Consider the following 121,980-nt stretch of genomic DNA (forward strand, 5'->3'; position numbering starts at 1 on the left):
GGCAGAGAAAAGTTCAAAATATCCAGCCTGGCCCTCAGATCCTCTCCAGTTTGGCAATTTCCCCTCTCTTCAAACATGTGCCCAGTACACCAAACCATGTTTCAATCACATAATTACACTCAGTTCCCTAAATGGACTCCAACACTACATATGTATCTAGGCCAGCATTTCTCAAAAACCAGCGCTTCTGTGGGCTTCCCAGAAACAGCTGAGGAAAGAACACTCTGGCCTTGATCCAGGCAGACCCCTCTGCCTGAAACGCCTTCTTTCTCCAAGTCACGAAAGGCCCAGCCTTCTGGGAAGGGCCCCATCAGAGTCCATCTCCAAGAAAACAAGTGACTCTCTTTCCCCGACACGTACAGAGAATATGGACTTTTTTTTAAATCAAGTTATCGCTTTATAAATGAACATCTATGCAACGTATTACAGCTTACAAAAAACTTTTGTCAATGTTACCTCCTTACATTTTCACAAAAGTCTTGTGTTTTGCAGTATTATTTTCTTGGGGGAAGAGGAAGACATTTTCAGAATCTCAAACAAGTTACTTTTATCTGAACCTCATTTTTTTTTTTTAGGAAAGTTTTTTCTTTTTTTTTTTTAACTTTTTATTGATTTATAATCATCTTACAATGTTGTGTCAATGAACCTCATTTTTATCTGTAAAAATTGAAATGATGATAACAATTAAGGGATCATTGAGTATATTGTTATGATTATAAAACAAGCTACTTATTCCCAAGGACCTTCCACAGTTCTTCCACAAACAATACAAAGTGACGGGGGACTGTAAACAAATTTAACTGGCACATATATTGAGTTGGTATGATATTTTTTTAATGGTGCCAACATTTAAAGATTAGGAGTTCACATAAAATCCAGATCAGCTTATCTCTCATTCTTAAAAAGAAGAGGAACAGAAGGTGCAGGAGGAGGTGTAATGCCCTGGAGTTGAGAAGCTGGTCTCTCCTTTGAAGAGGTATTTCTCTCCGTGGTGCCACAGTCCCCCTCACTTCCTATTGCCTCCTTGATGCTGAAGACAACTGTTCGTCTCCATTTATCAGTATATATGGTTGTCTTTCTCATAGGAGAGAAATAGATCTCAAATGTGTCTCTATCAAAATTGGGAAAGGGAAGGATGAGCCAAGAGGAGCTCATGTTTCAAGAAAATCAGGAAACAGCACAAACTGCAGCAGTGAAAACTATTTCTAAACATTTAAAGAAACATCAGAGAAAGTGAATCCGTGTCTCATACCTGGTGCTACGGTCTTAATGTTTGTGTCCCTCTAAGATTCGTATGTTGAAATCCTAAGCCCCAAGGAAAATACTAGGAGTTGGGACATTTGGGACTAGGTCATGAGGGTGTGTCCCTCATGAATGGGATTTTTAGCGCCCTTAAAAGGGGTTCCAGAGAGCTTGCCTGCCCCTTCAGCCAAGTGAGGTTACAGTAAGAAGACAGCTGTCAATGAGGTGCTGGCTCCCACTGGACACCGAATCTGCCAGCACCTTGATCTTGGACCTCCCAGCCTCCAGAACTGTGAGAAATAAATGTTTCTTATTCACAAGCCACCAAGTCTACGGTGTTTTGTTACATCAGCCCAAGTGGGTGAAGACACCTGGGCTACGTCACTCACATTACCCGCCTGGTCTCTGAAGTCATTTGGATTTGCAACCCCAGATCGAGACTGTGAACTCCATGGAGAGAGACAGACAGACAGACAGACAATATTTTGTCATTGTTGTTACTTCTTGCCATACCTTCCATGCCTAGAACAATGCCTGGCACAAAGTAGAACCTCAATGAGTGTGTGCTGAATAAAACACAGTCTAACAGTAAGGAAGACAGCTATTTAGAAGTAACTGCAATTCCACAGTGACAAGGGCTACAAAAGAAGGATATACTGGATACAATGGAAACACAGCAGACTTTGCCACTTCATCCAGCAGAACATATAAGAAAGGTCAGCAAAAACAAGTCTGTCTCCTTGGCCACTCTCCACACCAGTCCCCACACTAAATGTTAGCTTTGAGAGCGGGGTCGGTAAACATTTTCTGTAAAGGGCCAGATAGCAAACATTTGAGGCTTTTTGACCCCTGCCACCTCTGCCACAACCATTCCACGCTGCCACTGTAGCACAAAAGCAGCCACAGCCAATATGGGAAAAAAATGAACATGGCTGTGTCCCAATAAAACTTTATTTACAGGCAGTGAGCCAAGCTGGGCCCACAGGCCAGAGTTCGCTGAATCTTGTTCTGGAGGACAGAAACTACTTTTCCTTCTTTGTAGTTTGTTGAGTTGAACTATTTGGACTCTGATCTTCACTGATACATTATTTTTCATTCCCTCGAAAGTAACTGACAATAACCACCTCCAGAAAAAAATGCTATTGCAGAAATAGTAACAGCATTTTTGGGGGGTGGCTTCCTAATGGAAACAAAAATCTTTGGACTTTCACAATTAAAGTCCTGACCGCAGTACAACTCCTTGGTCTTAAAAAAGATCCGAGGGAGTATCTGTTTAGAAACCTAAACCCTTGTAATGATGTAGAGAAAACTGACCTTAATTTCTCCGCTGAGAACTCGAGGAAAGGTGTTTACTGAGATTATGTTGGTTCCCTAAATTACAGTTTAGATATCTGGGATAGAAAAAAAAAAGGACATCATATGATACATATGCGATATTCTCTTAACAAGAAAATAAAGCTGTTCATCAGATGAAAGGCAAGAAAATGTCTCCATGTAAAAATTAACAATCTCTTTGGTCCTGATTGTCTCCAGTGGATCTGGGGACTAACAATTCTATAACAGGAAATTGGGGAAAGTACAGAGAAAAGAGGCAGAGAAAATGGAGAGATAGAAAGAGCAAATAATAAGGAAAAGAACAGACTGAGAGGGGGTTGCGGGAGGCGGATAGTAAGGAAAACAGAGGAAGTGATCGGTGAGCCTGTGGTGGCAGGTGGCACGTTGCCAGGTGTTCCTTCAAGGTCACATCACTATCCCAGGGTCATGGATGGCCAAATCCTGGCTCACCATTTTACTTCATTTTGTTTTTTGTTGTTGTTGTTTTTTAAAACCTGGTACACAGTATTTTACAGAAGTAAAGGTAATTGGCTCATTTCAGTTCTGTGTATTGGCTTGTAAATGTGCCCCTGTACACGGAGGGCAAGGAGAGACCGAAGAAAGAGACCACTCCGGACTGGTAAGTGGCAGGTTTTCTAAGCAAGAGAACTTACTTATAAGGCTTAATAAGCAAGAAAACTTACTTATGAGGCTTGTCTTGGGAATCTCCACACCGGCCCGCCAGAATTCTAAAAGTTTATATAGACGCTTTGACTGGGTTCAGTCACGTGTTGAGTTCAGATGATCCCAACATCACCGGACTCGCTCAGGGCTGCACCCTTGGAACAGCTCCGGCCGTGGACTGGTGGGCAGAGTGTCAATTCCAAGGAAAGGGTGAGGCTCAGGAGCCTCCAACTGCCCCGGTCCAGACAGCGGTCAAACAGCAGTCACGTCCTCTCTGTGACCTCCCCCAACATTAGGAAACAAGCATCTATTTTACACTCGGACCAAATATTGATTGATGTTACCGTGGGGTGTCTGGGTCCCTGGGATGTGCATTGCACTTCCACCCACTGATAACTCTGTTGCGGGCAGAATCATGCCGTATTTGTGGATGAAAGATAATTCATGGGCCATAAAATAGGTCTGAAATGACTAAAACTGCAGTGACTGTCATTTAACGTGACTTTTGGATTTCAGTGACCGACTGAGAAGAGGATTCTTACGAGTGTGAAAGAACTCTATGAGGAACTCCAGAGAAACGAAACTCCCAGGTTCCACGCTCTGGAAACAATGTTGAAACTGGGATGGTGAGATTCATATGTGTTTTCCTTTTCCTATAATTTTCCCTCCCTGTTACAAGATGACCACCAGGTCTTGATGTTTTCTCCTTAGCGGAGCTCCTGTTGCAAGACCCAAGCAGAAGGTGCCCAAAGATTATGCATCTTCCTGGATGTCTTTTTTTTTTTCTTGGTCCCTAAAAGTCTAAACTCATGTAGGAAGTTATACTACATCTGCAAGGCAAGAAAAGGAAATAAGGTGAATACTTGGAGGGAGAGCGTCTCCCAATACTAGGAAAGGAACTGAGATCTGTGGGTTCTACAGCAAGGTTCCACAAAATGAGGAGGTGTCAGGACCCCTGAAAGGCATGAGGGCTTGGTGTATGTAGGGAGACTGGACAGTTGGTGCCCAGGCACCCAGGCTCACAAAGACCCAGGCTCCAGCTTGTAACAAAAGCAGCAGAGAAAGACAAATACTGAGCGGTATCACTGATATGTGAACTCTTCAAAAAAAAAAAACACAAAACTAGAACTCTTAGAAACAGAGAATAGAATGGAAATTCCCAGGGGCTGGAGGTGGGGGAATGAGATGTAGATCAAAGGGTACAAACTTTCAGTTCTAAGATAAGTAAGTTCTGAAGATCTAACATCCAGTACGGTGACTACAGTCAATAATACTGTCATGTATATTTGAAAGTTGCTTAGAGAGTAGATCTTAAAAGTTCTCATCACAAGGAAAAAAATTGTAACTATGTGTAGTGTTGGATGTTAACTTGAATTATTGTGGTGATCATTTCACAATACATATGTAATATTGAGTCATTATGTTGTATGCCTGAACCTAATATAATAATATGTATCAATTACATCTCCTTTTTGTAAAAATGCTGTATTGTATACCTGAAATTTCAAAGAGATTAGAACTTACAGCTTCATACCACCAAAAAAACCTAAAAAACAAAAGGTAACTATGTGAGGTGATGGCTGTGTTAATTTACTTGAGAGTGATAATCATTTCACTAAATATATCAAAGCATCATGTTATACACTTCAAATATGTACAGTTTTATTTGTCCATTTTACCTCAGTAAATCTGGGGATAAAAATCAATAGAACCTCTTCCCATCAAGGAGTGATGTGCGCTTGGGCAGATCTATTTGAACCAAAGACATGAGAATCATCCCCGAATATTTTCTCTGTAGGATTCACCTTCCACCTATCCCAGCCTCACCAGCACATTTGCCCAATCTAAAGACAGAGAAAACTCCAGTAACTAGTGAGCCATTATTTTCAGCTCAGCCAACAGAATGAGATAATAGACTCAGATCAGATTACATTAGATTTAGAGAAGCAAGAGAAATTTCTTACACCTAAATCTGGGGAGAGAATAAAATTCATTGCTGTTGTAGCACTTTTTAATGAGTCACTTTAATCTTGTACCGTTCAGTCACATCTCACATTAAATGCAAAGTAGTCTCATTCTTATTCTCAGCCTCCACACTTGACTGCAACTCTGTGAGGAAGATACCATCATTGTCCCCATATCACAGATGAGGAAACTGAGGTACAGAGTGGTTAGATAACTTACTAAGCTTGTGAGCAAGAGAACTGGGGCTTAAAGGCAAGCAATCTGACTACAGAGGCCACAGTCTCCATCAGCCAGGTGCTATCTGGCTCTTCAGGCTGGGTCCCCCCGCCTCCCCTTCAGACATAAGCAGTTTAAATTGTGCAGAACAAGAAGTTCCATGTGCCCTCCACGTCCTGGTGTAGCCACATGATCGCAGATGTGAAAACTCTGAACATTAAAACAAAATACGCCTCAGTGAATAGCTGTTGATGAACTGAATGTTTTCCTTGACAAGCTCCAAATGCAGAAACTTAAAAGTCTTTTTCTAACAGTAAAGCCAATTCTAGTCCTTTTAAGTTTTAAGAACGGTGTCCTGAAGTCCAACCAGTCCCTTTTTGTAGATTTCCAGAGAAATAGAGAGTCTTATCAGCACCTCTCTACCCAAAGCCCCCACCTCCTACCCATGTCCCCCCCCAACCCCCCCAAACCACCCTTCTCATGCTTTCTTTCCCTCCTGGTGCATCAGTACATGTGGCGTGTGGCTCCAGCAAGAGGTCAACTGGGCCAGTAGACTGTCACATGGTGGGAACTGAGAGGGCAAGTGTGTTCCCTACCCTGTCTCTGAAGTGTCACGCTCCCACCACTCTAGACCCGAGAAGACCCCAGCTTGCCTGATACTTGGGGAGGCAGGTTGAGGGGCATGTATAAAAAAGAGCAAAGATCTGATTAAAATCCCACAGCATATTCTCAGTCTAATCTCTTTTTTCTCCCTTTCCAACACAATTTCAGCAAGTATGTTTATCATTTAAATGCCTCCTCTCGTTCATAGCTTTGATGATTCTCACATGAGTTGTAGACTGTTTACTCTAATTGTGTTCTTATTAACATTCCCATTTTAAATGCCTAAAAATAAGACTCTGACCTTCCAAAGTGAATGCCTAATTACTGCCCTTCCTCCAGGAGAAATTAACTTGGGAAATGTCTGCAAAGTATGTCTAGGGCGATATGTCCATTCATTTTTTTTTTCCTTCCTATTTGTTTCTTTAAGGTAGAGTCTCCTACTTCCTCTCTGGAAGAGACGTGGGGTAAAGGATCCCTCGGGCCCCGAAGAAAACACCCCAAGATACTAGGAGTCCATGGAAAAGGTTTCCATAGGAGAGTGCTAAAGCAACTAGTCTTTCTCACAGACTTACTGATCTAATGCTTTTGATTTCAGGAAAGAGAGCAAATAATGAATGAGAAGTATTTTTCTTAATGTATACCAGCAGGTAAAAATGGTTCAGCAATTCAGTTGAAACATTTAAGTTCCATTTTCTCACGTACAGAAAAACAACCAGGGGTAGGAGGCGGGGGCAGGGTAGGATATAGTTCATGTGGTTCAAGGTCCCGGGTTCAATCCCCAGTATTTCCTCTAAAAATAAATAAACCTAATTACCTGCCCTCCACCCCATCAAAATAAAATAATTAAATAATAAATATTTTAAAATATTCAGAAAAACTGTCATTTGATTATTTCAGGGAGAAAAATAAGATTATCCATCCCTACCCCACCTCAAAAAAAAAAGAAAAAAAAAACTTCCACAGGAATGTGAAATATGAAGAAATAGGATAGAGATTTTTTTCTCTATACAAAATTGAAGTTTAAAAAATACGAGTTTAAAAACCGTTTTTAAATGAATTAAAACAATCAAAGATCAAGAGAGCTATTTGTAAAGAGTTGGAAAACCTAACCCAGCTTCCCCTGTGCCTTTATAAATGCGTGTGATAAGTGGTAAGTGTCAGTGCCAAATAATAATTCTATACGTTTTATTGATAATTGTCTTCAGCCTGACATATGGAAGGAAACATCATAGTTGCAGGGAATTGCAGCCATATATTTAGTTCCTTTAAACCTCTACTTCAATCACCTTTCATAAAGTAAAAGAAATGAAAGGAACTTTGTAAGATATACAAAGGAAACTAAACTTATTGATATATGCCAGGAGACCCAAACCAATTCCTTTCATCCAGACACACATAATTCTTACTGCAGACCAGGCTCTATTTTTTGGCTGAGCAGTCACTCCCTCCCATTAGAGCCGGGGAAGAATGACTACCTCTGATCGTGTGTCTCTATCATTAATACTAAGGAAATATGCCCACCTACCCCTTGCATAGGAAAGGGAAGAAAAGTAAAAAATCATCATCATCAGCTTCCAAGCACTGACATTTATATCTTTTACAGGGATCCATGAATCTTCCGAAATTAATGACAATGGATAAGCTTCCTCTAAGATTTTACAGGATGCTGCTGGCTCATTTCTGCAAGGTGAAGCGATTTACTTTGCCCTCAGAGGAGGGAAAAGAAAAGGGAGGACTTAGAAAAATAAACTAGCTTGAACGTAGAATTATAAAGCTGAAGAAATAACATATGAAAGAAACTTCCTACCTATTCTCGGTTTTAATCATCTCAAAACCTAAAGGAGAATTCAACTTATTTATTTCCCCAACTGAGGCCATTTTTGCTGAAATTGCAAAACTAGTCATTTTGCAAAAGAAAAAGCGCAAATAATAAAGATTTTGTGCTGTCCAGAGTAAACACTATGGATTAAAGAAGAAGAAGAAGAAGAAGAAAGATGGAAATGGAGCTCAGTTGAAAGAAATCATTTCAATGAACACTTTCTCTCCTATGTACTTTAATAATAATTAGTCAACATCCAAATTATAAATTTTTTTTGACAAAATAATTTCTAAATCCATAGCTGACTTCAGGAAACTATAAATAATCAACAGTATTTTGAAAGTTAAACATCCCTGAGATATTTACCGGTAATTATTCACAATTAAACAAAGGAATGATCTTTCCACCAGTTATGAACTAAATATTGATGAAATAGTAAAATTCATTCAATTATTCCTTCATTCCAAACAAAAATATTTATTGAAGCTTTACTATGCACCAAGCATTCTTCTAGGCATTGAAGGTACAACAGTGAACAAGAGGGGGAAGAACTTTAGCTAGAAGGCTTTAAGAATAGAGCTTTCATTCCAGTAAAGACAATAAATAAATAAATTATACGTATGTTTGAGGGTGATAAGGACTACGGAGAAACAAGGCAGGAAAGGATGATGGGAAAGTACTGGGGGTGGCAAGATTTGGGGAGAGGTTAGGGGGTTGGAGAAAACTGAATAATTAAGGCTTTTCTGAGAAGGGAGAATTTGTACAAAGACCTGTACGATGTAAGAGTGCAATTCATGTTGATGTCTAGAGTGTTGATATCTAGAGCAAAAGCGTTTCAGACAGCGGGAACAGCAAGTGCAAAGGCCCTGAGGCAGAGGTGCAGTTGATATTTTCAAGAAACATCAAGGAGTGCATTATTTCTGGAGCTACCTGAGGCAGGAGGAAGTCAAGATGATATCACAGAGGTAAGAGGACAGGAGCAAAATTGTGTACATTCTTTTAGACCATCATAAGCACTCAGGCTTTTTCTCAGAGTTGGGAAGCATTTGGAAGGATTTGAAAAGAATGACAAGATCTGACATATTTTTTAAAAGATCACTCCGGTTTTTATGTTGAAGAGGACCATTAAGAGAAAGGACCATTAAGAGACAGGATAGAAGGAGATGTGGTTCCCCGAGTAAGACACAATGGTGGTTGGGACCTGAGTGGTAGCAGTGATGGTGATGAGAAGTAATCAGACTTGGCATGTATTTTCAAGGCAGAGTCAACAGGATTTATGGATTAGATGGTGGGAGCTAGTGTGAGGATGAGGAGTCAAGGATGACACAGAGGATTTTGGCTGAATGTTGAATTACTGACCCTAATTCTTCATTCAACCCTGTCCTTCTCAAGATCTCATTGTGGGCAGTGTCTATTTTCCCATGACTTGACCAAAGGGCTCAACCACAGACTTAACTTTGGCCAGAGACATGAGGGTGGAAGTGACTGCTGCTGGCTCTGAGCCTAGGCCTTAAGACACCTTACACATTGCTTCCTGCCCACTTACACCTCTGCCATCAGCATGAGAAGAATATTTGCTGCCCATCCTGCTTGTTCCAGGAAGATAAGGAAGAAGTGGAGCAGAGCTTCTCAGCTGACCAACAGAACTGCAGAGGGAAGCAGAGCTGCCTTAGCTCTGAAGCCCAAAGCAGAGGTGCCTGGCATGGCCGGTCTAGATCAGCTAACTACAAATCAACTTTTAGACAGATGAATAATGACAAAGGATTCTTGTTTTAAGTCTTTGAGAGAAGGATGGTTTGTTATGAAGCAATAGCTAACTGATACACTGAACCACTTAATGGATAGAGTTATATTTACTAAAATAAGGACATCTGCTGGAGAAGCAAGTTTGGGGAAGAAAATCAAGATCTTAGTCTTGGGCATATGAAGTTTGAGTTTCTCATTCGACTTTAAACTGGAAATTGAATAGAAGTTGTACATACTGGGGAAGAGCTTTAGGCTAAAATAGAAATGTAAGAGCCATAGGTGTCGAGATAGTATTTAAAGCCATTAAATTAGTTAAGGTCTCCAAGGAAGTGAGTGTAGGTAAAGAAGAGATGAAATCTAAGCCTTGGAATACTTCAGTGTGAAGGGGTTGAAGAAATAAGGAAGACCCAACAAAGGAGACCGAGTCGGGGCCATCAGTGGAATAGGAGATAGCCCAGAAGAGGAGGGTGCCTGGAAGGCTGGGGAATAAAGTGATCCAGATGCAGAGGAAGCGATCTTTGCACCCAATGCTGGACTGATCAGTGAAGTAAGATGAAGACGGAAACATTATCATTAGATCCTGCTGTGTGAAGTTCTGGTGACTCTGCTAGATTTTGGTGGCATGCTGGGGGAAAAGCTTGACTGGAATGAGGTCAAGAGAGTGGGAGGAAAGGAGACGCTTAGTAGGTATAGACTGATTTGCTACGTAGAGAAGCAGAGAAATAAATGGGAAGTATGGTGAGAGAAATGAGATTCAAAGAGGAGCTTTTTTTTAATAGGAGGGGAAATGGCTTTTTTTTTTTTTTTTTTTGCACATACTGATGACAGGCATCAGCAGAAGAGGAAAACTTGGTGAAGACAGCACATGTAGGAACTAACACTAGCTAGAAGAGGGGCAGTTCTGGGTGGGAGCTTATGGAAAGTCTCTTTTAATTGCTTGTATTTTCTCAGTGGAATAGGAAGCAAGGTTGGCTAAGAGAGAAGATGGAGTAGGAGGTATGAGAGTTTAAAGAGAGAGGGGGAAGTGTGAAAGAACCAGCTGGGAGAGCGGGAACGTAAGTGGACTACGTAAGACCTGGCTGCATAACGCCCACTTGAGGGGGGCGATCACACATTTACAGGGAGACCAGTCACGCAGCTGTGTGTCTGTCTGCAACCACGCTCTGTTACATGGGTGTAGGTACAGAGTAGGATGAGACCTAGCTTTATCCAGGGTTGGGGTGTTCCCAAACAAAGAGAGTGCATCAGGGGAGTTGAGGGTATATGCAAGGGAGTGATAATGATTGCCCGTGGAATTTAAGCTGCAGAAGAAGAGATGTGTACAAGAAGCAGCTCAGGGAAGGTAGGCAAACTGGGCTGAAGGACTTGTAGGGTTGAGGTTACTGAAGGAAGCTGCAAAGCACTAGTGGTGGTGACAGGATGTGGCTGTTTCTAACAGAGCTGATTGGGACGTTGCGGTTATTGACAACCACAAAGTTGGGATGTGATTTGAGAAAGAAGAGCTGCAGGCAGGTGGAAGACCAGACACTTATCTGGGCTCCAAAACTGCGAAGAATTATGTCAAGATGAGTGTTAGAAATCAACTATAAAAAGAAATTAAAAAACAAAAAGATGAGTGTTTTAGACAAGGTAAAATCTTCCAGAAACTCAAATTAAAAGGTTTTGGGTTTCTGCAAAATATTTATTTCATACCTTAACCGAACGCATAGTGAGTAGCATTTAAATTTCGCTCCAAGACATTTCACAGGGGTCTCAGAAGGACGTAGAACTCGCCTCACTCACCTGCACTGAACCAATTTACCAGATTCCCCGCAGCCCCCCTCCCCATCTCCCTATAAAGCTTTTTCTGTTGAAACCCAGAGCAGAGACCACTCAGGAAATCCACTCACTCAGTTCTACTCCCGTCAGTTGAGCTGGATGCTTGCCAAGACTCAGTTGTTTGTTCCCAACCCTGTTTATGTTTCTTAAACTTGTTTTTGTAACTGCATAATTGCCTGATTTAATGAACTATCATGGAAGGCAGTGATATGTGAATGCAAAAAGAGAGTCGCGGCTTCTTCGAAAACCATGGTGAATGCTTGAGAAAGATTTTATAAAGGTGAGTCACTAAAACATATGATTTTTGAAAAGCCGTAAAAACGTAGAGGATGCCAGCACCCGGGTGGCTGTGCCCACGTCCTAAGTTACTGCTCCACTTAAAGAAGTCGAACCAGAACTCACCATGAATTACAAGTGTGGCTGGTGCAAGGAAGACGATGCAGGACTCCAATCCGGCCACCTGTACTCAAAATGAAGACAGTGGGTCTACACCAAAGTATTGGTGAATGAGTCTCAATTTATCTGTTCTTAAGGTAAGTAAAATCTCTAAGGCAGGTCTTTTCAAAATAATTCCCTGCTTCAACCAACTTCTTCAATTACCCATTTTAACTACAGCCTTGACGTCATTAGATTAAAGGGCTTCTGATGTTACTTTAAACTAGACTGTAATTTGGACAATCAAACCAGAGAGATCAAATGATTCATTCCTAAAGTAAGCCTTTTATAAAAGCAGAAAAAAAACGGCCTGGTTGAACTGGGCAGTGACTGATTTTCGTTATTTTTGCACTCTTATCATTATTAAAATGGGAACAATGTTACAAAAGCATTGAGGCCACATGCTTGCCTTTAAGGCAGGCTGTTCCTGAATTCCTGAATAAATGAGACTCTTTGCATTGAAGTTTCCCTTTGATTCCCTACATATCAGAATAAGAGTTTTGATGTAATAAATTATGTTGTAACTTTGCATTCATCATTCACTAGGGTAGGCTGCATGAATGTGGTTATGAAGCAGGTAAATAATTAAACTGACCTGCTGTGGTCCAGAAGGATCTATAACCATCTGACAGAGGACAGAGAACAGTGATTATGCTGCTGTAGAGGTTGACCCAGAATTTCTGCCTGGATCCAGAATGTGAGATGAAACTGTCATAACCAGGCAATTCACCAAACAGAGAGAGACTTTGCCGAGGACCCTAAAAACAGGGCGACCATTGCTCAGGGAGTCGGGACCAGATGAGAAGTAGTCGGCATGGTAGAAGCGGGAAGCAGTCTCTTTTGAAGACGAAGATGAACTCTTTGTTCTAAGAAGCAGAAGGAAACTGAAAATTTGCTGCAAATAGTAAGAAATGTCCTGTTCAAAGGAAGCAGCCTTTTAATGTGGGACAAGAACATCAGGAGATACACAGAAAAGGACTCGCAATATTTGGATGGCACAGGAGAGGAAACTGGAGCCAAAAGCATTCCTCTTGGCCATATTTAGCTAAAGTTTGTCCTCATTCCTCAGTGAGGATGAACTGAAATTCTAGTCTTACTACCATCATTTAAAGTTTTTACCTACGATGATACTTTGGTTATATGAGTCAAAGTAAGTCATGCAACTTCTAGTTTGTCTCCTACTTCAAAGATAAGCTCGATGGTAGAGCACGTGCTTAGCATGCATGAGGTCCTGAGTTCCATCCCCAGTACCACCATTAAAATAAATGAGTTAATTAATTAATTAACCTAATTACCCCCAAAATAAGTTAATTATTAATTAAAATTCTTCATAAAAATTAACAGTGCCCTCCAAAATATGCCCTTGTTTTAATTTGCAGAATATGCGAATATTTTAGGTTCCATAACAGAGAACTAAGGCTGCAGATGGAATGAAGGCTGATAACCAGCTGGCCTCAGAATATGGAGATTAACCTGGATTATCCAGGTGGACCGAACATGTTCACGATGGCCATTAACAGTGGGAGGGTCAGAGAGGCAGGTGTGATCACAGAAGCGTGGTCAGAGTGACGTCATGTAAGGCTTCAACCTGCTGTTGTTGGCTTTGAAGAGAGACGAAGGGGCAACAAGCCACAAACGCCGCCGTCTCTGGAAGCTGGAGAAAGCACAGGAGGAGGTGCTCCCCTAGAGCCCAGACAGGACGCAGCCCTGTGGGCACCTCGCTTTTAGCTCAGCGAGAGTGCTGTCAGACTTCCATCCCAGAGGACCGAAGACAAGAAGATTGTGGTGTTTTAGCCAAGGGCTTGTGATGGTAGGTTATAGCAGCGATAGAAAAAGAATGTGCTATTAACATGAGAGAGCTGCTTGTGGACTCGGGTAGATAAGAAAGCAAAACTTTAAAAGAGACTGAGATGAAAGAACACCTGTCTGCCTCTGAGGCTCAAACCGGGCTGCGGAAGGGTCTCCTGACAGTGATTAGAGGGAGCTGCACCTAGTGACTGAGATGCAGAGGGGAAAGGACTGATATGATACAGTGGCAGGACCCTGAGAAGTGTTCGATACACGTTCCGGCAGATTAATCAGTTCTGAAGACCTTGAGTAACCACATGAGAGAGGGGTAGATAGGTTTTGTAAAATCTGGGGGAAATCTGCCCTATAGATCTTGGTCCATATCACAGAGTCCTATGTTAAATGAATTTTGTAACTGGAAGTAGTATTACAAATCATATAATCCAATCCATCTTTTTTCCTATTTATTTTTATTTTTTAACAACTTTATGGAGGTATAATCGAGATACAAAAAAAAACTGCATGTACTTAATATATATAATTTTTTAAACATTTTTTATTGAGTTATCATCATTTTACAATGTTGTGTCAAATTCCAATGTAGAGCACAATTTTTTAGTTATACATGAACATATATATATATTCATTGTCACATTTTTTTCTCTGTGAGCTAACATAAGATCTTATATATATTTCCCTGTGCTATACAGTATAATCTTGTTTATCTGTTCTACATTTTGAAATCCCAGTCTGTCCCTTCCCACCCCCTGCCACCTTGGCAGCCACAAGTTTATATTCTATGTCTATGAGTCTGTTTCTGTTTTGTATTTATGTTTTGTTTCTTTTTTTTTTTTTTTAGATTCCACATATGAGCAATCTCATATGGTATTTTTCTTTCTCTTTCTGGCTTACTTCACTTAGAATGACATTCTCCAGGAGCATCCATGTTGCTGCAAATGGCGTTATGTTGTCGGTTTTTATGGCTGAATAGTACTCCATTGTATAAATATACCACCTCTTCTTTATCCAGTCATCTATATAATTTGATGAGCTTGTACACAGGCAAATACCTATGAAACCATCACCACAATCATGGTAATAAAGATACCTGTCACCTCCAAAAGCTTCCTCATGCCCCTTTGTTTGGGGTTTTTTTCTTTCTGGTAAGAACACTTAACTTGAGATCTACTCTCTTAAATTTTTAAGTGCACAATACAATGTTGTTAAATACAGGCAGTGTGTTATACAGCAGATTTTTAGAAGTTGTTCACTTCACATAACTGAAACCTTAAACCCACTGACCTACTTCCTATTTCCCCCTCCCCCTCCAGCCCCTGGCAACCGTCATTCTGCTCTCTGCTTCTGTAACTTTGATTATTTTAGATACCTCATATAAGTGCAATCATGTAGTATTTGTCTTTCTGCCAATGGTTTCACTTACCATAAAGTCCTCCAGGTTCAACCCTATTGTTGCATATGGCAAGATCTCCTTCCTTTTTTAATGCTGAAGAATACTCCATTGCATGCATACGCCACATTTGCTTTATCCACTCATCCATCAGTGGACATTTAGTTTGTTTCCATACCTTGGCTATTGTGAATAATGCTGCAACGAACATAGGGGTGCAAATATCCCTTTGATATCCTGATTTCAATTCTTTTGACTATAAAAGTCCCAGAAGCAGGACTGCTAGATCATATGGTAGTTCTATTTCTAATTTTTTGAGGAAACTCAGACTGTTTTCCATATGTATGGAAATATTTCAATAACTACTACAATAAATATGTTAAGTGAATACATTCAACAAACATAAGTCATTACATAAAGGAGAGAAAATCTCTAAGTCTGCTAGATCTATCTGCATTTGAAGAATACTGACTGTTTTTTAAGCTTTCAACCTGACTCAGGAAGAAGAACCAGGAGAATTAGTCTATAAAATAAAAGAGAGACACTTTTAATTTTTTTTGCACGTGTGCCTTTGAAAAATAGGGAGTGGTAATGTCATGTTCAGACGAATCCACCATTATGTTCTCTTTGATTTCATTTTAGGTACAGTAATTGTACTAAAAAATAATGGATATTAAATTAATCCCGACAAAACAAGCTAATTAATAATCGTGTGCAGTTATCTAATTTTCCCTGGAGTGAGATAGGTAATTCTAAGTGATAAACTATGAGTAGCTGGTGAAACGCTATTTCATATTAAAAATACATTACACATCTCAAAAGAAAGAGAGGGAAGCTGTAAGTATCGTTCAAAATCGAGTGCGTTCATTCAAAGACAACATTTTTAGTGAAAATAAAGGCTTACACTTTGACGCATTAGTGAAGCTGTCAGCTTCTTTCTACTACTGAAGGAGGCATTTGACACTGCATAGACCTCTTAGGTTCTTGACCCTCTGCCCTTATTTTTCTGAGTTTTACCACAAATCATCACAGGTCACAATATGCCAAGATAAAAAGAAATCCTGGAAAAGTTTGAGACAGAAAAAAGGGAGCAGATCCAAATTTTCCCATCGTAGGTATCACAACCTCTCACACATGTGTCATCTCAGTAGTCAAAGGGCATTCGATGCACTGTGTCAGCCGGCCCTTCAGATGGTATCTTGGCAGAAACTGGGCCACAATAAAATTTACTTCGCTTTTATCAAAGAAAGAAACTTACCAAAGAAAGAGAAAGACCACTCTCAGAATGAGGCAGGGATACCAGTAGGAACATACGGTCCATGTGCGTGGAACCTGTCTGGCTTTACCCGTGATTAAGTCTAGGGCACAAGCGCTCCAACCATGCCTGGAGGACTGGGGGGTGGACGGGGCTGGAAGCTCAGCCCTTTGGAGTCCACAGCTCCTCAACCTTTAAAGCTCTTCTTCTTTCGCCCCTGAAACCACACATTCCTGACCCTTCTTTCTCCCTTGACGCTCTGCCTCTGTTCCCGCTGCCTCTCCTCCTCTCTGCCCACCACTTCCCTGTACGAGACCCCCAAGGGCCTCTCCAGCCTGTGTGTGAGATGATGTCAGTTCCGGAGCAGAAAGATGGGGAGAATGGACTGACCAAAAGTGGTGTTTACCACTAGCATGAGTGCACTTCATGCACTCCACAAACTGGGACGTTCAGATGGGCAGACAAGTCCAAATAAGAGTGATAAAAATGAAACAGAGGGGGTGGGGGCCCACCCCAAGTCTGGCCATTTAGGATCCAAGGACAAGCTCCATCAGGCACAGTGATGTTCTAGATGGCTCAACAGTTGTCATCCGGACTACCATTCGGATTCCTGCCTGGCCTGTTTCCTCCCAGAACTGCCTCTCACCGACAGAACAGGGTATCTGCAGCCACATTTAAACCACCCTACTCTTCCTTTCTGACCACAGTCGACTGACCAGGAGCAAACAGCTGACCCACACTGGATCCATCAGACACTCTTTCCCAAGAATTTGAAATCCGAGTTCAGAGGCAGTGAGTCGGTCTTTGGCTAAAACCATCACATGTAAAACTGAGAAGTTTTAGAGTCACCATATTCCACCACGCAGATGGGTAAGTAGAAAAATCCCACCTGCAGAGAAAAAGGAAGAATAAAACAGAGTCCCAGAGAGTGGAATGAAACAGACGTGCAGAGGTGAAGGCAGAAACTTAGGAGGTCTTTCCAGTCACCAGCTCTAGTCTCTTTGGAAAGTCTGCTACATCTCTGCCTTGGGTTCCATGAGTCCTATGGAATGAAGCTCCCAAGTGAACCCAAATTATACAAACAATACAAAAATAAAAGTCAACAAAGTAATGTTTACGGATGGAAAATAAAGCTAATAGTTGATCGCCCTTTGACTATTTTCCTTACTGAAATGAGAGTGGTTGTCACATGTGAGTTCTCCTCACACCTAACCTAGAGCTTCATGCAGAGGCAGGACACGAGGGTAGCAGCTCTGTGCCTAGGCTGGTCGTTAGAACCAGCACTTCTTTCAGAGCTGTTTAATTTACAACAAAGACCAAAAAGGAGGCAAGAATGAAGCTCAAAGTGAAACTGAATCCAGCTACTGTTCCCCTCCCCATATTAGAATCTCTCTACAAAAGCGAATTCTCCAGAGAAGAGGACGTCACAAAGAAAACAGATGGTCATTTTAAGGCAAGTAAGAGACACTCCACATTGCCTTCCCCTCACTCCTTCCTTTAACAGGAAGGATTTAAGCAGTTATGGCTATTCCTCACATACATTTCAGCCGTCCTGTTTATGGGATGCAATAGATAGGCAGACGATTGTACGAGTACACTACAAAACAAGCAGCTGAATGTGGAACGGGGCTCAGAAATGGAAACCCTGTCAGTTAGTTAGTGAATTATCACATGAAACAAATTGTTCACTTTCTGTTCAGTCCATTAGCCGCAGGGATGAAAGGAACTGCTCGCCCAACACATAATATTCCAATTTCCTATTTTCACTTAGCATTTCCTTTTCCTGCTCTGCAAATAAAATGCATTTATATGATGGATGTAATTTGTTCCCTTTGACCAGGATTTTATTTTCATCAGAGACAACCTTAAGCTCAACTGCTCTCTGAAATGGAGTCTCGGGGATGCCGAACCTCTTACGTGGAGTGGGTTGGTGGGGCTTGCCTTTTAGTAGCTGGACTGGTGCCTGGAACATAGACCCACCAACCACTTTGCCTTCCACTTCAGCTTTTCTGAGATGGACAGTTGTGGAACGGCTCTGAGTCAACTTGCCACAACTCAGTGAACTATGAATAATAGTTCAATTTGCTCAGTGTCGTTCTTCCAGAAAGTTCCAGCCTTTATACTGTTTCATTAATTTGAACAGGTTTTTATATTTTTTATTCCCATTTCATAGATATAAATTTTGATGTCCAGAGAGAAATGCAAAACATCTCTGAGGTTACTGAATCGGTTAGTATCCATTGCTTTTGACTTTCCAGGTAATGATTTAAGGCCATCATGCAAATGACCACAAGCCTACAGATTCACATCTCAATGAGATTCAGTCAGTTCTACTAAAATCTGGTCAAATAAAAGTATGAAAAGTCACAGAAATAAGAACAATGGCTCATAACACTGGTAAAGCACTTCTCTGGGCCATTAAAGTACGATGATTTTATCATTTAAAAGGGTGGGGAAAGTGCAAGACATTTAAGGGCATTTAGATTTAAAAAACAAGAAGAGAAAAAAATTACCATTTGGTAAGTAATTTTTATGGTTAGGCATATGTATAAAATTTAAGTTTCATGATAATTATGTAAATGAGGTGTGTTCAATCCCATTTTACAGAAGATAAAACGAAAGCCCTGAAAATGTCAGTAAGTCTATAGAGATCATCCAGTTTGTCGGCAGAAAAAAAGAATTTGTACAATTGTTTACCTAATTTCAAAGCCCACATTCTCTTTTCTGTACTCTGAGAGAGACTTGTAGTTTAAAAGTGCCCAATTCTACTGAAACCCATATCCTCCTAATGCTAGTTACAGTAAAAAGCTGGACCAGAAAAAGTTTTATCTGGTTGCCTTAAGTTTAATCTGTCTCGGTATTCTTTTCCCACGGACCAATGGGTGGCCCAGAGACTGAATTTCAGGTCGTCACCTGGAACCCACAGGAACACTTCTGCCCAGCAGTGTTGCTGGGCACAGCTCAGGGGAAGAAGTCACACCATCACCAGCACTAGCGGAGGATGGAGAGTCCAGGCGCCCCCCATCTCTGTGGCACAGACCAAGCTCAAAGGACGTGAACAGTGCTTCTTCAGGAAGGTGCAACTTCCAACACCAGGAGGAAAAATGTGAACAATGCAAATACAAAATCCCCTGCCTCTCCCCTTGTGCTTTTGTCCTGGGTATCAGCACTTTTTTGGTGCCAGTGACAGTGGAGGAAAAGTATCAGCAGGGGAGGAGGGGCCAATAAAAGTCCAAAGATACACTCAGCTTCAGGTACAGCTCAATCCACGAGTTTGACGACAATTAAGATCATTGTCCCATCTCTTACTCTTGGCCCTCCGTTCCCTACACGGCCGCCCCCGGAAGTTCTAGATTCACATGCCACCACTTTCCAGTCACAGAAGAGAGCAGCCCACCCCTTTCCCAGTAGCTCCAGGGAAGTCCAGGGTTTGACCTCCATTGACCCATCTCAGAGCATGGCCCAGCCCTACATCAGTCGTTTAGGGCAGGGGTGTAAGCGAGCAGGACCCTCTTGTCATCAGTGACCGTATGGTATTTGTTAACTGCTTAACTGTGTAATAGTTCAAATGGCTTTTCTCATGCTTTTGCTGACCATGATTGTGCTAGAAAGAGGGGGGAGCTCAGGTGACCTGCCCGTCCCCCTCGTTGTGCTCACAACACCTCAGAGACAGCAGGTGGGTGTTCGTGCATCTTACTGTTCATGACTCACCCCAACTGCGCGTGTCTGCAATTATTGTTAACCCCTTATGGTTTCTTTGTAGTCTGTTGTCCCAGCCTGTACAAATACCACAGCAAGAGGTCTCAGGCCTCAGCCTGCCTAAAGTGCCAGAAGCATTTTATATATCAATCTGACTTTTTTTTTAAATTGAAGTAAAGGCAGTTTACAATGTTGTGTCAATTTCTGGTGTACAGCATCATGTTTCAGTCATACATGTACGTACGTATATTAATTTTCATATTCTTTTTCACCATAAGTTACTACAAGATATTGAAGATGGTTCCCTATGCTATATAGAAGACACTTACTTATTTTATATATAGTAGTTAGAATCTGCAAATCTCGAACTCCCAATTTATCCCTTCCCACCCCATTTCTCCCCTGGTAGCCATAAGTTTGTTTTCTATGTCTTGTGAGTCTGTTTCTGTTTTGTAAATAAGTTCATTTCTGTCTCTTTTTTATATTCTACATGAGTGATAGCATATGGTATTTTTCTTTCTCTTTCTACTTATTTCACTTAGAATGATGATCTCCAGGTCCGTCCATGTTGCTGCAAATGGCATCATTTTAATATTTTTTATGGCTGAGTAGTATTCTAGTGTATAAAAATACCACAACTTCTTTATCCAGTCATCTGTCAATCGAAATTTAGGTTCTTTCCATGTCTTGGCTATTGTAAACTGCTATGAACATTGGGGTCCATGTATCTTTTCAAATTAGAGTTCCCTCTGGATATATGCCCAGGAGTCTAACTTTAAACTGCACAAGTTTTTCTCTAGAGCACTTTTCCCCAGGCCCCTTTCCTAAGCACCTTTGTTCTAGGCACAAGGATATTAGAAGAGTCCCCAAGCCAGAGGGAACATCATATACTCAGCAGAAGAAACAAGGCCATTGTATCTAAAAAAACAAGGTCAACTTTGTAACAAGTTGTTACCCTGTATGTGATCTCTATGGAAATCAGTGTCACCCCTTGAACTCTTACTATGAAACCTCCCTACCTTCTCTCCCCAGGAGGCTCACACTCTTAGAGGCATTAAGCCACCGGTGACCTCCTCTGCCTGGCAAAAAAATAAATCTGCCTTTTCTACTTCATCCAAAACTCTGTCCTTGAGTCTCAATTTGGTAAGTGGGGTACAGAGGCCGAGTTTTGGCAGGAGGGGGATAAAATAGCTCACTGAAGCCTTGGTCAGAAGCCCAAGCCCTGGAACTAGGAGGTGGCGTCAGCCACAGCCCAGACATGGACTGAGAGTAGGAGAGCGTTCACAAAAGAAAAGAGGGGGTGCAGCTACTGGACAAAAAAAAATGTATGGATGCTGGGCCAACAAGAGCTGGCAGCGTGAGCGGAGTGACAACCACCCTCCAAGGCATAGTTCCAACATCCAACAGCTACCTCCGTCCACGCTAGGTAGGAGTCATGGTGACTTTTCCCTCTGTTCCCAGGCAGGAGCTCAAGAGGCCGACTCAGCCTGGCAATTAGCTGTCAGCTGATCACCAATTCAAATGTGCAGGAGTGGGCCGTGCTGATGATCTGTACTTGCAGTAATCACTTGGCTGGGTGAATCAAATTATACTTTCCAATGCCACTTCAAATCAGGATTGCTCTGTCTGCACTCATCTTCAGCAGTAAGTATTACCTTGCAAGTTATTTTCTTTGATACTGACGATATGCGGGCAAGGGAGGGATTTAGGCTTCTTTTAAGTTCTGTTCAACAGGAAAGACCAAAAAGTTTTAGAGGTTTGTAAGGAGGCTAATTAGGACCTATTCCAACTTAATGGCTAGGCTTCCACACTGAAATGAATAGGGGAACGTGTTCCGCCCTTGCAAGGCAGAGATTTTTTCCTTCCAAGTAACTGTCTGATTGGGGGGACCTCATTCTTTCATAATGCCACGTGCGGTGATCAATCCAATGTAACGATCAAAAGGAAGTTTGCCTTAATCAACCCCGATAAACAAATAACTACTATAGTGGCAAACCTCACATGCTCTTCACTTCAAATTCACTTGCCAATAATCGGCCTCATTAACGTCTGTAAAGTTAGCTGCTCGCTAAAACTGGGCAAGCTGTACATTAGATGTGTTCAGTGGTTTGCAAACCTTTGGGGATAATAGACCTACTGAATCAGCATCTTGCTAGTTTCACGAAAATTTGCAAGCTAAAAAGTCAGGAGACTGCAAGGGATCCGGAGTGAAGGAGACACCAGGAAATTCCTACCACCTTCCTATGATTAATATTCTCTAGCTCAGCCTATTAAAGGAGGGCTGGCTTTGCATCTTTTATAAGATCTGATTTTAACAGAAAATGAACTTGATTTCTTTGTGCCACTAGCTTTCAAATTACCCTGCCCACATCTGTCAGATATTTCTGTTGTTCAATTATAAAAACTGTACCCAGACTGGATTATGAGAATGCTGTTTGCAGGCACCATAACAACAGATGCCCTTGGGTTGAACATCAGCTTCACTATGATCCTCTCAAAGAAGGACAAACACTTCCAGCTGCTGCACCAGACCCATCCTTCTTGGAGGGAGGAAGAAATCATAGCAAATGAACCTTTCTGGGGTACCTAAAATATACATCTGGGGAGATGGACGGCAGCAAGAAGAGAGGAAATAGACTTCACTGATTCACTTCCATTTTTATGGCTGAATCCTACAGACATGGCCAGAGGGACAGTGAACCCAACTATTCAGTTTGCTTGGAGATAAGGGAGCTTTTTTGTCCTCAATTACCCTGCATGTCAGCACCACCAACATTCACCAATAATGCCCCACTCTCCACACTCCATTTTGCTTATGCAGTGAGTATCTGTGAATCACAAGAAAAATTTTTGCATTTGCTTTCTGGCCTGGCTTTTTATCCTTAAAAGCTGTCCAGGGCAAGTTTAACACAGTATCACTGGCTGTCTGCTTCTCCAGCCAAATGGTAATCAACTCAGATACTGCTTATTCCAGCTTCCCCCGGTGTTTCCTCTGGCAGTTCTAACTCACCTTCTTAACTATTTAATTACAACTTTTTTTTACAGTTTAAAAATCTTACAGTTTTATTTGTCAATTATACCTCAATAAAGCTGAAAAAAATATAGGGAGTGAAAGACAGTGAATGATCATATGAACCGAATTAAAATGCTGACAAGATTCTTGCCTTTTCTGAATGTTTCAAACCATATAAGGAGAACATTTTTCACTGCTAAAACTAACATATGTATTTTTTAACACCTTTATTGTAGTATGGTTCCTGTACAGTAAACTACACGTATTTCAGATGTACAATTTAATGAATTTTGATAGATGGATACACCCTGAAACCACCACCACAATCAAGATAGCTAACATTCCCATCACTCCACAAGAGGTGCAAATTCCAAATTCCCAATTTATCCCTTCCCACCCCTTTTACCCCCAGTAACCATAAGTTTGTTCTCTATGTCTGTGAGTCTAATTAAAACTGTATTTAATAATGTCCACCATGGCGGGAGCGGGGGGTGTTTAGCTCAAGTGGTAGAGTGCATGTTTAGCATGCAGGAGGTCCTGGATTCAATCCCCAGTACATCCATTAAAAATAAATAAGTAAATAAGCCAAATTACCTCCCCTCTCCAAAAAAAATTAATCACTCTTCAAAAAAATTTTATAAATAATAATAATGTCCACCATGATCCAGTAAGATATTGACTCTGTAGATCCCCAGTATTGCAATGGTCTCCTAATTGGTTTCACCCCACCCTCCAATCGCCCTACAACTCGTTTCCACACAGCAGCTTGGGTAACCTCTTAAGAATGTAAATCAGGTCTTGTCTACAGTCCCCCAGTGACTCCGCTGCATTTAGAGTGCACTTGACCCCTGTGGAACCTTGTAGTATCTCATTGTTGCCTCGCATGCTGCCATCTTTTCTTTCTACTCCAGTCCACTGGCAATCTGTCTTACTCAAACACATAGATTTCTGCCGCAGACCCTTTGGTCTTGGTGCCACCCTCTTCCAGAAACATCCTTTCCATTGCCCTCTTCATGCCTGGCTTCTTCTCATCCCATGGTTCTCCATCAAATGCCATCTGTTCAGACAGGCTTTTCCTGACAACCTTACACCCTCCTCTCCACTGCTCTTAATCATATTCTCCCAACTATTTTCTTCATAAAATTTGCTACAATCTCACACGATCTGGTTCTTTGCCTGTATCTCTCTCTGTAATAGAAAAGAACAAATCTGACTCCACATTAGACCTGTTCCTTTGGCTCTAACCCTGTGCTCTGTTTCCTGGGCTTAGTCCTGCCGGTTCTGCATCTTTTGTAAAAGAATGTTGCCTACAGCCTGAAACAGACAGGACAGCCTATTCTCAAGGCTCTGACCTTCAAGGGTACTAACTCTTTCCTATTCATATAAAGACAAAAAGTTGCAGAATAGAAAATAACATTTGTCTTGTTGAAGGTTTACAGGGACACCATGACCTGACCTACGTGGACAGCTGCAAGAACAAAGGATTCAGACACTAAGAAGTCTGCAATCAACCAACCACTACCCACACCCCCATTTTAGTATAAAAGGAGCCTGAATTCTGACTTGGGGAAGACGGTTCTCCAGGACGTTAGTCTGCCATCTTCTCGGTCTGCTGGCTTTCCGAATAAAGTCATTATTTCTTGCCCCAAAACCTCATTTCCCGATTTATTGGCCTGTCGTGAAGTGAGCAGAATGAGTTTGGACTTGATAGCATCTCTACTAGAATGTAAGTTCGAAGTGGGCATCAACCTCCTCTGCCTTATTCACCACTATGTCCTCAGTGCCTAGAACCGTGCCTGATACAGCCCCAGATATGATTTAAGCCATTGAATGAATGTTTTGAGACCTCAAGTCATATCATAAAGAATCACCATTCCATATTTCAGAACTGGTTTATTTTGAAAACATGCAAATACTAGAAGAAGCAGTATGTCACTATTAATTCCTTTGCCTCTTCCCAGAACGTGGCAATCTGCATAAGAATCATCTCCCCAAATAAGAGAATGTCTTTGGAAATTGAAGGGAGGAAAAAACAAACAAACAAACCTCAGATACACAAGAAAACCATGGGCTGCTTTCTTTTTCATTATAAGTACGACAAGGTTCATGAGAGTGAGCATCAGCAGCTTGATTTTCTAGAAGTTGAAAATTAGATCAAATGAATTGGAGGACAACTACATCTTGTGTTAATGTTTTCCTCCTCAAATGAAGAAAATGAGATGATGTGAGCCATGACTCCATTTGAAAATGAAACTTTGTATTTCCATTTGCTTCCACGTTAAAGCACACTGTTTTTCATTTTAGAACTTTTCGTGTGGGTAAATGTTGCAATACATTACATTCATTAGGCTCAGGCCCATTTACCATGTGCAAGCAAGACAGATACATCATCCCCATAAAGCATCATTTCTAAATTACACAGTAAATAAATGAGACTAAGCCAGACACCCAAGTTTCACAACCCTTACCACTAATGTAAAAAAAAAAAAAATCGTTTAATCACCTTGGGACAGAGTTCCCTACTCTTAAAAGATGCAATTTATAAACAATTTATTATGCCAAATAAACTGAATACACTGGACGCCTGACCCTAACTCAAAACAGACAAAAAAATGCTTCAAGAAAAAAAAAAAAACTGGACTAATGTGGCTGTTTTTTTTTTTTGCAAAGTATGATCCGTAAGAAACCTGGTCTTGCTAGGAACCTGGGGTTGATTTCTGATTAGCTGATTACAGAAGACAGCAGCAAAGCCAAAATAAAGTAGTGATTCACAGCACGATGACAGTGAGCAAGTGTCTTTAAATTTATAATTGCCCTTGGATCTATTTAATTTAGCTTTAAGTCAGGAGGCATAATTGAGACAAATGGTTACACTGAGCAGGTATCGGATATGACGAGAAGCTGGCTGTGACTATTTTGTTGTGCTACTTCCATTTCCATCTGCCAACACTTCTTCCTATGCTGGCTATTAAATTGTACAGGACTTTCCCCACTATTCGTCGTAATGGCATTTGCATGTTAAACATTCACAACAAACGAAAACCATGATTCCATTGTTTCACATGGTGAAAACCATGCTTACTGCTATTCCAAATGGAGAATAAATCTAAAAAGAATCAAGTAATTCCTCCTCCTTGTATGATCTCTAAATAAGCTCTGCAGAAAAGCCTATTCACTTTGCAACTCTTCTATTTTTGAAACAACATAGATTTTTGCACATGTAAGAAAAGTGAAGATGCCGCTGTAACCAATCCAAAGATCGCTCAAACATTAATTTTGTTGAGGGAATCTGTCTACAATTAAATATAGTTTTTCCTTCAGTACATTTAGCTAAGACGCTCCCCTTCTATCAAGGCTAGAAGGGAAAAGTTTGATGGCTACTTACGGGTTTTTTTAGTCATGTCTAAAGCAACACCAAATCATGGGAACAATACAGAAAGCAGATGTTAAGAGTTTCTTAGCCAATTTTCTCCTTTGAGAAAATTCAGCAACTAGGTCTGGCAATTTCTAAATTATTGTTCTTAGTCTCTTGTTATTTATTGGAAATTTCTGGATTCGTTGTTCTGGGTTATTATTCTAGATTAGTATTTGTAAGTAACCAATTACTTGGGGTCATCTACATCGAGCAAAGCCAGATATAAGAAAAGATGGATATATAGATTTATAAAACAATTGACATTTACAACTGACTGATCATTCTAGATCCTTTTATCAGGTTCAGCTCGCTCATCATTTCTCAACCACCAATAATTTTCCAAGGCACTAAATCTTTCACCTAAAATAGCATTTAAACTACATGACTCTCATTCTGTCCACCAAATCCCTTCTCAAAAACTCATCCTGAGAATCCTTCAGAAATGAAAGATCCTCAGTAGATAAGATGACTAACATTCAAACCTCTGATTATTCGTTGTAATTTTACCTCTCTCTGATGAATATTTTAACTCCGTCTCATGTTCTTCCTGAATATATTTAGTCTAAAATTTTTGACTCGTACAAGAGTACAAGTCAAACTGGCCATACAAGAGTATGAATTAGTTCGAAATGATATGTAATTTCTTATTTAAAGAACACCCTTGGAAATTGCTCAAGGAAATATTTTAGAATTGCTCACTTAAAAGTCATTTCGTCATCTTATCCTTCTCTGCTTTTTCTTGCCCACTCCTTCCTCCACCCCAGTATTCTGTGCTGCCAAAGCAGAGTTAGAAGAACAGTGGTTGCATTTGTTGAGGGAATCAGAAGATGCTAAAATTCATTCACTCATTCTGCAATTTTTTATTTGTTCACTTAATCACCTGATTAAATCACTCTGCCTCTTAGGGCAGAGATGACCAGAAATTCGTGGTGTATCACTACTGTTTGCCTAAACTTGCTCAAACTTTGGGCAAGTAGACAAGACTCCCAGAGAGCCAGCTTGGTCTGGGGCTGTGAGAGGAAACATCAAGTCCTATTTAGTGATAGTTTTGTGGTTAGGTTTGAAAAGCATTAGTTTCCCTTCTCTGACTACACATAAATGCATGCATACACCACACTGAACGTCTTAGCAATCCAAAAATGAGATGCAATGGGCTGTCAATGTTGGCGCACGACAAACTGTGCTACTTTGGACAAATTACTTAACCTCTCTGAGCCTCAATTTCTGTATCACTGAAATCACTGAAAGCTCTATGATATTATTGTTCTCCAGGAGAAATGGGTTAAACACCTCAGCATGATAATTCACTTTATTCCAGCATAAAATTCATAGTCCCAAGATTTATTCCCCACTGTTCAGTCGTTCTTAATGTCCTTTCTGTAAGTGTTTTCTTCCAAAATACTTTGGGAAGCATGCCACAACTCAGTTTCTATAAAGCCAGTACAACTTACATATTCTACTTCTAAAAGCTTTTTTTTTTTCACATTGTATAAATAATCAACCTAAAAGCCATTCCCCCTAAAGTGTTCACTACTTCCAATTTTTGAAACAGAATACTGAATCTTTTGTTAATGTGATGGGAAGTTTCATACAATTCTGGGTTTATCTCAAATAATGCTGTGAGAACACTGATACGAGCGAAAATAGAAACAGTTTCACTGCTATTTTCATTTTATCTAATGAACACAGAAGAAAGGCTCAGCTCTGAAAAAGAAAAGGTCACACGCTAGAATCATAAGAGGGCTATTTGTTACCAATTTTAAATAGCTGCGGTTTGGTTGAGGACACTGAGCAAGAATGTCAAATCTACTTAAGACATTTAAATGTATTACGATCTTTCATACAATGAGTAGTTATCTGTCATCAAGTTTTTTATGGTGTCTTTTCACACACTGACACAGTAAGTTACAAGTAGGTAGAAATATACAGAATTGCACGCTTACTACCCCAGCCATGACACAGAAAGCTATTGGCATTAAATGACATTGACTGAAATGCTGCTAAGCCCCCAGAAGATCACACTGGCAACGACACTGGTCCCAGGCATCAGATCCCCAGATACTGGTTCATTTTGTTCAAGGCATCACACACTGTGTTCAAATCGCTGCGGAGGTCCTGCACCACGTTTTCAATACTCCTGGTGTCTTTCAGAATTTCAATGCTCTGGGTGTAGGGATTGAAGTAGACTGAGAAGGGACGGGTAATTGACTTTGCAAAGTCCCTGCAAAATTACCAGAAAGATATGCAATCAAGCCATTTTGGTTCAAGAGCTGGAGAGAAGGAAGGAACAGAGCCAGAAAAAAAAAATGTTTCAAGTTATTTTCTCTGGATGGAAGGAAAATACAGTTACCTCATCTTTTCTTTGGCTTCTTCAAAACTTTCTGAAACAAAGTAGGCTTCCTGGAAGGTGGTGATAAGGCATTCCTGTAAGCAAGTGGTCTTTGGGTCAAAGGCTTTCACACACGCCTGGTCAGAAAGCGCATGCTGCAAAACACACCGCAAAACCCGTTAAACCCCACAATGAGGCTTCCAGTGTGTCACGATGTCATACGGCTACAACACAGCTCCGTCGTTTGATGGAACTGCTCGGTTACTAATCTACCATGAAATAAGGAACTCTCCCGTATGCAGGGTAAATTGACTGTTAAGGGGTTTTGTTTGTTTGTTTGTTTGTTTTTAAGTCTGTTAGCTGCAGAGGAGGAAAAAATGAGATTACAGTATTATGTTATTTATTATCAGCCAAATTCATGCTGAAGGACACTTCACAGCTGTATCCCCACAGAAATGGAATTTTAAATCTCCGCTACGAATAGAAGCAGGAAAGCATAAATAGGGTCCTAAATATGAGCAACGGACTGAAATTTCCCTTAAACGGCAGAAGTAATAATTACCTTCGTGGAGAGGTAATTGGGACTCTGACCGAACTATTTGTGAACTCACTACAAGACATTTTGAGGCCAGGTACTGTGTATCAACAGAGGCTGGAGTGGGCCTGCATAAGAGGATACCTGCAAAGCATTCATTTACCTTTCACCAAGCACAGTGGAGCAATATACAGCAGATAAATATTGCCAGGTGGGAAAAAAAAAGAGCTAATATTAATAGTTATAGTTATGCCCGGAGCAGGTATTAGGGAAACAGGAAAACTAATGTAATTACTCTTTGAACCATCATTAGCCCTATTCAGCTCACTCCATGACTGGCACTGCAAACAGCAAGGAACCGTGGATGACTGTTCTCTCCAGATAAACTCAGTGATGCTAAAAATTAGCGCTCGTTCCTGCCACGTGCCACCTGCCTATTTATAGCCCCTGGATGGTGGTTTGCACACAGAATATGCCTAAGAATCACTGAGGAGTTTGTGAAACATGCAGACAGTCAGACCTCAATTTTATTTGGTAAATCTGGATGAATCCCCAAACTCTGCAGGTTAAAGGCGTCCAAAGTGACTCAGACTCAGGCAGCTGTGAACTAGAGTCTCTCTTTCTTCATTTAAAGAGTAAATCCATTGGGAGAGCGAGGCAGAGAGAGGAAGGGGTAGCAGAAACGGCCTTCAACTGAGTTAGAAAACTCGGGGTCCGGTCCAGGTGTTCTGCTAACTGGATAACCTTGGCAAATGATTTCACCTCCTTGGGCCTCTGTTTCCTCAAGTGTAAATGAGAGGTTTGGGCCAGGTGACTTCGGAAGACACTCTCTTCCAGCCTCTGGATTCCACCCAAAGCACTCTTCACATCTCTGACTGCTAAGGTTTCCTGGAGAAACACTGAAAAACCTTTCCTATTCAGTATTCTTGGTGCATTCCCCCAACAGTTTCAGAATGCGTGGAATGATCTGCAGTCTCCACGAAGGAGGTGGTGGTTTCCTAAGTCTGAAAATACAGCTGTGAACCCAAGGACTGACGGGCGAGAGAGGAGAGCACAGGGTCCTGTCCCGTGGGTGAGTTGATTTCCTGCAAAGTTCCGTTGTCCAGATCAAAGCACGTGTGAGTAAGGGAATGCAGAGGGCTTCTCAGAGTGAACTTTTTTTTTTTGGCCCACAGAACAACTTCATTATAAGCAGAATATCACAACACCAGCAGATGCATTTGTGCTAGATTCAATGCAGTGCAGGGGACTTGGAGTTCCATGTGACTAATAATTCTGTCCACATTCTTAAAACAACTTCACAGTTTCAAGAAACAAAATGCATTTTGATGAGAGCCGTCGCCTCCGCCGCAAAGAATCAGGCTCCTATTGGCTCGCCACGCTTTTTAGAATTACAAGTGGCTTTCTTTGCAGCCATGTGCTCTGGGTGCGTTTTATTTAGTACGGGGCTCTAACTGCCCCTTTATCCATCAGGACCCGTGAAAAGGAGGACAGTGGCTGACTCAGCGTCCTTGAGGTTTGCACGCTCTCATCCCCGCATTCAGGGCCCTGGGCAGAGGGGTAGTGGAACGGGCTATATGCATATTTAAGCCATGGGTCCCTCAGGGCTTCCCTGCTGCACCAAAGACTTCACTGGGTCAAGGACAAGCACAGAAGAGGATGAAACATATCCACTTTGGTCTGGAACGCTGTGATAAGACATTAGCAGCCTCAGCAGTCACCATGGGTAGAGGATGTCTCTGGAAGGTGTGCACCCAGTAACGGAGGCTGAAATCAGTATTGTTTTAGAAAAATGTACTAAATACTATGATGAGCTCATTTTGTCATTTTAACAGGTAAAGGGGGAGACAGCAGACCAAGGAAACTCCCAGAGGGCAAGGTGCTCTGCCCCAGACTTCAAGAAAAGTCAGTGGATTCACAGCATATAATTTGAGGCAAAGACCATTAGGCAGTGTAATCTCACACTTGCCTAATGTAATAATCAAAGGGAAAACTGGAAGCTGATTTTCTAAGCTTTCAACAGTGCAGTCTATCTTCAGGATCCTGATGTGTCCAACATGCTGGTTACCTGTTGGGGTCCCCTCCATCCATGGAGTATGGGACCAGTTCTGTTCCTTGGTTGTTACAAATATGAGGATGATAATGGTACCCAAAGATTCGCCCGGAGAATGCAAAGAGCCCAGAGTCGGGGGAGCAGCCACTGAGTGAGGCCAACAAATGAGGTGGCGATCATACCTGTAAGTGCTCTCATTTACTGCGGGGGAGCTCTCCTGTGTGATGACTGCCAGGAGCATCCAGGCAGCCCCTAAGGTCCCCTGTTTCTGAACACTAAGGCGTGGCACAAGGGCTATAAAATAACATTCGTGTCTCCATTGATTCCAAAGCCCACTGCGCAGTAGAGCTGCCCAGTTTGCTTCTCAAGTCCGATCCACATCTCTCTAAGCCACCTTGGTTTCAGGGAGCAGCTGCGATGCCCTCTCTTCTACGTCCAGAGTTGATTCTCTGTAAACATAGAGTCAAACTGCCTGATGCCTCCAGGGAACTCTGTGGAATCCTTCCCAAAGTGTGAACGGCCTGATATCCTGAAGTCTGCAAGAATTCATCCAATTTCCCGCAGAGAGAGGCTTCTTAATGCTCAGAGAATCTGGCTGACAGTCTTTTACTCTCAAGCCATTTTAAAAGTGCAGGAACGTTTGAGAATCACCTCCTCCAATCTAAATGCTCTCTAAGAGGGCTGTTTTGGATTTACCCATAGTGTGAAAGACAAGAACATGGGACCTGGAGCCGGGAGACCTGGATTCTTAAGGTAGCTGACCAAAAGAGTGAAAATTCCCCACATTAGGATGCAGTTTCCTCTTTGATCAACTGAAAAGATCTTATCCACAAGAATTCTAAAGCTCCTCTTGCCATACAGCTATCACAGGGCCTGCAAATACACAGCCCTCCCACCACCATCCCCCACCTCCAGCCCAGCCAGCACCAACTGACCAGAGCAGCCCTTCCCACTCTTTCCAACCGAGACAGCCGCTACCAATTAATAAGCTTTAGTGCACAAATTACAACTTACTTACCAGTCCAGCCTTTTATATAAAAAAAAAGTCTTTTCAACATCAGCAATTTGCCAGAACCCAATTAGTTCCTACATGACTGGGGGCAAGTTATTTCATCTCTGTAAGCCTATTCCAGTGTGCATCTGGAAAATGGGGATACGTACAGTATCTATAACTTAGGAACGTGGGAAGAATTAAACGGGGTTAACTCATTCAAAGTGCCTGGCCGGTGGGAAGTGCTCCATAAATCTCGCTGTCATTGCCACTTCAGCCTCCAGATGACGCTTGGGGTACAGAGGCACCTGTACCTTCCGACATCAGTGCAGCTCCTCGGAGCCCACAGAGAAAGGAACGTGGTCCTAGCTCTGGGGCTGCTGGGTCCTGGACCGCAACAGCACCCACCCTGAGGTCATCAGTTTAAAATCTTCCTTCCTCCCAGCCACCTGCCTTTGCAATAACACAGAGTTATGATCTCAACTCTTCTAGATATAAACCTGTGATCCTCACCCTCTATATTAGGACTGGTTACAGTTGGGAAAAAAGCTTAAGTGTGAAGTCTAGGTAGTCTGGACCCTAGATTCTGAATAAAAATTGGCAAACACCTCACCACTCACACTACAATCATCTCTTCCCTCTTTCGAACAATAAACATACAGATTTGTATATGTACGTAGGTATGTAACATTTTTGAACCTCCCTCAAATGCTCTCCCTGCTAACCAAACACAGCGGGGTAGCGACGTCCCTCTTGCCAAACCGGCTGAGGATGGCACTGCATTTTATTTTATCAGTGATGTTGAAAGCTTCAGCAGTTTGAATCAGCCGCAGAGGGGAGGGAACAAACTCCCTCTTCAAGTAACCCCTCCATAGAAACCAAAGACCCTCTCCAGTTCCTGGAGTCCTGTACTTGCTTGGTCGTGACTAACAGCGCTGCTTCAGGAAAGCAAAGGACAGAGGAAGGGAGGGGCGAGCCACCCGTACGTGGTAAAGGCATGAGAGTTCAGATGCTCTCTGAGTCCCAGCTCCGGCCACCCCGCTGACCTATTGGACGACCTCAGGGAACCCACGGACGCCTCGGGCCTCTTCTCTGCCACCCGGCAGTGATTCTGACCTCCTCGCAGAGTTGCGGCAAGTGGTAGTCAATATGAACAACTGCAATAAATATAAAGCTGTCCTATGAATGCTGATGAACAGCTATATAAAAGCAATGCAATAAGTTCACTGTGCAAGGGTATCCTAAAACTAAAACCAAAATAATAATAGCAGTTAAAATGTTTAAAACCATCAGCTTCGTCAAAACTGAAAAGCAGAACTGATGTGTTCGTATGCAATATTCCGTTGACTCCTGTGGGGTAGGTGCTAAAGCCATTTACAGAAAAAAATCTAATCTCTGCCCTTAAGGAAACAAAGAACTAGACTTCACTCTTACCCATGAAAAAGAAGGGGAAGTTGCCTTTTGCTTTTGAGATGGATTAACTTTTTGAGATAAGACTCAGCCCATTCATCAATTGGCAATCAGTTCCTTACCACCTAATGTGAACCAACTTCACTGTTGCTTCTCCGAGAGAATGAGATTCAACAAGACCTATAATCATCACTTTCTTAGCTCTTCTCTTCCAGAGACTTCAAGTTCCTTGAAATCTGAGACTCAATTTTGAGTTCGCTGAATAAAATAAGTGAATGAGTGAATACTAATTTTTTAAATGAGAAACTTATATATTTAGGGCAACTCTGAGATAGAAAAGATGCAAAAGGAAACACATGCCAGAGCATGGGTGAACAGCAAGCAATTATCCTATTTTCAACCTTTTCTAAAAGGCAGTTTTCCAGGTGATCTAACTCATTATTAACCGCTTCCCACAGTGATGAAGATATGAAAAGGCCCTTCCCAAATACACTTTGGGGATTCCTGAAAGTACATCACAGAACAAATAATTCGAATGAGAGAGCAATCATTGCTGAGATTAAGAAAAGTCTTTATAGTCATCAGATTTACATTAGCTTTTACAATCATTTCTATATTTATTTCATTTCTGTCTTCAAAGATTAAAAAAAAAAAAAAAGCATTGTCCAAAAATAAGCCATTACTGTCCCAAAAAATGAGAGGGAAAAATGAAAGTTATCCTCCAAACTACAGATACACCACTCGGAAGTACCTGGCCAGCTGTGAAGTGTGACATTTACATCCTGGAAAATTTAGCCTCTTAAAGCACACATTTTAAAACGTGTTCCGTTCAAGGAAAGTGGAGGAATTGTGGATAGTTATGTAAAAGTTATAAAGACTACATCAAAACCTCCAACAACTTACCAGGGACCTAGCGTATGGGCTGCAGCTGGAACAGCAGAAATGTTTTACCGCAAAAGGTGACTGCGTTCAAAACTGTAAGTGCGTCTGCACAGGAATTATTATAATGCTGTTAATAATGTCATCCCACCTGGGCCCAGGACTAGCCTTTGTTCATTCAAATAAATGTCGGACAGACGTCTTCATGAGCACAGTGAGAGGGTTCTGGACGCTCACACCGAGTGGGGCAGGGATGGGCTGAGGGGAGGGCTGCTAAGGAAAGGTCTCATGTTCTGTATTCTCTGTGAACAATCAGAAGACATTTCTTATAGAAAGAATTTCTGAGTTGTAAAAATGGTCCAAAGGAGCAATCGTGGGGATGCTGGAGTGTTGAAATTTGGGAATGGAAGAATGCTAATGACCAGAGTTGATGGACCAGAACGAGAAGACTCACGGCAGACAATGCCCTTCAGTGTCCACGTTTCTGGCTGATTTCCATTTCCAGATGACTCGGTCCGCACCAACAGGAACAAAAACAACAGATTCACCCCACTGCTGCCTACACATGCCTCATTAGCCAGACCAGAGGACCCTGTCGGAAGTTGGGACCATGAGAGAGATTTTGCTTCTTTTGTTTCTGGTGTAATTTATAAGCCCTCTGAGGAGAATGTAAATAGATGTAGCTCAGGAGAATTTTCTGCCTAATTCTTTTTTCAGGGAAATCAAGAAACACTCTCCAGAAGGCATGAGTCTTACATCATGCTATCGCTGTGGGCTTTGGCCAGGGCACTGAGATGAATCCCAAATGAACTTTTTTGTTGTGTAGAACTTACTGGGGGAAGAAAAAAAACTGTACCACATTACATTGGGTTTTTGTTATATCAAACATTATCATCTATTCCAAGGCAGGCAGGACCTCGGACAGCTCCCATAATAGGCCAGGCTTTGAGTGGGGCGCGCACACTGCTGTCTGCGGACTGATTCCACACCTCACCCTCCCCTTATCCATCCTTCCCACTCCCCCAAAATCAGCGTGCACGGCAGGACCCTCGTCAGGAAGCCTTCCCAGGTGTGGCCCAAAACGTCCCAGGCACAACTCACACTGTGATTATGTATCATCTTGCTGGTTTACCTCCTGCACTAGAGTGTAAGCACCTTGAAAACAGGGACCCCAGGCAATAGACTCTAATGGTCCAGGCTCAGATCCTGGAGCCTGGACTTGGGACCACCTCCGACACTCATCAGCTGTGTGACCTGGAACAAGATCCTTAATGTCTTTATGCCTCAGTTTTCTCATCTGTGAGAATGATGTTACTTATCCCGTTGGGTTGTTATGAGAATTAAGTGGGTGACTATGTTTAAAGCACTGAAAACACTAAGGTCTATTTAAGTATCCCTTGAGGAAGTTATCTTCTTTTTTTTCTTGTTTAATGTTTATTTAGCAACTGTTCTATTTTGGGGGGAGGCGGGATAATTAGGTTTGTTTGTTTGTTTATTTATTTATATAATGGAGGTACTGGGGATTGAACCCAGGACCTCACGCATGCTAAACATGTGCTCTACCACTGAGCTACACCCTCCCTCCCTGTTATCTTCTTTGTATTCTTGTTCTTCACCATTATTATTTGTCTTTGTACCCTCACTGCCTGGCACAGTACATGCACGTAGTAGGTGCTCAGCCAAACGTCTGCAGAATGAATGAAGGAAGGAATGATGCCATAAAGTGAGTGGACTCAATGCAACTACAGTTCAACCGCACCCTTCAAAAGTACAAACATCCAAACATCCAATAATCATATATATCCAGTTATCTTATGTAAGGATAATCAATCCTCAAAATAAAACCCTAGGATAGTCTATAATCTCGATCTTAGTCTGAATAGTCAAAGAAAGGTTAAATTATTTTCAGGACCATTTCCAGATCATACATCACAATGCATTCTAAATTCATCAGAATTTGCCATCCCCCAATGGTATAGATAGTCATTCTTAAGTAACCAGAATATTTAAATGATCAGAATGCCCCTGATACCAATATTTCTGAAAAAAAATGATCATTTTACTGTATTTTAAGGCAAAAAAAAATTATCATCGCTTAGGCATCGCTACATGTATTAGATACGTGTCTGACCACATGTTTCTTTAGGTGGGTTTTTTTTTAATTGCATATGCCCATAAATGTTTTAATTTACATTAATTTTTGAAGAAGCTAAAATAACCTCAAATTCCCCTTTGGGAAGGAGACGCTGGGGAACCCAAGGGTGCCATGAGGGTGACAGAAAAGAGAGTAGCCAAGCCACCCTCACGAGGGAATTTCCATCAGTAGCTCAGGGCGAGCTCAGTGCCCGCTCCTCGGTGCTACATGTAGGCCAGTCATTTGTCCCCCAGCACTGGAGCATACATTCGTCATCCCTGCTGATCTGTGCACACGGCTGCTCATCCATCTGAGTCACACCCCACACCCAGCAAAGGCAGGACCCATTTTCGGAAGTGCAAAAAGTCAGGTCAGCACTCACACAGGAGGTGCCAGATCCTCTGCACTAAATATTTATGGGGCCTCTGCGAGTAGAAAGGCTCTGACAGACAAATCAATACTTTCCATGACCTTGAACCAGTCTGCCCGGGAAGGATATTTTCGTTCACAGCATCATACCTTCAATTCTCCAATGGAGGAGAGCAGGCCGGCTCCGTATGCCCGCAGCTGCCCTTCTTGCTTGCAAAGGCCAAACTCAATTGTGAAGAAATAGCACTGAGAACAAAAGAAAAAAAAAAAAAAGGACACACATCCAGTGAACTGGGCAACAAGTTCTTCTGTAGGATAAAGTGACACTTGAAATAAAATGGTGCACCGTGCATAATTTCTTCAGCACTGTCAGTTTAAATACATTTGAATCAAGAACATTTACTGTCATTATTCTTTTGCTTAATAATCCCTCCCTAGGTTACAGGTATATGGGAAAAGTATTAACTACTAAGAGTCTGATGCTTCCTGGATTCTGAAACCCTATGCATCAAATCTTATCCCCTGCAATGATTTTCAAAATTTTTAAAAAGCACAGATTTAGAAACAAATGAATATGTCACAGTGATAACACCATAAGAATATGCTACTATATTTACTAAGCCGTGGTTCAGTAACATGAATAAGTCCATGTAAATGTGGAAAAATGGCTTGGAATTCAGTAATACCAAACGGATTTTTTGCCGTTTGTTTATTCATTCAACAAACATTTGTTGAGTTCCTACTATGTGCCAATGTGTGCTGAAGAAAGAAAGAGAGATCAAGAAAGCAAGTATATGCCTACCAAATTACCATTTCCTTAGCAAAATGTTAAATGTATATCTCTGTATGCACCTACATATATATATAATTACATGCAGATATAAATACATATAGTAAGACCATTTCATTTGCCTGAGTTTTACCAGCTTCCCCAAGATATTAAAATCTACAATTGCTTCTGTTGGGTTCCCAGGAAATCAGCCTAGACAGAGAGAAATCTCTGTACAACCAAAAAACTCACCATGCTTTTGAGAGGGGCTGAAAGCATACTATCTGTGCTCTGAGAGGAAAATGAGAAACTGACAATAAGCAATAAAAATGACACCAAATTGGAGGAGGGTACAGTTCAGTAGTAGGGCACATGCCTAGCATGCACAAGGGCATGGGTTCAATTTGAAAAAAAAATTACATCAAATTAACACTGTCCTGCATTACTGATGATGGAGCAATGAAGGTGTTGAGAAAGAAGAGAATTTAAACACCCCTGAAAGGGGACAGAAAAGAAGAATTATTTCTAGCCTGTGGCAGTTTGCTCTATTTTTATTTGGAGGCTCAGATGTTGCCTGGTTCTGGAGGGTTTTATGCTTTTTTAAATGTGAGGATGCTCTCTGAAGTTAAGTGGTCAGTGATCTGCAGTGGTCTGGACCCAAAGGACTGGCCATTTCAGGTCACGGAGCTGAACCTCCAGAGGCCAAATTTCCTTTCCCAATTCATGTCCCAAAGAGGCTAAAATTACAGCCCTTGCCACTGTCGTCACCATCCAGAGCCCCCGCCAGCACTCCTCTTTACTCTGTTCTGACTTGTCTGTCTTTCCCATCACACCACTGTTTTGACATAGTCTCTACTTTATGTGTGGCATGTGCTATTTGTCATCTGTCTCCCCCGACTAGACTGTCATCTCCATGAGGGCAGTATCCCTGTCTGTCCATCTGGAACAGTTTCCCAGTCTCAGCAGTACCGACACGTTAGGCTGGATAACTCCTGGCTGGGGTGGGGGTGTCCTGTACATTACAGGATGTTTAGCAGTATCCCTGGCCTCGGTCCACTAGATGCTAGGAGCAACCCCCACCCCAGTTTTAACCGCCAATAATGTCTCCAGACATTGAAAAATGTCCCCAGAGGGGCGACATCACTCCTGGCTGAGAACAACTGATAAAGGATAGTGTCAAAAACATCGTAAGAACTCAATAAATATTTGGTGAATAGATAAATAGCAAATGAATTACTTCTAAGTCAGGTTTGTTGTGTGGCTACAGGACTTGGAGGATAGAAACACACTGAGGCTGAGTTCCAGTCTCATCCCTGCTTCCAATTAACTATGTGACCACAACCTCTCTGGGCTTAGTTTTCCGGCCTACGACATTCATTCATTCATTCACTTTTTCTACAAACACTCCTACAAACCTACTATACACCTGACCCTGCCCTAGCAGAGAACAAGGCAATGAAGTTCCCGTCCCACCCAGCATGCTACTGGGATGGGACAGCCAACAACAATAACAACAGCAAAAATCAGCAATATAGGATAATTCCAGGTGAAATCTGCTGTACACATAAGAAAATCGTGTGACATGTTAGCTATCAAGCAGACAAAATGGCTGTTTTAGATGGAGGGGTTGGGGAAGGTCTCTCTGTCAGAGTGATATTTAAGCTGCAACCTGCTTGAAAATCAGTCTTTTGTTAAAGAAATAGAAAAGCCACTTGTGTCAAGTTCTAGAGCAAAGAGTGTTCCCAGCAAAGGAAAAAGCAAATGCAAAGGCCCAGGGGCAGGGACAGACTTGTATTTCCTAGGGCAACGGGGAGCCATTGGAAGGTTTTAGGCAGGAGGGAGATGGGTTCTGATTTTATTTTCGAAAGATCACACTGGTGCTGGGTAACGAGCAGACTGTAGGGGGTGAAGAGTGGGAGCAGACAGACCCATTCGAAGGTGGTGGTAGCCAAGAGACAAGGGTACTGAGCGACTTAGACTGTGACTTGGGCTGGGGTAGCAGGGGGTTGGGAGAAGTCAGGATCACAGAGGCCTCAGGAGAAGAACCAAAATAAGGGATGTGAATGTGTGTTTAAGAGGATGTAATGTGCAGCACAGGGAATACGGTCAATAGCATTGTAACAAGTCTGTATGCAGACAGACCATAACCAGACTTATCACGGTGATCATTTTGTAATGCACAGAAACATCGAATCACTACGTGCTACGCCGGAAACTAACATCATATTATAAGTCACATATACTTCAGTTACAGAAAAGAAAGAAGAGTTAAAATACAGCCCTCAAGCCTGTCCTCCGAAAAATTTTGCACAATTGTGGGCACGATGGAACGAGGTGATCATACAGTCATACAACAAGCAGCCTGGAAGCTCAGTCTCTTATTTTACCAAAATGAAAACGCAGGTTTAAGGAGAGGAAGTGATTTACCCGGGACCAGTCTAGATGGTGACACTTAAGAGATCTAGAGATCAGCGTTTTAGGAGCTCAACATCTGTCACTTTTTAAGGTTTCCAGGTAAAAGACTAACTGATGCACAATTTCCCTTGCCACCAAAAAATGGGGAAATTATAGTCTAAGTCAGGAAAACTAGAATCTCGTGGCATCTTCTTAGTGTGTCTCCGGCTGATCTCTTTCATTTGTATTGCATTTATATAGCACAGGATGTGGAATCCTTGCAGCCTTAATGTTGAATATAGAAGAGTTTGTGAAAAAAAAAAAAACATGCTGTCATGTTCAAAAGCCTCCAGAATAGTGCAGATATGGAGCCAGCTACAGGAGCATGTAGGTCAGCCTATGATGTGCGTAATTAATACATAATGCATGGCTATGGTTATGATACAAATCAAAGCCAGCTGAGAGAGCCCCTGAAAAAATCTGGGAACCACACATGCGGTCTTCACGTAGATCTGGCATCCTGTCCTGGTTTGAGGCAGGAATGTAAAGGTCTGCGTCAACTCAACTAAAGATTCCAAGCTAAATCCATCAGTGTATCCTTGGTCCTTGTGCTTCTAGAATCAGAGCAACCTCAGAGGAGAGAGCCACCGGGTGCTTCCTTCCCGTTGCTTAGAACGCTCTCTGGCCCCATCCCTCACCTGGGAATCCTTCCAGAGACTCTGACCCTACACAGCTCCATCTGCTCTTTGCCTGTCTGCCTTTCCCTCTGGTTCCCCGCTGTCCTCAACTGAGGAATGAGCCTAGAGGATGTTTCTACAGCCGCCTCTTCCCAGAAAATTAGACCTTTTGCCTCCAGACAGCTTTCCATTTGCAGCTCCAGGTGTGGCTCACAGTTAGAGAGAAATGGTAAAATGTTCCCGAACCTCAGGTGTTGGCAAAATTTGAATTATGGACTTGCTCGGGATAATTTTTCTCATTCTGTTTTTAATGCCGGTGGAGAACTCAAAATGCAAAAAGATCCTGGGTGTGATCATTAGTGGGGGGCAGGGGGCAACTGCACGTGACTTCTGTCTGGTTTTAAATCCAAAGCCTACAAATAAAATCAAACAAAATAATGTTAAATTAAGTAAAAAAGATAATAGTGTAGAAGCTGTAAACCTTGCCATTTAACTGAGGGTAAAGTTCTCAGTGATTGTGCACATGTGCACTCTGCTTTAGTAAAACACTGTCCAAGCCACAAATAAATAAATGCAAAGCCTGCTTAAAGCTGGACTGAATGACCCCTTGGAGACCCTGCAGAATTCAAGGGTAACTAATTGCTCCTTGAAATTTTAAGAAAATAAAATTTGTTTTCCTCATAGCACTCTCCAGATGTGAATCTGTAATATATTCCCTACAGATTTACCAAATAAATATCTTACCTATTATCCAAAAAAAAAAAAAAAAAAAAAAACCCAAACCCAAAAAACAAAACAAAAAAAAACCCTAAACCTTTTAAGAACTCCCGTAAAAGAAAACAGCAGTCTTGGGCCACTAAGGTCTTTTAAACAGAAACGAATAATAATCCAAAGACTAACACCTCTCAAATTGAAGGGTACCTTTCATCAAAGCTGAGCTCATGAATTCCAAGTTTTACATACCACTAATTATATGTAATTATTTATAAATATTTTATTTGAATATAATTACATGTAATCATTCACTGAAAACCAAAACAGGAAATGATAGATCGGACCTCTTTTCTGGGAGGAAAGCAGAGTCATTTACATACAAACAGTCATTAAGCAGAAGAAGGTCTGAGTGACAATGCGAAATCCAAACAGGGCGGTGGGGCAGAGCCAGGATGAGCTAGCAGGTGGGCGCGTAGGAAAATGAGATAGGTCGCCCAATGCTGCCATCTTCAGGTCACTGCTGATAGTACACCACTCTGCGCCGGTTCTGGTCTAGCCAAACGCGCAGCAAGTGCGTGCAGGAAGGAACTCAGTCCAGGGCCACTGAGCACACCAACAAAATCCACCTGGTCCCTGCTGAGTTATAAATGACAGGCTAGACATCCTTCTTATGTCTGGTGTTAGGTGCCTGAAGCTCTTGCTAAGTCACGTACTCCAACTAAAGAGATGTACACGTTTTTCAATCTCTTTTCAACTTTTTGTTTGAGGGGGTGGAGGTAACTACGTTCATTTACTTATTTATTTTTAATGGAGGTACTGGGGATTCAACCCAGGACCTCGTGCATGCTAAGCACACGCTGTACCACTGAGCTATACCCACCCCCCGCCCCTCACCACCACTTCGTCATGATCTAGAAAATAAACTCCCAATACTTATGAAGCTGGGGCCTTCAGGACCCTGCCCCGCACAAGTGTAATGAACGTCTCCTCTGTTTGGTACCCATGTCACAACGAAAGGCTCAGTCCCAGAAAGGAAGAATGCCACGCAAAGATGTCCCGACACCAAGGGTCTGCACCTCCCATAGATGCAGATAAAAATGCAGACAACAACACAGAGAAAGGGCCCTGGGTCTCACAGCCTTGCTTTCTCTTACATCTTTCTATCGAACAACTAGCATGTCAAAGAATACAACTGAAAAAATGTTGAGAACGTGAAGTGGGTCCAAGGTTCCCACCCACTCACCCCTCTATCACTCAGCCCCAGCTGAGTTTCAGCTGCATCAAATTTCAGTTTACAGGCAGCAAGTACCTTCTCACCTTTGGCCAAAATTCCCTTAACCTTGAAACTGCAAATGATAACAGGACTGGAACAGGAATGAGGCTTGAGAGCTAAGCAGGAAGCTTTGGGATAGAAACAATCCACATCCGGAGACAACAGTGACAATGGAGGCTGCCTTGCTTAAGCCACGGAGGTCTCACTGCCCCCAAAAAGCCTCCCAATCACCACTTAATTGTCACAAGGTAGGAGACTTCCCACCAGACAGCAATTTGCTCATTGTTTCTTTGACCATTTAAACTGCCAACACTCCCAAGAGTCGCACATAAAACCAAATTTGCAGTGATTACCCCCAGACTTTGTTTGCAGAGCGAGGGTTCCTGACTAGGCACACACTCTGTGGGGCTGGGCCTCAAAAGATAGCAGAGGGGGATTCCTCCTGCTTCATTGGTTTACCCAGGGCTAGTCCCGTGTAAAATACAAGTGTAAGAAATGCTGGAAACTTAGAGCTGGAAGACATTGGTCTCCTGCAGTCTGGGGGCTTCAGCCGCTCCGTTACCACCGGCTGTTCACACCATGTCTCGAAGCCACCCCTTGGCAAAAGGAAGCCACCTGCCATGTGCTCACAGAACTGGGGGCCAGTCACCGCCTAGATCCTAGGTATCGCTGTCCAGATGCCTTGCAGGCGCAGCTACACTTAGCTATCCGCACACTCCTATTTTACTATGAGCCTCTAAATGAAAATCACTGTAGCTCTCAGCAGATCACAACTTAATACATTTTTTTAAAATTTATATTTGTTAAATCCTACCGCTCTGAGCTCTAGTTGAGATTATAAAAGTAGCTGAAGATATGGTCCCTATGCTTGAGAAAGAGACAATACGCATGGGGAGACAGGACGAATATAATAATAATGCTCTATCATTTTATCCCACCACAAACTTCTGTCTTAAAATTGCAGTGTGCTTGCCTGTCTCCGAAGACAGGGATCTGAAGCTTGTGTCAGACTTTGAAGGATAAATGGGATCTCAGACGAGTCCCGGGAAGAGAGGCCGTTACTGGGAAGGGTACCGCTGAGGGGCTGGGGGAGTGGGGTGATTGATGGGAGCCCAAAATGCGAATCATAGGAAGATAGAGGTAAGTCAGATTATGGAATGTACCAGACCACAGGCTCCACTTGCCCCGGCAGAGACCGCCTAGTTCACCAGTGGTTCTCCTCCCACCAAGACAGACAAAAACAAGTCGAGAAAAAGAAGACAGTTGGGATCTGAGTAACGTCTTGTCAGCCAGGAAAAAACCAATGACCCTGAATTGTGAAAACAGCAATACATTGTCCTAGGTTAAGAACAGCCCTGGAATGAATTAAAATGTAAAAACCTAAGCTCTGAGGAAACATTATGGTAAACCTTGTGGAAAATTAATCATTAAATGTAAGAGGCACATCCATAGGGAAAAAAAAAAAGCATCAGCAGAAAACGTTTTTGAAGAATCCATTGACACAGGTGATTTTTAGCAGCACTGTTTCAGTCGGGGCTTTCCTGTGTGTTTCTTAACTACCCTTTCCTGTATCTTTTTGGCGGCTTTCAAGTACAAATGGATGATTTGTCTACGTGCCCTCTGGCCATTTCAGTTTTACTGCCCCTTCTTCAGCATATCTGAGAGCCTTTCCAACTTCGAAGGAGGCCACCTGACTTATTATCATTTAACACTTACTAGTTTTTATACCAGGCTTGAATGGTACTTTTTAATTAGAAAAATAAAAAAGAAGCATCTCACCCTCTGCCTCCTGCTCATGGACTAACAGGAACGACAAGCCTCCACTGAACATCAGTGCTGCCCAAGCTGTTGGTCCAGCCCGAAAACGCCAACAAAACCCACTCCAAGACACTCCGTCCCCAGGGCTCGACGTCAGGTCACAACGGCCATGTGGTGGCCTAGTTACAGGCTTTCACAGACCCCACCGTCCCAGAGTGCAGGTCCAGACATCTTCACATGGCAGAAAAGACCCCCCGGGACCTCACCCCTGCCTCCTCCAGCCTCATCTTTCAGCCCTTTCGTCCCGATTGCCCACCCCTCAAGGGACTCTGCGTGCTGCAGACTAGCGGGCTCTCTTCAGTTTCCCGTCCAGCCTTTGCACACGGCTGTCCCCCTGCCCAGGATGCTCCGGTCACAGCTCAGCCCCTCGGCCTAATTCCTGCCAGCCTGCCAGCCCGCCAGGTCAGGGGGTCCTCCTCTACCCTCAGTGTAGCACGTACGGATCCAGACAGAAACTTCCAGTCTTCTTGCCTGTTCCCTCCACCAGACCCTGAGGTCCAGGACAGGGTCTGACTTGATGCTGTTGCTTCAAGGCTGGTCTCTGACACCCTACATGACAGGGAGCAGGGACTCTGCAGATATGGAAGGAAGGGGGGAAATGGCTAAGCAAGAAAGGATTTCCCAGTGGGCCCATCTGGAAGATTCCACGCCAATCTTCCAGATCAGTAACTCCTACCCTCAGCACAGCTTCCAATATTACAGACTTTTTGAAAAGATGAAAATCCCTCTACTGTGGCCATCAAATCATGTTTTACTTTCAGCTTCAGAGGCAGACTGGTCCCTTGACCTCTGTCTATGTCCCACGTGACACCAGCCCATGGGCCTCGGAGCCCGCGAGGAAGGGACGAGCCAGCCTCCCTGCGGGCCCTCGGGAGCCGGGATGAAGTCTGATGGGCAGGTCTCTCGGGCAGAGGCTCAGCAATCTTGTGGTTTCGTGGCTCCTGGCCTCCATTAGCAACCCTGAACACCCAGGGATTCCGACATCTGGATCCTCATCCGATCGTGTCGGGGGAGGGGGATGGTTTTCAGTTTGCCGTTTCTGAAGATTGCACCATCCAAGAAAAATGCCCAGTGCGCTTGGCCAGGGTGGGAGGAGTGGGGCTGTGATCCATGCAGCCCCTGAAGTGCCCCACAGTCCAGATGGTTCAGAATGAGCAGCCCTGCCTGGACCTTCCTGCATCAGACCACAGCACGTGAGAGATGCTGCTGCCTCCTGGAGATGAACTTATGCGATGACCAGCCGTCCGATTCTGTTTGCCACAAAAGTCTGTGGCTCTTTCAAAAGGATACTAGGAGCACAAACAGGCTACTTTCTAATGCCTCCTGAACCTGCCGGTATTTGGGTTTCACAAATCAAAGGCTTGTTTTATATTCAGTTTTTTTCCCAGGACCCTAGATGTTGTGCATGAGTCTCAGCGCACCGACGCCCTGACCAAGCGATTCACAAGTGTGGCTCTTCTTTTACAGAAATCCCATCTATTTACAAACGACCCTTTGCTGAACTTACTTTACAACTAGCTACCTTGAAATGGCTAAACTTCACTCTGAGGACTCACACACACACACACACACCCATCATTTTCGTACCAGGTGCATGGATCAGCATTCCATTTATATAGAAGTTTCATCTGCTTTGCACAGAAGAGCTACTTAAGCAAATGCTGTAGGTTTGGCAGTGCCCAAGAACTGACTTTTATAACCTAAGCAATGCTGAGCACCTTGAAGGAGAAGAAAACTGATGAGGACTCTCTCAGCCGTTCATCGCGTGGCCTGCCCTAAAACGTTCTGCATCAAATCACACATTCTCCCCAGATGTGGTGATTTTAAAGGTCAGCTCTCCGAGGCGCGTATGAAAAACGAGGTTTTTACCGACTCCCAAGTGAGCCACGGGTAGTCACCACCGCCTTTAGAGGGCCGTTTTATTTTTATTCCTGCACTACGGAAAGCAACACCCTCCCAGACATCAGGACTAAAAAGCCGGCACTTTCTCGGCTATTTCTTTCCAGGCAAGACCAAAACTCTTGGGAAATGATTATACGTCTGAAAACTGGAGAGAAAGGTGCATTTAGTAGGGCGAGCCACTCTCGCCGCTCCATTGCACTGAGCTGTCCTCTGTATTAGGTTTTTGTTCATGGAGTCATGTTTCTTTTCCAGTCACTAACCATCACCAGTACCATCATCATCTCTCACACCCAGAGCCGACACTCACCATCTGTACGTGCAAATGAGGTTGAAAAGATTTCCCTATGAATTGGGGTCCCTGTCACAATGGGGGCCTGTAGGTAATTGAAACTCTAGATGGAATTTCAGCTCAGTTGAGCTGCCCTGGCTTTACTAATAATCACTGCCAGTGCCTGAAGCCTCCACTCTGCCACCAAGCGAAACCCCTCACGGCGTGATCACAACAGCCGCCAGAGGCAGAAACTGTGAAGGTAACGTAACATGGTGGATTAGAGCATCGGCCTTGGAGCGAAAGGCCAAGGTTCAAGGGCAGGTTCGCCTCTTTTTTGACCTTAGGAAAGTTAGCCTTTCTGAGTCTCAGGTTCCTTGTCTGTAAGATGGAGAAAATAAAATGAATAACTAACATTTACTGAATTCTTCCTACATGTCAGTGCTACGCGCACACACACACACCCCATTTTACAGATGGGGAAACTGTGACTTAGATCAAATAACTTAGGAAAGTTTAGGGGCGAAAGTGTTGGATTGGAACCAATTGTGCCTGACCCCCAACATCCCTGTTTTTGTACCGGATCACACTGCCCACCTCTGTTCTCGGTGACTGAGCGCTGCAGGACCTAGGACTTGATATTTATGCCACTTTCTTGATAATTGAGCTGGGTGTGTGCTGGGAGAGATGGGGGCCTGTCTAGCTTGCCTACAGTCATCCTTCCCTGGCTTGCCCTGGGGGAGATGCCTTCAGTCTCCCTTGTGGCCCCAGGACCAGTCACATGGCACATCACAGGTCTGTCACACTAGAAACTAGCCATGACAGGAAGCCAAGTCTTCCGAGTCTTGCCAGTGAAAAACAGCACTGCCACTAGCCCAGCTCAGGAGAGCTGAGACTGGGATCGATAAACTGGGTTGGAAATGAAACACATCCTGTTTATGTTAAAAAGTCATATTAAAAAGCACAAAACTAAATACTGCGTTGTATTGCTTTAAACTACAGCAATCTGCCTACATTGGATACAGATGCATTATCTGACAGGCATAAAATAGACCTGGTAAAGGACAGCAAGAATTCGTGAGACAGTAAAGAATGGTACGATCTGAAATATTTTGGTGCTTCATGACAAGCTATTTTGCCAAACTGGTTCCGGCTCTGGCTACCAAGAGAACCTGGGTGTTTGCTGCTGCCTGGAATGCCAGCCTCTCTGTTCCGTCTCCCTTCTCCTCACCAGCAGAGTCTCCTAGTCAGTAAAGGGGGAAAGGCAGATATCTGAAGATGAAATTTCACTTCCCAATTCAGTATCATATGTCCCATCTAATGGGAACAGCAACTCAGCTCTGGCCAAGTGCGTCTCAGGTAAAGGCAGACTGTTAGAGAGGCTGGTCTTTTCAGGAGAAACTGGGAGTCTGGGCCTTTACATGAGAACCTCTGATGTGGATGTGCTGGCCATTCTTTACATTTAAGCAAGACATGAGCTAAATATATAATTTTTTTTTCTTCCACAGACATTAGCCGGAACCCCCAGGACAACATGATTTAAAAACCCTAAATCTAGCTTTGTAGCAATAACTTGCCTCCGGGACTCCCCAAGTGTCTGTCTCTGCTGCCTCGCCTGCTTTTACACCTTGCCCTGACATCCTGAACTCCTGAGAAGTGGTCTGGTGCACCAGATCAGGACACAGAAAACCCAGATGCCCAGCCTCTGCCCTTATTTTACTGTACGACCTCAGACAAGTCATTTCACTTGTCTGAGCCTCCCTTTATGCATCTCTAAAATGGGGATTCCTTTCCTTGCCAAGTGTTTACTGGGCACCAATTGTGTATATAGCACCATGCGGATAGCAGGGAGTGTGCTTGGGGGTAATGAGTCCTGCCCATCCTCCAGGGCCACTGCGGGACTCTAATGAATACATACATGCCAAATGCTAAATCAATGCAAGACGGCTCTGATTCTACAGACTCCCCTTCCTGAGAGGCGTGGGCTTCATCACAGGTCAGCAGTTCCTGAATCCCAGCGGGAAGAGCTTTGCAACATGTAGACAGCCCATTGGGATACAAAGGTTTCCTGAAGTATTTGCATCTATTCTCTCAGCAAGCATATATATGATAGCAAATTAAAAATTACCAATTTGACTGCTGAGAAAGTCTTGCCCTAGGAACCACCTTTGATTCCTCTCCCTGAAACTGACCTAAACACCCTCCTTTCCCTATCTCTGCACTCAAGTTATACTTAACTGCTTATCTGCAGCCTTCACTAGACTGTAAGTCCCCAAGAAGCGGAACCATGTCCACCTGTCTCACAGTTGAATTCCCGATGCCTCCCACATAGTGGATGCTCAGTAAATATTCACTGAACGCTTTCAGAGCTCTGGAAAAGATCGGTAGTAGGAATCCAACAAGGCCATGCCTTTGCTAAACTTCTTTGCAAAGAAGCAGAATCCAATGGCTCTTTTCAAGCCGACGATAACCTTGACTTTTACCTTGGAAGAACTCTTCTTAATTATATCTGAGAGACAAAAAGGTGAACAGCCCCAAAAAAGTTTTGTGAGAGCTACACATTTACATGTTTCTAAAGTATGTCATATTAAAGTATCTCTCCTTGTTTTATTTCAGAGAACTTTTAAGCCTTGCTAGTTCATAGGACGTCTGCGTATATACATGGAGACACATCCAAAATGCCTCAGAACTTGAGCAAGCAACATCTTTGGGAATTCTTCCAGTAGTTTCTTTGCATACTTTTATGTTAATGCAACCATTTTACAGCCAAACTGTGAATACCTGGCTTAAATTCTCAGGAACTTGAACTCAGAAGGAGGAGCAGCCAAGATTTGAAACCCCAAATTTACGGCTTTCTGGGGTTCCTAAGGGAGTGTTGCCTGTACCAACGAACAGCATTACTCCTCACCTGCTTGAAAAGCACAGACAGTATCTGTACATTTGTTTTCCCCACCTGCTTCCTGCAACTTGCCTCACTCCACGTTCACTCAGGGGAGGCCTCCTCCCCCTCCAGGGAGAAGTTTGACATCATTTAGGGGAGGCCTTACCTTGATCATTTATGGTTAAAACACTTCATGTTGCAAAGCAGCCTGCTGTCTCCAGTGAAAACCCCTTTGTAATAGAAACTGCACAGTCTGCATTTCTGAAAGGAAAACCTGAGTTGTTGAAAGTCAGAGAATTAACCAAGGGCACACCAAGAGCAGAAATTCTCTCCAGGGGCCTCTCCTGCAGTTGAGTCTTACCAGCATGGTCACCTAGATACTTAAGAATGAGGTCATGTCAAACACACTAGCCGGTTTTTACTGAACACTTAGCACTGGGCTGAGCAGAATTACAATGTATTATCTCATGAATCCTCAACAGTTCTACAAGGCTGGATAGCATTATCCTTCTCATTTTAAAGATGAAGAAACTAGGTCACTGAGAGGTTAACTAACTTATCCAAGGCTGCCCAGCCGGTAAGTGATGGACCCGGCTGCGAATCCAGGTAATCTGACCCTAAAGCCTGCACTCTGGACACCCAAGACATACTGCCTTGCTAATCGGTCCCTAAAGTGCACAGGCTTAAGGAAAACCACATGGTGTCGTATATATAGTAGGGTTCACTATATTTCATCCCAGCTTTCCCTTTTCCTCCCTACTGGTATGATTACCTGAGATCAAGTGCTGTGGGAAAGGGCGTTTATGATCTTACTCAAAAAAAGAACAGCAGGAGGGGTGAACATTGATTAAAGCAGCACTCACTAATGGGGACAAGAACAATGCAAAATTTGAAGACCAAAGATGGAAATACATAGGAAAACCAAGTTTTTTTCAATTTTAAAAAGTGCTATCCGCTCATTTTTTTCTCCAAAAAAAAAAGGAAAAGCAAACGAAACTCATTAGCTACATCTGATGTTTCCTAAAACACTTTGCAACTTAACCTGAGTGAAAAGTTGTAAGTCCGTAAGTCTAGAGTGCTTCCAATTTCTTCTTCCTTCTGTTGATGTAAAAGATAGTCTCTCCTGACGGCACAAGTGTCCGATAAATGGATGAACATTCCTACTGCTCCTTCTTCCAGAGCCAGAACTCCCTTTTACTATGTTTTTATTTGACGTGGTAAAATGACTTTTCAGAAAAACTAGGAGGCTATACACCAAAATGCTAACGCTGGTTATCACGGCTGTGTTGTTACAAATGATCTTTACATTCTTTTCCTTGCTTATTCATTTTAAAAAATTTTTTTCTACAATGAATATATGTCACTTTTGTAATAAGGAAGAGAAACGAAGGTTTTTGCAAAGACTTCTCGTAACGGAAGCCCTAAATCACCCTGCCTTCCCTCCACTGCCGAGGGAATGGGGACTTTTTCCCGGTTTTACTGAGATATAATCGACACCCCTGACTGCATGAATTTAAGGTGCACAGCATAATGGTTTGATGTACGTACACTGAGGAATGGTTACCGCAAGGAGTTTAGTGAGCATCTATTATCTCGTATAGAAAAAGCGGGAGAAAAAAGTGTTTCTGTGATGAGAACTCTTAGGATTTACTCTCTTCACAATTTTCAGGATTTTGTGTGGACGCTAGAAAGGACAGGCTTTCAGACTGATGTGGCCCCCCAGGCGATTCAGTCCTCCCAGTCCTCTCAGCATTTCTTCCTTACACCTTCTCTAGACCAAAGCCCTCCCATGACAGCATTTCCATTTTCTGGGAGACCTCTTCCCAGTATGAAATCCACCCATCAGAAACAGTCCAGAAATGCCCATCCTGACCGTGACAAGCATATAAAACTCGAAGCAAACTGCAGTACATCTACAAAGGGAGCAAAGAGATTTTTAATCGCTGTGTGTTCCATCCCATGTCGTGTTTCTCATTATGCTCCCATTCATTGTGGCTCGTAATGTACAGAAATACATTTTACATCTACTAAATGTGTTCTGGGTTTTTATATCACAGTTCAGAAGAATAGCTTTGGAAATCCTTTTGACTCCTTTATTTGAAAACTACATTTGTAGAATGAGGTAATTAAATTCCTATAGTTCGATATAACATTATCTCCACTATTCTAGCTCATAAAAAAAAAAAATCCCAACCATCTTCTCTCTGCTTTTGCTAGACATGGAATTACAACACAGATATTTCTGTTAATACAAGTCTAAGATTTTGAAAGCTGACTTTATTGTAGTTAAACCAGAAAATTCCTTCTTTATGGAAATTAAAATGACTGCACAAATCTTCTGTGCTTGAAGAATGCATTCTAGCTTACTTTGAGAAGAGAAAGTAAGTAGGACTCAATGTCAGGGCTTCTGAATCACAGGGAGGCGTTAGCTCTGGATGAAGAACTCGAGAATTTAGGGGCGTGAAATTAGTCAATAATATGACTAACTCCTCTGGTGCAGTTAGGGTTTGGGGGGGTAAGGATGAGATCAAGTGGTGTCAAACATGGGGATGATGTAGGTAACTGCACAGCCTACATCACAAAATATTTCATTCCATTTGCTCCTGATCCAGCATCAAGGGGTAGGCGAACATCTCCACTTCAGAGAAGATATTTGAGGCACAAATAGGGAATGCAATTTGTCCCTCAGTAGAAGGTTAAGAAGTAACAAAGCCGGCACTCGTGTCCTCAAAAAGACCAGAGATCACAGGTGTTGGAAAGGATGTGGAGAGAAAAGAACCCTCGTGCACTGTTGGTAGGACTGTAAACTGGTGCAGCCACTGTGGAAAACAGGATGGAGGTTCCACAAAAAATTAAATATAGAGCTACCCTGTGATCCAGCAGTTCCACTTCTGGATATAGAAACAAAGGAATGAAAATAAGATTTCCAAGAGATATCTGCACTCCCAGGTTTATTGCAGCTTTATTCAAAATAGCCAAAATAAGAAAACAACCTAAGTGTCCGTCAATGGATGGATGGATAAAAATGTGGTATGTTTGTGTGTGTGTGTGTGTGTGTGTATATATATATAAAACAGAATAGTATTCAGCTATGAGAAAGAAAGAAGTCCTGCCATTTGCTACAATGGATGGACCTTGAGAATATTATACTGAGTTAACAACTGTCAGACAGACAAATACTATTATATCACTTTATGTGGAATCTAAAAAAAGCTGAATTCATAGAAACACAAATTAGAATGGTGGTTACCTGAAGATGGGGGTGAGGGGAAATGTTGGTCAAAGGATGGAAACCTCCAGTTATAAGACGAATACGTTCTGGGGAGCTAATGTACAGCATGATGGTTATAGTTAATAATATTGTATAATATACTTGAAAGTTGCTAAGAGAGTAGATCTTAACTGTTCTCATCACAAAAGAGAAATGGTAATTATGTGAAGTGATGCAGGTGTTAGCTAAAACTATGGTGGTGATCATTCTGCAACAGATAAGTGTATCAAATCAACACACTGTACATCTTAAACTCACCAGTGTCGTAAGTCAATTTATATCTCAATAAAGCTAGAAAAAGCAAAGCGGGCACTCAAACCCACTTCAGGTTCAGACCCTTTGCCCCACATCACACCACACCACCTACTGCCCATCCACACATCCCGAATTCCATCTTCATCAAGTGCTGAGAGACTCCAGCTGCGGACTTGTGGTGCTACTGTGCAGTAAAATTAAGTCGGTACAGAGCTTAGCACAAGAACAGAGAATGAATGGGTAACAAAGCAGCTCTATTTTTTTGCATTTCCAAATATCTAAGATAGGTTATTGAGGTTTTTTTTTTTCCTCATCTGCAATTGTATGATGGTTCCCTGAGGACCCTAGGAAATAGTTACAAATGATGAAGATTTGAGTTGCAAAAATGCACAAGTATTCCAGACTGCAAATAGATTTGTGTCTAAACAGAGTGAGCAACATACAGCTAATTTTTTAAATTTCAGATAGCAGCAGTGGTCTCATCATAAGATAAACAGATGGCAAACACCTACCACGGCAACAATGAATTTGTAAATGAAACATATACAGACAGAGCCAAGTAATCTGAGCTCCAGTATCAAAGTTCTCAGAAGAGAGTATAGTCAGAAGGGAGTGTGGCCTTGGAGCATCCAGGCAGAAAAAAACCTAAGGAGGGGCTGATGAAAACAATGACAGAGGACAGGACTGAAGCCTATGGGGCTGGTTAAAGAAATATAGTGCTCCATGCAAGGCGAGACAACTGTCCTATATTCGCAGAAGACATAAAAGGGAAAGTAATGAGTTGGAATAGATATTATTAACTTTTAATTAAGTTACTCTTAGAAATAACACACAAACTAATCATCCATCCAAACATCTCAATTAAAAATGCGTAAGACGGAATTCCTTCCAGCCTTTTGTCAGCTTTGTATCAAATGATCCAAACAGCCCCACTAGTTCAAAGACTCTACATGGAATAAATAAGCCTGGGGCTTATTTCCAGCTTTCTGTAGAGATACTAAAATGGTCATTTTTAATGTCATCCCTCTGCAGAAAGAAGTAGAGCTGGGCATGTCTTTTAAAAGCCGGTAAGTTCCCCACCCCAGACAGGTAAGCAAAGTCATAAGAGACCAGGGAAACAAGCTAATTCTTCCACAAGCAGGAAAAAATTAATTAGCAAATGTAGCCAACTAAGGTTAGTCTTACAATTACACTTCTAATGTGAATTATAGTCAATTATTAGTTTAAGGCTGACTGTACAGTTCATTACTGCTCACAGCATGAGAAAGTCCTGCTTATACCTGGAAATTCAAACACACTTGATTTATGGCCATCCAAAGCCCCAAACAATGCAAACTTTTTATTTGGGACAAATAAATTATTTGTTTTGATAAACTACAAACAGAACCTTATAATATTAATTTTTGACAACCCTTTCCTACCAAAAAAAAAAAAAAAGAAATTAGCTGGTGATCAGGTCTCTGCTTACAGTGAATTTCACCTTTTCAAAAATATTCTAGATTTGTATCTCCCACACTGTGCTCCTTGGAATATTAATAGCTTGGGATGCTAACATGTGTCCCATAAAAAGAGACTTTTGCAACCATATAACGTACTTTCTTAATTTTCAAGTTCCCTTTTTCACACTTTAACATTTCTAAAATGGAGCTTCCTACAGCCAACGTCAAAATTTTTGCCGTCTTTTCCCCCCTGAAAAATAAAAGCCACTAAATTAAGGGTATGTTCTACAACCGATGGCATCCTAAAATGGAAGAAACACGGTCAGTTTGGAAAAATTATTTTTTTTACCACTTGTAGAGATACGCTCTGCACATTGTCTTAGTAAAGGCCTGGAAAAGTCTTTAAAAACGAAGCTGTTTATGTAACCCAGTGTTTCCCAAATATTCTAGGAGAGAATATTCCATTCTATCAGAGACCCCATAGTAACATTTCATGAGCCTCAACGTCCTGGGAACACATCCTGGGAAAGACTGGCCCTTTATCCCCCTTGGCCAAGACTCTTCTCTCATCAGCTTTACCAAGACCCAGTGACAGAAGCCCTTCATCAGGACGTGAAGGTAAACATGTTTCCTGGTTGAACTGAATACAGGACCTAACTAAAACTCTCTGTAGAGCGAAAATTCCAACTGGGCCAGAGGCCGATTTATTCTGCTTGGGAAACATCTGTGGTGTGTTCCTGCTGACTGCTTTATCCAACAAGTGATGCACAGCTTTGTCTGTTTCAAATGCCTTTATGATGTAAGAAATGAATGGACCAAACTGACGCCACCTGCATCGCAGGAGGCGTTGCACTGTTTGGGGAGAGGCGTCAAAACAGCAAATGACCTGGCGCTCAAAGACGCAAGGGTCCATTTTCAGGCCCCAAATAAGTGCTAAATAAACTCACGTTGTAATAGGGAAGAACAAATCTGACTCCATATTAGACCTGTCCTTTGGCTCTAACCCTGTGCTCTGTTTCCTGGACTTAGTCCTAATGGTTCTGCACCTTTTGTAAAAGAATGCTGCCTACAGCCTGAAATAGACAGGACAGCCCATTCTCAACGTTCTGACCTTCAAGGGTATAACATTTTCCCATTCCTAGGAAGATAAAAAGTTGCAGAATAGAAAATAACATTTGCCTTGGTGGAGGTTTACAGGGACATCGTGGCCTGACCCATGTGGACAGCTGTGAGAACAAAGGATTCCGACACCAGGAACTTTGCAACAGCCAACTACACCACCGTCTCCCCTTTTCAGTATAAAAGGAGCCTGAATTCTGACTTGGGGAAGATGGTTCTCCAGGGTATTAGTCTGCCATCCTCTTGGTCTGTCGGCTTTCCGATAAAGTCATTATTCCTTGCCCCAGCACCTTGTCTCCCGATTTACTGGCTTATCGTGCAGCGAGCAGTAGGAGTTTGGACTCGGTAACAGTGTCACAGCACACCACATTGATCTGGCAATACCCTGTTAACCAAGTTCTTAGAAAAAGTATTGAATATGTAAATAAGGCTAAGGGATCACCTGGTGTCTTTTGAAAGACAGACTCAAGCACTGTCTGAAAGGCCAACCTGTCTAACAGGTCACCTGCTTCTCTTGGACAAGAAGCATCAGCATGACCTGGGATCTTGTCAGTAATGTCAAGGCTTCCTTCCAGACCTACCTGAACAGAATCTGCCTTATAACAGGATGCCTACGTTATTTTATACACATTACCATTGGAAAAGCACTGATCTAGGGAATAGATCCTTTGTCTGACTTCCTATTTACTATTGATTGAGGCTCAGATGCTGTGAAGTTAGGTGTTAATTCTGTGAAGACTGATGAGCTGCAAGTCATCTTTGTCCAGGCGACATGCAAATGATTTCTGCCAGGTAGAAAAGATAACGTTAAGGTCACAGGGTTTGCCTTGTAGAACATAAAGCCTTGTGCACCTTGTTCCAGGATTCTTTCTTTCAGTGACTGTATCTTCTCGGTCTCTCGAATCCTCCTCTGAGCTAGATTTACCATCCTGCTTTCCCCTCATGAAGGAGTTAAATAAATCTCGATGACACATACTCAGCACACATGTATGACAGTCATGCTCATAACTGTTTAAAGTTCTAATTCAAAACCAGTCACCTCTCAATAGCAGTAAGATATTTCAAGTGAACACAGTAATCGCTGTCTTTTCTTGGGAAAAATAGTCAGTGTCCAGCAAGCAGTAACTGAGAACGTCCAATATGATGTAAAGATAAATCTAGCAACGGCCTGGTCCCTCAACATGCTACCTGGTCTAATGTACAATCCAACTTTAAATACGAGGGTTGACAACTAAGAGCCTGTGGTTCTGTTTCAACGTGCAGACATGATTTGTAGCCAAAGAACATTTTGTTTTGTTTTAATTTTTGAATTTGAAGGCCTTTAGATACAATGCATATTCTCCAGTTCTCCACAGGCTCAAATTTTCCTTATTATCCTCCATCAGGCTCTTTTGCACATGTCTGCTACCTGTCTAGTCCCTGACGGCATTTAAGTTTACTGTCCTTAAAGAGGACACTAATCTACCAAACCCACCAAAGCCAGCATGACAGGGGTAAGTGGATGGTCTGACAATTACAGCACATGCTAAGCAGCCCTCACTGGGATTATTTTTGCATATCTATCATGCACAGACCCCGGACAGCTATGATGAGGATGAAAAGCGTGTGGCTGCCAAATCCAGTCGCCTTATTCATTATCCACCAGAGGGCAAATTATTTACGTGGAAAACAATGCACTTCAAATACATTCGCCAAGCACCATCATCAATTCCTTCAGATACAAAAGAGTTCCGTTTAAATGGGTCTCAGGGAGTAGAAACCATTGCCCACATAAAACAGCGAAGATAGCTCCATTCTCAAAAAATGAGCATTATTAAAATGTCAAAATAAATACCATGCAGAAATGCAGCAAGAAGAGGCAGCAGCTATAGGCAAGAGACTAGTGCCTCCGACATCAGAGCCACAAGTTCAAAAGCAGCTTTGGACAAAACAAGAGTTTGGCGGCACCCAGCACGTCTAGGGGAGGCTGTTTTCTCCCTTAGATGGATTTGTCTGCAGCACATCACAGAAAGTTATTAAGTGTCTACTTTCCCGAGGCATGACTCTCTTCTTCGTAAGTGCTTAAATTCACTAAACCAGGAAAACCAGGCACTATATAAACAGAGTCATTAATAATATAAATCTCACCTAGAGTAAAAGAATGATACGGGCTGTCTCATTGTTCTGTATAAATAGTGCTTTCTGTGGTTTTCCATCTGTCCTCTCTATGGATTTTTCTCCTTTGGTACATCTCATCTCTCATTTTATTCTAGTACTTTTTCAGGGGACTTAATGGGAACAACGTAGAGGAAATCAGCTAATAATGCCTCCATTTTTCATCAGGACAGCTGAGGCCTCAACCAACCCCACTCTCTCCCCACCACTGGGCTTTCTACGCCTCCCAGCCAGGCCTTACTTCAATCTCTTAGTCCTTGTAACTGGGTCATTAAGGTGGGGAGCCCCATGAAAAGACCAGCAGGACCCACAGGCAGGGCCACTACTTTCCCACAGGCGCCATCCGGTTCCCTGGCCTGGTGACATTATCTCACTTTTGTGCTTCTGTAAAATGGCTTGCTTCTAGGAAAATGAAACTTACTCCTAAGATTCTATTGGTCCATTTCTAACACCTCATTTGCATATGTGCAAACCTAGCTCGCTCCTGATTGGTCCATTTCTAACACCTAATTTGCATATGGTGGGGAAAAAAATGAAAACCTAAAACTATATAAAAGCCTGTGTAAACCTACAGACAGGGTCCAGAGCTTAAAGCATTAACTCCTCTGGCCCCGCTGGTGTAATTAACCTGAGTTCTCCAACCCTCCGAGTGTCACTTGGTATCTCGCCAGGATTCAGGTTGTTGTAACAAGTACATGGCTTGAGGGTCATTCATATGCATGTCATCCCATAGGTCACTTATTCCCAGGTTTACTTTGAAATTGCCTGACTGGAATCTGTGTTTTCTCTCAAGACCATCTTCCAGCAGTTTTCCATTCACTCTGTTTTTAACTGCGGGATGGGATGTGGTTCTAGAAGTCAATGGCAGTTAGAGCATCATTTCAGAGAAAAAAATATCTCCCTAGCCTCCCACACCTCGAGTCTACCTTCCTCTATATTCTCCACATCACACGGAAAAAGCTTCCCAAATTTCTTCTTTCAAAGTAAGTGGGCAGTCTCTAAAACTGGAAAGAATTAGAACTACAAGGTTTGTGAGAGACAGAAAAACAAAGAGAGTTGAGGTGGGGGCTCTTGCCATATCAGGAAAGAAAAGAGCAGACCAGGGAAAACCATGGTGAGGAAGCTGCCCAAACTGTCCATCGCATTGAGAAGAGGCCCCAAGTCTTTTGCGTTACAGTCATTTGCAAGTTTACACTCTGGTTTTTGTAACTGTCAAAGCCACTGCGAGGTTCCAGATGTGTGGGCTCCCTCGGGAGGCACGTGATGCTCCCCAACCTGTCACCAGTTATTTCCAGTCAGAGAAGAGCCTCTCTGCTGGCCCCTGCTCCATTCTGAGTCCCAGTCTCTGACACTGGACTCAGAACCCACACACACTTAGAAGACTCCCCTTAAATTCACCTCTAAGTATCTGCTTGTGTATATGAATAAAAACTAACACTGACCCTGAGTTTTCCAAATTTTTGTGTACTAGATCATGAGTTCCTTGAAGCAAGTACTGCCTCCCTGTCTTTTCCCTATTCCTACCTCATGGTACTAAGATTCTTTAGCCACTTAAAGAGTATCTGTTGACTTAAATTGGCTTTTGCAGACAAGCAGGTACATTCTAGGGAAAGAACAATGAAAGAAGAGGAAGAGAGAGAGAGAAATATGACTGATGATCTAATGATCTCTCAGAGATGGAAATGGTTTTGGATGCTGGAGCTAGGGGAATCCATGGCCAAGGATGTTGGAATCATGCTAAAGAGTGTAAGTTCCAAAAGGAAACTTACATCCTAGGAAATTTATTGGCCCTAGTAAAACAGGTCTCAAGGTCAAGTACTAATTTTTTCTTGCAAGTGCAAAAATAGGAACAAAGAATAATGGCGCCCTAAAGATGCCCTCGCCCTAATCTCCAGAACTTTTGAATATGTTATTTTGGTAGATATGACTAAGGGTATGGCCCTTGAGGTGGGGAGAGTATTGTGAATTATCCAGGGGGACCCAATCTAATCACCCAAGTCCTTAAAAGCAAGAGACCTTTCCCAGCTATTATCAGTGAGAGAGAGACATGACAACAGAAGGAAGGTCAGAGGGATGCAATGTTGCTGGCTCTGAAGACGGAGGAAGGGGACCACAAGACAAGGAACACAGGCAGCCTTTAGCAGCTGGAAAAGCAAGGGAAGGGATTCTTCCCCAGAGCCCCAGAGAGGAACACACCCCTGCTGACACCTTAAGTTTAGCCCAGTGAGAACTGCGCCAGATGTCTGACTTGATGAAACTATAAGACAACAAATCTGCATTGTTTTAAGCCATGCTTAATTTGTTTATGGGAACAACAGAACGTGAACACAAAAGGCCACCCTTGGCTCCACAGGTCCCTCTGAACTAACGAGCAGGCCCTCCCTGTGCAGCCCCCAAACCAGAGAGATCTCCTGCCCTGGGCTGAACCTGCCCCTCTCCCAACCCTCTCCCACAGCCCCACCACCTGGCCGAGTTCTCATCTTTCTAGACTCAGCACCAAGTTTCTCTCTTCTGACAAATCTTAGTTTTATCTATATAAGCTATGAATTTCTGAAAAGTGAGGACCCCCTGTCATATTCTTTGTAAATGTTAGTGTGAGTGATGAATTAATTAATCATCATTAATGGTGTGTAAAAATAAGGGACAATGAAACTGCTTTCTTGTCATTGCTTTTCAGAAAGAAATAAAGATCACTCACTGGGACCCACCTACATTCACATCCATGAAGTCCTACCTTATTCCTTCTCCTCCTCTCTTGGGACACACACAGTCACACAGTCACACAGTCACACACTCACACAGCCTGGCAGAGTTGAATCCCAGTCTGTAGCTGTTCAGAGTATGACAACTAAGTAATATATTCATCTCTGATCAAGAATATAAGCTGTCAGATGACTGAACAAAGAAGTTGTGGTATATTTATACAATGGAATACTACTCAGTCATAAAAAAGAATAAAATAATGTCATTTGCAGCAACATGGATGGAACTAGAGATCCATCATTCTAAGAGAAGTAAGCCAGAAAGAGAAAGAGAAATACCATATGATATCACTCATATATGGAATCTAAACAAACAAACAAAAAGAACACTATGAACTCATCTACAAAACAGAAACAAACTCTCAGACATAATAAACAATCTTAGGGTTACCGGGAAAGTAGGTGGGAAAGGATAAATTTGGGAGTTTGAGATTTACAAATTTACAAAAGCCACTACAGATTTTAAAAAAGTTTCTTCTGTAGAACACAGGGAACTATGTTCAATATCTTGTAATAACCTTTAGTGAAAAAAAAAAATGAAAACAAATATATGTACATATCTACATGACTGGGACATTGTGCTGTACACCAGAAATTGATACACTGTAATTGACTGTACTTCAAGTAAAAAATAAATTAAAAAAAAAAAGAGTACAAGCTGTCAGGGGTCAAAGGCTGAAACCAGAAAATTTCAAAGGAAACTTGAAAGGCACAGAAAAGTTCCAAAACATGGAGTTTAAAGCCAAGGCTAAGATGTGAGAATCAAATAACAGAACTTCTCGTGTGGTGGTTTTAAAATACGTCTACAAACACTTTGACGCTGCTTTCTCCCAGTGGTGGAGACTAATTCTCCTTCCCTTGAGTGTGGGCTGGAGTGAGTCCTTTCTAATGACGAGAATACAGCGGACGTGATCAGAGAGTATCATCAGGTCACAAAAGGCATTACAACTTCCTCCCCTCAGTATCTCTCTCTCTGCTCACTCTGGAGAAAGTCAGAGAAGGTTCCAAATTTGCAGACATCTTACAGGCCCCGCCCACATCTTAATGGCAACCTCAAGACAGCCCCTGAGCCAGAACCACTCAGCTAAGCTGCTTCTGAATCTCCAAACACAGAAACCGTGAGCTAATAAATGTGCGTTGTTCTAAGCCACTAAATTTTAGAGTTATTTGTTACACAGTAATAGACGGCCAGTCTACATGAGACACCACCCCTAGGGCGCTGGTGACAAATTGGAAGTTACGATCCTACAAATATATTTTCCTCAGCTCATAAGTAGATTTTTTTATGAGCTGAAATTTTCAAATCATTAAATTTTATTTAAAAAAAAAAAAAAACAACTAGATTTCCAGGCTGTCTCAAAATTTTGGAGACCCAGCAACACAAAGGCCTACATTCCCATCCTGCCGCTGTCTGCTGTAGAGGAGGTGTGAGGATGCTTGCCTGTGTTCACCGTGGTCCCCACTGACCCCTACACATCACCTTACTGACGACAACAGCATGGCTTTTACACCGCTATTTCTCTTTTAGTAGAAAAATATTTCTCAATTCCTGTATTTCTGTCAAAAGTAGAAAACAGAAGATATACTGAAAGGGTTTTGTGTCTTAAGAAATCTCAGAGAAAACTTATTTCTTGGTGGGAAGAAAGAATATTCCCGCATGACTAATACGCCATCGGTGTGCATCTGGGTCAAACACACACAATTTAAGAGTCTCTTTTTTCTTCTGCTAATAGCTTTGCTCATTAAGGCTCACAGACTGGCCCCTGTAGGTGAGTTTGCTAAACTTGCTCTTACTTACTCTGGGTTCTTTGAAATGGGACTAAGATAAGGCATTTGAGCTGACTAGATATAGTTCTTCAGTAGATTAAAGGCAGCCACCAACATTATGCATTTCCTTTCATACCACTTAATTTGAGAAGATCCTTGCTATTCAAATTATGTCTGACCATATCCATGTTGACTAGTCAAAGATAATCCCAAATACAACCCCTACTTTACCATAAATACACACTCTTACTAGTACTAATGTTTCTAGGAAATAAACATCGAACCAGAACAAGAGTCAGCAAATTGCAGCATACAGACCAAATCCAGCCCACCGCCAGCTTTTATAAATAAAGTTTTATTGGAACACGGCCACGCTTAATGATGTATTGTCTGTCGCTGCTTCTGCACCACGCTGGCTGAGCTAAGTAGTTATGACAGAACCCTCATGACCTGCAAGCCTAAAAGATTTACTATCCAGCCAATCCCTGAACAAGAAGGATAAAATACAAAGATTGTGACAGTTAATAAGCCAAGAACACATGGTGCTTCAAAGGAACACAATGTGAGAAAAGTCAAGTCGCCTCCAGAATGTCTGCCTTCTCAGTTACACTCACTGACTCGAATGCGTTCCTCACCTTACAAGTGGACCGAAAGAGAACGGTTTTTTAGGTTGAAAAGGAACTCACCGTGGCTAGTTTCTGAACATCTTCATCTGATGCTCCCAGAGACGCCAGGCCTATTTCTTGTGAAAACTGAGCAAATTTAGGATCTGCAAGTAGTGGCACGTGTCCCAGGAGTTCATGACATGTGTCCCTGACAAGAAAAACATCACAGAGAAATGTCACACGCGTGCAACTATGACCCGCAGAACGAGACTTAAAATTCGAAATATAACCTGGTTACTATAATTAATTACTGCTACCAAATTTCACCAATGCTGACTTTTTAATCATATGTTAGCATCTCTGAAATCCAGAGGCATCTTACACTCAATGGCACCTTGAATCATATGATATACATTATTTTTAACAAAAGAATAGCGACTGCTGTTTTCAAGGGCTTATATGCCAAGCATGTGGTAAGTGTTTTACTACCCACATTACCTCTTTTCATACTCAAGAGAAACTTAGAGAATTAAAATAACTTATTAGTGCAACATTCTACAGATCAGGGGTGGGCAAACCACAGCTGCAGGCCACATCCGGCCTCCTGCCTGTGTCTGCAAATAAAGTTTTATCGGAACACAGCCATGCACATTCACCGATGTGTTGTCTACAGCTCCTTTTGGCTAAAACGGCAGAGTTGAGTAGCTATGACTGAGACCACATGGCTTGCAAAGCCTAAAATATTTACTAGCTGGCCCTTCACTGAAAATGTTTGCTGACTCTTGCTATAGACAGTGATAAAAGCCAAAATTTGAATCCAGTTTATCATGATTTCTAACCTCTTGTTCTCAATTCTTAAATTACACTGCATCTCATGTTACACTTTGCAGGCCCTGGGAAACATCAGAGAGTCACATAACTAGCTCCATCACGAACTAGCTCTTCCCATAGACAATGTTTCTGTCCATAACACAATGTTTCTGCCCATGACACCAGCAGTCCCCTGGAGCCTGCACACTGGAAGACCCTCCCAGTCCTCTGCTTTGACTAGCCCGAACTAGGTAAGAACAGAAGTTTATATTCTCTCATTTGCCTGAGTTTCCTCTTGGAGCCAGATGACCAGGCAAAGGCAGGTATGTGTCACAATGAAGCAAGGCAGACGCCCTCCTGAATCACTGCCGTGAATCACAAACTATTTCCTGATACCGGGCTATGTTGGAATGAGTTCCCCTATCACTCTCTGGGAATGGGTCAAGAGGCAGGAATATTTTATCTTCTTGACAACTAATTAGCCAGGTGGTAATTGAAAGATGTTTCCTGGTTTCACCTGGGCTCCTCTGAAGCATATCAAAGAGATGCAGTAACATAAAAGCCAGGTACTGCCACCGTTAGGACAAGTATAAAGTAAGCTGCATGGTCATATAGTTGAAGCAAGGGTAGAAAGTGGACGCCAACACAAAACAGAGGGCGTTGCTCAGTCAAAAAATCTTGTTTCCACAACTCACACCACATGGCCAACCCTGGACAGCCACTTCACAGATACATCACATTGAAAAGGTGACCAAAGGAGAATGTGTGGACATGATACTAAAAGAAACTCCAAGTTCATTCCCCATCAACTGTGGGCCAATAGCCTCCTCTTTTCCGCTGAAACTGAATTTGTGGGAAAGATTACGTAATGGTTACTCTCCAATCACATTGCTTAAGGTGGAGAATCAGACCCATTGGATTTTAGGGCATAAGGGGAATTTAAAAGTTACCAGAGCCTCTCATTTCACCTCTGGAGAAATTAAATACAGAAGGAGAAAAAAAAGAAAGCTAACAGTCACCAAGCTCCTATTGTGTGCTGGGCACTGTGCTAAATGTTTTCATATCCCTTTTAGTAATTTCATCTTTGCTTACAAGAACTCTTTATTATCCCCACTTGATAAATGGGGAAACTAAAGTTCAGTACATTTAAGCATCTTTTCCAAGGACACACTGTTAGTAAGACACAGAGACGGGTGGGGGTATAGCTCAGTGGTAGAGTGTGTGCTTAGCATGCATGAGGTCCTGGGTTCAATCCCCAGTGCCTCCATTAATAAGTAAGTAAATAAATAGACAAACCCAATTACACCCCCGCCACCACCAAAAGAGACAGAGACAAGATTTGAGATCAAATTCCTCTGACTCAAAGCTATGTGTTTTTCACTCCGCTGGTGGAGTAAATGAGAAGGGGGTGTGGGGCGCACAGCCTCAGTTGTGGGGAGAGAGTTTAACCAAGCTGCTTAGCACAAGTGAAAGTGTAGTCAGTGCGTCCCAAGTCTCCTTTCCCACCACTCAGTCCTTAACCCTCCAGATTACTTGAGGAGCCTTTTAAAAAATGTCAGTGACTGGGTGCTACAGACAACCAATCAGGACTGTCGACGATGGACCTGAGCATCTGTATTGTTTTAGAAGCTCCCAGAGAAATCGTAAGACATAGCCGGGGTGGAGACCCACTGTCGTATCGGAGGATGCTCGAGCTCTCCTAGCAGGCTTCAAGCAACTAGTACTTACAACTAAAGCTAAATGCGATGATGGAATTTTGAGCTGCCCGTGTTTAATGCCACTAAAACTACATCAGACGGACATCCATGTACTGAGGAATAATGAACGGTGGGTGAACTTTCATGACTCCGCCACATGCATCCAGTTCCATTCAAGGTCTGATACTTCTCTGCTGAGAATGGACCCTGTAGACTCTTCTGCGACCAGTTTTTTTTTAAAGCTCATGCAGTCGGCACTGATACTGGACTCGAGGGGCCCATCATGGATAAATCGGAACATCCCCACTGCAGCCTACATACTAAAGCACCTCTACGGATCCAGACAGAAAACATGACAACAATAATTCCAAAATCAGACTAGGTGTCAAACTCCAGGGAAATACGAAAGATGGCGAGTCTTAGCTCATAGTACGAATAAACAAAGTAAGCAGAAACTAAAATAACAACTCTAGTGGCCAACACGTCTTGAATGCTATGGGCCAGGCACTGTGCTGGGTGCTTTATAAAGTGAGAATGAGATGTGTCATGGCTACTGTGGTGTTGGATTCTTGGTGCAAAACTGGATTTACTTTTGAGCTTGTTAAATACTTGAAGGAGACAGTGTTCTACCTCCCTAGCTTTTAGTGGAGTCCAAATGCTTATAGGTAGACAAGAAAGTAAAAAGTTGTCAGTTAAAAAGGAAAGAAGAAGGAAAATACCAGAGATCCAAAAACATTAAGGAATCAATTCTTTGTGGTAGAAAAGGAACTATCGCCTGGGTTTTAAGTTAAAGTGTCATTATCAGAAACCTGCAACTTACCAACATAAAACCTTTATTAGCATTACAACGACAAGGTAATCTGACCATACACAGGAGAGAAGAAATTATAAATTTGAAAGAAAAAAATCATACAATATAGCAGAATAAGTTATATTGTCTCATTAAGAGTGAAAGCCTGAAGCAAGAAGTCTAACAGAATTCCTAATGGGACGTCAGGGATTTCTAAGTGGAAGTGATCATGCTGTACTTCGCTGGTTTGCACCCTCTTCGCTGCTCGGTCACCTGGCAGAGACGCTGAGAAGGACCCACTGTTCAGATCCCTGAGCGAGTGGAGATGCAGTATGCACAGTAACCCCACGTCTCACTGAGCCTAGGCTCTGAGCACCTGTATTTCAGGTCCAGAAACAAGATTATTAACTTTTGTGGAACATTCTCAGAAATAAACGCCGGATTGTTCTCATCCCAGTGTCTCTGGCTAAGGCATATGGTGTAGACAAAGGAAACCGAAGTCCCTGGACACTCTTCAAACGGCAAAGAAAGATGTTTCATGTTGCTAATTAAAGTGATGAATTAATTCTGAAAAGTTGACATTATCTTTAGTTTCTATGAGACGGGAGGACTTAAAGGCTGGGCTGACAACGACTCGTGGGCTGAAAGAGGTTTCAGGCTATCGGGAGTCTGAGGGAGAAGGCTGAGCCTTCTCTTCAAACTTTGTTACCAATTAAATTCTGTTGGGCTGGAATCACGCTATTTCACACTGTTTCACAAAGTGCAATAGCCATTAAGTCCTGCATGTAAAGAAGCTCGCGATCCGCACGCAGGCTGTGTCATCCACAGCTGGACCCCTGAGCATCTAATTATGAACAGGTTTCCAGTGTGAGTTCACAACCATGGCCTTATCTCACCAGATCTCTCTTAAAAGATTCAATTATTTAGCCATAATTGCACCTGTCAGCACACGCAGCCTCCAATCTCCACATCGGCAAACTTTTTCTCTTTTTAACTCATCCCTTTGATGCATTTTCGCCTGAATAGTGCTTTTCAGAGCCCTTTTCACAAAAGTGCTCTGTTCGCTGGAAATGTAGGACCTTTCAAAACGGTTAGCACTGCAAAACATCATGTCTCCTTCTGAAAAAAAAAAAAAAGAAGAAGAAGAAAAAAATAGAAAAGCTAGAGCTGGTATCAGACACTACACTTTGGCTGCTCTAAATTGGAATCTTCTCTGATAAGCCCTGTTTAGGAGGATTCTAAAGCTTACAAAGGGACCTGGGCAAAATGCCTCCAGAGAATTCTTAAATCATTCTGAGAATGTGGTGATCACTTTGCTGCTGGGAAAGAAGGGTGCCAGTGGTTAAGTTCAAATTCAGAATGAGTCTGGCATTCTTCCCCCCTTATCAGTCTTCAAAGCTGATGCCTCGTGCTTCGTGTTGAACAACTTTTTTATTTTTGCTGTAAATTAAAGCTTTTGAGAAGCAATGAGTGTGAACTCAACGTTTGCCTCCCATCCCAAATCAGCACATCGGTCTTTGAAGCCCGATTTCCATGGATTTTGTTTGTTCTGCGTGACACAGAAGCCAACACTTCAGCTAAACCAAGAAGAGAAGGCAAGGAAGGTGGGGCGGGGGCGGGGTGGGGAGCTTGCATTGATGAAAAGAAGCAGGAGGGTGAGCTGGGAGCCAAAATAGGGTTTGGGGTTTTTTTGTGTGTAGGGGGGTAGGTTTCCAGCTTTTATGCAACATTTTATGGGTAAGTGCAAGTTATCTGGGATGACACATCAGGACACATTGAAAAGGGGGTGACTTGGTTTGTTCTCACTGCACTAAGGATGCAATAATGGGAATTAATTTGGTATTGAGGGAAGTTTTGGTTTTTTTTTTTTTTCAGTGCTCGCTTTGGAGCCATATACAGAGTTTCTTTAGATTGAAAATAGCATACTGTAAAATCTGGCCCAGGTAAGACTGTAGGCAGCTCTTATGATCACTTCCTCTTATGTCCCTGTAAAAGTATAGAGAAATACCTGTGTGGCCCTCTTTTTATGAAGCCGTGCACCTGGACCCTACCCTGGTGGAAACCTTCCCTTTTTCCCCCTGGGGATCATAAGGAAGGCCACCAGTGTTACTCTTCCTCGCTGCAATTCTTTTGAGACCAGCAGAAGACATGACCGTTATTTTTTTTGAAATTTAGTTTAAGAAGCATTGATTGTGTACCCATTAAGTACAAGTGCTATGTTAGGACCTGAGGCTTAAAAGCAAGTAAGACATAATCCTAGAATAACTCTTAGCAAAAGTCACCTCATGGTTCCATCAGAGGGCAAACAGCAAGTACTAACTTTCCTGATCCAGGGAAAGAAACAGTTTCCAGTTCTCACAAGTATCAGTAAAGGGCTGCATGGGAAACTGTCCTCGGGTCCCTAGTTCCTCATCATCTCAGACAGTTCTTATTTCTTAAAGAAACAGGAGATTTTTAGCTCTTTCCCTGTCTGCCCCACAACCACTAAATTCTCACTAGATCTTGAGGAGGCAATATAACATAATGGTTCTAAGTATGTAGTCTGGAGTCAGACCTAAGTCCGTGTCCCACGTTCCTGTGCAATCAAGGCACTCAGAGCAGTGCCGTGCAACAGGGCTTCCTGCAGTGATGGACATATTTTGTATCTGCGTCGTCCAACATGGTAGCCACTTGGTACAGGAGTTCTTTTTTCTTTTTTTAAACATTTTTTTAATTGAGTTATAGTCATTTTACAATGTTGTGTCAAACTCCAGTGTAGAGCACAATTTTTCAATTACACTATCTCATGGAGTTCTTAAACAACATCGTAAGATCATGCATTGGAAATACAAGTTCCAAACAAGTAATATATCATCACACAGTAAATCATACTGACACTAAGTCTATTGGACTTCATGAAGCGTTGCCCTTTTGGAAGATATTTTATCACTTAAACAAGCAGCAGTAAGTTTCTCTAGAACGGAGGCCATGCCATGTTCCTCTTTGGGTTCCTGGTGCTTAGACAATCCTGACACACAACAGATGTTTAATAACTGCTTTGTGAAATCAACAGAATAAAGCAGAGGTGGTGGGGCCCTCTTGCACCAGACAGAGGTAAACCCAAGTGAATCCCAAGGGTGGTTTTCCTAATTTCCAGTGTAGTATCAGGGCTCTGGACTAGATCTTGGTTTTGCTGTCTTCTAGTTGTATGACCATTGGGAAATGCCCTGACTTCTTTGAACTCTAGGATTGCCATTGGTTAAATAAAAAAAAAAAAAAAAAAAAAAAAACCTGCTGACCTCACAGACATGACGGAATGACACCAGACAGACAGACCAGGCGTGGGGAACATCAGAGCCTTTTCCCTCCTCTCTCGTGGTGGCATCTGTACCTGTCAACCAATGTCATTCTCTACACAGCAGTGAAGACGCACAACCATTGGTGACTTCTTCCTTGCCTAAAATTCAGTCACTCTGAACTTCTTCTGAACTTGTCATTTAAAAGGCAAATATTCCTTAAAAAAATTTTTTTCCCGGTCATCTCCATTTTTCACACCTGAAGGTATCTACATGAGCTTCTCCCTGACAACGCAGCACCCAGGGGATACAAACTGTGATTCGGGGGTGGGTGCTTATGAATGCCGATGCTGGATTACAGGCACCGCACAGGGAAGGCAACGCTTGTGGGAGTGAGTCAGTGGGAAAAAAGGAATTGTGCTTTGAATTTGTTAAAATATATGTATATGTGTGTATGTGTGTGTGTGTGTGTGTATGTATACACACACACATACACACACACATACACATGTACACATTCACATAGCTGAAAGCATTATCTTGAGTCATTCCTGTTAACAGCCTAAGAGAACAACAGGGATCTAGCAGGCACTTAGGTACAAATTTGGTTTCAAAATGCACAGGTTTTAAATACTGTATAGGGTTGTGTGTAGGGTTTTTTCTATAGGATGTCTATTGTTAAGAGCGCTCAAAGCTTTTGAGACAAAAAGCTCAGTTTACAGTCTTTGGGATTATTTTTGCTTTGAGGCATCTCACAAAACCAGATACAATATTGTGATTGGACACCTGGGAGACCAGGTCTGGGAACGTGGCCTTGTAACTGAGGATGCGCTGGGACGTGCCGAGGCGTATCAGCCTATTTGGTATTTATATAAAACTTCTCCTCTGCAAAGATCAAAGCGTATTTCATCACCCCTCACACAGGGAGGTTAAGTGGTTTGCCAACAGTCACACTGAGAGCTGAGAGTGGGGCCTGGACATCGGGCCCGCGGTCCTCAGGGCCTTCTGCCCGAGGACACGGAGACAGCAGCCTCCCATCTGCGTCACTGCTCTACAGTGAGGCGCTTGCCCCTTCTTTTTCCCACTGAAATAAAAGACGCCTCCTCTTGATAAATGGGGCAGGCTAACTGCGGCCCTGGGAAGATCAAAGAAGAAAGCGGGCCTCTGACCAGGCCTGGTAATTGGACCAAACATGGGATGAGACAGCACAGAGCCAGACCATCTAACAGGCACACCCAGTCCTTGGGGTTCTGGCAAAGCAGGGCCATCAAATTAAAGTAAGAAAGTGTCACTCTCAACTATCTTATACAAAACTGGTAATTAGAAAACCAAGAAAGAAGCAATTCAACTTCAGCACACATACAAGTTTTGAGTTTTCCTGTTTAGCGTTACTGTTACCTATAGAAGAGTGGATGACTGCACAGACGCTGGCACAGCTCCCTGAGTTCAAATCCTGACTCCCCCACTTACCAGCTGTGTGACCTTGAGCAACTAACTTAACCTTTCTGTGCCTCAATGTCCTCACCCACAAATCCAGAATAATAATAGTAACTCACAACTCTGAGGGTTATGAGTATTAAGTGAATTCATCCACATACAACACTTAAAGTAGTACCCGGCATGCAAAAGCTGAACTACACGATTGCTATTAATAGGTAAAAAAAAAAAAAAAAAAGTAGTATTGCTTCTGCTATTGTTATTGTTGTTGAAATTACCTATGTTGCAGACGGAAGGGATGAAAATACTCTCAGGTCTTAGAGCCTCTAACGTCTGAACTGACCCTGGGTGTCAAACCCAATTTTCTGAGGGAGAAGATGGCTGCTAAGCTTGGAGTGTGAATTCCGGGTTAAAGCTCAGGAAAGGGAAGCCAGATGGGATCGGCTTTCTGAGAACATGCCATTTTCTGAGAATCGCCGGTATGATGCTGCTCTGCTGTCCGGAACAGCAAAAATGATGGCAGCCCTGCGGAGGAAGCCAGTTGGCCAGGCAGGAAGCTTGGCACCATGCTTGGCAGGGATCAGGGTGATCTGTGGGAAAGAGTAATTTTAAGCTACACAAGAGCTCATGGGAATGAGGTTCAACTCTATAAAGTTCTGGCTTATCTCCCCTGCTCTGCAGTAAGACCCTGCTCAGACTTGACTTCAGTAAAGCCCAATGACTGTCAGGGCTTACTTACATCAGACAAATTTCCAGACCCAGAATCTCTCAGATGGCAGCAAGGAGGGAAAGTTGGGAAAGAAATGGCCTATCTTCCGTCTCATTACAGATCGAGAGAAAGGCATCTGTTCGAGAGAGGGGGCAGCCAACTTTTCTTATAAATTTAAAAGTCTGTGTCTTCACCTGCTAATATGGATTACTTAACAAATGAGGATGAATGTCAGAGCCACAAGAAAAGGAAATAAATGTCATCGCCAGTTTTTGAGAGGGTTCTGTCCTAACAAGCAAAGGTTAAGCATAAAATTCAGTTACTTAACTTCAAAACATGAAAAATAACATCAGAAATAATTCACTTTGATTTTTCTTGTAAAATTGAATCACAGCAGCAACTCTAAGGAAAAAATCACCTGACTGCAAAAACCTTTTTTTAAACTTTTAAACAGTTATATTTTAAAATAACATTAATTGCCCTTAAACTGTTCAATTGTGACAAGAAAGATTTTCCTTCACGCAAATGCATTCAGTTGTATTATGGCAATAAATGCTGCAAGATGAGTCAGTGGTGCCATGAATTATTTCCTAATGGTGAAAGTTTGCTCTTTGGTTTGAAAAGTGACACAGCAGGAAAGAGCAGAAGACAGATCCACAACCATACGTGCTGAATCATCAACCATCCCAATGCAGCCCTGAATCTGGAACTCCCTGACTGATTAAGCTTATACTATGTTGCACCAAGGACATTTTTGTTACTAGCATTATCAAGCGTAACATCGGAAAAATAAAGTAGAAGGAATATTTTTAAACATTCTTATTAAAACATTTTTCAAAAGGGATTTCTGGTGCACAACTACACTATTACTTTGGCAACAGCTCTTCTGGAAAGACAGATACTGCACTGGCTTGACGTCCAAGAAATGATGTTGAAGGCTGTATGTTTATATTGAAAATTCCTGGTTTTGTCTCCCTGAGCAACGCACAGTGGGTAAGAGGGTTGTGCTACTGATAAGTATTTCAACACTGCCCCGGGTGATGTTTTATGTTCCAAAGGTACAGAACCATGAGGGGTCTGGCCACCTCTGCTCTCCATCCAGAAATCTAGCTGGGGCGGGGGAAGTGGGGAGGGGCGGTGGTGGAGGCCTGTTCTGGAGAGAACAAGACTGGATTATAATACCTTAGAAAATAGGTTTTCCTGGCCTTACCCTCCTTCATTTCCAAGACTTCAGTCTGTGCACACAGCTTCTGAAGAAAAAGCATGCGATTTGGCCCCAGGAGAATCTGGTTTTATTAAACTGTATTTCTTGTTAAAGAGCTCTGCCTTTATAAGCTACCACTGGCCTTCGGGACTGCAGATAAAATGGAAAATCGTATACACGGGTACACGCGCACATGCAAATTCAGTTAGCAAGTATTCAACATGCACCTTGCACAAAACACACTCAACAGGTCTGTGGGAAATACAAAGAATAGACACAACAGATCCCCTAGAAGGAAATGCCCAGAGAAGAAAAGCCAAACCAACTAAAGCAAAACTAGGGGGAGTGGGATAAATATGAGAAATACGACAGCTGAAAATCCAAAGCACCTTCGGAAAACCGGAAGGCTGACGTGAGAGATCAGACCAGGCCAATCGAGACTGGAGAGTGAGGGAGAGATCGCTCCTCCAACTCGCTTATCTTCCCAGTGTGCCAAGGCTTTCCTTCCTAAACTGGATCTCCACCGCGCCTCTGCAGCAAGAATCTTCTAGAGACAAATCCAGAGATGTTCCTGCGTCTCTGATCTACTCTCCTCCCTCGGGGAGGAGGACCCACTCACTTCAGGACAGTCTGCAAGGACCTCCACCTGTACTTTCCAAGCTCGTGGTGTATCTTTGTCTCTTTTTTTAATTGAAGTATACTCAGCATGATGTATCTTCTTAATGTCATATTTTAGTAGCTCAGGTATAACTTAGAACACATCACAGACTGACATTGCTTTTAAGAGAGGGCAATGGGCTTTCCTGCCTTTAGAGTAAGACAATATTCGGGGTTTATTACCCAAAGCAGAGGGAAATGTTTTTTCAGCCCCAAGTGAAGGGCACTTGGGTCTCTCTCTTTTTCTTTCTGTCCCTCACTCTCTCCTTCTCTTTCTCTCATTTTAATAAGGAGGAGGTGCGGACAACTTTCACATTTCCTTTCCCTCCTCTCTTTCAGGTCCACAGTGAACAATCCCTTTTTTCTTTTTTTTTTTTTTTTTTGAAATGATCTTCATCCCCAAAGCAAAACAGATGAACAGAATAGGTTGCCCCTCCTGGGTGTGATGTGAAGAGAAGACTATTCTGGTCCAACTGACCCGTCCTCAGAGTTTTAGCTCGTGTCTGAAAATTCCACCATTAATGGTTAATGATTTTGCCTGAAGACATTAAATATATAAAAATTGTTTATTATAAAGAAGTTGTGGGAGCAGAGTATAGCTCAAGCAGTAGAGTGCATGCTTAGCATGCACAAGGTCCTGGGTTCAATTCCCACTACCTCCATTAAAAATAAAAAAATAAATAAACCTAATTAACCCCCCAAAAAAATTCTTAAAAAAATTTTTAATTAAAAAAATAAGTTGTGGAATGTATATACAATGGAATACTACTCAGCCATAAAAAAGAATAAAATAATGCCACTTGCAGCAACATGGATGGACCTAGAAACTGTCAGACTAAACTAGGTAAGCCAGAAAGAAAGAAAAATACCAATGATGTCATTCACATGTGGAATCTTTAAAAAATGACGCAAATGGACTTATTTTCAAAACAGAAACAGACTCAGACGTAGAAAACAAACATATGGTTACCAATAGGGGAAAGAGGAGGGATAAGTTGGGAGTTCAAGATTTGCAGACACACACTACTGTATATGAAATAGATAAACAAGTTTCTACTGTAGAGCACAGGGAACTATATTCAGTATCTTGTAGTAACCTATAATGAAAAAGAAGATGAAAAGGAATATTTCCACATATATATAGGACTAAAACATTATGCTATATACCAGAAATTGACATAAAATTATACACCAACGATACTTCAATAAAAAAGATAATAAAAATTAAAATGCTTCTTCTATGGAGGGGTGTCCAGTATCAGTTCCTGAAATCGGAGTAAAGCTGTGGGAGGGAGTGGAGGGCACTCACCAGTACGGGGCTGCAGCCCTGCAGGAGGAGGCACTAACACCACACAGCGGGTAGCCAGGACTTGCCCTGTGCTCCCTCACTCCCCCAACCTCAGACTGAGGCTGGGGCTCTAAGTACGTCTCAAACCTGGCACCTCCCGGAGGCAGTGGCGCTCATGGCTTCAGCCCACTTTGGACTCAGTTTTCACTTTCTAAGCCAGGTTTGGAGATCCACTCCAACCTCAGTCTGGATATTCCTGTTCCTGTTTTCCCTTTGCCAGCTGGCCTTGAGTTAATCACAGTCCTATGAAGGAGACTGACACATGAACAAATAAACCACACAGTGTCCTAAGTGCTAAAATAGAAGTAAGGCAAAGTGCTACAGCAACGTCTCGCTCTGCCTGGACTGGACTTTAATCCTGAGACTTAAAATGATTTCACAAGAGTCAGTCCGGGCCAAATGAACCACCCGTGCAGAAGGATGGAGGCCTGAAGCAGCAGGCTCATGGGGGTGGTGAGAAGTCCAGTGTGGCTTCAGCAGAAGGCTTTGGACGGGCAGGGAGGCAGAACCCATGATTTGATGAGATCAGACATTTTTCCCAATAGGAAAGAGGGAACCAATAGAAGCTAAACAGGGGAACACTACACTGGTTCAGAAAGGAAGCCAAGTCTACAGGTTGCTTCTAAAAGGAAGGGGTACAATAACTGGCAGACAGAGCAGCGATGTTAATGTGACCTGTCAAGTTTCATCTTCTCAAACAGTGGCTCTCACTGGGGGAGATGGCCCCCCCCCGGGGACACTTGGCAACCTCTGGTGACATCTTTGGTTATCACATCTGGCAGGGGTGGGAGCGTCCTCTTGACATCTAGCGGGTAGAGGCCAGGGCTGTTGCTAAACGCCTCACAGTTCACAGGAGAGCCTCCCACAACGAGGAGTTATCTGACTCAAAATATCAATAGTGCAAGGTTGAGAAACCCTGTTCTAAAAGATGAGGTGGCCAGAGGGCGCAGGAGCCACACCAGCCTTCTCAGAGAGTAAAGAGGAGAGCAGGAGATGGTGGGGCCTCTCATACTGCTTTTCTGCCACCATCCACATACAGGGCGATGCTCACACACCCACGTAATTTGGAGCATTGCTTCTTTCCCTCTCATTCCACGGAGTGACAGGGATGCTATTACTGGAATAACCTTGGGTTTGACCCACTGATTTTTTTAAAGGAAATCATTTGCAAACTTCAATACTCGATTAGCGACAAAGTTGCTTGTGATCACAGCTAATCAAAGTATGTAGCTATGGGGCAAGGAAGAGCGGCATGGCTACCTGGGGCAGTGCTCGGGCAGAGGGAGACAGAGCAGGAATATGGCCTCACTTAGAGCAGAATCAGTGACCTTTCAATCCAGGTAGAAACACACGGAAAAGCAACTCTTTCCACCAGGAAAATCATGAGTCACTGATTCTCCAGGAATTCCCCTACTGTCCTCCAGGCCAGCAAACTCCCCAGGAAACCAATCCAATCTACTTTTTAAATTCAAGTCCCATTACCTGGCCAGTTTAGAGAAGCCAGAGTTTTAAAACATAAACTGTAGAAACAAGTCAGGTTTAAAATCCAGCACATATTGCGAGCTGTGAGAGCAAAATATGTTCTACCCAAACAGAAAAGGGAAATCAAATTCTTTTTTCAGATAATGTATTTTTGCTGCTTTCACTCTCATTTCTACCTGAGTCTTCAGGGCTCACCTTTGTCTCATTAGCCCTGCCTCCCTGACAACAGTTCAGCAATTGGAGGTGGTTATGTGGAAACAGAGGACGAGTACCAAGCACAGGAGCCAAGGTGAACTTCACAAATTGGAGAAGCTGCCCTCTGGTTGGTTCTCAATTGAGGAAATGGAATTGCATTTCAAAGACAATGCCTGTGAAAGTGCTTGGGCGGGAAACAGCACCCCTGGTCTAATGTTTCATAGCTTCAAACTACAGCGTGTGGCTGGGAAGGGACTTAGGACTTTGCAATACATAAGCAGTAGAAGGATCTTTATAAAAAATTGTCTCTGCACAGTGTATTCTGGAAGGATACGGTGGACACTGGGAGCAGTGGTGGCCCCTGGGGAGGATGTAGTAGGTGCTGAGGGAACAGAAGAGGCTGGAAAAGTATGCCCTTCTGTAAGCTCTGGATGCTGCATCATGTACTTCTATTACCAACTCATAAAAGCACAACAATAATCTAAAAAATAAATGAATGATGTAAAACCCACCCAAAAAAGAGCCTAGAAAAACAACCCCAAGTTAGCAAACCCCAAGTTTCCTGGGAAACTCGCTCTGACGTAGCTTCCTCTTGTCTGTATTGTCAGAGGAACACAGAAGAAGAAAACACTCAAATCTATAGCAGGAACTGTAGTTCACTCCTGACCTCTCAGCCCTTATTTCTAACTACCAAGGGCTTCTCAACCTCAGGAGGTCCCATCCATGGGCACCTCCAAGACAAGACGCTCCCAACCCAAATCCTCTTTTCTCCCTCTCTACTTCCCTCTTCCCTCCAAGCCTAGTCTCCCTCCAGTGTTTTCAATTATTATTAGAAAAGGCTACCCACTTAGGCCCCTCAGTCTAAAAACCTTAGCATTGCCTCAGAGACCCTCTGGTCTCCCCATCCTTGTGATAGTCACCAAATATTGTTAATTCCACCTTGGTGATGTTTTGCACAGAGGTGACCTCTTGTCCTATCCCACTAACCTTTTCCAGTTCAATGCCTTATAAACTACACTCCTTCACTGGAATGGGAGCCCCTGCTGGGTTTCTAGCTAGTTCATTCTTCACACTTCCACAGCCCCCAGCCCCCACCCCATCATCTTTGTCTCAGACATAATTACCCTATCATGCTTAAGCACCTTGGATAGCTCCCTGCTCCCCACAGAATTACACCCAAATGTCCTGTTTTGACAAAAGACTATTTACACTGTGGACAGAAGAATCATTTCACCCCTAACACATACCTGTGCTCTGGCCACTCTCATGTAACAAGCCTTGCTCATTTATGCCGCTTTCGTGCCTCACATCTTTACTCTGGTTATTTATTTATTTATTTATTTTTTTTTTTTGACTTCTTTGACTTGAAAGCTTTTCCTTCCCTCCCCACCTTGATTTATCCAAAAAAAAAAAAAAAATTCCTATCCACTCTTCTAGACCCCCACTCATTTTATACACTCTCTGAAAAGCCTTTGGGGACTGCTCCCTCCCTTTGCTCCCCTAACCCTCTGTACACACCCCCACGACAGCCCTAACCACGCTCTTTCATAATTATTTATGTTCCTATCTCCCCTGCCAGGATGTGAATGGCTTTATATAAAAAAAAAAAAAAAAGACAGCTGCTATATTTTATTCATCTCTGAATCCACTGCACCTCCCTGCTAGCATTGCACATAAATGTTTGCTGAATGAATTGGCTGAAAGTACTTTGGTAAAAATGTAACACATTATCCCCCAAATTTTATAGACTTCTGTGGCTAAAATCTCATTTCTTTGCCCTCTCTCTCTCTCTGCATACCTGTTGGCATGCTAGTGCAGGTCTCAGGAGGGCCAGTTATTCAAAGGGAACTAACAAAGTGCCTGCTATTTGTAAATAGGGCCATTTGTACACTCTCTGTGCCAGATTTAGAGATTGCCTTTCTCTCTCTGACAACACTCCTCTGAGCACTCACTCCACTTTAAGAAGCATTTCTTTTCCAAATGTCTGGAGTCCTGTAAGTAACCTTTGTTTACCCTGAAAACACTCTCCGGGAAGCTGAAAGGAGCGAAAAAAACAATGTAGTGACCCTGCAGGGACCTACCTGGTCCATGAGCCTCATGTCCTCATGGCAAGAGGAGGGGGCTTCAGGGACTCGGCTCTAATCCCTGCCCACTTCCGCTGCCAGCAGCTGCTTTAACTGCCTGAACCTCCATGGGCTCTCTGCTCCCCAGTGAGGACCTTGGCAGCCCATTACTCACAAGACTATCCAGGCAAAACAGCATCCTAAGCGCAGGGATAACCTCAGTGGAGTTTAGGGTTCCTGGGCCCAATTTACTTTCAAGTAAAGTGAGCTCTGACCGCTTCCCAGGGTGGTGGTCCCTGCCCAGCCCCCGTTTCCAGTGTGGGTACTCACGGTTCCGGGGTGTAGAGGGGGTCCGAGCCATGGCGGACGTACTGAGTACAGTGGAACACTCTGTAGGCCAGTCCTGCCAGAAAGTCTCGAGGACTCAGGTATCCAGCCACCGGCCTCACTGTAAAGCCAGACCTTTCTAAAGAGGCAACAGAAAGAGCCAGCTAAATATTAACCCAATAGGACTTGACGGCCCAAGCAGGGCTTCCTGTTATGTAAAAGGATGTCCCAGAGGCAAAGTAACCAAGGTCCTAAAACTCTTGACAATTGAATGAAATATACTGTTAACAGCTATCACGTCTGTGGCTTCTGATGACGAATATACAGTCACGAATGATGGTTTCCAGGGGAACAAGACACGTTCATTAAAATGGAAAGAAAGGTGAAAAAAATTTTAAGGATTTAAATTCAGAAGCCAAATTAGGCTAGGAAAGCTCAAATATGCAGAAGACTGTAATCCAAAGTGATGCTAATTACATTTTTGGCGGTGAGCTTGCTGTAGTATGCACAGAAGTAGAAATACAGATTGTACACATGGAACTTATATAATGTTCTAAACTAATGTTGCATCAATAAAAAAATAAATTAAAAAGAAGATGTCAGATGCAAAAGACCACATATTTTATGATTCTGTGTACATGAAATGTTCAGATAAGGAAAATCTAAAGACAGAAAGCAGATTGGTGGTTGCCCAGGGTTAGGGGTGGGAGCAACGGTTGATTATAAAGAGGACAAAAAAAAAAAAAAAAACTTTCTGCAGTGATGGAAATGTCATAAAACTGGATTTTGGTGATGGTTACACAACTCTATAAATTTGCTAGTATCACTCAATTGTACAATTGCAGTGGGTAGATTTTATATTATGTAAACTATACCTCAAGGACGCTGCTAAAAATATAGATAAATAAATAAAGTGATGCCTACCACATATTACAGAATCAGTTCACACTAAAGCTTGCTATTGTCAATACCATCCAATCCTTCATCTCATCTTGTTGTTTTCTGTGATATTATGAAAACAATTATATTAATTACCGCAATTTGAAGAGGTACACTAAAGCAGTACATCTTCTATTGGTTTGTGGAAAGAGGAAAAACCAAAATAAGCAGAATGCAATAAAATCTATGGAATCCCCCTATAGTGCTAACCCCATTAAGGGCTGCCTACGAAGGCCCAGAAAATTTACAACAGGAGGGTTTTTCTTCTCTCTGACACCAGCATCGTAAAGGCTCCCATCCTGAAAACCTCAGCTCATTAGGGGAGCACCTCAGAATGGTTAGAAATGATTTTTAAAGACAAAAACCAATTGAACATATAAAACAAGTCCATCCTGGGATTTTTGGTACCTGGATGGAAATAGCCCTGTTCTCAGGCCTCCTCAGACCTGTCATTCTAACAGTCCCTGGCACACAATTTATACTTAAAAATAGGGATTTGATTAACTGACTGACTCCCCCAGAGGGAAGTCACCAGCGTTCAACATGATCCATGATATTTCTTCATCCAGTCCCTAACTTTTAACAAAGCAAATAAAAAGTCATCTTTGAGGTCATTCCATACCTAGGTGGCCCAGCAGAGTCGTTCCTGCATCAGAAAAAAGCTGCTAGAAGTTGGGCTTGCCAATATCCTTTGGGGTTCGCCGTATAAAACAGCCCATCAGAGAGACCTCACCAAGGCCTCGGCCAGGCAAACAGCCGGGTCTGTCTCCCCTCTGCTTCCTGCAGGGGCCCAGGTAACTGATGGTGCACTGCGCCTCTGCTTAAGTCAAAGGGAGTTCTTCCTTATTTGGAAAAAGAGCAATTACTGCCCCGTGTGTACTGGGAAGGCCCGTGAGGATGTCGGCTAGAAAGAGACAGCCCATGGGAAGCTTACCTTTCAGAAAAGCTGAGACGTCTTCCAGCTGGGGCACGTTGTCTTCCCTGTAGCCACAGAATTTAGTCAGCAGAGGGAAGTTTTTCAAATACTCCCGGCAAGCGTGAGTGGGGTAGAGTTTGGAGAGCTCGCGGAATACAACGCCCCAAGTTTTCGTTTCTTCCTCCGTGTACTCCACCCTGGGGATGGGCTGACCACTAGACGGGAAAGAAGAGAAATGAATGAATCTAGCTTTGGGTCGCTGAGTTGAGTGTTTTCTCATCTTCATACCTATGCAAATCAGATTCCTGGAAAGCGGGACGCCTGAGTGTCCAAAAGGATGATCCCGGTAAGTGTTACTTCTTATGGTAAATGCTAACCTTTTAGTTTTGCATGTGTGTCACTTTAAACTTTTGTGTAAATGATGTAAGTTACAGCTTCACATAGCCTTATGGACATTTGACAAGATTTATGTTCTGAAGATGAGATCAGTAACAAGTGGAGAGTTCGGAGTTGGACGGAATTGGTTTAGATACAAAGCTGTGCTCTGAGACCCTTTTCTGCAATCAACAGTAATAAATGGATGTTGTCTCTTGAAAATAAAATAGGCTGTGGGTCCCTCTTTGTCCCTTGTGGGGAACTCACCCTAATCGCCAAATGGAATTTTCAGATTATTTGTTCGTTGAGCAAAATGTCTGGAAAATGCTGGAAGACTATGCTAAATTTAAAAGTGAAAATTTTGCAAACTGTAAAATAGGAGCATTTAATGCACATCATGCTGAGAGGTGCACACATTAAGCCCTCGAAGTTTAGGAGAGAGGTCAGCGAACTTTTTCTCTAGAAGGCCAAAAAGTAAATATTTTAGGCTCATGCATCACATAGTCTCTATCAAAACAGCTCACTTCTGCCACTGGATCTTGAAAACGGCCATAGGCAATACGTAAATGCATGAGCGTAGCTACATTCTAATAAAATTTGGATTGCAAAAACAGGCCATGGGCCCACAGGCAGCAGAGAGCTGGCTCCTGGTTTAGGCTATTGAGAGGCGACCCTATACTGGGGTAATCAGGGAGAGCTTCCTGGAGGAGGCACAACTTAAGCTGAGCCTTGCTGGCCAGGTAGAATCTGCAGGTTTCCTGACAGAAAGAAAGGTGAGTTTAAAAATATACATGTATGATTGAAATATTATGCTGTACACCAGAAATTGACACAACATTGTAACCTGATTATACTTCAAACAAACAATTTTTTAAAAATGCTTTTAACAGCAACCAGCAACCATGAGCAGGGACCAGAGCCCCTGATAACATGTGGGGCCAGTAGAAAGTGCAAAACAAGGACATGTGCTTTTGCAAGCTATCGCTTAAGGAGCCAGAATCCCAACTTGGATTCTGATTAAGATATGTATTCTGAAAGTGAAATTGGGGTTTCAGAAAACTTCTCATGACATGCTCGGCAGTTACATGTAGCACTGCCCCACTGCCCTCCCCGGCCACTCACCACAAGTTCTGCCCCTGCAGTCAGCAAAGACACATGATACATACACAGAAAGCTGGTGCTCTGCCCTGCAGTCTACATAATCCATCCTTCACCTCAGCCAGCCCAGGAGCTGGTGCACAGGCAGCAGCTGCCCCTCGGGGCTGTGGCAGCTACAGAAGTGGGGGGCTTTCAGAAATGCCCCCCAGGGAGTAAAAGCGGGAAATAAGGCAGTAACAAGAGCAGGCTCACAAGCGGATCCCCACCCCCTAACCCTCTGCTTACTTCCATGTGCTCTTACCAGAACGCTTTCTGGTTAAGCTTCAGGTCCAAATGTGGTTCCTACTACCCCAAATTATTTGTAGTTTTTTTTTTAATTAATTGTAGTACATAAAGGATAAGGAAATAACATACACTGAAAAAATAAAACCCCAGAAATTAACATTTGTTTTCTCTAAGTACCAAGACTAGGGCTTATGATAAACCAAATTAGAACAAGATTAGCCTTGTTTAAATTTGACTGTTGATAACAAATAAAAAATTACAACCCTTTCAAATATTTGCTGAGTAGATCAAGACTGCTAAGACTTAGCATATGTGATGAATTTGGGAGAAAGCTGAAAATGGAAAGATTAAAAATAGAAAGGATGCAAGGAAATAAAAACATACACGGTCTGCCTCTGGTTCCAGAAAATTCAATGAAATCAAATTGAGTTGATGAAGCCAATAAAGCTAATAAGGGCTGAGCGCCGTCAGAAGGTAGAAAGCAATGAGGCTGAAACAATACATGAAATATTGAGAAGCCATTTGAAAAGAATCGTTAGGTCAGACTTTTCTGTTCAATATCAATCTGCAAATGTGCAGCATTTCAAAGGGGAGCCAAACGTAGCCAGCAGGGAGCAGCAGAAAAAAGACAAGCGTGCGTTCAGGTGGGAAAAAGATTTACACAAATCTTCCTCCACTTACAGTGGGCTTACCTCCCGATAAACCTACCGTCAGTTGAAAATGCCTTTAATACACCTAGCCTCCCGAACATCATGGCTTAGCCTAGCCTACCTTAAATGTGCTCGGCACACTCACAGTTGGTCAAAACTCATCTAAAACAAAGTCTATTCTGTAATAATGTTGAGTAGCTCATGTAATTTATGGACTGCTGAACTGAAAGTGAAAAACAGAACGGCTGTATGCCTATACAATGATCATAGGTCCATTGGTTGTCCCTGGCAATCGGGTGGCTGGCTGGGAGCTGCGGCTTCCTGCCCCTGCGCAGCGTCATGAGAGAAAATGAGACAGCCTATCACACTAGCTTGAAAAAAAAGATTAGAGTTCAAAGTGCGGTTTCTGCAGAATGCATTCCACTTTCACACCATCATGAAGTCGAATCATCGTTAAGCTGAGGACCATCCATAACTACCTGTTACTTAATAATGAATCTCCAGCATCACAAATGGTCATGTGTAGACTCATTTGTTCCCACTTGTCTGTCCTGCCTGAGCAGCCCACTAGCCTGCTCTGTGAGTTAACGTCCAGTGCAGTGCACTGGGGCTCCCTGAACACGTTAAGTCTGACTCCAATCACATCCAGAGATTTCTCACACTGCTCTGACCCCCATAACCTGGGTAACCATTTAAGGTAAAAATGCAGTTGAATTTTTAAAAGGCTAGTAAAGGCTAGTTTTATCCATTTAATTTCTATTAAAAATATCCCAAATACAGAAAAAATAAGACATTTCCCATTTTTCTATGTAGTTAATACAGGTATATAGTAATCACTCATCTCTGAGAACTTACTGTGTGCCAGAAACTTTTTTAAAGTTAAGTATTTTTATATAACTTAACCCATTTGATTCTCACAACAGCTCCAGGCGGTAGATCCCCATTTTACAGGCGAGAACATTAAGGCTCAAGGAAATTAAGCTATTTGCCTAAAATCATGGTGCCATGCTTGAAACCCAGTCAGTCTGGCTCAAGACTGGCTATAGTCTTAATGATTAATACACACCAATGAAGTAAAAAATTTCTTCCAGACACCAGCTTCATTTCACATACCAAATTAAAGGAAGGCTTGTAGGTGTGTGTACTTACACGTAGGAAATCTCATATACAATCATGGAATCATGATACTAGCATGTATTTGTAGACCACATAAAGTGCTTTTCATATTTGTTCTCTCATTTAACCTTCTCGGGAAGACTGGGAGGCAGTGCGTGGGGCACCAGCAGTGCAGGGGCACCCACTTATTTTTTTGAAATGTGGCATTTGGAAAAATTGGAAAAATTAAAACGGCAGTCACGGGAAAAGTTGAAAGGTGTTACCCTCCGCTGTACTTATAATGGGTTATGGGCTTTTTGTGAACGGTGTACGGAAGAATGCAGAGGGGTGTCCTGATCCTTTTAGGGCCCAGGACATACACCCGCATATCTTTACATGTCCATCTAAGGGTACATGTCATAACACGGATGTAGCAGGCATCACATCCCAGCATCCTAAAAGTCTGCTCTGGCTCACACCTGATGTCACGTGAGTACTCTGCACCCCAGAGAAAGCTCCCAGCAGTTGCTGCCAGCATCTCCCTGCAGGGCTTGCCAGGAGGCAGCAGAAATGGCTCTACCACCAACAGACTCATCTAGTACCACCCTTCCCACCCTACCCCCAAACCTCACCCACAGTCTAACCGGGAGTCAGATGTGCAGGTTTTGGGGGGAGGATGGTGTTTGAGGGGAAGGGAAGGTTCTTCCTCCTTCCCTAAGGGAGGAGAGCAGTTTGAGCCACAAGAATCATTGATAAGGACTGCAGGCACCTGTGAGAAGTAGGGTCTGGCATCGCCATTCCCATCTGGACACTTGCTGAGCGGCGGGACCATCTGCCTCCCTGGCGCTGCCACCGGAGTGGAGCAGTAGAGACGTGGTCCCTGGGAAAGCGTCCAGGAGCCCAGGAGTATGGCGTGCTATGGGGGACCAAGGGGACCCTTGACAGGTGTCCTCTGGAACTTGAGGTTCATGAGAACATGGAGCCTGATGCCCAGTGAAATCTAGAAATTTCCAAGGGACATGATATGGTGTGCCAGGTAGGAAGATGGAGAAGCCCCACCCTGTCCAGTTCTGGTTAGTTTTCAGGAGACAGAAGAACAGTCCAGGGGCTCCTATCGCCCCTGATGAGGAAGCACTAAAGGGCAGGTGCGTGAGGGCTGCCCATAGCCTGATGTGCCCCACCTGGAGGAAAGGATGATGCTGTGAGCACTGACAAGGCCGTGGAAAGGCAGGAAGCATTATCTGCAGGGGTGAAGGTGGAGGAAATGGTCCTTCCTGGAGAAAACTACACATAACAGTATGCAGAGAACATTCCAACAGAGACCACCCCATCAGAAAGGTGAGAGTGGCCTGAGGCCAGCCCACCCCAGACATTCTAACAGTCCTGTAAAAAGCCCTCAGCCTCCTGCCTGCTTCCCCTCAGCCCCCAACTCCAGAGAAGCGAGGTCCTACAAGAGAGAAGGAAAGGTTTCTCAGAACCAGAGCACTTGTGGGAGCGCATGCGTGATGCCCGCACACACACACACACACACACACACACTCACTCTCACACTCTCTCTCCAAAGAACTGAGGAGGAGGGAGAATACACTTTGAATCAAGTTTGAGATTAATCTTTTTTTTAAATGAGCAAGACTAAGTCTTAAATACCCCAATGAGACTATACGAATAATTGAAAATGACAGGAAATTAGATGTTGCTAAGGAACTCGCTTCCCCGCAGGAAAGTAGGATTCAACAGAATACAGTTGAGAGCAGGGAGTAGGGGAAATAAGACCATTTTATGTTGGTATAAACCCCAACAAGAGGAGACGCCTCGACAAACTAATTACAAGTGAATATTGTAATTAGGTCTCCAGGGAGTCCCCTCCACGTATGTGGAATTCGTTGGGATTCCAGAATTCTTAACAACCACCAAAATTGGCATTCACAGATTCCTAACTCACTGGAGAAAAACAGATGCAACTTTCAGTAGTTTCTCCTCATTGCAGATTCTGCCCTCTTGCCAAAGAAGGGCAAACAAAGAGTTTCTAAGCATGATAGGGAAACATCGCTCAGCAACGAACAGAACAGGGAAAGGACTAAAACGTTCACAGCCGGGATTTAGCTAGACCCTAGGAAAAGCTTCCTGGTGCAAAACGTCACTCAGAAATGACTAGGAACTCTCTTCGGAAATACTGAAGGCTGTTAGGTTAAATCCCACTCTTCCTAGAGGCAGGGCGATGATTCTGAAAAACCTGCCTATTCTCTGCAGAGAGGAGAGAGGAGAAAGTGCGTAGACAGAGCTAACTAGGGGCAGGTTCGGACAGAGTTATTCTACGTACGTTCTGAGCTTATTAGAGCAAGGCTCTTTTGGGGGGAAGAGGGGGAAGGTAATTAGGTTTATTTGTTTATATTTTTTAATGGAGGTACTGGGGATTGAACCCAGGACCTCATGCATGCTAAGCACACACTCTACCACTGAGCTATACCCTCCCCACCCAGAGCAACACTGTTTAACAAACACATTCTTACACTGAAATCCAGGGACGTGTACCCCGCTGAGGTTGAAATTATAGGAGTTCTCTCTATGGCCAGATGAATAAGCGTTTGTTTTATTTAACTATTTGATCTTCTCCTCCAGCAGGTCCAACAGCAAGCTCCTTTTCTTATAGATTTTTTTTAATTTGAGGAATTGGAAAGCATTTGATTATCCTGGTCCATGCTGGCTACCTCCTGGAGTCCTCGCTGCTAGAAATCCTCAGGTGAGACGCAGTTTCTCTGCCTGTGTTATCTTTACAGGAACTCCAGTGTTGGGAAGTAATTCCCCTGCTCAGTGGAGGAGGATGTGAGGACCTGCAATTGATGGGATTTACATCAGGATGGCAAGACTGGCTGAAACACAACCCAGACTGTGTTCTTTGAAAACAGCTGGATTTCCTCAGTGGCAAGGACTAAGCAGAGCAGAAGGGAAACGAAGAACTGGTTAACGGGACTGGTGAATCTGATAGAAACAGGAATTAAATCATTTTCCGTTTTATTTCATTACATGTTCCTCGGGGCAGGAAATACCTCACTTATTCAAGAGCTATTTTTCTCCCTGGAATAAACTCTCTGCCTCATCTTTTCTTTCCTTCCTTACCCTAGGCATTTTTCTCTTGATTGACATTTCCACCTAAGGGTATAGAAGGGAAATGAAAAGAGGTAGTATGTAAAAAATCCATCAACTTTGCAACTCATTAGCAATCAGCGGCTCTTCTATGGGTTTGGACAAAGACTTCGGAGAAAAATTACTCTGGAACACGATGGTAGGAGGTCTCTGTTCCTCCCCAAATTATGACACGTGTACTGCACTCCTCCATGGGCATACCCTGGATTCTACATCACTTCCAGGGAGCCATCTGTCTGCAATTTTTCCTCCCCTCATCCAAGAAAGCACAGAAGAATATGAAAAAGTGAGACTGACATTATTCTAACATTATTCTAAGAATAATCTTGATTTTTATCTAATGTAATTTTAAAACATTCATCATTCACAAAATTTACTATTAATTATCACCCAATGTTTATGATATGCCTGACACCTGAGATCACACATCAATGTGTAGAAATTTCTATCAGTACTGGCTGACTCCCACCCACAGCCAGTGACCTCGGACTATGCTGGTTGGTACCACCTCCATGAAGAGTATCACCTGCAGCCAAGTGTCCCCAGAGTAGAACTATATAGTTAATAAATGTTCCACTAGAAGTGGAGTCTTTGAATCTGGGGAAAATACTGCTACCAGCCAGGAAAAAAAAAAAAAACAGCCTTAGTAAAGTGGATGAATTCCATTAAAGTTTAACCCGAAAGCAAATGCCATTTTTATCTACTGATTTTTAAGAGTCCATGAGAAAAGTCTAAGGCGCTCGAATTTGATAGAACCACACTTTAGAATTCAGACCATAAAGGACACTCAATAACTTTGTGATAAAATACTATCGGTAATACACAGGAGAAAAAAGAAAAATATCCAAAAATATGACTCTGCTAAATCTATCTCCCCATCACAATGTACACACCTTGAAGACAGGGATTTTTGTTTGCTTTGTCCATTTTTATATCCCTGCCACCCAGAAGGAAGCCTGGAACATATAGGCGTTCAATAAATAATGTTTGTTGAGTAAGTAAATCTACCAATTGTACCAAAACAAGCTCCACATCTAAAGCTTGAGAAAAAGTAAAATCGTTTGTCAGAGAGTCTGGCAGATGGATATTTGTCTTAACCTCGTGTATTTTTATTGTTATGGAAAACAAAACTCCAAAGATTGGGAGATGTTAATAAGTTTTCTGGTAACTTCCAATTATCCCTAGGTACTGCTTACTATTCATGTAGGGTTTTTTTTTTTTTTCCTAATTTTCTCAGTTCACGTTTCCCAGGCACTGTCACCCATCACACTTGTAGACAAAATTCTCATCAGGAAAGAGAGCAACAGATACAAACCCAAAGGGACAGACAGACCAAACAGCTAAGCACAGAGATGTTTCCTTGACTGGACATCTTAATGAATGAAGCTTCAACGATCTTTTTGAAGCCCCAGGCACAATGATGAAATGCTATTTTTCAAAAAGGAAACTCAAAACTCAGCCCAATGACTTAACAACCAAGTCTTGAGTTGTATACCAAGATTTGAAACCATTCAAGTCATCTGACATTAAGTGGCTGAACGAGAGCTCGTTTGATGAGAAGACCGGGTGGCCTGGGACCACTGAACTGCACCAGAGAGAAAACTGCAAGGGCCCGAGCTCATTTTCAGCTAGTCCCCTAGGCCAGGCAGGTAAAGAGCATTCGTGATCACATATTTTATTTGCTTTTGCAAATGAGTTTCGCGCACATGAATTTTCGTAAATGAGTCTATGGGCCCTAAGGAACTTTCAGATACGGTAGCAAACATAAAAACGTTAGCTTGTTTCGCTCACATGGTTGATGCTGGTGCTGCCTTTATAAGAGACATAATGAAAATAAACCACTGCACCTAGGGAGCCTGAGGGAGAGGGAAGATTTAACTCCTGGAAATGATTTGTTTTTATTTGTCTTGTGCACCCCAGGATAGGGCTTCCCACCATTTCCCCACGTCGCAGAAAGCCCTCATTGCCTTCTAGAGGAGTGATTTCCTTCTGCCAAAACGACCATGAAATTAAGTATCAACAATAGCAACAGTGGGTCCGACCTCCACTGACACATGCCTGCTCGACACACACCAGGAAGGGGGACTCAGAGAACGCAATCCAGACAGGAGCTGAAAGTCAACGGCAGCCAGTGATCTCAGGCCACTGGGATGAAAAGACCGAGGCCAGGCTCTCCCTGAACTCCAGGTTCAATCCCATATATCTTACATCTTGATCAACAGGGACCAAACGTTGCTGAGTGCTGGGCCCCGACCTCTCTCAGCAGCAGGTGAGGGAATGCAGTTACCCTGCAGTTCATGGCTCTAATGATAGTGTCCATCCATCCATCCATCCATTTAACTGTGACCATAACAATAATAGAATAGCACACGAGATGGATTGTGTCACATAATGCTACCTTATGTGGTGATTGAGGACTCTGAGTACCCCCATTTTATGGTTGAGGAGACTGATGCTTATAGACATAGCAGTCTGTCCAAGATCAAATAGCCAGTAAGTGGCATCGCAGGTGCTCAGATTCAGAAAGGCCAGCTCCGGAGACCCCACTCTTAATCAGCACACCTCAGTACAAGGCACTGAGTCCCCAACATGTATCTTGCATTGAGTTTGGTCTCCGTTTCCTCATCGAAACTGAGGGAAGACAGACAACCGCCCAACACAGAGGATCAAACAAAATGTCAGCTGCCAGTGACAGGGGGCCAAAGCCTGGCACCCAACACCTCCTCAACGTACCTGGTTCCCTTCCTCCAGGGGGACAGAAATGAATACAATTTCATCACTTCCCTGCAGGGTCGGGAATGGGTCTGGAGATGAAAAACTGCCCTCTTTCGTAAATCCATTCACCTCTCCGACAGTACTTGTGGAAGTAATTTTAATCCTTCATGTTCGTGGAGAGTGACAATACTCATACCTCATTCCCCGTGGAAGAGTTAGACTGCGGTGCAACTTCTGTCCTCGGCAGTGAGGGCTCCCGGCCAGCCTGTGCTAGTGTCTCCCACCGCTGTGGGAACCGTGCTATTATCACACACCATCTTACTGAGGCGTTGGTGCACATCTAAAAAAACCCACCAAGCCCTGAAAATGAAACAGAGAAACCCTTGCTAAATCAGTTTTCCTTTTCTGTCTGTCTTTGAGAACTTCAGGCTCCCTTCCTCTGAGCCATTGAGTTGAACTTCAGGTAGAGAGAAACATTCGGCATGAAGATGATTTGCCCATAAGGGTTGATGTCTTTTAAATGCTTACAGGAACTGTGCATTTCAAATATACTGAGAATTCTGCACAGAGCAGAATCGCTCTTCAAAAACCCATGTCCTTCACTTCTGTTGCTCTTGTTTTCAGCTTGTGGATGAGACCACCTGTGTCAAATGGAAGCAGCTATGCAGGTTTAAAAAGAAAAGAAAAGAAAAAGAAAAAAGAGTGTGGCCTTTGGGGGAAAGAAAAGTATTTAAATTCTACAAGAGAAGGTCTCTTGAAATCCCTAATGTGACCTTCCCCAGAAACTGTTCAAGTCATCTGGGAAATGATCCCAGTACGACAAATATTTGGTTTTGTTCTACTTTTCAATTTACCGCTCCATTTCAAAGAAATTAAAGTATCAACAACTGGTGTTTACGCAGGAATCACAAAGTACCCAAACAGCCACATATATCTCAGTTTCATTCAAAACCTGGGAAAGCAAATCAATGGCAGATAATGGAATGGGATAAAATTAGCTCAGGCGGGGAGAAAACATATTTGCCTTCTCAGGTGCCTCTTCTCCAAAAGGCAGAGAAGGGGGAAAAAAATTAAAGCTTGGTCCCACCTCACAACAGAGCCCACAATTCATTAAGGTGACCATCTGCCAATGAAACTGATGAGGAAAATGTTACTAAGGATTAAAACTTGCAAACCCCTCCCCCAGTTAAGTTTTCTTCTCCCCTGTTAAGAAAGCATAATTTTTCCCTCTCATTCTTCCTCCCCCTTCTACTTGTGGTATTTCCAGTTAAGATTCTCCTATCTAAAAACAGGTAATGTGGCACTTGTGACTCCTGTTAGTAATGTATTCCTTTAAGCTGCATTCTGAAACTAAGTGGCATCCATAAATCATGCCTCTTCTCGCATGAAATGAGAAATGCTACGGTCAAGTGAAATTTCTGGAAGGGTGGAGAGGTGGAGCCACCCGTTATTTTTCTGCAAGTTGCAGTCATTGCGAATCCCTCCTAGGAAAAACTCAGCACCAGTAATCCTCCAGCCCAGACATAAGCCAAATCGTCACAGCTACCTGTGAGCAGGGAAACCCCAGTAGGCGCAGGATGGGGCATCCGGAGGAAAGAGGCAGGGCAGCAAACAGCGCCACCCTGTATCTATCTGGAGCCTTTGTCTCTGATCATCCACCTCCCTTCTGTTCTTTGCAAGCCTGTGGCTGACTCCTGCTGAGTCATCTAGTGAAAGGGAAAAAGCGAGGAGACCTCCTGAGAAGTGAGATGCTGGCTTCCAAGCCTAATATGGTTATCACAAGCAAATCCATTCCATAATTGTGGATCTATTTGGCATCTTAGAAGGCAAGGCATATTGTTGAATCTCAGCCGCAGAGGGTTTCATTTTGACAACACGTGGTACTTGGGGCTGTGGATGGGAGGAAGGAAGGTGGCTCAAAAATGCCCTTCTCTGCTTTGATGGGGAGAGGAACCTAGAATCATCACCACCCCATGCTGAATGAGAGAACTCTCTCTCTCTCTCTCTCTCTCTCTCTCTCTCTCTCTCTCTCTCTCTCTCTCTCCCTCTGATGGCGCTGAGTAGAAATATTCACAAATTCACTCAAATTGAATGAGCCTGCTGGGCTGGGTGATTGCACTTTTCAAATCTGCTAGTCCCCATTTGGGGCTATTTTGTTTTAGAGTCTCTGTTTAGCTGTGTACTTACACTCTCGGAGCAAATGAATCACAAAGGGTGCAATTTTGTAAATCAAAAAATCAAGAAGTAAATAGGCTAGCAGCTAGAAAAAAGCAGAGAGAGACAAATCCCTGGTAATTGTTTTTCAGGCCTCAGCTCAGCTGTGTTTATTTCCAGCTGTTATATATCCCACAAGGGTCGGGCTTTGGGTGGGAGAAAAGCACAGGCCTGAGAGAGCAGAGCAGAATCCACCATGTGGGGCAGGGACAGACAGATGTCCCGAGCGCCCTGGGAGAGACAGCAGTCTTGAAGTCAGACAGGGCTGGTTTGAGGCTTGGCTCCATAAAGTCTTAAATGTATTAAGTACGTGCAAGAACTATGTGCATTTCAGATATGCTGAGAATTCTGTAAAGAGAAGAACGACTTTTTAAAATGCCAAGTCCCTTTGTTCTTGTCACTGTTACTTTCAACTTGTGTGTGAGCCGCCTATGTCAGTGTAGGGCTACAGCCACTTCCAGACCAAAAAAAAAAACGGAGAAGAAGAAACAGAAGAGAAAGATGTGGCTTCCTGAGCAAAGAAAGACATGCAGATTCTCTAAGAGAGCCACATTTGACAGTGACCTTCCTCAGAAACTATGCAGTCATCTGGGAAGTAAACCTAGACTTCAGAGATTTGCTTTAACTCTACTCTTTAATTTACTGCCCAACTTCAGAGAAATTAGAGCATCAATAACTGGTATTTATTCAGTGAGAGTCTGTTGTGTCACCTTTAGTATGTTTCTTAATGTCTCTGAACCTCAGCTTCCTCATCTTCAAAATGAGTACAATGACTAATCTATTGTGAATCATTAGACTCACATGAAAGAACATAAGCGATATGTTTAACATGGTGTCCAGCTCATGGCAGGAATTTAACAAAAAGAAGCTAAAACTGCCTGATCATGACAGCCGAGAGGTCCAGCTTCCGTGAACATTTCTACCACCATCAGCCATTCAGGGATGAGTCCAGCAGAGCCCAGCCCCAACCTGCCCTCTCTAACCTTACTGGAGACTCACTGGCCTGGGAAGGCATTGGAGAAGGTCAGTTTTTCAGATTGAAGTTCAAGCTGTGTGCATGAGTTACATGAAACTGTAATCTACACACACATATACGTTTTTGAAAAGCTCCTTTATCCCAGTCCATTGTGGAACCTGGAATTCTTTAATTCATTCACTCCTTAAGGTCCTATGTTCCTTGTAAGTGAGCTTAACAGATGATTACCTGGAATCAAGGAACCGTCAGGTACTTAACACAGGATAATAATAATTGTATCTAGCAGAGATTCAACACCAGTTAGTACCAACTGGTATCTGTAATGACTGATAATCCTCTGAACCATATGCGGCAGACATGGTGCCCATTTTAAGACGAGGGCGCTGAGACCCAGAGAGGCTGGGTCAGCGCTCAAGGCCACAGAGCTTGTAAGTGATGGAGCAGGAATTCAAGCCCAGTTCTGTCTCGCTCCAAAGCCTATACATCTGCCACCTGTTCTGCTAACTCTGCTTTCACAAAAATTAGTTTGGCAGATAATGCAGGAACCCACTGTGGGAAAGCAGTTAGGGAGGGTCTTAAAGAAATAAAATTGAGTACAAGTTAGATGCATGTAGTAGCCAGCCTCCAAGACAGTTCTGAATGAACCCCGCCTCCTGGTATTCAGGGCTATGTGTAGTCCCCTCCCACAGTGTGTCAGAGTTGCGCTATGAAACCAATAGAACATATCAGGAGTGATGGAAGGTCCCTTCAGAAGCTAGGTTATAAAAAGCACAGAGGCTCAGGTTGCAAGAAGCTGTGGCCTCCTGCCAACTGCCATGTGGGTGACTATACTGGAAGCAGATCCTCCAGCCACAGTCAAGCCTTCAGATGACTGCTGCTTTGGTCAACGCTTTGACTCCAGCTTCATGAGAGACCCTGATCCAGAATCACCCAGCTAAGCTGCTCCTTCATTCCTGCCCCTCAGAAATGTTGTGAGAAAATAATTGTTGTTTTAAGCTGCCCAGTTTGGGGGTCATTTGTTACACAGAAATGAATAACTAATGCAGTGTAAAAATCAGGTGGAAGTCAGGGCTTAAAGAAAGTCTTAGCTGAGGGGAATAAAGATACCCCAAAAGGTAATAGAAAGATTTGGTGCATGAGGGTAGACAAAAAGGAAAGATCAGTTCAAGTAAGAAAAATACTGTAACAATATTAGCAAATACTTATATAGCAGTTCCTCTGTAGTTCCAAAGTGCTGTTCATACACTAGTTCGTTTAATCCTTACAGCAATCCCATAAGCAGTAGGAGAGTTACCCCATTTTACAGATAAGGAAACTGAGGCACAGAAGACAAATATTTCACAGAGGTCTCTCAGCTGGGAAGTAGGAAAGCTGGAATTCACCTCGGGCAGTGCAGCTCTAATTTCTGCCCTCTTAACCACTGCACACACTGCCTCTCAGATCAAAAAAGAAACTAGAGAAAGCAACCCTCCAAGTGGGTCGGGAGTCTGAGGAACCTCAGGCTTTTGGTCTAGATTCTTTCATTATTGTTTTGATTAAGCTAATAATACAGTACATTGTGTAGCAACGATCCATTGATTTTGCTTAATCCCTAAAGCACTTCCAGCAGACAAGAGGAAGAGATACTATTATCTCCATTTTACAGAGGAGAAAACTGAGGCTAAGAGATGTTAAGGAATCACCTGGACCCCTGAATTTGAAATCAAATAAGTTCTCTTGGCAAATTAGGGGATTTTTCAACTTTAAGCAAATTCTGGCGTGTTGAAACTCCCTTATTTACCTTACCTATGGATATTTGCATTTCCCTGTTACATGGACTAAAAAAAATAAATCAATCAAAGAGGAAGCAGCCCCATGAGAAGACCATGAAATTCATGTACCACTTGAATTTCAACCAGGAGAAAGTACAGTCATAACACACCATCACGGTAATATTCAGAATCAATTTAGGCAAACAAGAGCGGCATAATTAAAGTCAGGGCTCGGGGCCTCTTTCCAAGAGAGCAAGATGGATCGAAATAACTACCGCTACCCCCACCAAAAACATAATTAAATTAAATATGCATGCCTACTACTGAGGAATAATCACTGTAATAGCCCCCAAAGAAAAACGTGTTTCTTTCTAGTGGATTGGAAAAAAATGTATTACTGATTCTTCTTCCCCAACCATACAGCAATTGTTTAACCCACAGACACACAGCAAAGCTAATGCCAGGGTTAAAATATGATGGAAAACTGGATTGTTTCAGCCAGACCTAACCGCCACGCTATCACAGTCCTGATTGTCTCTTCCTCCACACGCCATCTGCCCCCCACACACCTCCTTTTCCTCCTAACTGCACGTCTACACACACTGCCCATCATCTAATCACGGGGTGCTGCTTCTTCTGTTTATACTAGGATTTCTTTTATTTGGGTGGCGGAAGACGGGGATGTGATCCGCATGCTGTCTCAAGGATGATTTTGGAAGCAGCGCCCTCCTCGTTCACTGCCTTCCTTCTCGGGTCATCCATGGAGAATGATGTTTGCACTGATGAATGTTTCTCTACTGTTACTGGTGAGGCAATTAGGCCTCCCCAGTGCTCAGGCAGGTCTGCGGGTGGAGGGCCTCTGGGTAATCAATCCTGTTTCTCAGCAGAGCTGTCAATCAGCATCTCCCCTGAGTGGCACCTACCAAGGGTCTCAGCATGTGACATGGCCCCACTCCCTCTCCTCTTCCCGTTTCATGGTAACACGGACTTTGAGCCTGCTGTTTTTCATCGTCAAGTAGAATTTTTTTTATTTTTCTCTGCTTGGGTTGATTTTTTCCCCCTGCTTTATCCCTTCAAGACTACCACAGAAAAATACAGTATTCAACACAAATTCCTTAAAGTGTTTCGATATCCATTATTCTGGATTTCACATCTTCTTCTTCCCCTTACCTATCGACACCTCAGTCTCCATCCTGCCCATCGCTACACCACCACCAAAATATCTGCACTCCGTCTTCATCGACATTTCTGACCATATATTTGACTTCTTAGTGCTCATAAAGCCTGAATGAATTATCAACAGGGAATGAAAGTCTTCTCCCGGTATCCAAGTGGTCTCTAATTTTATTATTAACAAACTATATTTGAAGAGACCTCACATGCCGGATTTTTCAGGACCACCCCAATTTCAAATAATCTGCTCCACAGACCAGTGGTTCCAAGCTTTGGTTTGGAAAATCAGATTGAATCACGAGTTTGTTTTAAGCAATTATTGTATTGACATTTTTTTCCTTTGCTCAGTCGGAAAGCCATCAGCTCTAGAAAAACACCTATGTCAATTAGCAATTGCATCTTTATTTTCTGTGAAACCCAAAGGAAATCTTCCTTACGGCATGGCGAACTGGAGACCATGGCCCAGGCCGACCTGGGATTTGGGAGCACCTGTGCCCCATCCCACCAGCACTGTTGCACGAGCTTGCATACACACACACATACACACTGGCTAAGTCTTATGTATACTCATATTTACACTCAGAGAAGCCACAGCAGTGACGGTGCGAGGGGCACTAAGGAGCAATCCTTTTCTCCCTACTAGGTTCTGCTAGTCCTAGATTTGTGTCTTCCAGGGTTAACCACTCCTGGCAGGCACTTGGCTCACATTGTCCACTTACAAGAAGCACCCAAGGCCAACTGGCGATCTATCATCAGTATATTGGAGGCTTCCCCACACACCCAAATGGGTCTAGGATTGCTTCCTACGAGATCTCTCCATAAAGAGGGAGGTTGGGCAGCACAAAAAGTGTCAGTTCATGAGCAGCCTTTAAATGAGAAACTAGGGACCCTAGGGAGCTACAGTATTTGCTAAGATGGCACATTAACAGTGGAATTAACCTAGCTAAAGAATGAAACAGTGGATCACCTGAGAACTGAAGCCAGCCTGAGGAAAGGGAGGAGGAGGATGTAATAACCATAACTGACATTGATGATCACAAATCCTGGACCATCTCCGTGCTCAGCACAGCACCTGCATCCTCTTTCACAATCCTGACTACATCCCAGAGGTGGGTCCCGTTGTTAGACCCACTTCCAGATAAAGAACCCGAGAGGCACAGTGAGGTTTGATAGAGTGGCTAGAAAGAGTGAAGCCAGGACTCGAACCCCACATCGTCTGACTCCAAAGCCCCAGGTTTTAATCACTTTGTTATTCTATGTCATCAGCGTCGTCCAGGGCAGAGGGATACAATGCCCTGGATTTCAAACTCTTAGTTAAACACCCTGTCCTCTGACTCTGTATCCATCAGATAACATAATACAGCCTCTCTGGTATCACGACAACTGGGAGTGTCGTAGGAGTCCTGGGACAGGAGTTTCTCCCTGTGTAATGATGACTCGGCAGTTTCCTGCCTCCCTCAGCCTCTTGGGCATTCAGTTACAAAAAGTCAGGCCCCTGCAAACGCGGACCAGATCCTGGACTGCTCCAGCTGCGTGCAGCCCTCCTGTGTGTAAAACCTCCACTGTGTCCAGCCTCCAGTGTTCCCTAGACACCACACCTCCATTTCACTCTTGAGCTAAGAGAAAATGGCAAATGCAAACTCTTGTTACCACTTTGAGAGCCTCCCCACTGTCATTTTAACTCCATGTTCTTTTCCTCTCTTCTCCATATAAATAGGTTTTCTTTAAAAGCGTAAGACTCATCCTTATCAATGCTCCTTGAAACTGGTCCACTCATATATATACACCAGTTCTACCAGTGTCACCACACTGTCAGCCTGTCTGTCCAGTTTCTGGGCTCAAGAATGAAGAAATAATATTTGAGGTAATCCCTTGATCACTGTACTAACACAATCCTTTATACATATATATACACACAAACATGTGTTGTCCCTTTGTATATAATACAGTACATACAGCATGTATGTATTAAATACATTTCTCTCTCTCTGTTTTAGCTCAAGAAAAAGGCTCTGCCAAGCTCTGAGCTTTTACCATGTCCGGGACAGGTCATGCCCCAAAGGCCCATCCTGCCCACACGCCTTGTAAGGACCCATCTAAGCCGACATGACCTGATTCCACAGGGAGCGACCGCAAACCAGAGGGAGCCAGTCTTCAGGCTCATAACCACTTCTCAGGGCCTGATGTGAAAAAGGGAATTTGGCCCATCAGTCCTCGCTTGGCATTTAATTAGGAAACACTGGGTGACGGGGCTAGTGATCTGTCATGCTGAGGGTCCAAAAGGAGTGTGAGGTTTGGCCCGAGCCCAGATAAGCCGTGAGCACTGATGATGTGAGGGGGTGGGGGGGGTCTAAAGAGGGTCGAGAGGCTGCTTGGAACAGAGGAGGAGGGACTGGAATAGACACACATGGAAAAGCGAATGCCAAAGAGTCCTGGTTGTCCTGATTACAAACATGGTGGAGAAAGGATGAAGGATGCCTGGGGCCTGGGAGGAGGAAGGGAAGGGAAGAATGCCAAAGCATCAAGGGAAGTTAGAAACGAGCAAAGGACTGTCAATCAGAGGTGCGATGGGGAAACCTCTCACTTTGCTTTAAGCACCTGTGCGTCAGAGTCCTTAAAAACAAAAAGAAAGAGAGAGAGGGAGGGAAGGAGGGAGGGAGGAAGGAAGGAAGGAAGGAAGGAAGGAAGGAAGGAAGGAAGGAAGGAAGGAAGGAAGGAAGGAAGAAAAACACACGGGTACCCTCTATAACACACATAATGTCCTAAATTCTCACCAAGAAACTTGCCCCACGGGACAGTCAACCTTCTCACCAGTCTCAACTAGGGTAAGAAAGCCTCTTTCCTACCAGGTGCAGATTTGCATTTTGCTCTGATGACAAGATTCATGTAGCTGATCACATACCAAAGGACAGATAGCGACAGCCCTGCGACGGTCTGTAAGTTTCACTAGCGTGAGCAGAATTAACCGAGGCCTCGCGTCCATGCCATCTTCCTAGACACGGCCTGCGGTCTCCGCACTGCGTGGCTGCCGGTGACAATACACTCAGCACGGTCCTCGGCCCAGTCCTGAGGTCTCCAGTCTCATCCCCACCCTGACCCCGGACTGGGGATGAAACTCTACCATAAACCCTCCAGTGTACAGGGAACTCCCCTTTCCCTGTGAAGCAAAAGCATTTCTGTTTTATTTCGGCTGCCCTTTCGCCATTCTTGCTGAATCCTCAACTTTCACTGGCGAAGCTGGACGTGGAAGGGGTTACTAAAAAGTCGAGTCGAAAGTCAAATTAAAACATTTTCTGGGCCCCACAGAGTGAACAAAAAAAAATGGCTCCTTGCCTTAACTGAGCCACGAGTGCGCCGGTGAAAATGGAGCGCTGGGCATGTGGCCCGCGGCTCTCATTATCTTACAATTATTCCCTGGATGTCAAACATCTGTGTTGGCATTTAAAGCCTGCAGAGTTGGTGAGTGTTTAAAATGGTTCATGCCTGCTTTCTGCAAAAGTCAAAGTGAAGAGAAGACAGGTCTGTTTAACACAGCGTGGGTTTTTTCCTAACTCACCAGCAACAAGTCACAAGAAAGATTTACACAGGTACTTACTATTTATAACCCATGGCGACATCAACAAAATACTTTCTTCTCTGTCGATACACATTGTCTTTAAATCCCTTAAAGAGAAAGGAGATTAAGTTATTCAGCAGAGTGCCAGAAAATTAGCTGCAGAAAGCCTAAAAGAAAATCGCTGTGAGGAAATATTCAATACCTCATAATGGCCTGTAATGAGAAAGAATATGAAAAGGAATATATACACAAATCACTATGCTGTACACCCCGAATTAGCACAACATTGTAATACTTCAATAAAAAAGTAATAAAAATATTAAGTATTCCAATCCAAAAAAAAAAAAAATCGCTGTGAGAAAAAAAGAAAGAAAACCACTATGATGTTTAGTGAGTGTCCAAGTCAAATGTAAATTTTATCGTTGGATGGCCGTCTTCGTGACAAAGGCAGACGCGAATTGTGCTTACCGTGAAACCTCATTAAATTCAGGCTGCCCTCTTTTGGGATGTGTGGGAATTCAGACTCAGGTTTATCCTTCCACAAAGTAGGCAGACTGGCTTAGTTAAGCCAGTTGTTACTGTGAATAATATTCTTTGGTTTTCCAGTATCATTTACGTGTAATTGATCTTACTTACAAATTAATCTTATTTGTTCATTAAAACAGGTCCCTTTAACATGGCTATTCAGTGAGTTAAGCTAACTTTAATTGCTTTGTGTAACTGACCAATAAATGTACATGTATTAAAATCCTATCTTTCAGAATAATCATCAAATCCCCAAATGGGATGAATTAGAGAGGTTTTGCTGTGTGTTATGAGTATAGCCACACAACACAAATCGATTACAAGAGACTTGTGCACAGGATAGCAGGTTAGCTCCCTCCCTGGCTGGGTTCTATGATTCTGACCAGTCTTTAGCCAGCCTCAAGGTTTTACCCGTCACCATGCACTTGGGAATTTAAACATACTGTCTGTCACTCTTCAGTCTAGTGGAATCCTTCTGAAAGGCCTCCTGGTTTACCCAAGAACCTCTCCTCTTGTCAACAGGTTTTCCATTTTCCTTTCCTTCAGGTACTTTCAGACAATCAATGCTTTCCAGGCTTATTTCTTGCAACTGCTGCAAACCCAGCAGGAATTGTTGCCATTTAACTTCTTACGGCTGCAAACCCCTGCAACCCCAGAGGGAAAGCAGGGAGCTGTGGCTGGTCTGAGGAGGGGGGCCAGGCCAGGGGCCAGGCTGCTGGGATGAGAGGGCCCTGAGAGGAGGGCTGGGACAGCCCCACAGAGATCTGCACGGCCTCTGCTCACTCAGTGTCAACTCAGACACTTATGCAAGGGGGCCTGTTCAAGAGGAAACCCGAACTCGGAGAAAATCCTTTCTGTTCCCTCTTCTGGCTGAAGGAGGACTGGCCTTGAGATCCTTCACAGGACTGTGTACCGAACAGACATGAAGAACTTCCGTTGCCAACAGCCTTTCTCTCGGGGATGCCAAGAGGGTCATGAGCAGAGGGAGGGAGGGAGTGCCCTGCGGAAGTGAAGCACCCCCACCCCAAAGCTAGTGCTTTCTTTCTTCCGTTAGGAGTTGGGAGATTTTAAACTGGAGCTCCTAGGCAGGCTTGCGAAGCCTTCAAATGTGTGTATACAAAATTTTGTGACCATAGTTACCACATTCATAAATGGGTCTGTGACCTAAGAAAAGGTCTTATGCTATAAAGGATAGACACGGTCACACTGGAAAGTATGGGTTTCAACACTCACTAGTCACCGCAAGAGACCTGGGATGGGAAGACGGAAGGGTTCAAGCATCCTTACCACTCAGAAAGCGAGCAGGCTGTGAATAAAGGGGAAGAGCTCTGTGAAGAACACAGCCTGTGTTCCCTGGTTCCTGCCAAACCAGGCACCGTGGAAGCAGCATCGTAATCTGCTGGGCTTCCTGAAGCATCTCCACCCACTTCTCAGCAAACACCTGCATCTTTTCTAGGCACCCTCGAGAATGATTTACTCATCACGCCTCATCAGCTGAGTGTGGCGGTGATCATGCAAGTGTTATGGGCGATCCAGAGCTTCCTGGATGGGACCTCAGACCGATGAAACAAAACAGGGATGCTAGTAGCTACACCAGCCATCACAGAGACACAGCATGCCTTGGCCATCTGCTCTAAACTGAAGCCAGGGATAAGGTTACTGGATAAAATACAGGACACCGGTGCAATACGTGGTGCATAACTTACACTAAAAAAAAAAAAAAAAAAAAAAAAACTGCTTATTATATAAAATGCAAATTTAATTCGGCATCCTATATTTTTATTTGGTAAATTGGCAACCCTAGCGCTCAGAAAGTATTGGCTGTGCACCACCCTTCCTCTCTCAGTTTATATCAAGGGTTGCAGAGACCCGGTCCACAGCGGAAGGTGCTCAGCTGTGTGTACGTTGGCACACATAGCCGTCCCAAAGAGGTCAACCCCACTGGAATACTGGGGTCATCCAGGGGGCTCTGACTCCTACTCCAAACCTGGACACGTTCCCAGAAGTTCTGATTCAAGCATTCTGAGCTGAGACCCTGGCAGTCAAATATTTTTTAATTCCCCACAGATTACTTGAATGGAAAGCTATTGCCGTGAATCAGGGGGCTAAGACGTCCGTTCTCAAACTTTAGAGCTCATTGGGGGCTCCTGCAAATCCTTTTAAATGAAGATTCCAGGGTCCCTCCCTGGAAGTTCTGATTCAGTAGGCTTCAGGGGAGCCTCAAGGTACTGCATTTTTAACCAGCACTTATGGGGGGAACTTGAATCACACTTTGAAAGATTCTCTCTGTCTAGACTCTGGCTGCTCAAAGTGTGCTCCCCAGACCTCTAGGGTAGGCCTCAGCTGGGAGCTTGCTAACCTCAGCCCCACCTCCCTGCATGTTGAAAAGATCCTCCAGGTGATTCGTTTGTCCATTAAAGTTTAAGATGGACTGGCCTACATATTTAACCCTTTCTAGGGAGCCCAGCAACCCGACCCACATTCCAAGCCCCTTCTGAGCCTTCCTAGCACTAGAATGTCATCCTAACACAACAATCCCTGCCTCAGGGGATCTTCTATCTTCATCAAACAATAACTTACAAAAAAAAACCAAAACACCCAGCTTACCAACATCAAATTTCGCATAATGAATATTGGGTATGCTTATGGAAGAAATACGCATGGTTAAAAAAAAATGATGAGTGAGGTAGGAGATTGCTAAGTAATTATTTCAAGTGGCTGCATAGAAAGTAAGATTTCATAAGGTGGGTATAATTAGGAGGAATGGATCAAAATTAAGCACAGGAAAATTGATGCAGGGCATTGGGTTTTTTGGGTGTTTTTTAACAGCAAGGTCAGTGGTTCCTATGGTTGTTCCGTTAAAATGTCTGACCCGCTTTCTCCAGGTTGAGTAATTTTCAAATTAGACTACAGGGAGCATTTGGAAATAGGAAGTTAGCAAGAAATCCTTTACTGTCCAGGCGTTGATCTGGATGATTTAAAACAGTATTTCCACTCCTGGAATTAAGCATTCACCCTTGCCAAAATGCTTTCCAGTTGTTTGATTAACTAGGCTCTTCAAACACCCCTCTGAGGTCAATAAGAATTTTATTTCCACCTCCTACATAAAAAATTTGAGTTGCAAAAATACACGGACTTGCCCAAGGTCACCCTGCCAATTAACAGCTGGTGTCTGGGCTATCCTGTTACTTGCTAATCTCTTAAATCAGGCTTCGGTGCTAATTCTGATTCCTCCAAGGCAGGGAAAGAGAAGATAAACAAATAGATGATTATTAAAGGCAATTTTGAGAATTTTTCTAAAGTTCAGGAGCCTTCCATGTGAACTACTATGAATTATACTGAAAGTTTAGGTCATATTGGCAAATGTAATACATTGTCTTTGAGCAATTTCAGCTTTTTAAAAGTCATACAATTAAATTAGGTTTGTTTGGTATGCTATGAATTGACTTGAATTTGTATATTATGCCAAATGACTGATTTCATTGAAAAATTCCCTCTTGTCGAAGTTGTCACAGTTTCCTTTAAAACAGTGGTTCTCAAACTGAAGTGTGTGCTTGCTAGAACCAGCCCCCAGGTGAGGCCGATGTGGCTGGTCCTGGGGCCACCCTTAGGACCTCTGCATGTAGTCTCACTATCAGATTTCCTCCATTTAAATAAAATGAGTATCTGAAAACCATTACCCTCAGACCAGAAAAGGCTCCTATAAGCATGACTAGTCCACTTGGGTTTCACCCTTTAACCTGGCCATTTTTAGGCAAAGGGCGCCGGGGGGGAAAACGGCTTGTAAAGAATGAGTACATTGCTTGCTTCTCCCAGATGATTAACTGTACTTCACTCCGACCATAAAGAAGTTCCAGGCCTCTTGTGTTAAATAAAAACTGATGTGAAGGGGGAGACAGGGAACAGTGGGAAGTGCTCACTACATATCATATTTCTTTACATGTGGTCATTTTATTGGCGTGGAGGAGAGATGGTGGTAAATAGATTCAGAGTAGATGGGGGGAAGGATGTGTCTTCCACGACAGCCTTATTCTATAACCAACCCTCTGCCTTCCCACAGAGACTGGAGTCCAGCACATTACTCCACACCTAACTACCTCCAGTCAAGGGAAGTGGCAAGGGGAATTTTAGTCTCTCACTGAGCCCTGTAATGCCTAGTCCCCCTTGGTTTCCCAAAGCGGTGATCCATTTCAGCTCATCGTTTTTCCAAGGGTCACCATCTGCAAGTATATTTCAGGCTGTCTAATTCCACGGAAATATTCTCCAAGGTTTATACTCTCCTCCTCTACCCAATCCTTTAAAAACATAATAAATAAATGCTAGGTAGAAATGCTTCCAGCCAGACATATGGGCAGGGAAGCTTCAACACTTAAAAGTTTGCTCTCAGTTAGGGGGAATAAATAGTAAGTTGCTGTACAGGAAAGCATTACGGCACAGACTGGTACCCTGGCTGGCAGACGGGAGGAGCTGGAAGAGCCACGAGGAATGGATTTTATGGGACACTTACTGGGTGGTCGGCATCCAGTTCAGAGCCATACATGAGGACTCTTTGAGAGCATCTGTCTAACTCAGAGATCTTCCGGGGGAACCAGGGCACATCCTCCAGCTCTGTTGAAAACACAGCGTGGGTTCAGAAATATTAGCTCACAGATTGTGTTTTCCCCTTTGCAACATTTGCCTTATTGCAAAATCCCCCGACAAGCAAAAACTGGCCTTGCCTTCTTCCTCTGTCCAAATGTTCTCTGGCGGATTCAGCGTCACGATTGTGGTTTGAAATTTCAGTGACTGAATGAGCTCACTGAATTCTGTTTTGCCGCACTCACAGTCCACGAAAATTTCAACCTCCGAGCTTCTTCGCCGGGATTTCCTGGACTCGATGTGAACCATGTTGACATGTTTTTCCTGTGGAAATAGAAGCAACAGCTCTAACTCACCTTCAGGACACGGTAAAAGGGATGCCATGGGCCATTCTTGTTCAACTCATGAGCAAAAAGGTGCCACGCGCCCACCAAAGAGGAAAAGGCAATCATCTCACTCTCTGTTGACTAAAACATGGAAATTCTTGCCAACCATTATCTCTGTTAATAAGAATAGTGACTGCATGTAGGTTTTCCCATCTCATTTTTTAAAAGGGGGACATTAAGGTATGTAAAGGACCCAAAAAATGTATGATAATTATGAACATTGTCACTTCTCGGGGATGTCCACATCCCACTGGTGGTGCACATGATTATTTGGGGGGGGGGGTTAGTTTATCATGTTGTCCTCTAATCCCCAGATTTATTTATTTGCTTTATATGTTTTCCCCAAAAAATCTAACTAAAAGTCAAACCCCTGATTTCATAGTTCTAAAACATTTCTTTTTGAAATAGAGCTTAAAAATAAGATAATCTTTGGGAAACTAATTAATAATCCAAATAGCGGACAGATGAGGCAGAAGTGGGAAGGTGATGCAAAAATGACTGAAGTTTGGGAAACACTGGCCAAAGTGTGGTCCACATTGTAGGGGAAAAAAAAAAAGAAACAAGGAAAGTAGCCAAGAAGGGATCTCTACAGAGAAAAAGAAGGAGGAAGAGAAGGAGGAGGGAAGAGGGAGAGGAGGGGGAGGGAGGGGGAGGGGATGGGGAGGAGAGGGGAAGCCCTAAACGGAACCATTTGGTAACTGGTTTCTTTCAGCAACCTCCAGGCTGGCCTTATCCAGGGATGTGTTGCTACAACTATCCTGATGCGTATCAGAAGTAAAATCTTACACTAAGGTACTTGAGGACAGCAATTTAATACTTAATCCTCAGGTTTAAATTTCCCCAGCGATATAGTCTTCCTTTGGCCTGAGTTAACGGAAGACTGAGTTCTTCTCTCCACCCTAACCCACCCTCATATAAGTAGATCCCTCCCTATCAGTCCACGGTAGACTCTGATCATCAGCGCAACTCATAATGCAATCCTGGATGCCCTCCGAATTTTCAGCACAGGCAAGGTATTGTCCGGCGCCAGACTAAGGTAAAATCAGACAGCATCCTTCTCTGTATAAAGAAACTAATTCTGTGACCAGGACACTAAATGCTCTATTTCTGTGTTGATTAACTTTCGCAATAAGGCCATATTTTCTAAATTGGCAGATAGTAAAGGTGAGACTAATATTAAAGTTCAAAATTCAAGAGTCTTCACACACGTTGTGTCACTTTGGGCTTTTAGTATCCTTTGGTTGAAGCAGAGTCGATATTTTCAGACAAGGAAGCTGAGGTCCACATGGGTTCAGTGATGTAACTAAGGCCCCATGACTAGCTGATGGTTGAGCGAAGACTCAGGGCCACTGACTCCTTCTTCCGGGACTTTTCCACCGCCCCCAGCTGTCTAATTGAATTGGCCTGTGGGCACCGTACGGAGACAGCTCTGGATGATACAATTACATGTAAAATATTTCCCCAGATTTCCATTACCACGGTTTATGCTGCCTGAGCTCTCTTCAAGGTCAAAAGAGAACAAGGAGATATTTGCCAAATCAGGCTGCTAATTCCCCCTCTCCAGTCATCGAAGAGGCATCACAGTAATGCCTCCTCTCTGGACCCTTTACAAAGCACTTCCACCCATATTGTTTCATCACAACAACCTCGTTAGGCAGGAATTATTATCGCTATTTTACAAATGAAGAAATTGAGCCTAGGAAGCAGCTAGAGATGAGCCAAGCCAGGAGAACACAGGTCTGCACCCTCTGACTGCAGTTCCAACCATCTTCCCCCCGCAGCAGCCCGAGGCACTGGCAGAGCTCGGCTCCCTGTCTTGCAACTCTCATCACCATCAGGGCCCCCAGAAAAACTGCACTGGGCAAGGAGGGGCTTGCTGAGGGGCAGGGGAGCCATCAGGGGCACCCCCGCAAGAAGACAATTGTTTTTCTGGGCTTCTCTGTCCTCCCTCTCAAAGAGCCTCTGAAAAGGCTACTGCACTTCTGTAAGATAAAGAGAGAGCTAGCCCTAGCTTGTAAACCAGAGTGACTCATCTTTACAAAAGACACATTAAGTTCATGAAACAGTGAGGCTCCGGGGAATACCAGGTGCCCAGCCTCATGTGTGTCATTTTATGCAATAAACATGCTCTAGGACACGTGAGTGATTCAAATGCCAACAAATCGAATCAGGCTGCAGTCTCTTGATATTTAAAGGTCTCTCTGGCTCTGTTTGTATTTGCATTTCCAGGTGGGAAACTCACATTTTTTAATTACTGACTTCCTCACCTGGCAACAGTCTGCGGACTCCCTAATAGGCTGACTCTGAATTAATAAAACCTGATACCCACGAATTGGCTTAGTTGCTTGTTTGACAGACCAACTCCACTCGTAAAGTCTCACAAAGTTTGTTTGATGCCTTTGAACCTTTCAACACGTTACCCAGAAATAGATTCAGGTTTGCAACCCAGCACATAGGCACTTCTGAAGTGAGGTGATATTTGACATTCACCTGGAAGAGTTTCAGCGCGTTGACCAATCCGCCAACTTCATTTTTCAGGGAGAATATGACCGCAGTCTTGCCGCTCTCGGTAGCAGTGTCAGTTTTGCTGTTTCCTTTGGCGCCTTTTTTGTCATCACTTTTGCCAGAGTTAGCTTTATTTAGCTTCAAGAAGGTAGAAACACAGACACACAAATATTAGTCAGGATTCCAGAGTTTTCTATGGCTGCGTTTTCTTCCCCCCCAGATAACCCATTCATACGCTGGGAGCCCTAGAAATCATATAAACTCGAGGAGAAGTTTTCAAGTCACTGATAACTTTCGGTCATGATACTGGTGTAATGTACTCGAGGACACTACTTTCTAATGCTCAAAGATACTATCCAGTGGTTGAAATTAAAGAGGACTCAGACTTGCTTCACTTTAATAGCAACAAAAACCTCACCATCATAAAGTATAAAGTCTCATGTGTGAATCATTCCTGCCTTTCTTTCTAGATTTATGTTACAGCATGAAATTTGGTCTGTTAGCCTAGTTAAGTCGTATGGAAGCTATCTTCATTACCAAACATAACAAGAATAAGACCAAACATATATTTTTCACAAGAGTAATTTTTGTGCTGATTAAATCTTAAAAACAAAATATTCATTTCATTCTGATATATGTCAGGACATGCACTAAAATTGATAATCTTCTGTTCTGCAATTAGATCCACGCTGTCAATGTGAATCTATCTGGAGACGTTCAGCACAAAGGGATGTACTCAGCTAAGGCCATCTGTGTCAGCAGTTGGTGTCTGAAAAGTGGCTATTAAAATACAGCCACACACACACAAAAAGACAAGGGAAAGAGAGAGAAAGAGGAAGGAAGGAAGGAAGGAAGGAAGGAAGGAAGGAAGGAAGGAAGGAAGGAAGGAAGAACTAAGTCATCATTAGAAGCCAAGAGTAGAATCTGAGACGCTGGAAAAGATGAACACAGCATTGCTCGTTTCAGATGCTGTAATACATGACTAAGTAGTGACTATTAGCCCTGCTGGCTAAAAACAAAAATGACAGATTCCAGAAACTCGGATCACATAGTCAGAAATACATAACTTAAAAAAAACTGGAAACTTTTATTTGACAGACTGTGCAAACTAAGATGTAATTGGGGGGTTATTTACATGCAGATGAAGAATTGGGCAAACATCGAAACTTCTCCCTGGCAGACAGTGACGTAGTGCTGTCACATCGATCTATTTCTTCCTCAGGAAACAGAGAAATGTACATTTGATACAGGGCTTTGCCATTATCTTCCTCTGATTTCTCTACTGGCTTTATTTTCACATGTTAGTATTGTCTCACTCACTAGATTTATATATCATAGAAATAAATAATTTCGTAATTTATGACTTGAGGGAGAGAAGGCGTTTATACAGGCATTGGCATTTGACAGTGTGTTTAGTCATTAAAAGCTCAAACGTCGTAGTACTCTCAACATCTGCCATATATTTAAGTAGCATTTTCTAATACAAAAGGGTTATTAGACATTAACCATAACTCTGAGTTTTCTTTGTTTTCCTTCTGGCAGTTCATTATGGCTCCAGAATGCCTTAATGTACTATCTCATTCAAATATTCATGATATTTAAATGTTAGGAAATCTATTTACATTTTTAGACTCATTTTTGCAAATTGATTTAAACAGTTCAAAACTTGCCTTGCTTACTTTTCAACATTTTTAGCCAGTGGTAATATACCAGTACAATACAACCCTCTGGCACATATTTGGAGCTACAATATTAAAACAGATTTTTCTATGATACAGACTGAATTGTAGTTGGTTGATAAACTCTGGTAGTACAGTAATGAAATATTTAATATTTTAATAACTAGAAATCTGAATACATTTTTTTCACTGTCTTTTTTTATTAAACTACGTGACTATTGCCCCAAACCCCAAATCACGATCTAAAGTCCTGCAAAATATTACTTTTTTATTCCTTTATTATTTAAATACAAAAACTGCCTTAAATGCTGAAACAAATGATGTACTGCTTTCATTACCCCATGAATTAAACTGAAAAAAAAAAAAACCCTAGTAATGAGGAACACGGGAAAACTTTTGAAAGGAATCAGATCTTTTTTATTCCAATAATGAGCACCTATGGACAAAAATAGAAAATATTACTCCTGTGTTTAAAGACTAGGCTTTGTAGATGGAAGCGGGTATAGAAGACACAATAATCTTGCAGGAACCATAGAAATCTATTTAATTTCTTCTCCCTGTTCCTACTCATAATAAATGGCCTTTCAAAATTCTACACACTTTGGATAGATGTAAGACTGGTTCACACAATCTCTCATTCTTAATGTTCAGGAACCTCTTTATTTTCAACTTATAAACTTTAAGGGAAGGAAGTTCAGCACGTATCGATCAGCACACCGGCTTTACTTTATGGAGAGAGAAGGAAGGCTGAAGGCGGACAGGAGGGAGGCAGAGCAGACAGATAAGAGGAAGGAGTTGAGGTGTGTGGGTTTACAACAGGTGTCCGTCTGGCAAGGATACGGCGATCGCTACGCTAGAAAACTCTCCGCTGAAGAGTGCCAGCTACTCAGTACTCACTGTTAAGCTGCCAAGTTGCTGATGCTCTTCGGGCACTGCTGAATCCAGAGAAAAGCCTCTCCTTGCCCAGTATTTACTGGAAAACATCATCATTGCCGGCTGCATGGATCCCGATGTAGTTTTCTTTCTCTGCAGCAGGGGGCAGTAGAGGGGCGGCAGCAGCGGCGCCGGAGGAGACAAGAGACGCGGCGTGCGAGCCGCGGGCGTCTCGCGGCACTGTCCAGAACCCTGGTGCTGAAGAAGGAGCAATGCGAAACCTCCCCTCCCCGGGCTCCTTTATATGAGTGACTGGAGACTGATGGAAGACTGATTAGAAAGAAACTCATTTCTGGCTGCCGATGGCCACGGTCAGATTACAGACCTGAAGCCTGAGGTTATCTGTGTTCCTCGTGCTATTTGTTTCCTAGGTCGAGTAGCGGTTTGGGCGTGGGTGGTGGAGAACAATACATAACAGGGTGTTATTTGCAAAAGAAAACATCTGTCCCCTGACATTAGCTCTCATCTCTCAAACCTGCTACTGGCAAGTTAACCTCGGCCTTTAAGTGACTATGAATTCAATGTGTTTCAAAAGAAGGGAAATAATTTTAGAAAGAGCAACACTGCAGAACCCCTAAGCCATTTTATTTTGTTAATAAGCTTTTGCTGATCTGATGTGTTGTGACTGTGTGCATGAGTGTGTGTGTGTGCGTTTTTGTGTGTGATGGCGTTCATAAAAGGAACTGCTTTCCCAATCGTGTGATGCCACTATGCAATAATGTTCAGGAGACTGTATTGCAAAGGAAATGTGAGGTTGTGATTTAGCCACTTACAGACATAGTTGAGACCCTAACCCTAGAATCTTCCACACTTAGTGGAAGGAAAAAGAAACTAAATGCCTATATATCAGTCATTCCTTTGATGATTTAAAACTAGAACAAGTCCAACCATTTGAAATGCATAGATCAATTAATGTACTTACTAGATAAATTTTAGTAAGTCATAAAATTACTGTGTTACAGGAAAATATTTCCAACCTCCTGAGGGATGGAAGACTCTTCATCAAATGAACTTGTCTGACTGCGAAACTAAACAAAACCTAAGGCCGGCGCTGCTTGTCTATATAGAAAACAAGATGAAAAATTTTCAAAGCAGGAATGGATGAGCAAAAATTAACTAGACTGTAATTGTTTCTGGAGTTTTGAGGGGACGATTATTATGTGATATAATCTTGAAATATTATTTGGCATGCATTTCCTCTAAAAATCAGCTTTGGTAACCTAATAAGAAAGTGAAGTTTAAATACATTGATTGAAGTAATGCTAATAATAATAGTTAATATCACCAAGTACTTAGTATTTGCCAGTTCCTATTCTAAGCAGTTTTTTGGGTAAAAACATGATTCATCATCACAACAACACTTACAATACAGTAACTATGGAGAAACTGAGGCACAAAGAATTTAGGTAGTTTGCAAAAGGTTTACACAATTAAAGAGTGGCTGAGACAGGATTTAAGTTTAGGCAGTCTGGCTCCAAAATTCATGCTCTCAACTATTATATTATACAGCCTCTTGAGTATTCTAAAAAAAAAAAAAAAGAAAGAAACAAAAGTAGGCTCAAAAAACCATATATCGATTATCTCAGCTAGATCAGGGTTTGAGAAGATGTGTAAATTCAGTAAAGATTTGTTAAGCCCTCATTTTACATTAGGCATTGAAACTGAGTCCTGGGGATGCAAAGATAAATGAGATACAGTGCCTCCCCTCAAGCAAGTCACAGAACAGCAGAAAGAAACACATGCAAATAAATAAGTAAACAAAGTACACTGACTTGTCTACAGAAGACGTTAGAAGCACAGGGACAGAGTGCTCAACGCTACCTTAGGGGAGCCAAGGGAGGCCTCCAGGAGGTGTTGCCTGAGCTGAATATTTAAAAGCGAGTTTGTGTTTGTTATTGGAATGGATGGGAGATAGTGAGGAGGTGATTCCAGGTAGAGAGAGTAATACAAGAAAACAGAGAGAGAACCGTTGTTGCTCAGCAGTGGTGGAATAGGGGTGCCCAGTGAAAGATAAGGCTAAAGAAGAAAGCAGGGTTCAAATGCTGATAAACCTTGAGTGGCAATCAATGGGCTTTTCATTTCATCACCTTATCCTGCAGGTGAGAGGTCAGTTGGAAGGCTTTACACAAGACAATAGCATAACCGTGCAGGTGTTTCAGGAAAGGAGCAGCTTGGAGGAGGACCTTGAGACTGAAGGTGTAAGCCACTTAGGACTTGAAATACTGTAGTCAGGAGATGATGACCTGTATTAAGACAATAGCATTAAGCATACAATGAAAAGAACGAGAGATGTTAAGGGGTGAAATCCACTGGACAGCATCACTACTTGGGTGTGGGAGCAGATGAACAGGTGCCAGAATAGCTCGAGTCTCTGACTTGGGGGTCTGGGTAAATTATAGTGTCATTTGTTGAACTAGAACACACATAAATAATGCAACTGAAGAAAAAAAACTCTTGAAAGTTAGATCTTATACATATTGCATGGCCAAGTGAAGCTGTCCAGGAAACATTTGAACATATGGGTTTAAAACTTGAAATGAGACCAAAGCTGTCAGTCCAACAATGAAATTGGACCCCTACCTTACATCATACACAAACATTAACTCAAAGTGGATCATTGACCTAAATTTAAGAGCTAAAATTATAAAACTCAGAAGAAAACATAGGAGTATATCTTCATGGCATTGGATTAGGCAATTTTTTTCTTAGATATGATAACAAAAGCATAAGCCACCAAAGAAAAGATAGATAAATATGATTTCATCAAAATTAGAAACTTTGTGCTTCAAGGGACACCATCGAGAAAATGGAAAGACAACCAACCCACTGTATAGGAGAAAATATTTATAAGTCATGAGTCTCATAGGAGACAGTATTCAGAAAATATAAGGAACCCTTACAACTCAACAATGAAAAAAAAAATAAACCAATTTTTAAATGGACAAAGGATTTTAGTAGACATTTCTCCAAACAATATATATAAGCACGTGAAAAGATGCTCAACATCACTAATTAGAGAAATGCAAATCAAAACACAGTGATATTACTTTATAAAACACCAGGATGGCTAAAATAAAAAAGACAAGTATTGTAAGGAAGTGGGAAAATTGGAAACCTCATACACTGTTGGTAGCACAGCCACTTTGGAAAACTTTGGTAGTCCTTCAACATGTTAGAAATAAAATTACCATACAACCCCGTAATTTTACTCCTAGGTGTGTGTTAAAATGGCAGAGTCACTTTGGAAAAATGTTTGGCAGTTCCTCAAAAAGTTAAACCTAGACCCAGCTACTCCACTCTTAGGTATATACCTAAGAAAAATGAAACCGTATGTTCACACAAAAACTTGTATATACATATTCATAGGGCCATTATTCATAATAACCCAAAGTGGAAAGAACTCAAATATCAACTAATGAAAAGACAAAACAGAACATGATGTGTCCATAAATGGTATAAAGGAAAGAAGTACTGAAAGGTGCTAGGAACATAAATGAACCTTGAAAACATTATACTAAGGGAAAGAAGCCAGTTACAAAAGACCACATATTGTATGATTCCATTTATGTGAAATGTCTAGAAGAGGCAAAAAGAAACCAAAAAAAGAAGAAAAAAGAGGGAGAGAGAAGAAGAGAGACAGACAGACAGAAAGTAAGTAGATAAGTGGTTGCCAGGGGCTGGAGGGGGCGGGGAAGTAGGGATGACCACTCATGGGTACAGAGCTTCCTTGGAGGGCAATGAAAATATTCTAAAATTAGATATTGGAATAGTTGTGCAACTCTGTAAATATATTAAAATTCAATGAATTGTACACTTTAAAAGAGTGAATTTTATGGCACATGAATGATATCTTAACAAAACTGTTATTTTTGTAAAGGCTGTTCTACATAGACGAGCCACTCCCTGGCTCCCCCAGGTGGATGAATGGAGCTTACTTCCTGGAGAAGGTGCAGCAGAGGACTGCAGGGCACCAGACATCACTGAGAACAACATCGTCCTGAAAGAAAAGTGATTAAATGAATGCATGCACTGGATACTGAGACTCAATCCGCAGGAGGCTGAGAACCAGGCGTTTACCCTCCGGCCAGGGAATGGGAAAAGCTGGGAGACTCTGACCAGGAAAAGAGGAAACCGCTAAAACTACACTGAGCGCTCTGAACAAAACGGAGCAATCGGATCATCCTACAGTGAAGCCCCGTTGACAAGCCCCAGTTAAATGTCTGGCAGAGATTGTGGGGCTGGACTGGTGATGATCATATATAAAGTCAGCCAATGAAAAATCTTGATAAGAATCAGCTCCCAAAGGAAAACGATTTAAGTCAGGGCCTAAGACACTTCTCAGCTAAGAATTTCATTGACCTAACTTGACATGATATCAACTCTATTAGAAAATGGGACAATAAAGAAGGGTGTATGTGTGTACAGCGGGAACTGAAGGGAGGAAAGCGGCATCTCCACCTTCGAAGATTGGGAGTCAGGAGACAACGCCTCAAGCTGAAAACGAAAGTGGCTGCAGCGCAAGCCCATCACAGCACTGGGCTCATGGAAGTAAACGCCGGAAGAATCAGCTACAAGCTGGAAGTCTCGCCAGCGGGAGGAGGAATTGGAGGGAGAAGAAGAGGGGAAAAAAAATTCTCATAACAACAAATCTTGCGGAAACCACGTGCATGTGTGACATCGATTACAAAAATTAAAACTTTAAAAACTAAACTACACTGCATAGAAGAATGGCATTGGTTTTGGATAAAGCTGAGTTTAAATCTTAGCTCTGACACCTCACTGTATTTGAGGACAGGCTATGTCATATTTCTCAGGCTTCATTTCTGTAATACGGGGTGATAATATCTGTATCTTATAGGGCTGTCATGCTGATTAAATTGGATGTGGATAAAGTGTTTATCATGGTGCCTGGCAGATATTAAATGATCAAAGTGTTAGTTATCTCCTTATCCTTCATTGATTCTGAAACCAAAGTGATATAAATGCGGGCATTGGTTTGGAATCTTTGGCAGAAATTAAAGAAATGTGGATACCTGGGTTTTGATGGGGTGACTGTCCTCCTAGTCCATGATAACTGGGCAGCCAGCAGTCATAAGATGAGCCAACCGAATTGGTTTGGACAAAGAAGCTGAAGAGCCCAAGGGTCAGAAAGTGGGATAGTATAAAAAGCAAGATATTGCCAGATAAGGAGACCTTTGAATACACGACCTTACAAATGAAGAGGGCCATGTCATCATGAATGGCCAGACGAAGAGCTAAGCGATGAGACCGGATCCACAGAATTAGGGAAGTTTTATGTTAAGGATGTCAGTGAGTCCTGCACATAGGTATGTGTCCTCACTGAGGACCATTGTAAAAACAAGAGAGAAATAATATGTCAGCCCCTCAATCACCTGGAAAAAGGAAGGGGATCCTCGAAGGCTGGGACAAAGATATGGGAAAGGTGATATAAATGATAAACAAAGGGGTATCCAGGGTCCACTGGATATTGGAACAGACCCATCTTCCCCCCACTTTCAAATTCTCCCTCTACACACACATACTTCCACTTGTAGGCAAAATATGAGAGACCCTGAGGGTTCCTTACTCCTCCCTCCCTCCCCCTGCTCTCTCACCACTCACCCCCACCACTCTGGCCAAATAAAGATCCAGCTGGGAATACAATGTCATCAAAGGAAAGCTAAGCTTCAGAGATGTAAAGACATGTGTTTGGGGGAAAGAATAAAAGGAAATAAACCAGAGGAAAGAAAGAATTCTCCTGGTCAGTCCCCAGGGTGGACAGAGAAAGCAGGTAAAGCTATTAGAGGATAGATGTGGAATGTAAGAAGACGGAGATATTTGCAAAGAGAATCAACAGTGATTATTTGGAGATTGGGAAGCAACAAAAAAATCTGATCTCTTTCCCTTAAATAATCTTGTCTTTTTGGTTTTAAGTCATCATTCCAGTCTATCAAATTTGTGTCACAGGCAAGTTTGATAAGTATGCCTTCTATGCTTAAACCACATTGAATAAGGCAAGAGAAAGGCTGATTTTGTGCTATAAAGTTCAGCCTAACAATCTTTGGCTGGATTTCTCTCCCCAATTGTCGTTTGGCTCCTAGAGCTTACAGGGTACATTTTAGTGTCTGTGGCAGGAATTGTCCACTGTTACTACCATCCACTCCTAATTCCTCCAGCTTAACCACGTGAATACCACACCAGAATAAACTTATGCCCAGTCTATTTCCTTGATTTGGTAGTATAGTAAATCATCAGTAAAAGGAAATGCAATGAACCTACCATGACTAACTTTTAAGAAATGCAAGCAGGCTTTCTACATAACACTGTTTCCTTTCCAACAAACTCACAAACCATTGTCATGCACATAGCTCATGAAGTAGTCATCTATCCTGTTACTTTAAGGATCTACAAAGAGGTTTTTTTAGATACTAAGGCAGTGGTATGGGGAAAAAGTCTTAGGTTCACCTGAGACCTTAGAAGGTCCCACTCTGACTTCAAATCAGAGAAGTCTTCATAAAATTGATTATGTCATGGTAGTCAATAGAATGCTCATGATAGTCAATATGGGGGTGCCCTTGTGCTTAAGTGAAGAAAACTTCCAAACTACACCATATTCAAGTCGCCTCCACTTCAACTCATACTACAGCAAATGAAGGTGTTCATGACACAGTGGAAATGTATTTATTCCTGCTGACTGCACCTAAATATCTTGGAAACTATCATTTTGAGGGGGGAAAATAGAAACGAAGATAAAAGATGGATTAAACTTTGCAAGGAGGTTGTGTCAACAAGCCAGAAATCAAGCCAATAGAATCTGAAATTAAGTCACAAAGGGTGATTTGGTATCAGAGCCTGATGGAACTGACCTAATGCGGAAGAGTAACCAGAAACGTTTGCCACAAATTTAGGCATCAATCTGTTTCCTGATAAAATGTTCATTGACACTGTAATTTCCCGTACTACTCAAAATGCTTAGTGCGGACATGCCTTGTGATTTTTATTTTTTATGATTATTTGCTATATTGTCCAAGAGGGTTGACTTGAGAATGATTTATTAGTAAGCAAATATGAAATCTCTTACATTTATGTTCTCATTATCGTGTTTTTATGACAACTTTCATAAAGGGAGACACAAAAGGCAAGCACATTTAAGCCAATTTGAAGAGCATTAAACCAAAGCACAAAGGAGACAGTGATTTTCTTCTGGGGTCAGTGATGCAGAGGCTCAGATGAAACCGGAACACACAGTTCAGTTTGACCTCAGCCGATGGAAAACAAACCAAATGGTGCCCCAAGGCACCATGTTTTTGTGAGTAAAAGTAGACTGCGTAGCTCTAAGAACAAAAATGGTCTGTGGTGGTGTATTTTTGCTTGCTGTCAGATAATAATGATAGAATTTATTAACGCTTAATCATGCCAGGCACTGTAATAAACATTTTACGTGTATTCCATTTACTCCTCGCGACTGGGGTAGGTATTATCCACCTACAGGTGTGAAACTGAGGGCTCTTAGAGAATCATCATGGTCACAAAACCAAGAAACAACTGGGCGTCAGGTCTCAAATCCGCGACTACCTGACTCCAAAACCTGGGCTTTTACCCAAATAGTTTACCTCTTCTGTTTTACGTTCGTGAATGCAGTGGACGTCTTCTAGTATGAACAATCCAGTGTGAATTTTCCCTGACATGTGTCTCCCAGAGTTTTGCAGGATAAACTCCATGTCCGTGGCAAGAACAGAAAGCACGTCACAAGGTGATCCAAGTACCTACACCCCCGCAAGCCACCCTGAACTCCTTGAGAAAACCAATCCCTCAAGCAAGCTGCACGATTTGTCCAGAAGCACCAATCAAAACAACTCCTATTATTCGTGTTTACATATTATGTAACTCTAAATTGTGACCAAGAAACTAAGTCAGTGGTAGCAGATAAATAAGAAAACAAGAAGAAAAAAGAAGGCACACAAAACTTCCAAGGTTTTTGTTTGGGGGGTGGTAATTAGGTTTATTTATTTTTAGAGGAGGTACTGAGGATCGAACCCAGGACCTCGTGTACGCTAAGCATGTGCTCTACCACCAGACTTCCAAGGTTTTTAAAAGCAAGTTTAACAAAGATTGTGTGTATATATATATGTTTTTTTTTTTAATCCATAGTGATGCTCTCAGACCACGTGAGTCCTTAAGGGAAACCTAGGAAACTTAGGAAAGCAGTTAAAATAAGAGGGACCCCTTAAACCAAGGCCAGGCCTGTCATAGGTCCCCTCCACACTGTGAAGCGAACAAATAAAATGCTCATAATTACCCAGCCCTCTCACAGAATAAAATCCCACTCTTCTAAACATACCTTTTTCTGTCTAATTCTGAACTACAGTTTCAGATACGGAAAACTCAGCAAACCCAGACATGTGAAAAGCATCGCAAAGTCACATTGGGAGAGTAACCAAAAGTAAATGAGAATTTCTGTGGCAAAGAATTTCCTCCTCTACAAGTATTAAAGGAAAAAAAATAAAGAGGAGGCGGGGGGTGAGTTCTCATGGCTGGAATGATTCAGTTACAGTCCTGTTAGGAACAGAGGAATAGATCAGGAAAAACGATTCTGGGCTGTGGCTCCAGGGTTCTGCCACCTGCATTCAGTCCACTGGACCTCAGCTGATACGTTCTTATTCCTTAAATTCCTTCCCTAAGAAAAGATATGTCTCTTTCAAGACTAACCCATCCATTCTGTAAGCTGGAGTTTACGAAGCCAGGGTTTGTCACTCTTCTTAGACACGAAACAATGAAAGTGATTATTTTCCCCTCAATCTTCACAATCAATGAAACTTTGGGACAAGTCATACTAAGCAGAAACTTAAAAGGCTGGTTTGGGAAACAACAGGATGTGAAGGAAGCTAGTGAGAACCTGATGGTTCTGATGACTGGGTTCCCCCTCATTTGGGCTGTCCACTGGCCTACATACAGAATCCTTCAAAGCTCTGTAAACCAAAGAGAACAGTCATTTGTCCCAAAGTTATTCAGAGATCGCATCTAGTCTACGGCCACACCCCACTGAATGCACCCGCTCTCGTCAGAAGCTGCATTTAAATTGAGGAATTTAACAAAAGTGGTTTTAGAGTTAACTTCTTTACACCCACAAGCGGGGAAGGAGGGGACAGGAGCATCTGTGCACCTGTAATAGCTTAACTCCTATTAAGAGTATAAAAAAATGAAAGAACTTAATTTCACTCAGAAAAGTTAACGATTTAGTCTTTACATCGTCTATTTGGGTTAGATGCTGTTAACTGCTAACGACTTCCTAGTCAGCACTCTATTTGGCTCATTTAACCCTTGACTCAGTTAACAGAAAGCATGTGACCCAAATTTTCTTTGGATGTTTCCTGCAAACTGTGCCAGACAGGGACAGGGGCACGCAGTGTAAATGCTAAGCGCTCACAAGTACCTTGACAGCTTCTCCACTGGAGAACAATTTGCTTTGCAAAGTGAGCCTGTGGCACCTATGGGACAGAGATGTACAATCAGGCCACACAACATCGAAAGCAACCTGTAAACAGCTCTAGTGGTGTTTTTCAAGCAGTCTGCTAACCCACTGGGTCTTGTGCCTCCAGACTAGTGTGGTGTTGGAGATACCTACTATTGGCTCACAACAAAAACCCATCTCTGCAGTTAATAAGTCTTCTTAATTAAAACGGCTGAAAGACAACGGGGCTGCTCATTGATCACAGCCAAGCTTACTGGAATTTGTACTTTTCATTTTGTCTACTTTTCCACATAGAGATGCGAGGAGCAACATACCGTGTAGGTATTTGAGGATGCATGTTTAACAGCTGACCTACTGTTCTAACATTCCAATTCTAACTCAGGGATTGAACATGAGGAAAACAGGGTATTTCTGATTCCCGACAGCTCTTAGAAAGAAACTTTGATCGCAGTTTTTCTTTACAGTGAGTTTGTTAACAACACAGGTTCCCATGGGCTAAAAGACTGCACGGATATCCAAAAAGTCACAGGGTACGGCCAGTCTCACTGTCCTACTCCGCCCCACCTTTGCATCTGAGGACAACACCCTGTTTTTCTCTAAGATGGATAGCCTGAAAAACAGGAGTCTACTTACATGACACCGAGAAAAATATTTATAATCAGAATAACCCTCAAAAATCTACAACTTAAAACCCCCATATTAAAGGACCCAAGGGGAGAACAGGCAAATACACTGCATCATTCAAATGGCAGTGTGCACATTACAAGTTCAGATGTTTATGATCCAGTAACAACATTAGATACTGATGGAAACCGTTCAGGTTCATTTCAAAGTTAATCCTGTTTCATATTCAGAAATAAAATGACACTGAAAGTTTGTCTTCAAAATCTAAGAACGGAGGGGGAAACCTACAATAAAATATGCTAAGAGGACTGTCATCACTTTTTATAAAAAATGGTGACCAGAACTAGGGCAAATCCAGCTTAGAACATCAAGGAACTACATTTTAAAAACTTAGGGACTTGTCTACCTGACCATAAGTCAACATGGTAAGCCATGAACTCAATATACAAGGCCAGTTCTCTGACTTCAGAGAGGCTCAGGATCCACCTGGGTGCCTGTAGAACAGAGTCCTTGACCTCATTTCCAAAAATTCTGATTCTGTAGATCTGAAGTAGAGCCTGGACATGTATTTTGACAATACAAATCAAGAAGTGGAAATGAGCACTCTGAAGATACTTTAATTAACGGAGTTATGCACATAAAACCACTAGCATGGGTCAAATTACATTATTATCCTCACATTATATAATTTGTAACAATTATTCTCCACTTTTGGGGAAAATCAGAGAAGCTTTTGAAAAACTATATGATCTCTCCACCAGATACACATGTATGCACACAAGACTTCAAACACAGTAAGAGGTTCATGCATCTTCTGAAACCCCAAGCTGGAATAACGTTACCTTATCACATAATTGCACACTAAGGTGAAGTTCTGGGTTCTTCAATAAACATTTTGGGTTACTTTATACAAGCTATCATTAATAATGGGCATAATTATATCAAGTTCCCCTAGGAATTAGTTGGCATTCATAAAAACCTTTGGAAATGTCAGGTTTAGCAAGAATCACTATCTATCCCAAAAGGCTGTTTTCCTCACTCAAAAAAGCTTTAGTCGTTACCGACACGAAAGTTTCTAACATTATAAAGAGATGAAGAATCCTAGACACACGAAACAATCAAAACAGAGATGATTCTTCAATACAGAAAGGTTTCCTGTGGACTCCTAACAGAATTGAAAATACTTTCTACAACCAAATTACTTGAATT

General features: G+C 42.6%; 1 protein-coding gene across 1 annotated transcript; it reads right to left on the minus strand.

Moving 5' to 3' along the window:
- Window positions 1–14,159: 14,159 nt before the first annotated feature.
- On the minus strand, window positions 14,160–110,788 carry TPH2 (tryptophan hydroxylase 2). Its single transcript, XM_010958860.3, has 11 exons — window positions 110,640–110,788; window positions 108,049–108,201; window positions 105,313–105,496; window positions 105,102–105,202; window positions 100,109–100,176; window positions 81,056–81,252; window positions 79,186–79,321; window positions 63,270–63,396; window positions 37,271–37,366; window positions 28,771–28,904; window positions 14,160–28,641 (listed from the first exon to the last, which is right to left on the minus strand). Exons 1-11 carry the CDS (start codon window positions 110,742–110,744, stop codon window positions 28,467–28,469), a joined length of 1,476 nt encoding a protein of 491 aa, XP_010957162.2. The 5' UTR covers window positions 110,745–110,788; the 3' UTR covers window positions 14,160–28,466.
- Window positions 110,789–121,980: the final 11,192 nt, after the last annotated feature.

The sequence above is a fragment of the Camelus bactrianus genome, chromosome 12, assembly GCF_048773025.1.
Source record: "Camelus bactrianus isolate YW-2024 breed Bactrian camel chromosome 12, ASM4877302v1, whole genome shotgun sequence".
Lineage (NCBI taxonomy): Eukaryota > Metazoa > Chordata > Mammalia > Artiodactyla > Camelidae > Camelus > Camelus bactrianus.

Coding starts and splice junctions, on each gene's coding strand:
- TPH2 (XM_010958860.3), bottom strand. CDS start 110,744: ATGCAGCCGGCAATGATGATGTTTTCCAGTAAATACTGGGCAAGGAGA. Junction 105,497..108,048: donor ACGCGCTGAAACTCTTCCAG/GTGAATGTCAAA, acceptor CTATTTCCACAG/GAAAAACATGTCAACATGGT. Junction 28,905..37,270: donor CCTCCATTGGAGAATTGAAG/GTATGATGCTGT, acceptor TGTGTTTTGCAG/CATGCGCTTTCTGACCAGGC.